Here is a 137,893-nt window from a genome sequence, read left to right on the forward strand (position 1 = left end):
CAGAGCTCACTAGCCGCTAGCTGTCACCAGCTGGGTCTGGGGCTTGGAACCCTCCCTGACTTCGGGGCTTTCAAATGTCCCAAGGTACCGGCGTCCTTCTCCCCTCCTCGCACACCCTGCCAGTCCCCTTACAGCGGGACGGGGCGGGGCTCCAGGGCCCCGCCCCCAGACCCCACCCCGCCCCGCCCCGCCCCGCCCCACCCCCTGCCGCCGGCTCCCTCGGGCTGGCAGTGCGTTCGCGCCTGCGCTGGTCCTGGTCTCGGAGCAGCCATGATGGTGGGTGTTCTCAGAGGCGCCGAGCCCCGGGCGCGCGGTGGGGGTGTCGGGCGCGGGGCGGGCGCGGGGACCGCGCCGGCCTGGCACTAATGTCTCCTTTTGTGTCTTCCCCACCTCATCTTCTTCCTCGGCGCGCTCGGCCCGCCGACCCAGCAGGAAGGCCTGGACGATGGCCCCGACTTCCTCTCGGAGGAAGACCGCGGAGTAAGTTCTGTCTCGTCTTCTTGCGGAATCCGCCCTGCCCTGCCTCAGCCCCCGGGTGTTATTATTGAGTAGGGGTCTCCACCCGCGCTGCGCACGTCTGGGTCGTAGTCCTCTGGATTTCCTCGCCGCATCGCGCCCCGCCCTCTTGCAGCCCTTCCTCCCTGAGGGCCGCTCGGTTCCTGATTTCCAGAGGACCCGGGGCGGCTTTCTTTTCTCCAGTCCCAGATCTTACCCTCCAGTGAACCTCCTCCCCCTCTCCCAGCAGGGTGCAGGTAGGGAAGTGGAGGTGGAGGCCAAGCTGCTATGCTCCCACTCTCTCGCCACTTAGGCCAAGAAAACCCGTCCTCAGACCTTCCTTGGCGGCACCCTCAATTTTCCCCCGTTGTGAACCTCTCGAACCCTCTCCTACCCACCCTTCTCTTTCTCGAGCAGATATAGTACAGGTTTATTCTACATTACCCTTTTGCAAGGATTTTCAGTCGTCGAACCTCAACTGTTCTTCAGCGTCCTACCAGATTTTTACAAAGTGCTGGTAGCCCACGGTATCTTTACTTTTCCTAACAGCAAAAACAAACAAAGCCCCATCTTTTGCAGGGTTCCCCTGGTGTCTCTCTCAGCTTTATTGAGGTATGGCTGACAAATAATAATTGTGTATATTTAGGATGTACAACGTGATATTTTGACATATGTATACATTGTGAAATGATTACCCTGTCAAGCTAATTAACATATACCTCACTTCGAGTAATTGCCAGTTTACTTTTTTGATGAGAACCCTTCAGATATACTCTCAGTAAATTACAAGTATTCTTTACTTATAGTCACCAGGCTGAAAATTAGAACTCCAGAATTATTGAAAGTTTGTACCCTTTGACCAATCTGACAAATCTCTCCTCTTTCCTCCAACCCTTCCCCCACCCCCTGCCTCTGGTAACTACTATTCTACCTTTGGTGTTAAAGGCCTTCTAGATTCCAATTTCTCCCAACTCTGCTTCCGATTGCCTTGAGCAAAGATTGGTAATGTGTATGGTGCCTTGTACAAATGAACATCGAAAAATATTGATACATGATAATTGCTGCTCAGCAAAGTGTCCCTGGTTCCTTCACATTATCCATCTTAGATAATGTGAGAGCTACATCTTTAGTGAGTTTTTGGTAGGGGGTAAAATTTTGTTAGGTGTTTTTGCTGTGTTTAATGAAATGAGGTGGTAAGTATTAAGCTTTCAAATAATAAGATGCAGAGGATGCTGCATATTTTTATGAATGATCAATTAATAATTTTCTCATTTTGCACAAAATTTAGGATTTTTGGTTAGTGCAAAAGTTTATAGAACTTCTAGTTTCCAAAATTTCTTTCCAGTGAACTATAAAATGAAATGAGTGTGTGCAAATGTATATGTATCTTCTGGGATAAGAGAATTATGTGAGCATTTACAAATTATATTTTGGATTTTAAAATAGGGGAAACCAACAGAGCTACTAATAAAATTAAATGAATTGATTATAGTGCAATTACACTGATTTTTTTTTCTAAAAATAAAACATGACCTTCATTATTTAGATAACTTTGTGTTTATGTGATTACATGAAAAGAGCAAATAGGATTTTTTAAAATTAAGATCTGTTTGATAAAACTACTAATTTTTGGAGCATTTACATTGATGATGTGAAAAGTAGAATATTTTCTGGTAAATATTTGTATTCATAACTTTATGCCTTTGTAAGATTTCCTTATAGGACTGGAAACACTTAAGTAATATGTCTGCTTTTTTCAATTATTACAAAATTCAAGGGGAAGAAGACAAAGAGCATGCCTGACTAGGAGGTTATTATAGAATCTTGGAGATGAAAACTTTAATATGAAATGGAAAACAACTGGGTGGAGGATTTAGCTCAGTGGTAGGTGCTTGCCTAGCATGCACTGGATTTGATGTTTAGTACTGCAATAAAGAAAAAAAAGAAAAAACATAGTTATGAGTTAGAAAGTTTTTAGATGTCATGGTGAATGTGTACATATGTCCAGTTTTTCCTTATTTTTGTCTTATAGAACTAGGTGAATTGAATCAGTAATAATTATAGCTGAGCACATTGTTAAGCACTATTTTGGCATTATTTCATTAATAACATCTTTGAAGTATGCCCCTTTTATAGTAAATCCAAACCTTCCAGAAATTAAGAAAGTAGTCTAAGGCCACACAGTGAATGGGAGCTGGATTTTAAACCTTGTTACTGACATTGGAACTATTACATGTGTTTCTCAGAATGGCCTTGAAATATTTCCATCAGAATCACGTGTAGTGTTTGAAAAGCAAAACAAAAATTTATGGATCCCATGCCCTTATTAAATCAGAATCTCTTGGGGTGGGAAGACAATTTATTTATTTTTTTTAAGTACTGGAGATTTAACCCAGGGGTGCTTAACCACTGAGCCACACCTTTAGCCGGTATTTTTATGTTTTATTTTTAGACAGAGTTTCACTAAGTTGCTAAGAACTTGCAATTCTCCTGCCTCAGTCTTCTGAGTTACTGGTATTACAGTTGTGTGCAACCATACTGGCCCAAATAACTGCTTTTTTTTTTTTTTTAAGTTATAGATGAACACAATACCTTTATTTGTTTGTTTGTTTGTTATGTGGTACTAAAGATCGAACCCAGTGCCTCACACATGCTAGACAAGTGCTCTACCACTGAGCCACAACCCAAACCCAAATATCTGCTTTTTACGTTAACATCCAAGAGTTTGTGTTGTGCACTGAAGTTTGATCACTGTTTCACAAAGTTACTGTGTGTTTCTTCATTTCAGGAACAGAAGTACCTGCCCTGTTTAAATTTCCTTAAATTGTCCTTGTCCTGATAGAAATAGACTGCCACAGTTAGAACTTTAAGGCATTGCAGTTTTAGTTTAGATCATCTTGTTCAGTCTTTAGGAAAGGGAGTCTTGATAGAGAAAAGCATGAAATGAGTATTTGATATGAGTTGCAGAGGAAATATCCTAGCTTCAAAAATAAAAAGTGTACAAAGCAGCAAGTAGGTTTTCATCATGATAATTGGATCAGAACAGAATCTTATAGCATCAAGAAAGTATTGTTTTGTGAGAAACAAATAAATCAGTTTATAAGAACACACAGTGTTGAAAATTATTGGCCACATTTTGATCTCTTCAGCTCCATCTCAGCATAATAGATTTTTCCTCCAAATGAAGAACTGTAACATGTTATTTAGTAAACAAATGAGCCCTTTGAACTGAGCACATTTTACTGTGATGTGTTTGTTAAATTAAGTGTAATACATGCCAGAGTGATGGCATAATTCTCAGCATTCGTTCCAATTCTAAATAATATGTTTATTGTTTTAAAAAATTACTTTAGGTGGGGTAACTATATCTTATCCTGGCTCAGTCTTGCACCTCCCTCTGTATTCCTTATCTTCATTAATGGCCTCATTTTATAGTTTTGCAAGAAACCTCTGAATCACACATATTTTTATGTTAGAATAGTCACTGAGGTTAGTTAATTTCACCTTAGAAATGTGTATCCCATCTTTCTTTTCTATGGCTCCAGTTAATCTTTGCTACTTCTTGCCTGAGTTGTAGCAGTAACCATCATTTGTCCATCCTTAGCCTTTCTACTTTCTAATGGAGCCTTCACATTAAGCATAGTTATATAACTGAAATCATTTAAGTCATTTCGTGAGTCAAAAGTACTTATGTTTACCTCATTCTTTTTGAAGTAAAGTCCAGATTCTTTAGGTTAGCATTTATAACTGTTTTCTGGCTGGCTTTAATATGCTGCCCCCACCCTGCACATACCTTCGTCTGTTGTCATTGCCCAGTTGCACCTCTGCACTTAAATGTCTGCTTTATGCATGCATTTCCGTGTTGTGGAGTGCTTTCCTTCTCACTACCTTTTCTTTCAACACTTGGCACAGCTGTTTGCTTTTTATTTTGTACATGCACAGCATTTAGCTTAAACACATTCCACATTTATTAATAGTTTTTTTTTTCAATAAAAATGTGACATGGAGCTGAGCATCATGTCCCAAACTTGAGGCAGGAGGACTACTCAAGTTCAAGGCCAGCTTGGGCAATTTAGTGAGACCTGGCTCAAAAATAAAAAGGACTAGGATGTAACTCAGTGGCAGAGTGAGTGCCTAAAATGTGCAAGGCCCTGGGTTGGATCCCCAGTACCACCACAGAAAAAGTAATATGGTATTCTCTGAGGCTAAAAAGATGAATAGGACAAAGTTCTTGCCCTGAGATCATAACAGTGCAAGGAGGAAGATAGTTATTATCCCTTTTGGTAAAGTGCCTTGAGCACAAAGAAGAGAGTGTTTAACTTTGGGGACAGGGATAGTAAAAGACAGAAGTTACAGGCTTGTATTGCATTGACTGTGTGGTAGGGACTATGTGCATTGACTCGGTTCTCAAATCTGTATGGGAAGTAGCTGCTGCTGTTCCTATTTTGGATAGGAACATAGGTTTAAAAAGATTAAATAACTTCTCAAGGTCATACAGCCAGTAGGACTTGCAGTCAGACACTGTTGGTTTAGCTCTAGGGTCTGGTTTCGTTTTTTTTCTGTCACATCCTCACCCCCTTTTATTTTTTATTTTGAGACAGGGTCTTACTAAGTGGCTTTAAGTTCTCACTAAATTGCTGGGGCTGGCCTCAAACTTGTGATCCTCCTGCCTCAGCCTTCAGAATTGATGGAATTACAGGCATGTACCACCATGCTGGGCTGGGTTCTTAACCTCTGTTCTTAACCCCTTATCATCAAAATGGGCTGTGCTGACCTTTAATTTTTTAATTTTTGGTGTTGTTTTTCTACTGGGGATTTAACCAAGGGATGCTCTACCACTGAGCTATAAACCCAGCTTTTTTTTTTTTTTTTTTTTTTTTTTAGTTTTGTGAAAGGGTCTCTAAATTGCTGAGGCTGGCCTCAAACTTGTCCTCTTGTCTGAGCCTCCTGGGTTACTAGAATGGATTACAGCATGAGCTACATGCTGGCTAGCCACTTAATGTTGATTGATCAGGATTTTGTAGACTCTCAGGGAAGGGTGAAGGAGGACATACCAACTAAAAGGATAACATATAGGTAATTTGGGAATTGAACCCAGGACTTTGCATATGTCAGGCAAGCATTGGACCACTGAGCTACACACCCAGCCTTTTGAGACAAGGTCTCACTATATTATCCAGACTGGCCTTCACCTGTGATCCTCTTGTTTCAGCCTCCTGAGAATTTTACAAGTGTGTGCCATTATATTCAGCTCATTTATGATTGTTCTCTAGCCTCATTCAGCAGCTCAAATGTAAAAGCAAAAGGAAGGCCAGGTTCGATGTCACACACCTGTAACTCCAGCAGCTGGGGAGGCTGAGTCAAGAGGATCACGAGTTGAAAGCCAGCCTCATCAATTTATCGATGCACTAAGCAGCTCAGTGAGACCTTGTCTCTAAATAAAATGCAAAATAGGGCTAGGGATGTGGCGGAGTGGCCCTGAGTTTAATCCCTGGTACCAAAAAAAAAAAAAAAAAGGCAAGAAAGTTGTTGATTAAATTGATCCTGAATATGGGACTTTGTAAGCTAAGTATGGTGAAAGAGCAGTAGTGTTAAGGGGACCAACAAGAAAGAGGCATTGGTGGATCGTAGAGTAGGTGCTGACAGACTGGAAATATGGAAAGATCATAGAACTGGAGGTGTCAATAATGCAAAATCATATGTATAGTAAAAGTGGCAGAAAACAAGAAGTTATTTCATTTTGTATTAAAGTTGATTGTTTCCTTGCTGCAAACAAATTCATGAAGGTGGGGCTTTTTTCTTAAGTCCTTCATAATATATGCTGAAAAATTTATTAAACAAATGCATATTGCTATATTGCCTAGAATCAAGGGTCTACATTTGTTCTACCAATAATGTTAACTTTTAACTTACAGGTAGACACCATTAGTACCACCCCACTGGTGATTTGTTGTTTCTAGTATGACATGTGAGAGGAAATCTGGTTCAAATGTCATTTTCTAGAATATGTATAATTAAACATTAACTGCTGAGTGTATAGGGCATACACTAGTAATGGAAATATCATAGAACTTCTTATAAAAAATCGTAACTAGGCTACTAGTTAAATAGTGTGAATTTGGCCTGAATTAATGAGCTTAATGGAATTTAATTCTATCTCATGTTTTTTTTTTTAATGATTATACTGTAATTACCTGATTTTGGGGGGAGGGGAGGGATCTAACCCAGGGGTGCTTTACCATCGAGCTACATCCCCAGCCCTTTTTTTTTTAATTTATTTTTTTTAGTTATAGGTGGACACAATAGCTTTATTTTTATGTGGTGCTGAGGATCGAACCAAGTGCCTCATGCATGGTAGTCAAGTACTCTACCTCTGAGCCACAATCCTCAGCCCTTTTTTAAAAAAATATTTTTTAGTTGTAATTGGACATAATACCTTTATTTATTTATTTTTATGTGGTGCTAAGGGTCAAATCAGGGCCTCACAAGTGCTAGGTGAGAGCGCTCTACCGCTGAGCCACAACCCCAGCCCCATGCCTTTTTGTTTTTTATTTTGAGACACAGTCTGAGTTGCTGAGCATCTCGCTAAGCTCCTGAGACTGGCCTCAAACTTGCAGTCCTCCTGTCTCAGCCTCCTGAGTCACTGGGATTAGAGGCATGCAACACCACACCTGGCTCTGATAACAGTTTTGTAGTCCAGTTATGGTTAGAATCTTTATTTTATTTCACTCTTTTATTCAACAAATATTTGTTGAAGACCACCATTTGGCAATACAGCAGCAAACCACATGGAAAAAAATTTATGTCCTTATGGAGCTGAATTCTAGTTGGGGAGGGGCATTAAAAATAATTATTTTATATATATTAATTTTTTTGTTTTAGTTGTAGTTGGACACAATAATTGGTTTTTTTTTTGTTTTTTTTTTTTTTTAAGAGAGAGTGAGAGAGAGGGGGACAGAGAGAGAGAGAGAGAGAATTTTAATATTTATTTATTTTTTCTTAGTTCTCAGCGGACACAACATCTTTGTTTGTATGTGGTGCTGAGGATGGAACCCGGGCCGCTCGCACGCCAGGCGAGCGCGCTACCGCTTGAGCCACATCCCCAGCCCTAATTGTTTATTTTTATGTGGTGCTGAGGATTGAACACGTGCTAGGCAAGTGTTCTATCACTGAATCACAACCCCTGCCCCTAATTATGGTATATTTGATGGTGAATAAGTGCTGTGAAAAAAATGAAGGAGGAATAGGGATTGTTATGGAAGGACAGTGTTTCAGCTATAGTTTTAGATGGGATGACAAGGAAAGGTCTTTTGGGGAAGGGCTTCAAGACTTAATGGAAATGAGCCATACAGGTAGATATCTAGGCAGAGTAAATGGTAATTGCACAGATTCCTTAGGTGGTGGTATGCTTGTGTGTTCAAGGAACAAAGAGACCATATGGCAGTACTGCAGTGAGCCAGAGGTATAGTAGATTAGTTGGAGATGGTGTCAGATGGAGATTTTATAGTGCCTGATGGACTTCTGTAAGGACTTTAGCTTTTCTCCAATTGGGAATCCTTTATGTAATAAGTTATAATATACTACTATACTATATAAGTCACCACTAATACCTAGTAATGAATGTCTTCTTTACTAAGTAATTATAAATACCAGCAATAGGGCAGGATCTTAGTTTTTAGTGATACTGTAATTTTATTGCTTAATTCATATTCTGTCCTGGTCTTGACTAGGCACTCAAATAATTCAGTCAGTCTCTGACAAAAGGAAAGTACAAAGTTTATTGGCCTAGATAAAGATTAAACCACGTCGGGCGCAGTGGTGCACACCTGTAATCCCAGCTGCTTGGAAGGCTGAGGCAGGAAGCTTGTGAGTTCAAAGCCAGCCCAGCAAAAGCAAGGTGCTAAACAACTCAGTGAGACCCTGTCTATAAATAAAAATACAGGGCTGGGGATGTGGCTCAAGTGGTAGCGTGCTCGTCTGGCATGCGTGCGGCCCGGGTTCGATCCTCAGCACCACATACAAACAAAGATGTTGTGTCCGCCGAAAACTAAAAAAAAAAAATTAAAAAATTCTCTCTCTCTCTCTCTCTCTCTCTCTCTCTCTCTCTCTCTCTCACTGTCTCTTTAAAAAAAAAAAATACAAAATATGGCTGGGGATGTAGCTTGGCAGTGGTTGAGTACCCCTAAATTCAATCCCCAGTACAAAAAAAAAGAAAGATTAAACTACTGAATGTAGTCTCATCAGAAATTTACTCAGATAAATTCAGTTCACTAATTTCAGAAAGTTAATTAAAAGTTTCAGAAATGTTAATTAATGTTAATAAATGTTAATTATGATGACAGTGTGGTGGCACAAGTGAGTAATCCCAGAGTCTTGGTTGCTGAAGCAGGAAGATCACAAGTTCCAAAGCCAGTGTCAGCAACTTAGTGAGGCCCTAAGCAATTTGGTGAGATCATGTCTCAAAAATATAATAAAAGGGGTGGAGATGTGGCTCAGTTGATGGGCACCTTTGGGTTCAATGCATGGTACAAACAAAACAAAACCCTGCATGACACATGCCTATAATCCTAGCAACTCTGAAGGCTGAGGCAGGAGGATTGCAAGTTTGAGACGAGCATTAGCAATTTAGCGAGACCCTGTCTCAAAAAATAAAAAGGGCTGGAGATGTAACTCAGTGGTGAAGCACCCCTGGGTTCAGTCCCCAGTACCAAATAAAATGAAATAAAACCCTCTAAAGTTATTGAGTTTCTTTAAACAGGGAAGAAAATCAGCTTGGAAAAGCTGTACGTTTTGAGTAATTAACATTAAATTTATAGTAATGTTTTTTCAAATTTAAGGTATAATTGAAAGATCTGTTTTTTCCATGTACCACAAAGGAAAACAAATACTAGTTAAATTGTAATTGTCATCAAATAAAAGACATTCCTATTTCAGATATTAAAATACAAAAGGCATCAATAGTTGATGAAATAAAGCACATTGACTTTCATTGAAGTTTTGTGCTAATATAGGGGTGATTTCATTTTAGAGACTTGCTTTTCCATTATAAATATTAGTTGTTAGAAATAGGAATTTAAAAAACTTAATGTATGCAAAGCAGATCTTACTGTCAAAATAATCCTTTATGTCTACTTTTCTATATACTCAGGAAATGGGAAATAATCATTTGAGAGTGTAAAGAATAAGTAGGAACTGACTGTAAGGAGGTGCAATATCAGAATGTACACGTTAGCTGAAATGTAAGTGAGAGACATCAGAATCTCACTATCACCATTTAGCATCATGCAGAATTGCCCCAAAATATCAGCACGTGTGGTACATATATACTTTCTTGAGATCAGTTCTAGAACTAAGTTGTAAAAGAATGAAAAAGACAAATAGTAGATTCAATGTCTGTTAAAGTGATATGCAAATAGATAACATGCTTTAATAAGGCATACAAGAGAAAAAAATAAAGTATACAAGTGACAGAAGATTTAAGAGTAATGAAAAAGAAGCATAAAACTGTTAAAAGGAGTATAAGGGTACTTTCTGGGAGTGATGTTTCAATTGTATGTAACCTATATGTTTATTAAAACTTCAAATTTATATAATTAAAGTCTGCATTTTATTGCATTTAAATTATACCTTAAAAGATAGAATCTGGGACCATAGTGTTAAGTGTCTAACACTGGGGATATTTTATGTAGATAAAAGTTATAATAAAAAAGTTATCAAAAGGAAAAGGTACTGTATTTGGTATGAAAGAGAAATATAACTTGAAGTAATCTTAAATTGGAAGAATAACTGGCAGCCACTCAGATGTAAAAATCCATGATGGGTGTATTTTCCTCTGACAGAACAGTAGTAAAAATCAAATGAAAATTGTACTCATAAACATGAAATCTGGCAAATCTATTTGATATAATCATTAAAAACAAAATGTTAGGGGCTGGGGATGTGGCTCAAGCGGTAGCGCGCCGCCTGGCACGCGTGCGGCCCGGGTTCGATCCTCAGCACCACATACAAACAAAGATGTTGTGTCCACCAAAAACTAAAAAATAAATATTAAAAAATTCTCTCTCTCTCTCTTTCTCTTAAAAAAAAAAAAAAAAAAAAAAAACACCAAAAAACCTTAATTGACCTAGTGGCTGGGGAGGCTGAGGCAGGAGGATCGAAAGTTCAAAGCCAGCCTCAGTAAAAGTGAGGCACTAAGCAACTCCGTGAGACCTTCTCTCTAAATAAAATACAAAATAGGGCTGGGGATGTGGTTCAGTGGTTGATTGCCCCTGAGTTCAATCCCTGGTATTAAAAAAAAAAAAAAAAAAAAAACTAAAACAAAAAAAACCCTTAAATCACATCTGCAAAGTCCTTTTTTGCCATACAGGGTAACATTACTCAGTCTAGCACAGTAAATACCTAAAAAGTGGCCTAGAAGTGAGGTTTAATAAAAAGGAAACAGATTTCTTAAACTAGAACTAAGATAAAGGGTTGAGGAAGTGGTTGAAAAGGACAATATGAATACCTGATAAAACTAAATAGAAAAAAAAAAACAAGGAACAAATCACTCTCAAATGTTTCTAATATTGAAGGGGTAACAAGATAGTTGGAAAGTGAAAAAGAAACGTTCAATTTATTTTTTTTTTATCAGATAATGGGCTACATGTTGCATTGAGAACAATAATGATGTTTTTAGAACATGTTGCTTTTATGTGTAAGTTTACAGTATCAGTTGTGGTGTGTGTGTGTGTGTGTGTGTGTGTGTGTGTGTGTGTAGGGAATTGAATCCAAGACCTGAGCTATATCAACTGAGCTATATTCCTAGCCCTACAGTATGAACTTTGAATGATATGTTTGCTTATTGAAGTTTAACTTATTAAAGTTATCTATAAAATTTTTATTAAAGGCCATCATATGGGACTGGGGATGTGGCTCAAGCGGTAGCGCACTCAACTGGCATGCGTGCGGCCCGGGTTCGATCCTCAGTACCACACACAATCAAAGATGTTGTGTCCGCCGAAAACTAAAAAATAAATATTAAAAAATTCTCTCTTTAAAAAAAAAAGCCATCATATATAGTATCACAGCAACTTATAATAATTTATTTCTTTTGTGAATTTTAATTTGTATTTTATGTAATAGCACTTATTTATGTTTTATTAATTTTTTTGGTGTTACTGGGAATTAAAACGTGGTGCTCTGCCATTGAGCTAGATTATTAGCCCCTTTTCTTATTTTTTATTTTACGATAGGGTCTTGCTGAATTGCTGAGGCTGGCCTCAAACTTGCCATCCTTCTGCCTCATCCTGTTGAGTTGTTGGGATTGTTACTTATTTTAAAAAAGCATGTCACATGGGCTGGGGTTATGGCTCAGTGATAGAGCGCTTGCCTAGCATGTGTGAGGCACTGAGTTTGAGTCTCAGCATCACATATAAATAAATGAATAAAATAAAGGTCCATCAACATCTAAAATACATTTTTTAAAAAGCATTTCATGTAAGAACCAGTTGCAAAATTAAATGAGTATAAGTTACTTTTTAAGTCACTAATAGCCATATTTAAATAAGGAATTTTATGAAATTAATATATATTTTTTTGAGATGGAGTCTCTCCATGTTATCCAGACTGGGTTCAAACTTGTGATCTCCGCATTCAGCCTCCTGAGTAGCTAGAATTACAGGTTTTGTGCCACTATGCCCAGCTAAAATTAATTGTTTTAGATTTCTGATACAAAGACTTTTTTTCCCTATTTATAATAGGAATACATGCAACATTGTGGAAAATTGGGAGAATAGAGGAATATATAGAGAAAATCTGCTGCTTTTTCACAATTTTGGTGTATTTTTTGTAAGTCTTTTTGAGATAGTGGGTGACTGATCTTTTTTTTTTTTTTTTAAAGAGAGAGTGAGAGAGGAGAGAGAGAGAATTTTTAATATTTATTTTTTAGTTCTCGGCCGACACAACATCTTTGTTGGTATGTGGTGCTGAGGATCGAACCCGGGCCGCACGCATGCCAGGCGAGCGCGCTACCGCTTGAGCCACATCCCCAGCCCCTGGGTGACTGATCTTGAACTCCTAGGTTCAGATGATCCTCTTGCTTCAGCTTCCCAACTGCTGGGACTACAGGCATGTACCACCTTGCCCAACTATTGTATGCATTTAAAATAAATAAATAAATAAGAGCAATGTGTATTAACAGTTTTTCTTCTAGCATTTTTTTTTTCACTTACATTGTAATTAAAATTTGAGAAGCTAGTAACTAGATGAGATTACCAAGTCCTGGGTTTTACAACTAGAATATTTGAAACAGGCTAGTTAATTAGACTTTATATATATATATATATTTTTTTTTTTTTTAAAGAGAGAGTGAAAGGAGAGAGAGAGAATTTTTAATATTTATTTTTTAGTTCTCGGCGGACACAACATCTTTGTTGGTATGTGGTGCTGAGGATCGAACCCAGGCCGCACGCATGCAAGGCGAGCGCGCTACCGCTTGAGCCACATCCCCAGACCCAACTTTATATATTTTATATCTTGTAGCTGGCTAAGATTTTATTTTGTTTGAGTGTATTTGACTCTTGTTAAGTCTCTACCCAAACATATTAAAGAGTAAACATGAATGAAATTTAAGAATTATTAGTAGAATTATGGAATTGTAGGGACTGGGGATATAGCTCAGTGGTAGAATACTTGCCTAGTATGCATAAGGTCCTGAGTTCAATCCCCAACACCTCAAAAAAACAAGTAAGATTAAAAGTTATCTTAGATAGGCAAATGAAAACTCTAAATAGGGAACTTACCCAATTCTTCAAATGCACTGTAGCTTATAGCTTTATTATTGAATATTTATTATGTTAGTATTTTTCATAGTACTTTACATATATTGTATATAATATATTTAATAGTTTTATTATGTATTTTTAAGCAGTAAGGAATATAGTAAGCAGTAAGAGTTAAAATTGTTCAACATTCTTTTTATTATTTTTCTTTTATTATATTCCTTAAGTTTAGATCACTTGAAATTTAATGGACCATCTTCTAGAAAATGGTTTTCTTTTATTAATTAATTTATTTTTAATTGGTTCTTTTTAGTTTTACAAGACATAATCCATTTGTATATAATTATAAATTATAATTATAAATAATTATTAGAATACATCTTCTTCTAATTCAGACTCCAGTATCTCTTCCTCCCCTTCTCTTTCCCCACCACTGTTCCTTTCCCTTTTTTGATCCTTTTGTCATTTACCCGGGGTTATTATTTTTTAAATTAATTTCTGTGGGTGTACATGATGGTGAGATTCACTGTGGTGTATTCATATGTACATAGGAAAATTATGTCAGATTCATCCCACCCTCTTTCCTTTTCCCATCCTTCCTCTCTTCCCTTCATTCCTCTTTGTCTACTCCAGTGAACTTCTATCCCTACCCCTTTAGCTTCCACATATCAGAGAAAATATTTGGTTTCTTAGGATTACTTAGCATGATAATTGCTAGATTCATCCCTTTACTGGCAAATGCCATAATTTCATTCTTTATGTCTGAGCAATACTCCATTATGTGTGTGTGTGTGTGTGTGTGTGTGTGTGTGTGTGTGTGTGTGTGTATCACATTTTATTTATCCAGTCATCTGTTGAAGGGCACCTATGTTGGCTATATCACTTATCTATTGTGAATTGTGCTGCTATAAACATTTATGTGGCTGCATCACTTTAGGATGCTGATTTTAAATCCTCTGGATATATACCGAGGAGTGGAATGACTGAATCAAATGGTTCCATTCCTGGTTTTTTGAAGAATCCCCATACTGCTTTCCAGGGTGATTGCACCAATTTATAGTCCCACCAAGAATGTATGAGTGTACCCTTTGGAAAATAGTTTTTTCTTTTGGGGTGAAACTATGATGGATCATGGTTAGTTTAGCGACTCAATGCAGTGCAGAGTTTAGTTGAATGGTGTAGAATGAAAATACCATTTACCTAACACACCTGCCTCTAACTATGTGTGTAGATAAAATGAGCTTGTATACTTTTTTATCCTTGCAATTCTTTGTGTGTATTTGTCCCCCCCCCCCATTATCCTGTTGTCTGGAAGAAGAATAAAATTATATAAAAGCACACAGAATTTCTTTAAGATATTACTTATTTTCTTTTTCTAGCTTAAAGCAATAAATGTAGATCTTCAAAGTGATGCTGCTCTGCAAGTGGACATTTCTGATGCTCTTAGTGAGAGGGATAAAGTAAAATTCACTGTTCACACAAAAGTAAGTGGGATTTTTATATTTTGACTTTTGTTGTGTTAATGTTACTTAAATAAGGGAGAGGACAAGGGGAGATTATAAACTAAAATTGAATTCCATGCATGTATGAATTTGTTGGTTTGAACCCAACTACCATGTATAACTTTAAAAGCTCTTAAAAAAAGAAAAAATATAATAATATGCCGACGTGAACTTGGGTTTTGAACACAATTGAAAAGGGACATAGTTTACAATTTCTGCTATTTTAACAAAAGAAGTTTTATGGAAATTACTTTTGGGGAGTGGGTACTGGGGATTGAACTCAGTACTTTACATATGCTAGGCATGTGCTTCACCATGCGCTATATTCCAAACCTTTTAAAAATTTGGAGATGGAATCTCACAAAATTGTCCAGACTGGTCTAGAACTTGGGATCCTCCTGCCTTAGCCTCCCTAGTAGTTAGGATTATAGGTGTGCACCACCACTCCTGTCAGGAAATATACTTTTTACTTTTGTTTTCTGGTACTCAGGACTTAACCCAGGAGCACTTTACCACTGAGCTGTATCTGAAGCCTTTTTTGAGTCCTTTTTGGTTTTTATTTTGAGACAAGGTCTTGCTAAATTGCTAAGGTTGACCTCGAACTTGGGATCCTCCTGTCTCAGCTTCCAGAGCCTCTGGCAATACAGACAGGCACCACCGCACTTGGTGAAATGTACTTTTATTTATTTATTATTATTCTTTAGTTGTTGATGGACCTTTATTTTATTCATTTGTATGTGGTGCTCTGAATTGAATCCAGTGCCTCACACATGCTAGGCAAGTGCGCTACCACTGAGCCCCACAACCCCAGCCTCAAAATGTACTTTTTTAAAGATGAACATTTTAAGACTTAATCATAGAGCCTACATATAATACAAATTTAATTATGTGTAGGTTTTTATCTATTTTTTAGTATAATTTTATTTTCAATTTTGTTGTTGTTCCTTCAGTTAGATTGCTATCCTACAAATTCTTTTTTTGTTGTTGTTTTTTTCCTTCTCTGGTAGTAGCAGTTAAATCCAGGATGTTTTACCACTGAGTCACATCCTGAGCCCTTTTTATTTTTTGATTTTGAGGCAAGGTCTCTTTTTTATTTTTTAAAAAATAAATAAAAATGTCTTGCTAAGTTATTCAGGCTGGTCTTGAACTTGTGATTCTGCTATCTTATCCTCCCAAGTAGCTGGGATTACACGTTTATACGATAGCACCTGACTTCAAATTATCATTCTATTGCAGTTGGGCACATTATCAGATTGTAGATCTATTTTTGTTTGTTTGAATAGTTGAGCTTTATAAATATCAATAAAATAATTTTTATTTTAGTTTTTATTCCCTTGTATCGTCCCTTTCTTTCTCTTCCTTTTATCCACCTTCCCTGTTCTGCTTGTTTTACCTCAGTAGTATAATTCTTAATTAATGGTAACAGTATAAGATAATAATAGCCTGTCAACATTTCCCAAAGATCTGAGGATAAATTTGACTAAGTGTCTTGGGGTTTTCATACTAGAGTTTAATGTCACTGGTAGTCTTTCACATAGACTAATTTTTATTTATTTTTGGTACTGAAATTGAACCCAGGGGTGCTTAACCATTAAGCCACATCCCTAGTCTTTTTTTTTTTTTTTAAATATGTTTATTTTATTTATTTATATGTGGTGCTGGGGATTGAACCCTGGGCCTCACATGTGCCAGGTGAGCACTCTACTGCTAACCACAACCCTAGCCCCCTAGCCTTTTTTTATATATTATTTTATTTTTGGTACTGGGGATTGAACTCAGGAGCACTCAACCACTAAGCCATATCCTCAGCCTTGTTTTGTATTTTATTTAGAGACAGGGTCTCACTGAGTTGCTTAGCACCTTGCTTTTGCTGAGGCTGGCTTTAACTGTGATCCTCCTGTCTCAGCCTCCCAAGCTGCTGAGATTACAGGTGTGTGCACTGGGCCCGATTGTATTATTTTATTCTTTTGAGACCGGATCTTGCTAAGTTGCTTAGGGCTTCACCAAGTTTCTGTGGCTGGCTTTGAACTTGTTATCCCAGCCTCCCAAGTTGCTAGGATTATAGGTGTGCTCCACTGTGCCCAGCTAAGACTGATTTTTAAAGAACTGAGATGTATTGTTTATCAAAAGTTGTTAGTGTAAATTTGACTTTTATTCAAAAAGAATCTGTCTTTGCAGAGTTCATTGCCAAATTTTAAACAGAACGAGTTTTCTGTTGTTCGACAACATGAAGAATTTATCTGGCTTCATGATTCCTTCGTTGAAAATGAAGACTATGCAGGATATATTGTAAGTATTGAGGTTTTATTTTAATCCCATTTTTAAGAGCATTTTGTATACTCTTCTCTATTGCAGTCTTTTATTTTTAGTAAATGATAAGATTTTTTTATTTTTTATTATTTTATTTTATTTATTTGGGGGACAGGGATACTGGTGATGAACCCTGGGGCACTGAGCTCTATTCCCAGCCCTTTTTATTTTTCCTTTATTTTGAGACAGGCTCTCACTAAGTTGTCCAAATTGACTCTGAACTTGGCATCCTCCTGCCTTAGCTTCCTGAGTTGCTGGCATTACATTCTTGTGCCCCTGTGCCTAGCACTGATGTGATTTTTAAAAATTTCCCAGTTTTGTTACAAAACTGGGTTACCATCTTTTATCTTGAGTTGTCCTGTTTGGATCTGTAGGAATATGTTATGCTTTCTCATTTGAACTTAAATTCTGTTAGAAATGAAATGAGTTTGTCCTAGAAATTAATTAAGGGATTTTATAAATCATACTGGCTTTGAACCCTTAAGTGGATAGGTATTTACTTTTGGAAGCCTTCTTAAGGTGTTATCATCAGTAATCAATGGTTATTATGCCTCAGCTTTTGACCATACTTAGATTTGTGAAATTTAATTTGATTAGATTTTTTCTAAAATCATTGTGACCCGATTCCATCTCTATTCTTGGAACCACCACTCATTTTCAGTCATTTGTTTCCTTTTAATACCTTAGATTTTGGTGAATGACCAGTATACATTTTTCTTTTCTCATTCTAGTTCTACCTTTTCCCCCTACCTTCTTGTGTGATGGTATGTTTTTCTTTTTTTCTTCCATAGGCTCTTCAAAGATTAAGACTTATTTATCTTTATATACCTGTTGCACAGCATTATGCCTAATATGTATATACTAGATGCTTGGAGAATGTGTGTTGAACTGTACTTGATACTTTCTGACCCTAGGTGTAATCTTTTTTTTTTGGTTACCAGGGATTGAACTCAGGGCCCTCAACCACTGAGCCACATCCATAGTCCTATTTTGTATTTTATTAGAGACAGGGTTTCACTAAGTTGCTTAGCGCCTCACTAAATTGCTGAGGTTGGCTTTGAACTTGTGGTCATCCTGCTTCCACCTCCCAAGCAGCTGCGATTACAGGCGTGTGCCACCACACCCAGCCAAGGTGTAATCTTTTTCATGTAGGTCTTTGTTTTGTTTTTTTAGCGGTGCTGGGGAGCAAACCCAGGGCCTCATGCATGCTGGTCAAATGCTCTACCACTGAGCTATATCCCCAGCCCTTATAGCAGTTCTCAATTTAACTTTTCTTCCTTTTGTTCCACTTCCTTTCTTTGGCTTTTCATCATTGTGCCCTTAATTGTTATTTGTGTTAATTGTTTTACCTTACATGTTTTACCTTATTCATCTGCTTCACCTATGGATAAAATAGAATAAGTTTAGTCATTAATTTATCTCATTAGTTTTTTCTTTTTTTTTGTTATTTTTAGTTTGTTAGCTTTTTAAAAAACTCTTTTTGCTCCTGGTAAATTCCTCTAATCCAGAATTCTTTTAAACATTTCCTGCTGGATAATATTTTTAGTATTTGTTAATTTAGAAAATACATGTAGTATAAAACTACTATGAACCCATTAATTAAAAAACTTAATTGAGGGCTGGGGTTTTGGCTCAGCAGTAGAATGCTCACCTAGCATGTGTGAGGCCCTGGGTTCGATCCTCAGCACCACATAAAAAATAAATAAATAGGGCTGGGATTGTGGCTCAGTGACAGAGTGCTTGTCCCGTATGTGTGAGGCACTGGGTTCAATTCTTAGCACCGCGTATCAATAAATAAAATAAAGGTCCATAGACAATTAATATACACACACACACACACACACACACACACACACATAAATAAATAAGTAAAATAAAGATATTGTCCAACTACAACTAAAAAATAAATATTAAAAAAAAAAGAGGCTGGGGATGTGCCTCAAGCGGTGGCGCGCTTGCCTGGCATGCGTGCGCCTGGGTTTGATCCTCAGCACCACATACAAACAAAGATGTTGTGTCCTCCGAAAACTAGAAAATAAATATAAAAAAAAATTCTCTCTCTAAAAAAAAAGAAAGAAAGAAACTTAATTGAGGGGCTGGGGTTGTGACTCAGTGGTAGAGTGCTCACTTAGCCGTGTGTGAGGCACTGGGTTCTATCCTCAGCACCACATAAAGATAAATAAATAAAGGTATTGTGTCCATCTACAAAACTTAATTGAAATGCTGGGAATTGATATTGGCCAAGTTATATTGTTATATTGTAAATTGTGTGCATGTATGAATATGTAACAACCAATCCCATCAATAAGTACAATTATAATGGACCAGTTTTTTTAAATTAATTTTTTTTTATTTATATGTGACAGCAGAATGCATTACAATTCATATTACACATATAGAGCACAATTTTTCATCTCTGGTTGTATACAAAGTATATTCACACCAATTTATGTCTTCATACATGTACTTTGGATAATAATGTCCATCACATTCCACCATCACTTCTAACCCCATGCCCACTCCCTTCCCTTCCCACTCCTTTGCCCTTAGAGTTTTTCTATTCCTCCCATGCTCTGCCTCCCTATCCCACTATGAATCAGCCTCCTTATATCATAGAAAACATTCGGCATTTGTTTTTTTGGGATTGGCTAATTTCACTTAGCACTATCTTCTCTAACTCCATCTATTTACCTACATATGCCATGATTTTATTTTCTTTTATTGTTGAGTAATATTCCATTGTGTATATATGTCACATTTTTTCTTTATCCATTCATCTGTTGAAGGGCATCTAGGTTGGTTCCACAGTTTAGCTATTGTGAATTGTGCTGCTATAAACGTTGATGTGGCTGTGTCCCTGTAGTATGCTGTTTTTAAGTCCTTTGGGTATAGACTGAGGACAGGGATAGCTGGGTCAAATAGTGGTTCCATTCCCAATTTTCCAAGAAATCTCCATACTTCTTTCCATATTGGCTGCACCAATTTGCAGTCCCACCAGCAGTGTATGACTGTAATTTTTTCCCCACATCCTTGCCAACACTTATTGTTGTTTGTATTCATTTTAATGGACCAATTTTTTAAAAGTGGGAAAAGACCAACAAAAAATAAAAATCATATTTGTATTTAATCATGCTTTTACAAAAATGGCATGTATATTTACTGTATACATTTATTCAGTCTGTAGTCAGAGCTTAGAGCACATAGGAATTTGAGGATTCTGGGGTGCTGTGTAGGAGTCTGCAGATGGAAGTTTGAGAACAATTGTAAAACCAGAAAGTAGTATTATGCTATATTTCGTTTTTGGTGTAAAGGACTTCAAGGATCTTAATTTCTAAAATTAGTGAAGCTCTGGAAGCACAGCATGGTGGTATAGACCTGTAATCCTAGCTACTCGGGAGCTGAGGCAGAGAGATTACAAATTAGAGGCCAGCAACAACCTGTCTCAATAAAAATAAGGAAGATTGGGGATGTAGCTTAGTGCTTTGCCTAGCAAGTGTGAGACTCTGGGCTCAATTCCAGTACTACAAAAACAAACAAAATCCCTGAAAACTAATGAAGTTCTCCAATCTGAATGTGATAGTTTACAGTGTTCAGTTCATTCAGGATACCTTTAAGTTTCCCAGACACCGTCTTATGGTGGCGGTGGTACAGTGTGGAAAAGAAATGATAGTCCCTTAAAATAATTGATTTATTTTTATTATAGATTCCACCAGCACCACCAAGACCTGATTTTGATGCTTCAAGGGAAAAACTACAGAAGCTTGGAGAAGGAGAAGGGTCAATGACAAAGGAAGAATTCACAAAGATGAAACAGGAACTGGAAGCGTATGTGGTGTTTTCTGTTGTTGTTTTGTTAGTTGTGTTTGTTCATGCCTTTTTTTGTGCTGATAGTCCATTCTTTTAATCATTTCACCATTGTGACTCTGAAAGATGCAAGTTTAAGTCACACAACTAGTGTTAATGATCATGATCAGAGCCTACAGGAAAATTATAGAATCATTGTCTCCCTTGTAAAATTACTGTTTTAAATAAACTCTGGAAATTATAAACAGAGGATCCAAAAGCTTGTAAACAATAGTAGAAAGGGAATGTGATGTTTTAAAGCAGAATGTATATCTTTTTTTCACAAGGCCATAGTCATTTCCAATCTGGTTCTCTTTGAAACTTCTGTTTCTCATAGAAAGTGTTGAGAGTGTTGAGCACTTTCTTCTTCTTCTTCTTCTTTTTTTTTTTTTTTTTTTTTTTTTGAAGTGTAATAGTTTTCTTCTCCTTTTCTCTGCCTTTGACTTCTGACCAAAAGGAAAAGAATAGGAGCAAAGGAACCAGAGAATAGTTTAGAATTGTTTTTCATTAACTATTGGTTCTATATACACTATTAATGTGTTAAGTCCTTGGGAAATTGTGATAGTTTAAATTTCATTTTTAGCTTATTTGCTAAAAATACAGGTTTTCCCCTTTTATTGATCATTTATGCTTTGGAGTTTCTAAATTATTTCTATTTTGAGAGTTGTACAAGGAAATAATTGTCCTTGCTTTATTGTCACTTCCATATCTTTTTTTAATGGTCATTTCTCCACTTCTTGCATTTCCTTTTCTTCTCTTCCACTGAGTTTCAGTTTTCAAGCATATATTTATAGAGCTACTAGACTCCTCTTCAGAATAGCTACATAAACTCTTTTGAAAAGAGAAATCAAAATAGGTCTCCTTTGTCAAAGTATAAAGTGACAGATATTTTAATTATTCTGTCAGTATGGGTGCAAGCAATAATCTGATAGCAAACATTTTTAAAGTTTATAAGACATTGAAAACTGAAAATTAGGAAAGCATAATAATATTGGAGAATCTGTGATTTTCCAGTGGCCCTGATCATGATTCTTTTGTGGTCTGGTTAGGGGTTGGATAACAGAACCTTGGGTTTATTCTACTGCTACCTCCATCCTCTGCATCCTTCTTTTTTGTCTTCACTGAATGACTACCCTCACAGAGATCAAACTTCTCCCAACATTGATCCTGCTGGTTTGCTGGTATGTAAAACTTATCCTTCTTGCACGTAGTTGAAGCAAGAATATTGGGCCTTTTGAGTGTTTTCCTTCCCTCAAACTGACGTGTATTACTATATGTTCACTAGGATTCATTGATGGTGATATTAAAATCTCTTAAATAGATTTCTTCAGTGTAATGGCAAAAACCAGTCTATGGTGTGTTTCTTGTGTGTTTGGGTTATTAGATGAAAATAATGATTAACATTGAAAATATGCTGAGGTTTGGATTTTGGTATGTTTTTGTACTAAGGTGTTTAAAATTAAAATCAGTAGTAAAAGTTGAAACCTAAGGTTATATCATAATTTCTCTGGAGGTAAAAATAAACACCCCCATAGACCTTTAACATCAACTTGCATAGTGAGAAAAGTTTGTAAAATTTAAAAATATTAACATTTAGATATAATAAATACTATTAACCAGCATGAAGTCTTTTTTAGGGCTGTGTTTTATATATTTAATTAACAATTCAATTAAAACCTTTGTTTACATGAATTGTATTTTATATTCTTGATTTTGCTTTTAGAATAATTCAAAGTACTTCCTGAAAAAATTTATTGCAGATGACTTTCTAGTTGATAGTTTTTTGCCTTTAATTTTGTGTGTTGTTCTAGTGAATATTTGGCAATATTCAAGAAGACAGTTGCAATGCATGAAGTGTTCCTATGTCGTGTGGCAGCACATCCTATTTTGAGAAAAGATCTAAATTTCCATGTCTTCTTGGAATATAATCAAGATGTGAGTATCAAGTTGATGAATGCAGTAATTCAGGTTTTTTAAAGAGTCATTAGAAAAGGTGGGAAGTAGTTACTATAAAGCCTTTTTAAGAATGTTTTTATTTTTTTAAGAAAGTTTAAAGGGGCACATTTTTAGTAATACTGAAATATTTCATTATTTGAATGGATTACTTAAAGAAATGGTGGTAAATCATGTTCTATTCTGAGCACCTATAATCCAAAACTTTCTGAGAACCAACTTGATGCTCAGTTTTGGAGCATTTTATATTTCTGGATTAAGTCTGCTCAGTTGGTAAAATCTGTGCAAATATTCCCAAATTCAAAAAACTCCAAAATCTGAAACACTGTGTTTCCAAGTATTTTGATAAAGGTCACCCTGTACTTTTATCAAGTTGATACTGATATTTCATCCTGAATAGTGAACTTAAGAAATAAAGTGGGCTGGAGATGTAGCTTAGTAGTAGAGCACTTGCTTAACATGCCTGAGGCCCTGAGTTCAATCCTCATTATCTCTCTCTCTCTCTCTCTCTCTCTCTCTCTCTCTCACACACACACACACACACAAGGAAAATAGAATAGAGTTATCAAATTGATTAATGTTTTTAAAATTTGAATTTGGGCCTTCTGAAGCTTTGTGGAGAATTCCAGGGAGGTTCTTGAGCTAAAAAATTCTAGATTATGGCTGGACATGGTGGTGCATACCTGTAATTCCAGTGACTTGAGAGGGTGATGCAGAGGGATCATAAGTTCGAGACCAGCCTCAGCAACTTAGTGAGTCCCTAAGCAATTTAGCAAAACCCTGTCTCAAAATAAAAAAATAGAAAAGGGCTGGTTATGTAACTCAGTGATAAAGTGGGTTCAATCCCCAGTACCAAAAAAAAAAAAAAAAAAAAAAAAAGATTGTTTTGGGTAAATCACTGACTCCTGATCTGTTTAACTGACATTCTTTAGTGCTGATGGCTTCTAATGTTGCTCACTCCCTTCTTGCTTCCCTGCCTAAAAATTGCTAATGGCAAAAAGAAAAGTTAGGTGACTGAGCATTAAAGGTTTTTTTTATAAGAGGAGGAAAATTTATTTGGCTCATGGTTTCAGTCTGTGGTTGGTTGGTACCATTGCGTTAGGAATGAATGGAGGCACAGCATCATTGTGGAAGGGCATGCAAGGGAAAGTTACTTACATTATGGCAGCTGGGAAGCAGAGCAAGCTAAAGATTTCTTTATTCATAGTGCTGGCAAAATTTTATTTTAGTAGATAGGTGATACATGTCATAGAACTTATATTTAGATGACAAGACTAATTCATAGCTTTTATGGAAAACATGTAGGATAGTGCTTAATTTGCTTACAAGTTAACATCAGGATCAAAGAATTTTGCGAATATAAGCTTACTTTTCTGGTTTGGTTTTAGTAAATATAAATTATACATTAAGTTCAAGGCTACACTCAGCAATTTAGTGAGACCCTGACTCAATAAATAAATAAATAAATAAATAAATAAAGTCCGAGATATAGCTTGATGGTGAAGCATCTCTAGGTGCTTTCAGAAAGCTTGGGGGTTCATACATTTTCTTACACCAAAGCAAATTTATTTATTATTTTTTCCTTATAAACAAGCATTTAAACAAACATGCCAGGCATGGTGGTGCATGCCAATAATCCCAACTACCCAAGAGGTTGAGGCTGAGGATTTTGAGTTTAAGGTCAGCCTGGCAATTTAGTGAGACCTTGCCTAAAAAATGTATTTGTGTGTGTGTGTGCACGTGTGCGCATGCACATGTGCCTGTATATACACATCCGTATGTGTATGTGTGTGTGTATATTGGCACATAACACACTTAGTAAGGAGGATGATATATTCTAATAACCCCTTTTTTAAAAATTTTTTTTAGTTGTAGTTGGACATGGTACCTTTATTTTATTCATACTTTTTTTTTTTTAATGTGCTGAGGATTGAACTTAGTGCCTCACACATGCTAGGTGAGTGCTCTACCGCTGAGCCAGAACCCCAGCCCCATAATAACTCTTTTAATATCAGCAAGTGGTGTTTTGGAGAAAGCCTAAGAAGATGGACTGGAGCTGAGTGTGATGGTGCATGCCTGTAATCCCAGCAACTCTGGAGGCTGAAACAGGAGGATTGCAAGTTTCAGGCCAGCCTCAGCAATTTAGTGAGGCTCAAAGCAACTTAGCAAGACCCTGTCTCAAAATAAAAAATAAAAATGGCTGGGAATGTAGCTTAGCAGCAAAGTGCCTATAGGTTTAATCCTACCACTCCACCTCACTCCAGAAAAAAAGGATTGGAAAATGTTAATTGTTTACAGAGTATTGTGGGACAGATGAACTGTTGAAGTATCAAAGGGCCATGGGACTTAGGGGGAGACCTAGAAAGCCTTTTTCTTGAATTTAATTGAGAAAGGGCCACTGTTATGAGAAATAATCGCCTTTAATTTGCTTTACTTATCTGGCTTGCACCTTTTCTATTTCCAGTGGGGAATAGTCTTGAGTCTGTTTAACAACAGATTTTTTTTTTAATTGTATCAGGGATTGACCGAAGGGACACTTAACCACTGAGCAATATCCCCATTCCTTTTTATTTTTTATTTTGAGACAGGGTCTCCCTAAGTTGCTTAGGGCCTAGCTAAATTGCTGAGGCTGGATTTGAATTTGTGATCCTCTGCCTCAGCCTCTTGAGCTACTGGGTTACATGTATGGGCCACCAAGCTGGGCTGGATATTTATTTATTTATTTATTTATTTTGGGGTAGTACTGGGAACCTAGGACTTTAGGCATGGCAGGTAAGTGCTCTGTTACTGAGCTAAGTCCCCAGCCAACAGAGCATAATATATTTAATCCCCTAACTTCCATTAAAAAAACTACCTCAATCAGTAGGCACACATAGGATCTTTTCATTGCTTTAGTATTACAGACTCTGAACAGACTTTTGTCTGTTCTCTTCTTCCAATTTCCATTACTCATTCATACATCAAGACCATTGACTTCATTTTGACTCTTGTTAGCAGTTCTACTGTGTACCTTTCTCTCATCTAGAGTACTTTCCCTATCATTTATAACAAACTTCCATCTTTTCATTTTCTGTAATAGCAAATTTCAACTCATATCAGTTTCTCTTGATCAGATGATAACCTTGGTTTCAGGAAAGTGGAAAACAATCAGAAATCAAATTCTTAAACTTCCTATGTTCCCCATAATGATCAACCACCTTAGCAGCCACACTCATTTATTAACTTTTATATTTTATTTTTGCTTCTTATTTTCTGGTTATCTTTTATATCTTTTTCCTGCCTAACTTGCCTGGCTAGAATTTCTAGGACATTGTTAAATGAAGTGGCGAAAGCAGACATCCTTTCCTTTTTCCTGATGTTAAGGGGAAAGCATTCACCCTTTCACCCTTAAAGATGATGTTAGTTATGGACTCTTTTTTTTTAGTTGTAGATGGACACAATATCTTTGTTTTATTTGTTTATTTTTTATATGGTGCTGAGGATCGAGCCTAGTGCCTCACACATGTGAAGCAAGTGCTCAACCACTGAGTTACAACCCCAGCCCAGTTGTGGACTTTTTATAGATGTTCTCTGTCTGCTTGAAGAACAACCCAGTCTTAGTGTATGATAACTGGCCCCAGTGTGTCATGGGAGTAAGAGGCAGACAAATCTAGGATTGCAGAATGTAGTTTTTAGAGATCTTGCTAAAAGTGTGGTTCAAGGTAGCAACATGACCAGTTGGATCCACACAATTTGGGTTAGAAGGATATGTGTATATATAGGTTAGGACAAAAGTGACTTCATCTTAGCTAGAATATACCTCTTTAATCTTAAGCTCTAATATTAAAGAGTCAGGCACATTCCTTAGAGTCAGAGTCTAGTTATAAGGTTCCATATAGCCCTCAACCAACTAGGGTTACTCCGGATCAGTTATGGTAGTTATTACTCAAGATGTCTAAGTCTTGTGGGCATTGAAGTCATGGCAATGTGTAAGGAAATTAGATGGTGTGTTGCTTTATAGGGCACCTTGATGCAGCAAGCACTAGGAGTCAAAAAGAGTTAGCTGCTTCTCACTTTTACCCTTGGATGACCATTCATCCATTCAAAGTCATCTTTTGTGTTCCTTATACTGTGAGTTGCTGACCCCCAACATAGGATAAAGAGTTGATATTTGGATGAGTTCAGAGTGAAAAATTTGCAGAATATATTTTCAGAGGTATTACAGAATCACATTATGATATATTTTACCTCAGTAAATTTCACGTTTAGAAGGACTCCTGAGTTAAATTTTTTAAACATTTTTATTCATTATTGATGAATTTTTAATTTTATTTATTTATTGGCATGTAGTGCTGAGAATCGAACCCAGTGCCTCACACATGCTAGGCAAGCGCTCACCACCGAGCCACAACCCCAGCCCCTGAGTTAAATTGTTATTGTTATTGTATTATATATAGTACTTGACAAAGTAAGATGAAAGGGCTACTTATAACAGAATTATCAAATATGCTTGTAAAATTGGACTTATCTAGACCTTATTGTAGTCCACCTGAATCTTTTAGAGTAAGGCTGGAGTTATTACCAAACTTTTTAGTACTAGGGATTGAACCCAGGAACACTGTACCACTGAGCTATATCTCAGCCCTTTTTTATTTTGAGACATGATCTTGTTGAGTCGCTCAGTCTGGCCTTGAGCTTTCTGTCTTCCTACCTCACTCCCATAAGTATTTATAGACACAGCAGAAGCCTATAGGGATTATAGGTGTGTACCATCATGCCTAGCTTAAAATCCTCTTTTATGCCCTAAAGTTTGAAAACTGTTAATACACATGATGAAATTTCCATTTTAAGTTTAAAAACCGGGATTCTTTTGAGATTATAAGTTAAATGACTAAGATAAAAGACATACTACTTTGCATTTGTAACCTTAAAAAAAATGCTAATTGTAATTACTTTTCTTCAGTTGAGTGTGCGAGGAAAAAATAAAAAAGAGAAACTTGAAGATTTCTTTAAAAACATGGTTAAATCAGCAGACGGAGTGATTGTTTCAGGAGTAAAGGTAAGACTTGATTAACAGTGTTACTGGTTGAAAATTTGCTTCTCTCATTATTTATTTATTTATTTTTGTGGTGCTGGGGATTGAACCCAGGGCCTTGTGCATGCAAGGCAAGCATTCTACCAGCTGCACTGTATCCCCAGACCGAATTTACTTCTTTTAAAAGGGAAATAGATTGAGATTTCATATGTTCAGAATTAGAGTAAGAATTTGGACAATAGAATCCTTAGGCCTGGGAAATTGTGTCCCTACCTTGGCTCTCTTTAGTGAGTTCTTTTCTCCAAGGAGTGAGAAGTCTGCAGTCCAGGAGATTTATCCATCTGGAGTTACTTCTTTACAAAAAGACCATGTTGCAGATACCTCAACTCCGGTGTTTCCTTGCCCAAATCCAAAGCCACCTTCCAGTTCTGCATAGATGTCTTTTCCCCAGCTGTGCTGCTGCTGTGCATTTCATGGATGGTGAAGGGGTGATTGTAGGGCAGCCAAGTAAAGGGGAGGGGCAAGGGAAAAGATCAGTGTGCAGGTTGAAATGTTCACCTATATATGCCCAAGGACCCTCTAGGTATAGGTTAGAGCTGTAGGGTGGAATAAGAAGAGGGGCTGCAAATGTTTTTACACTTGCCCTTAGCTTAGCCTTGCAAATATTAAGAGAGAGACTTAGAATCAGATTTGAAGTTAGAAGATCTCATTTGAAGTTTTAGTGTTGCCTTCTGCTGCTATATGTTCTTGGGGAAAGTTTCTTTCTCTGAATTTTATTTTTTCCATTTCCAAAATAGGGTTAATAATATGACCTAGCTCACAGAATTATTGAAAAGATTGAATATGATAATATGTGTAATAATACTTAGAAAGCTAATTATTTATTAAATTAATTATTTACTTACAGTTTATAAAAGTCTTGATATAAGACACTAGTTCTCAAAATGTGGTGTACTGAAACCTAGACCTCAAGATCCTTTTATTTTTATTTATTTATTTTTTTATAAGTGGACACAATGTCTTTATTTTACTTTATGTGGTACTGAGGATAGAACCCAGTGCCTCACGCATGCTAGGCGAGTGCTCTACCCCTGAGCCACAACCCCAAGACCCTTTTAAAGCAAGTCTTCAAGGTCAAAACCATTTTCATAAAATTATTATGATACTTTTTGCCTTTTTTTACCATGTTGATAGTTAAAACTAGCGTATATGAATTAAAGATTTTTAAACATTTTTGTCAATACTAACTCTTGCTGCTTGTGTTCTATTGATATAAGTCTCAGATTATATCATATTAACTGATATTTTTCCAATGAAACATTGCTAGTTTAGAAGGGGTAAAAGTACTGTGAATATATGATTTTTTACTTCTCATATATATATGGCTTTATTTATTTATTTATTTTTTTAGATTGACTACAGTGGTTAATCATATCATTGCTCCCAGATAGGTAATTTGGCCAGTTTCCCCAGAGCAGTCAGCCCTAATGAGTAAGGTCTGGAAGCCACAGAATAGCTCATAGATTGCCTATTAGACCAAGAAAATCAATGTTTACTTCTAGTGACAGAATTTTTCTTTTTCTGAAAAACAGTTGATCACTCCCACTGGCATTAAGGTGTCTGTTGAAGCAGAGCACAAGTAGGAACGTGTTTCAGAGTAAAACATGGGAATGTGAACCACCAAGAGGATCTCTGAGCCTTCAGCTACAAAACTATAGATGTCTTTTTTTTTTAATATTTATTTTTTAGTTATAGGTGGACACAATATCTTTATTTTATTTGTATGTGGTGCTGGGGATCAAACCCAGCGCCTCTCGCATGGTAGGGGAGTGCTCTACCTCTGAGCCATAGCCCCAACCCTAGATGTCTTACTTGATAGAAAGGTAAGCCAGATACTTAAGATAGGTGTGGTGGTACATGCTAGTAATCCCAGCTCCTTAGGAGACCAAAACAGGATGATGACAAATTTGAGGCCATTCTGGACAACATAGCAAGTCCCTCCCTCTCAAAGAAAAAAAAAAAAAATCCCAAAACAAAGAAAGAAATGCATGTCTATTAAAGTCTTAATATGTTGATAAAATCAATTTTAAACTCTTGATTTTTAGAGGATGTAGCTGTGCTATTTTCCTGATAATCTTTGTATGTTTATAATGTTGACAAAGTTATTTCTATATCATACTAAAGCAAAATAAGTGAAAAAAGCTCATATTTTTTCTTTTGATCCTATAGGATGTAGATGATTTCTTTGAGCATGAACGAACTTTCCTTTTAGAATATCATAACCGAGTTAAGGATGCGTCTGCTAAGTCTGATAGGATGACAAGATCCCACAAAAGTAAGATTTTTTTGTGTGTGTGGCTTTAGCTTGAAATTTTTAATGGAATAATAAAAATAAGGCTGACTTGTTACTTAGAGTTTGTAAAAGTCTTGATAGGAAACAGTGGTTCTCAAACTGTGGTCTATTGAAGCTTAGACCCCAAGTGAGTCTGCAAGGTCCAAAATTATTTTCATAAAAATACTGTAGATACTTTTTTGCCTTTTTCATCATTCTGACATTTACATTGATGATGCAAAGGAAAAGATGGATAAAACTCGTTGTGCCTTAGTATATACAAATCAAGGCAGTAGCACCAGACTTTACTAATAGTCACTGTAGTTTTTCCTGCCATGACTTACAATTTTCTAAAAATGTAATTTTGATGTAGCAGCAAATATATAACAAATATATAATAAATCTCATATAACAAATCTCCACCCCAGAGTTCACATTTTTTAAATATTGAGTGATAAAATGGGAAATCTATAAAGCACTTTGCATACTGAAATGTTATGATTCTCTCTGGAAGAGCATTTTAAATACTGTTGAGTTGTGACTGAACTAAGTGCTTTTTCCATGGAATACCATATTTACTTGTAAGAACAACTAACAGATTTCCTAAACAACCAGTGCATAATGCCACAAATTGTGTATATAAAAGATTCATTCAAAGTACAAGATAGATCAATGAGGTTTATGAACAGCTTATTTGAGTATATTTAGTATTTTTTTATAATTAGTATTTATAAGATTTGGTGTCAAAGTGTACAATTTAATCATAGTAAAAATTGTGAACATGTATCCATAACCCCTGAAAGTGGCCTTTAGTGTATACTTTTTATTGTTGAGGGTTTTTTTTTGTTTTTTGTTTTTTACTGAATAGTATTCTATTGTATGGATATGCCAACATAGTCATTTGTTCATTTGCCTATTGGTGAACATTTGGGTCATTCTAACTTGTGTCTATTACATTATCCACCTGCATGTCTCTTTGCATGGATGTAAATTTAACTTTTTAGGAAACTGGCACTTTTTTCATAATGAATATCCCATTTTGCATTTCCAAGAGCAGTGACGTGAGAGCTCAGTTGCTCCACGTCCTTGTCAGTCTTTTTTTATTATCATTATTTTTTAACTAATACATAAAAACATAAAATTATGTATACTAATGCAGTATTAAGTGATATTTTAATATAGGTATATTGTATGATATTTAAACCACATTAAACATCTGTCTTCTGAACATTTATCATCTTTATGGTGAAGACTTTAAAATCTTTTCTTTAGCTTTTTGAAATGTACCTTTTTTTTTTAATTTTTAATATTTATTTTTTTAGTTCTCGGCGGACACAACATCTTTGTTGGTATGTGGTGCTGAGGATCGAACCCAGGCCGCACGCATGCCAGGCGAGCACGCTACCACTTGAGCCACATCCCCAGCCCATTTTTTTTTTTTTTAATTTTAAATATTTATTTTTTTAGTTATTGGCGGACACAACATCTTTGTTTGTATGTGGTGCTGAGGATCGAACCCAGGCCGCACGCATGCCAGGCGAGCGCACTACCGCCTGAGCCACATCCCCAGCCCCTTGAAATGTACCTTATTCTTACCTTTTGCCACCCTACTGTGTAGTTGCACACCAGAACTTCTTTCTCCTAATAAAAAATATGGGGAGAAAAGGACCACCTTGCTCCTAACTGCAACTTAATACCCATTGATCAACCTTCTATCATTATTCCCTCCCCCTTACTCTCCTTAGCCTCTGGTAATCACTGTTCTACTCTCAACTTCTATGAGTAGTGTCTACATATAAGTGAGATCATGTACTTGTCTTTCTGTGCCTGGTTTATTTCAGTATATATGATGATCTCCAGTTCCATCCATATTATTGCAGATGTCAGGGTTTTATGTCTGAACAGTATTCTATTTTTATATTTACCATGTTTTCTTCATTCATTCATCAGTTGATTGATGGTTATCTTGTTTAGTTTTTTTAATATTTATTTTTTATGTGTAGTTGGACACAATACCTTTATTTAATTTATTTATTTTTATGTGGTGCTGAGGATTGAACCCAAGGCCTCGCACATACTAGGCGAGCATTCTACTGCTGAGCTACAACCCCTTGTTTACAATTTTTGGCTATTGTGAATAGTGCTGCAATGAACATGGGAATACAGATGTCTCTTCAGAATTCTGATTTCACTTCTTTGGGATTTATCCCCAGTAATAGAATTGTTGGATCATATGGTAGTTCTACTATAATTTTCAAGGATTCTTCGTATTGTTTTCTTTTCTTCATAGGTTGATAGCTTTTACCTTTGATTTACATTTTCCTGGTAATTAGTTACGTTGAAATTTTTTTTTTTCCTTGCAATACTGGGGTTGAATCCAGGTTCTCAGGCACAGTAGGCAAGTGTTCTACCACTGAGCCACATCTTCAGCCCCAGCCCTTTCTAATTTTGAGACAAGGTCTTACTAAGTTGCCCAGGCTGATCATGAACTTGTTATCTTCCTGCCTTAGCCTCCCAAGTAACTGGGATTACAAATGTGTGCCATAATGCTTGGCACTATTGAACATTTCTTAATATACCTCTTGGCCATTTATATGTTGTCTTTTAACAAATGTCTAGGTTTGTTGCACATTTTAAAAAATATTTATTTATTTTTAGTTGTAGTTGGACACGATATTTTTATTTTATTTATTTATTTTTGTGTGGTGCTGAGGATTGAACCCAGGCCCTTGCACATGCTAGGCGAGTGCTCTACCACTGAGCTACAACCCCAGCCCATGTTACACATTTTTAATTAGGTTATTCCTTCTTTTTTTTTTTGCTATTGAATTTTTGGAGTTCCTTATGTATTCTAGATATCAATATCAAATACACATATTATAAATATTTTCTGTCATTCTTCAGATTGTCTCTTTATTATTTCCTTTGCTGTGCACCTTTTTTTGGATACAGTCCCACAAGTTTGTTTTTCTCTATTTCCTGTATGTTGGGGGTTTTTCTCAAAAAAATTTTTGCCTGGTTTTTTGGGGGGTTTGTTTGTTTGTTTGTTTGTTTTGGTACCAGGGATTGAACCCAGGGGCACCCACTGAGCCACATCCCCACCCCTTTTTAGTTTTTTATTTTGAGACAGGGTCTCACTAAGCTGCTTAGGGCCTCTCTACATTGCTGAAGCTAGCCTTGAACTTGTGATCCTCCTGCCTCAGCCTCCCTAGCTTCTGGGGTTACAGGTGTGCACCACTGCGCCTTGCTAAATCTTTACCTATTCTGATGTCCTAAAGTATTTCCCTTGTATTTTCTTCTGGTGGTTTCATAGTTTCAGGTTTATATAAGTCTTTAAACTATTTTGGATTCATTTTTGTGACTGGTGAGAGGTAGGGGTCTAGTTTTATTCTACTGGATGTAAATATCCAATTTTTCCAGCACCATTTATTTAAAAGGTGGCTCTTTCTTCAATGTATTTCTTAGCACCTATGTCAAAAGTCAGATGACTGTAAATCCATGAGTTTGTGTCTAGGCTCTATTCTCTTGCATTGGTCTGTGTGTCTGTATTTATTGCTAATATTATCAGTTTAATTACTAAGCTAAGCTTGGTACTCTGTTTTGAAGTCAGCATATTGTGTCCTGCTTTGTTCTTTTTCCTCAAAATATCTTTGTCTATTCATTTTGTGTGTGTGTGTGTCTCGGGGAGGTTCCGTATGAATTTTAGGACTGTTTTTTGTAGTTCTGTGAAGAATGCCATAGGTATTTTGATTGGAATTGCATTGAAGCTGTGGATTGCCACTTTACTAAGTTTGTAGTGTGTAGTGTGTACCTGGCATACTAATGGGTTTTAATTTATAAGAAGTGTATTAAGTTGTCCATGGTGGCACATGCCTATAATCCCAGCTACTCAAGATGCTCAGGCAGGAGGACCACAGATTTGAGACTAGTTTCACCAGCTTAGGCAAGACTCTCCCTCAAAATGGGGGTTAAAAAAAGAAGAAGTGGGAGTAGCTCACTGGTAAAGTGCTTCTGATTTCAATTCCTTGTACTGCAAAAAAAAAAAAAAAAAAACAACAACAAGAATTTCATTGATAATGATTTTAGAGTCCACATTACAAGTAATTATTGAGTTTGGTGTAATAATAAAGAAGAATATCCATGATTATTTGAAAAGGTTAGTAGAATACCTCTTCCTTTTCTAGTTATATATCTGTGTAGGCTGGATTTTTTTCCCCCACATACTTAAAAGCAGTATTATCATAGAGATCGAATGAAAAGCAGATTGAATGAAAGCAGAAGCAGATAATGAGAATCTATTGTCTGTTGAACCAGGTACAACAGAGATATATAAAAATGTAATGTTGTCATGCTCCTCCCTAATTTTTTAAAAAATAGCTCTTTTTCATTTGAAAGTTTAGTTATATAAATATGGGTTTAAACAGGCTGGGTTTAAATGTAGCTCAGTGGTATGTTAATTTTATTCTTTCCTTTTATTTATGTTTTGTGGTGCTGGGAATTGAACTCAGTGCCTTACGTGTGCTAAGAAGCACTCTACTTCTGAGCCACATTTCCAGCCCTAATGCTATTAATTTTAAATAAATTACTAAATGTTCAAAATTTTTCTGTTTTACATTTTTAAAAAATATACAGTATATATTGATAGATAATAACACATGTAAAAAGAAGCTTTTCGGATTGCTCGGTAATTTTTAAGAATGTAAAGAAATCCTAAGATCAAAATTTGGATAACCTCTGAAATAGAGTCAAGTCAGTAGAGTGAGTGCTTAGAATTAACCTCCATTTTATAGTAACAGGAAAAAATAAGTCTCTGGCTTGGCTACTTCTGTTCTTGTGTCCTTGTGTCCTTCTTTTGTGAGGGTTTCTGTTACCAATAACCAAGCCAGGAAACCTTCCTGGATCCCAGCCGGCCAGTTTCAGCTACTGTTTCAGTTAGCTGTTCATCACTGTGACGAAAAGACCTAACAAGAACAATTTAGAGGGGAAAAGTTTATTTTGGCTCACAGTTTCAGAGGTTTGATATCAGGTTATTGGAACAGTTTGCTGGTTGGTCATCCTGCTTTTTTTTCTCCACAGAATTTTTTAATATCTAAAATCCTTCTCAGGTGGAGTTTACCACTACTATGACATAAATATATGTTCAATAAGATCCATTGTCACAAGATCAAATCTAAACTCTTATCATGGCCTATATGATCTTTTATTCCATTCACTCCCCTATGCATCCTTCAGTCCCACCCCAGGCTCTTTGAATATACTATTCTTCTTTATGATATGTATTTATCTTATTCCCTTTATGCAAAATGTTATCCTTTGTTTGGTAAAGATTTGCTTATCATACAAACTCCAGCCCATTCTATAGTTTTGTAAATCCTTTCTTGACTTACTGAAGTAGGAATCATCTGTTTCCTCTGTTCTTAAAGCAGTTTTCACATGTACCCAATATAATATCCATTGAATAGTTATGGTTGTTTGTGTTATTTACTTTACTTGATTTGGTGTATCTCATATGTTGCAGATAGCTGTTCAGTCAGTATTTTTAAATTAATGACCAAATATATTCTTGAAACTTTTTCCATAGGTGCTGCAGATGATTACAATAGAATTGGTTCTTCATTATATGCTTTAGGAACTCAGGATTCTACAGATATATGCAAGTAAGGATTCTAATTAAAAACATTATTAGATATAAGCAAAATAAAAATTTGTTGGCATACTTGTAATCTCTAGGCAGGCATTTTGGAATATTTTTGTAAAAGCATTGATAATAAGGAATGTTTTTATAAACTTGAGTTGATTCATTTTTTTCTTATCTAATATTTTTAAATATAAAATAAGCTTTAGTATGTAGTTTTAGTATTTACAATCTTCTGTTAGATGAAAGTGGGATATTTGTGTATTAGAATTTGTCAGTGTTGTTTATCATAAATAATAAATGTTATTTTGAAATTTTATATACAGGAGTCGGGGTGAGTGTGTGTGTGTGTGTGTGTGTGTGTGTGTGTGTGTGTGTGTGTGTGTTTGTGTATTTCATTGGAGCTTGGACTTTTTTTCCTTCCATACTGGGGGTTGCACCCAGGGACACTTAACTGAGCTACATCCACACCCTTTTTATTTTTTTATTTTGATACAGGGTCTTGCTAAGTTCTGTAGGGCCTCGCTAAGTTGCTGAGCCTGGCCTCAAACTTGGGATTCTTTATTGACTTTATGCTAGTTGTTTTAACTAGTTAATTTTAGTTGCTCCTATAATATTACTTGTTTATTGAAAAATAATTCAAATATATATTTGTTTGCTTATTTATTTATGATGTTGGGGATTGATCCTAGTGACTTGTGCATTCTAGGCAAGGGTTTTACCATCGAGCTCCATCCCCAGCTGTTTTTTTGGGAGTGGGGGCAGGGACCAAGGATTGAACTCAGGGGCACTCAAACTCTGAGCCACATCCCCAGCCCTATTTGGTATTTTATTTAGAGACAGGGTTTCACTGAGTTGCTTAGTGCCTCGCTGTTGCTGAGGTTGGCTTTGAACTCACAATCCTCCTGCCTCAGCCTCTTGAGCCACTGGGATTACAGGTGAATGCCACCGGCCCAGCCTTAGCTGTTTTTTTGTTTTGTATATTTATTTTTTGGTTGTAGTTGTCAATATCTTTATTTTTATTTATTTATTTAATGTGGTGCTGAGGTAACCCAGGGTCTCACAGGTGGTAGGCTCTACCGCTGAGCCACAACCCCAGTCCCTAAACCTTAGCTATTTTTATTTCTTGTATTTTGAGACAGAATCTTGCTTAGTTAACTGAGGCTGGCTTCAAACTTGTGATTCTTCTGCCTTAGTCTCTGGAATAGCCAGAGGCATGCACCACAACACTTAGATCAAATACATTTTAAAACAATGTTTAAGTGGGAAAACTATTTTCATAATTCATTTCTTTTTTCAAGACATATTCTTGAACTTTCCTCTTCTCTAAATGTGTTTAGTACACATTTAAGGGCCAATATTTGGAACAAAGCAAGAGACTTTGTCTCACTAAGTTGCTAAGGTTGACTTTGAATTTGATCCTCCTGCCTCAGCCTCCCAAGTTGCTGGAATTATAGACATGTGAAGAATTAATACTTAAGTCTTTGATAAGAAGAAAAAAATAAACCTTGCCATGCTATCAAACAATCTGTTAAGGCAAATTGTGTTCAGTAAAACAAAGTTTAGTAAATAGTGTTTTTTTTTTTTTTTGACAGGGAGGGGTGTCAGAGATTGAACTCAGGAGCACTCCACCACTAAGCCACATCCCCAGCACTATTTTGTATTTTATTTAGAGACAGGGTCTCACTGAGTTGCTTAGGCTCTCAAGGTTGCTGAGGCTTGCTTTGATCTTCCTGTCTCAGCCTCCCAAGCCATTGGGATTACAGGTGTGCACCACTGCACCTGGCTTAAATTGTGGTTTTGCTTTCTGTAGTTTGCCCTAATCCCATTATCATGCCACCTATGATTATGTATTTTACAGAATGCTTTTTAATAGTTTCACGTGGTCTTGAATATGCTAAACATACAGTCTACCATTAAGCTATAAACCTAGTCCCTGTGATACTGTTTTTTTTTTGTTTTTTTTTGTTTTTTTTTGGTACCAGGGGTTGAACCCAAGGGCAATTAACCACTGAGCCATATCCCCATCCCTTTTTTATATTTTATTAGTGACAGGGTCACTGAGTTGCTCAAGGCCTTGCTAAATTAGTGAGGCGTATTTGAATTTGATATCCTCCTGCCTCAGCCTCCCAACCACTTGGGATTATAGGTGAGCACCACCATGCCAGGTGAGATAGTTTTTAATTGATATCAGCATTTGACACACTGTTTAGTAAAGGGAAAATGAATTCTGAGCTAGGAATTGGTTGTTCATTTTCATTACTTTTCAAAACAAAGTAGCTATATTTGAAAATGTTTAAAATAAAACTATCACTGAGCATGTAGCACATGCCTGTAATCCCAGATACTCAGAGGAGACTGAAGCAGGAGGATCCCAAGTTTGAGACTCAGCCTCTTAGTGAGATCCTCAGCAACTTAGTGAGAGTCTGTTGCAAAATAAAAAGGACTGGGGAGGTAGCTCAGTGGTAAAGTACCCCTGGATTCAATTATAGTATCAAAAATGTATAATTCTCCAGTAACTTTAAGAAGTTCTCCAGCTTTAGTGCTGTCCAGTAGATCAGTCAACTTTTTGTCTCTTTCAGTGTAATTGCTTTGTATTTCTGTAATAATATTGAAAGAACAGCCTCTATTTAGTATTATGTGATATATTACTTAAAGGAATATCAAGATAAATTTTAAGTTTGGTATATGACTTAGATTGTGTATTGAAATGAAATGGGGAAATTTCCTATAACAGATTTCAAGTAATGTGTTATATTGGTGGAAGTATGGGAGGTTTTTCCTGAACTAAATGAAGTCTCCAGTTAATAAGACCATTGAATGTTTTATGTAAGGAAACAATAATGCTCATTAATGAAATGGTTTGGGAACATATTCTGTAAATATCTGATGTGGGAAATTATTTCAAATGTAGCTTCTGATGAAAATATTTTTCCCTTCCAGGTTTTTCCTCAAAGTTTCAGAACTGTTTGATAAAACTAGAGTAAGTACTAAATTCTGGAGATCTACTGCATAGTGATATATCTGTACTATAATGAACAATATTGTATTGTATACTTAAAAATCTGCTAAAAGGATACATCTTGTGTCATGTATTTTTACCATAATAATTTTTTTCAAAAAGGTAATTAAACCTTTGAGGATCTAAATCTCTGCATATAGTAATATTTAACTTGTTGTAGTTGTGTTTAATTTATTGAGGAAGATGAGTATATTTCAGGATTATGACAGATTTTAATTTTACTGAGAGTTTTTCAGGAAATTGTTTTTGTTAAAGAGTTTTGGTATTTGTATAAAAGAAAACATTCATTAGGAAGACTGAGTTTGGAGCTGTTGCTGGGGCTCAGCGGTAGCACACTTGCCTCGCATGTGTGAGGCATTGGGCTCAATTCTCAACACTGCATGTAGATAAATAAAATAAAAGTCTATAGACAACTTAAAAAAAAGAGAGAGAAGAAGAAGACTGAGTTTATTTTTTATGAAGAACAATCAATCCTTTTCTGGAGCTTTGTAAATTCAGAGGAAGTCTTAGATTCATCTTAACTATATCAAGACTGGATTATGGGCTTGGGCTGTGGCTCAGTGGTGGAGCACTTGCCTCACATGTGTGAGGTAATGGGTGTGATACTTAGCACCACATACAAATAAATAAATAAATATTTTTTAAAAATTTAAAAATTAAGGACTGTGTTGCTTTTGATATTCTGTAACATGCTGGTTTAAAAATTAATAGTGTTATCTCAGCACCACAGAATAAATAGTAAAAACAGTGTTGGGCCTACTGGTGTAGCTCAGTGATGGAGTTGTTACATGCTTAGCATTTATGAAGCTGCAGGTTTGATCAGTAGTCCCCCGCTCCCCACAAAAATGAATAGTATCATGGGTAAGGTGGTGCACATCTGTAATCCTAGCAGCTTGGGAAACTTAGGCAGGAGGATCACAAGTTCAAAGTCAGACTCAGCATGTGGCAAGGCCCTAAGCAACTTAGTAAGACCCTGTCTGAAAATTAAAAATAAAACGTGCTGGGGATGTGGCTCAGTGGTTAAGTGCCCATGGGGTCAATCTCTGGCACCACCAAAAAAAAAAAAAAAAATTGTCAATACAAGGCAAGTATACAACTGTGGTAAAGTTGTACTCCCTGTAGTAATAATTTACTATAATAATTTACTGTTGGGCTGGGGATGTGGCTCAAGCGGTATCGCACTCGCCTGGCATGCATGCGACCTGGGTTCGATCCTCAGCACCACATACCAACAAAGATGTTGTGTCCGCCGAGAACTAAAAAATAAATATTAAAAATTCTCTCTCTCTCTCTCTCTCTCTCTCTCTCTCTCTCTCTCCTCTCTCACTCTCTCTTTAAAAAAAATAAATAATTTACTGTTAGAGTCTAGATATTATTTAACAGTTGATAAAACAGTGGAAATGTTTTTTAGCTGTTTAATGGTATTTAGCTGAGAAGTGGTTGCTAGTCCAGTATAGAAATCTGCCAATTGAGTTATGTATAGTAGGGATAAAAAAAAAAAGAAACTTTCTCACAAAGGACAAATGTGTAGGTGGTGACACCCTCATATCCATAATGCCATTCTTATCCCTTTCATGTTTGTATTACTGAGCATCTTCTAGGAATATATGGTGGTTTTCTGTGCATTTACATAAAAAGCATAAAGACCTATCCCAAAATATAATTGTGTCAAGTATGCTGAGAAATAGACTTCAAGATAGGATTAGATGTACAAGAGATATATTGTGAAGAATAGAAAGGAAGGAGCACAGTAGGCAGAAAGAACCTTCAGACTACAGTACAGTGTGGGAGGCCATCCTCGCATGTGATTTGAGTTACCTCCCTGGCTGGGCGAGAGGCGCTTAGACACAGGTGTCAGAGCTATTCCCCACCCTTCTCCAGGTCCGAGGGCTTGTCTGTGCAGAGGTGTGTCTGGCCACTGCTCCAAAGACCCAGTCACTGCCCCTGATCTTGGGATGCTGCCCCCATTAACCTTCATTGAATGGGATTTTCCCTGGAATTTTTTGTTCCCCAATAAAAGCCCACTCCCTGGCGTGTTCTCTCTCTCTTGCTAGTCTCTTCTGTAAGCCTTGCTACTGCATTAGGTGGCTGGAGGCAGGAGCTAGGAGAAGCCGTCCCATATACATGTGGCCTTTTCCACAAGACTGTTTGTGTTTTACAACCTGGTGTTTAGTTTCTAGAAGTGAGCCATCCCATATAACAGGAATTGAAAGCTACTGGTTTGTTAAAGCTGAGACCTAGAAACGGGCACAGTGCTTACTATTGGTCAGTCTAAGAACCTTGATTTAAGGGGTGGGGGCACGCAGCCTACTTTTCAATGGTAGGAGGGGAGTCATATTTTAAAACACCCATACTATCTACTATTATCAATCTAAATAAATTTTTAGCATACTTTGTAAGAAATTCCTGGGCTGGGTGTGTAACTCAGTGATAGAGCACTTGCTTCACATGAACAGGGCCCTGAGTTTTAATCCCCAGCACTTCAAAAGAAAAAGGATTCCATAAGTTTTGTTTCTCTACAATGTAGTAATTTTTAGAAGCTTCAAGTTTTTTTAACTTTCTATTGCAGTATATTAGATAGTCATATATACATCAGAAGTGTACATATGACTCAGTGAAATTTTACAATTGTTGTCAACACCAAGATCAAGAAATAAAACATTACCAGCTACACAGAATGCCCTGCCCTTCTTCACCTACCTCATAATTCACCACTTTCCTAGTTTCTGACACTAGAGATTTATTTTGTTTCTGTTATATAAATGCTTATGTAGTATGTATTCTTTATGTCTAGTTTTATTTATTCAACATTGATCCCCATGTTGTTGCATACGTGTATTTCCTTTTTTCTGATTGCTGTATAGTATTCCATTAATTTATCTGTTTTACTTTTAGTTGGTAGTCATTTGTATAGTTTGTTTTGGGTTCTGTATGTCGGTGTTATTGATTGTGGTACTGGGCTTGAACCCAGTGGTTCTCTCCCACTGAGCTACATTCCCAACCCTTTTTATTTTGAGATAGGGTCTAAGTTGCTCAGACTGGCCTTGAACTTGTGATCTTCCTGTTTTAGCCTCCAGAGTCCCTGGGATTACAGGTGTGCACCAGTGTGCCCAACAGGGGTTCCTTTTTGGATATTGGAAATTGAAGCCAGAGATGCTTTATCACTGAGCTGCATCCCCAGTTCTTTTTATTAGGCAGTGGATCTCACTAATTGCTGAAGCTGGCCCTGAATTTACAATCCTGCTTCAGCCTCCCAAGTAGCTGGAATTATAAGCAAGCACCGCTGCCCCCAGCGGGTCTGGGATTCTTTACAGATAATACTATTCTTTTTTTTTTTTTTTTTTAAAGAGAGAGTGAGAGAGGAGAGAGAGAATTTTTTTAAATATTTATTTATTTATTTATTTTTAGTTCTCGGCGGACACAACATCTTTGTTGGTATGTGGTGCTGAGGATCGAACCCGGGCCGCACGCATGCCAGGCCAGCGCGCTACCGCTTGAGCCACATCCCCAGCCCCAACAGATAATACTATTAAGACAATTGTATGGGCTAGGGTTTAGCTCAGTGGTAGAACGCTTGCCTAGTATGTGTGAGGCACAGAGTTTGATCCTCAGCATCACATAAAAAATAAATAAAATAAATTTATTGTGTCCATCTACAACCAAAAATATTTTTAAAAAAGACAATTGTATATCTTTGGCAGAACTCCAGTATACATTTCTGTTGATATATATAACTAGGAAGCAAATTGGTGGATCATAGATTATTCATATGAAAAGCTTCAGTAGATACTGCCAATTTGTTTCCCAAAGTGATTGTACCAATTTACACTTCTAGCAGAATGAATGAGAACATTCAGTTTGCTCCACAGCTTGCTGGTGTGCATGTAGGGTTTTTTGTTTGTTTTTAACTTTTGATGATAATTTCATATTTATAGTAAAGTTAAAAAATAGTACAACATATTCTTATACCTTTGTCACCAAGATTCCAAGAAAATTAGCATATTCTATATTGCTTACAGTTCTTTTATCATAAAAAATTCATATTTATTCTGTTTTATGTCCTTTTGTGTACATCTCTCCTTTTTACAGATAAGAATTATTGGATTTAATATGGCCCTTACTGTTATCCATGATTCCTCTTAATGTCACCAAATGCCCAGTGTATAGATTTTTCCCTGTTATCTCATAATTAGCTTTTTTACAGTGTAGTCTGAGTCAGGATCCAAACGAAGACTATTATTGCATTTGATTGACATTTCTCTTATCCTAGGTCTCTCCAGATTCAAAGAGTTCTCATCTTTTTAAGTCTGGCATGGCTACTTCCCATTTCCATCCCAGCTCAATTTACTACATGTTGATGCTTCTTTGGTGTCCTCAAGTACTTTTTATTAATGCTTTGACCAGATTTTCTACTTAAGAAGGTTTGGTTTGAATTATCTAATCTGCCATTGCCAGCCTTTGTTACCTTAAAATCATATGTGCATAGCACTTTCCATTGAAATAAATAGATAAATGAAGCTATTGACATTAACAAGCTATTGATGTTGACACCTGTTGTAGCCAAGAACTGGAATCAGATATAAAATCTTTCTATAAGTTCACTAATGTCATTGATCTGATTTTTCTGTTCATGTTTTGTCAGAGTTGCAAAGAAAAGCAAAAAACTAGAAGGAAGGAAAAAGGAAAGAAAGCTAGATAAAACAGATACTGCAGTTATTTATAACTTTAATTTTTTTCGTAATTATTGAGAATGTTGAGTGATGATTTATTGATTTCATACCCAGTTCCCCCCTTTTTTCAGAAAATAGAAGCAAGAGTATCTGCTGATGAAGACCTCAAACTTTCTGACCTTTTGAAATATTACTTAAGAGAATCTCAAGCGGCTAAGGTAACTTTATTGTTCGTTTCTTTACAGGTTGCTGGACTTAAACTGTTTAAAGGATAGCTTATTTTGGGATATTATATTTTCAAATGTAAATTTTTTTTTCTCCTCTTGGAATTGTAGATCAGGGAATCCCACATAAAAGTTTATAAACTTTTTGGAGCTGGGATTGTGGCTCAGAGGAAGAATGCTTGCCTCACATGCATGAGGTTCGATCCTCAGCACCACATAAAAATAAAATAAAGATATTGTGTCTGTAACTAAAAAATAAATATTTTTTAAAAAGTTTATAAACCTTTGATATAATATGATCTAGAAATTAAAAACCAAAAATTTGGTATAATTCTTTAGGTAAACTCCTGCAAAAACATAATGAAGTTTGTATAGAGTCCTCCATCGAGGATGAAAGCACCATGAAACAAAAACATGCTTAATTTTAGGGCAATTCACATTTCTTGTTAGAAAGCTATGTGCAAAAAACCTCTTAGTAATCAAAAACTTTTTTAAAATATTTTTTTAGTTATAAATGGATCTTTTATTTTATTTATTTATTTATATGCAGTGCTGAGGATCGAACCCAGGGCCTCACAGATGCCAGGCAAGTACTCTACCATTGAGCCACAACTCCAGTCCTCAAAAACATTTTTTTAACATAGATGTCTACAAAGCACTAAAAACTTAAGATATTCTACAGAAATTCCTATCTGATCAGAGGTATTTATTTATTTATTTATTTATGTAGGTACTGGGAATTAAACCCAGGGCCACTTTAACCATTGAGCCAAATCCCCATTCGGGTTTTTTTTTTTTTTTTTTTTTTAATATATTTTATTTAGAGACTGGGTCTCACTAAGTTGCTTAGGGCCTTGCTACGTTGCTGAGGCTGGCTTTGAACTCATAGTCCTCCTGCCTCAGCTTCCAGAGCCACTGGAATTATAGACATGTACCACCATGCCTGGCTGACCTTTTTTTTTTTTTTTTGTACCAGGGATTAAATCCAGGGGCGCTTTAATTACCAAGCCACTTCCTGATCCTTTTTTTTAAAAAAAAATATATATATATATTTTTAGTTGTAGGTGGACACAATACCTTTATTTTATTTTTTTGTGGTGCTGAGGATCGAACCCAGTGCCTCACACTTGCTAGGTGAGTACTCTGCCACTGAGTTGCTATAGCGCCTTGATAAGTTGCTAAGGCTGGCTTTGAACTAGTGATCCTCCTGCCTCACCCTCCTGAGCCTCTGGGATTATAGATGTGTATCACCTCGCCCAGCCTGGCTGACAATTTTTATCAAATAATCAAAAACCTTTTAATTTTTAATTTTGAGTATTTAGACACTTATATATAGGTGTATTGTCCACAGCTGGGTATTGTGGTATATGCATGTAGTTCAAGCATCTTTGGAGGCTGAGGCAGGAGTATCACAAGTTCAAGGTTAGTCTTAGCAATTTAGTAAGACCCTATGTCAAAATAAAAAGGACCAAGGATATGGTCAGTGGTAAAGGGCCTCAGGATTCAATCCCCAGTACCAAAAAATAAAAAGGTATATTGTTTTATTTTACACAAAACAACAAATATGTACTTATTTAATATACATTGTAAACACTTAACCAGAGACTTAATTTAAAACAAAAACAAGTTATTTCACTTCTGGGTGTTTACCCACAAGAAGTGAAGTCATATTTCTATGCATACCTTCACAGCAATTTTATTTGTAATAGTTTTAAATTGGTAACAACACAGATGTCTATACAGACTGTGCTTTTGGCATACTGTGGAATACCACTCAACAATAAAACAGAATGAGCTACAGATAAGATGAAACAATGTGATGAACTTAAAAGTAATTTGGGGCTGGAATGAAGCTCGGTTGTAGAGCACTTGCCTAGCATGCATGAGCCCCAACATGTGGCAAATGAATAAATGACCCCACTTTATTTTTATTTTTATTTTTTTAAATATTTATTTTTTATTTCTCGGGGGACACAACATCTTTGTTTGTATGAACATCTTTGTTTGTATGTGGTGCTGAAGATCGAACCCGGGCCGCACACATGCCAGGCGAGCACGCTACCACTTGAGCCACGTCCCCAGCCCCCCCCCCCCCACTTTATTTTTATTTGTTTTATTTACGGAATGAAAGAGACCAGGCAGGGCTGAGGATGTGGCTCAAACGGTAACGCGCTCGCCTGGCATGCATGGGGCGCTGGGTTCGATCCTCAGCACCACATAAAATAAAGATGTTGTGTCTGCCGAAAACTGAAAAATAAATATTAAAAAAAAGAAAGAGACCAGGCAACAAAGTCTCCCACCCATGTCCCACCCTGGTCGGGGGAATGGGGTTCCCTTCAGTGGAATGGGCTAGCTGAGAAATAAAAGCTAGGAAAAATAGAACGGCAGATGAACCATAGAACAGTGGCTCAAGCGGTAGCGCGCTCGCCTGGCATGCGTGCGGCCCGGGTTCGAACCTCAGCACCACATACAAACAAAGATGTTGTGTCCGCGGAGAACTAAAAAAATAATAAATATTAAAAAAAAAAAAAAAAAGTAGTTTCAAAAGCAGAGGCAGGACTGGCAAGCTGACCAGACAGATCGGGCTCCTGACAAAATGGGGCCTGTGCCTGCTTTATTTATATCCTAGAGACATTGAAGAGATTCTATAAAATGTTCTTTTCCAAAAAAGGTTAAAGGTGGCTGGGGTTGTGGCTCAGTGGTAGAACACTTGCCTCACATGTGTGAGACACTTGGTTCGATTCTCAGCACCACATATAAATAAATGAATAAAATAAAGGTTCATCAACAGCTAGCTTAAAAAAAAAAAAGGTTAAAGGTAGGCTGTTCAGTTCTTAATGGGTTATGCCATCTCTGGTGCTACTATGAGGAACCTTTCTAGCAGAGCAGAGGGGAAGGTCACATGCTTTTGGCTGTCTGTCACTGCAGGAGAGCCACTAGAAGTTCCCAATGCCAGGCCTATCCCTCCTTGGCTTCCATGCCAAGAGAAGGTCCTCATGTATTTCATGGTCCTCATGTATTTCACTGGGTTCGATCCTCAGCACCACAAAAAAATAAAATAAAGGTATTGTGTCTACCTACAACGCCAAAATCTATAGTTTACACTCTTGATTTTGTGTGTTCTTTGGGTTTGGAAAAGGTATAGACATGTACCATTATTATAGTATTATATAGGATAGTTTCAGTGACCTAAAAATGTGCTATGTTCTGTCTGTTCATCTTCTCTATCCCCAGCTTGATATAGTTTTTATTTATTTTATTTTACTGATTTATTTTTATTATTATTGATTGTTTTTTAAGACAGGGTTTGTGTTGCCCAAGCTGGTCTTGAACCCTGGGCTCAATGAGCTTGCTGCCTCAGCCTTCTGAGTAGTTAGAACCATGAGCATGTGCTACCATACCTGGCTAACCACTTATCTTTTATTGTCTTTCATAGTTTTGCTTTTCCTGAGTGTCATGTAATTGGAATCATACAGCATGTGGCCTCTTCAGATTGACTTCTTTCACTTAGTAATAAGCATTTAAATTTCTTCTGTTGTCTTTTCTTGGCTTGATAACTAATTTCTTTTAAAGATATGTAATATTTCCTTATTTGGATATACCATAGCTTATCCATTCATCTACTAAAGACCATGTACGTTGCTTTCAAGTTTTAGCAATTATAAATAAAGCTGCTATAATTACCCATGTGCAGGCTTGTAAAGACATTCATTGGTGTAAGTGAAGAGTGCAATTGCTGGGCTGGGGCTGTGTAGCTCAGTGGCAGAGCGTTTCCTTAGCATGTGTGAGTTTGAGCCTTAGCACCATATAAAAAAATAAATAAAGGCATGCTTGCTGTCCATCTATAAAAATTTTTTTAAGTGAAATTGCTTTGTCATAGAGTAAGACTGTGTTTAATTTTGTAAGAAACCACCAAACTGGGGCTGGGGATGTGGCTCAAGTGGTAGCGCGCTCGCCTGGCGTGCGTGCGGCCCGGGTTCGATCCTCAGCACCACATACCAACAAGGATGTTGTGTCCGCCGAGAACTAAAAAAAATAAATATTAAAAATTCTCTCTCTCTCTCTCTCTCCCCCTCTCTCCTCTCTCACTCTCTTTAAAAAAAAAAAGAAAGAAAGAAACCACCAAACTATCTTCCAAAGTTGGTGTACCATTTGCATTTCTACTAGCAATGTCTGTATCCTTGCCTGCATTGGTGTATATTGTCTGTGTTCTGGATGTTGGCCATTCTAATAGATATATAGTGGTATTTCATTGTCTCCCTCCCTCCTTCCTTTCTTTCTTTCTCTTTCTCTTTTTCACTGAGCATTGAACCCAGGAACACTTTGCCACAGAGCTACATCCCCAGTCCTTTTTATTTTTTATTTTTATTTTGAGACAGGATCTAAGTTGTTGGAGTCTTACTAAGTTGCTGAGGCTGCTCTCGAACTTGCAAACCTCCCTTGGCCAGTCCAGTCACTGGGATTATAAGCATGTACCATTATGCTGACTCTCCTTATATTTTAATTCACATTTCTGTAAAATGATGTGAAACATGTTTTCATATGTTGATCTGTCTTGTGTTTTGTTTTTGGTAAGGTGTCTCTTGCCCATTTTTTTTTAATATTTATTTTTTAGTTATAGGTGGACACAGTGTCTTTATTTTACTTTATGTGGTGCTGAGAATTGAACCCAGTGCCTCACACATGCCAGGCGCATGCTCTACCTTTTTTTAATGTGGTGCTGGGTTTGAACTTAAGGCCTTATACATGTGGGGCAAGCACTCTACCAGTTGAGCTGTATCCCCTTGTCTTCTCATTTTCTAAGCAGCATCTTTTGCAAACAAATTTTTATTTAAAACAAACAAACAAACTTATTTGGGTGCTGGGAATCAAACTCAGGACCTCATTAGTGCTAGGAAAGTGTTCTACCAAACCCCCCAGCCCTTCTAGGAATTTTATAGCCTTGCCTTTTATATTTAGGTTTATGATTCATTTTAGTTAACTTTTGTGAAGGGTGTAAAATCTAAGTATAATTTAAACATTTTTTATTGCATGTGGATTTTTATTTGTTTCAGAACCTCTTATTACTGTGTGGTGGCATACACCTGTATTCCTAGCAATTTGGAGGCTGAGGCAGGAGAGAAGCACAAGTTTAAGGCCAACCTCAGCAACTTAGTGAAACCCTTTCTCACCCCCAAAAAGAGGGCGGTGGACTGGGAATGCATCTCAGTGGTAAAGTGTTTTTGGGTTCAATCCCCAGTACTAAAAAAAAAAAAAAAACCAAACCAGAACTCTTTGAAAAATCTCTTTGTTCTTTGTCTTATCTTTGCTCCTTTGTGAAAAGATCAGTTGACTGTATTTGTGTGGTTCTATTTCTAGGCTGTTTTTGACCATGTTGCTAAAACAGTGTTCCATTGATCTATTTGTCTGTTCTTTCATCATACAAAACCGTCTGTAGTATAGTAAGACTTGAAATTGGGTAATGTTAGTCTTGCAACTTTGTTCTCCTTCCATATTGTGTTGGCTATTGTAGGTTCTTTGCTTCTCTATTTAAACTTTAAAATCAGTTTGTTGATATTTACAAAGTAACTTGCTGGGATTTTGATTGAATTGCATTGAATATGTAAATCAAGTTTGGAAGAATTGCTATCTTGCAAATATTGAGTCTTTCTGTCCATGAATATGGAATATCTATTTATTTAGCTTTTTTCTTTCTCTCTTTCTTTTCTTTTCTTTTTTTTTTTTTCTTTTCTTTCTTTCCAGTTGGGGGTGGGTTACCAGGGATTGAACTCAGGGCCACTCAAATACTGAGCTACATCCCCAGCCCTTTTTTGTGTTTTATTTAGAGATAGGGTCTCACTGAGTTGCTTAGTGCCTCACTTTTGCTGAGGTTGGCTTTGAACTCGAACTCCTCCTGCCTCAGCCTAAGGTACTGGGATTACAGGCATGCACACTGCACCCAGCTTCTTTTATTTCTTTCATCAGAGATTTGTAGTTTTCTTCATGCAAATCTGGTATATCTTTATGAAATAAATGTCTAAGTATTTCATTTTGTTTCATTTTGGGGAGTGTCACTGTAATTTTTTTTTTAAACAAATTCCAATTGTTCATTACCAATATGTAAGAATGTGGAGGCACAAGCCTGTAATCCCAGTGGCTCAGGAGGCTGAGTGAGGAGGATCTGGAGTTCAAAGCCAGCCTCAGCAAAGACGAGGTGCTTAGCAACTCAGTAAGACCCTGTCTCTAAATAAAATACAAAATAGTGTGGGGATGCACATGCTCAGTGGTTGAGTGCCTCCGAGTTCCATCCCCAGTACCCTCCCAAAAAAGGTGATTTACTTTTGTATATATTAACCTTGTGTCCTCCAGTCTTGTTGTAATCATTTATTAGCTCCTATTCCCTCCAGGAGATTTTTTTTTCCCTTTATTTCAGATTTTCTGCACAGACAGGTCTATGTACAAAGACAGTGTTATTTCTCCTTCCTGATTTGTATGCCTTTTATTTCCCTTTCTTATTGCATTAATTAGGACTTTTACAGTGTTGAAAAGGAGTGATTAGAAGAGACATCCTCCTTGTTTTGTTTCTGATCTTAGCAGAATACTTTTAGTTTCTCCCATTGAGTATGATGTTTTTTGGAGATTTTTTTCTTATCGAGTTGAGAAAAATTTCCTTCTAGTTCGAGTTTACTGAGTCAGTCAACTGATTTTGACAGCATGCTAAGATAATGCAGTAGGGACAAGAATGATTTTGTTGGGCGAGGGGGCCCATGCCTGTAATTCCAGTGGCTCTGGAGGCTGAGGCTGAAGGATTGCAAGTTTAAAGCTAGCCTCAGTAAAAGGAAGGCGCTAAGCAACTCAGTGAGACCCTGTCTCTAAATAAAATACAAAATAGGGCTGGAGATGTGGTTCAGTGGTTGAGTACCCATGAGTTCAATCCCTGGTATTCTCTGCAACGCCCCCCCCCCAAAAAAAAAAAATGATTTCAACAGCTGATACTGGGACAGCTGTAGCCACATGCAAAAGGATGAAATTTGGCCCCTTCCTAACAGAACATATAAAATAGCTAAAACTGAAAAACTTTTAGAATACTACCCAGACATAAATTTTCTTGATCTTGGATTAGTTAGGTAATAGTTTAAGCTTATCAACCAGTGAGAAAAATAAAACAAACTCTATTAAAATTAAATTGTCACTGAGTACTGTGGCACATGCCTGTAATCCCAGTAGCAGGAGGATCATGAGTTTGAGGTTGGCTTATGTGATTTAGTGAAATCCTGTCTCAAAATAAAAAGGGCTGGGAATTTGTCTCAGATTCCTGGATTCAATCCCAGTATTAGAAAAATAAATACATTAATTAATAAACTTAAATATTGTATATATCTATATAATGAAATACTATTTTGCAATAGAAAGGAACGAAGTAACTAATTCATGTTACAGTATGGATGAACTTGAAACTTAATAAATGGTAGAAGTCACAGACACAAAAGATGCATGTTATATGATTCAGTTTTATGAAATATTCAGAATAGACCAATCTGTACTAGATTAATAGCCACGTATTGCACGCCTGTAATCCCAGCTGCTCAGGAGGTGAGGCAGGAGGATTGCAAGTTTGAGGCCAGCATGGGCAACTTATTGAGATACTGTCTCTAACAAACCAACCAGTTGGGGGGGCGGGGGGCAAAGTATGTAGTTCAGTGATACAGTACTTGCTGGCCTATGCTAGGCTTCAGAGTGCTAAAAAAGAAGAAAGAAAGAAAGAAAAAGTGAAGGGAACAAAAGCAGAGTAATGGTTGCCTAGGGCTAAAATTGGTTATGGTGATGGTTTTATAGTTGTCAACATACTAAAAACCATTAAATTTTGTAGTTTGCTTGTTTGTTTGTTTGTTTATTTTATTAGCTACACATGACATTACAATGATCTTGGCAATTCATACATTTGAATCAATTGGAGTATAATTTCTCATTTTAAATTTTGTAGTTTAAATGGTATGTGTGGTGTGAATTATGTCTCAGTAAAGATGTTAATTTAAAAAAGACATTTATGGCCTGGGGGTGTAACTCAGTCAATGGCAGAGTGCTGCATGTGCAAGGTCCTGGGTCAGAACAGAATAAATAAACAAAAAAGTAACTGTATTATTCACTATATAATTTTATATCTGGGGGCTGGGGATGTGGCTCAAGCGGTGGCACACTTGCGGCCCAGGTTCGATCCTCAGCACCACATACAAACAAAGATGTTGTGTCCGCCAGAAACTAAAAAATAAATATTGAAATTCTTTGGGAAAAAAAAAATTTATATCTGGAGGTGGTGGTAGTGGAGATAGAGTGAAACTACTAGAAACATAACATCATACATTATGATATATTGTTTTATAGGATCTCCTCTACCGAAGATCTCGATCACTAGTGGATTATGAAAATGCTAACAAAGCACTGGATAAAGCAAGAGCGAAAAATAAAGATGTTCTACAGGCTGAAACTTCCCAACAATTATGTTGTCAGAAGTTTGAAAAAATATCTGAATCTGCAAAACAAGGTACTGCTAACTTACCTTTTAATCGAAAGGTATGCTTCATGATTATTATGTGAATTAACTCTAAATTTTTTGTTGTTGTTCACAGAACTTATAGATTTTAAGACAAGAAGAGTTGCTGCATTTAGAAAAAATTTAGTGGAACTTGCAGAATTAGAACTGAAGCATGCAAAGGTAGTATTGTGTTAAAAGATTTAATAAATTTAAATGACATGACATTTAAAATTGAGTCAGTTATAAAATTGATAATCCTTTAATGATAGTTACCTTCTATAAGGACATCCTAAGAACTGTTCTTGAATGAGAATTATGTTTTCCAAGATGATTACACTGCTTCAAAATAGTTGGTTTAACTTTTTACTAGGGATTGAACCCAGGTGCTTTACCACTGAGCTACATCTCCAGTTCTTTATTTTGTTAAGACAGAATCTTGCTAAATTGCTCTGAGTCGTAGGGATTATAGGCATGCCCCACTCTGTTAAATATTTGGTTTTAGTAAATAAATCGCTTCCTTCTGGTCTGGTATTTGTTTACTTTGAAGTAAACCTCTTTTTATTATTATTATTATTTTTTTAGTTGTAGATGGACACAGTAACTTTATAATTTTTATGTGGTGCAGAGGATTGAACCCAGTGCCTCACATGTGCTAGGTGAGCACTGTACTTCTGAGCCACAACCTCTTCTTGCATGTAATATAAAGGTAAAGCTTGGCTCAAACTATGGTAATTTTTTTTTTTTTTTTTTGTGGTGCTGGGGATTGAACCTAGGGCCTTGGGTGGGCATGCAATGTAAGCCCTCTACCAACTGAGCTATAATGCCAGCCCTCAAACTATGGTAATTTTAAAAATAGATAATCTCAGAATTGAGAAATATTTTAAAGATTATTTAATTCAAGCAAGAATATTGCTCTGAAAGAATCTAGGACCTAACAGGAAAATATTTTTTAACTAGTTTTTTTTTTTTTTCCAAGTATTTTTAGTTTAAAAAAAAAAAAAGAAAGAAAATTATTGATGGTGAACACATGGTTTTGGGAACTTTTTTTTGTGTATGTGTGTTCTGGGGTTTGAACACATGCTAGGTATGCACTTTACCGCCAAGCTATACCCCCAGCACTATAAGTTTTTTATATTAAAGAAATTTTAAAAAGAATAAACCAAAAATGTTTAAACATTTCTATCTTTAGAGAGACTATAAATACAAAATGTATTTAAATTTCTCCAAGAAATTAATATAAACTTTTAGATGTTTTTTTGTTGTTGTCGTTTTTGTTTTTTTTTTTTTTTGGGGGGGGGGTCAGTTAAACCAATAATGTTTATTATTAAGGATAAGTACCCTTAAAGGTACTTCACTACTGAGCTATATCCCCACCCACCCATCCTTTTTTTTTTTTTGTACTGGGGATTGAACTCAGGGGCACTCCACCACTGAGCCACATCCCCAGGCCTATTTTTTTTTTTTTTTTTTTTAAAGAGAGAGTGAGAGAGGGGAGAGAGAGAGAGAGAGAGAGAGAGAGAATTTTTAATATTTATTTTTTAGTTCTCGGTGGACACAACATCTTTATTGGTATGTGGTGCTGAGGATCGAACCCGGGTCGCACGCACGCCAGGCGAGTGCGCTACCGCTTGAGCCACATCCCCAGCCCCCCAGGCCTATTTTGTATTTTTTTTTTAGAGACAGAGTCTCACTGAGTTGCTTAGTGCTTCACTTTTGCTGAGACTGGCTTTGAACTGGTAATTCTCCTGCCTCAGCCTCCCAAGCTGCTGATATTACAGGTGTGCGCTACTGCACCTGGCTATGTTTTATTTTGAGACAGGTTCTCGATAAATTGTTGAGGCCTGCCTCCAAATTGCTGTCCTCCTGTTTCAGCCTCTTGAGTCACTAGTATTACAGAAATGTACCACCACACCCAGTTTAAGTGTAATTTTTTTGATAGATTAGAGCATTTACATTCTTAAATTAATTCTTAAAGCTAAAAACTGCACCAAGGTATTTGGAACCCCCTATAAGGAATACAGATCTGCATCAACTAATGAATGGGTCTAAAGTAATGAAGATTTATTTATTTAATTAATTAATTAATTATTTATTTTTAAAAGGACTTGAGAAATCATTTAAACCAGAAGATTTTTTTTTTTGAAAGAGAGAGAGAATTTTAATATTTATTTATTTTTTTTAGTATTTGGCGGACACAACATTTTTGTTTGTTTGTGGTGCTGAGGATCGAACCCGGGCCACACGCATGCCAGGCGAGCGCGCTTCCACTTGAGCCACATCCCCAGGCCCCTGAAGATAAATTTAATTCCCCTTTTATAATTTAGACCTTACTTAAGGTACCTTTTTTTATAAGATAGCTTTTATGTCTGTTTCTGTGTTGATAGGTATTGAACCCAAGACCTTGAGAAAACCAAGATGTGTTCTACCAATGAACTACATCTGAGCCAAGATAGCTTTTTTCACTACCATATTGCACTGGCTGGATTTGGCTTATAATGATACCTTTTTCAGTATGCTAGTTCTTTTTTTTTTTTTTAAGAGAGTGAGAGAGGAGAGGGAGAGAGAGAATTTTTTTTTTTAATATTTATTTTTTAGTTCTCGACGGATACAACAACTTTGTTGGTATGTGGTGCTGAGGATCGAACCCGGGCCGCATGCATGCCAGGCGAGCGCGCTACCGCTTGAGCCACATCCCCAGCCCCAGTATGCTAGTTCTTCACTGGGTGTGGTGGTGCATGCCTGTAATCATAGTAACTTGGGAAGCTGGAGGATCCGAGTTCCAGGCTAGCCTCAGCAATTTATCGAGGCCCTCAGCAACTTAGCAAGACCCTATCTCAAAATAAAAAGGATTGGGGGGCTAGGGTTGTAGCTCAGTGGTAGAGCACTTGCCTTGCATGCATGAGGCACTGGGTTCTATCCTCAGCACCACATAAAATAAATAAATAAAATAGATTGTGTCCATCTACATTGTTTATATTTAAAAAAAAAGGATTAGGGATGTGGCTCAGTGGTTAAGCACTCCTGGGTTCATTCCCCAGTAACCCCCCTCCCAAAAATGTTTTGATAAGCTTGGCATGATTTAATTTTATTGAACCTGTGTTGGTTTCTAATGTCCACTGTTTTTATTCTTTTTAAAGAGATTTGAACTAGCAAGAATTCTGCTGTAAGGGCTGGGATGTAGCTCAATGGTACAGTACTTGCCTAGCACGGGCAAGGCTGTGGTTCAATCCACAGCACCACCATCACCACAACCAAAAAAATTATTAAATTTTGTAGATTGGGGGTTGGCAAACTAGTCTGTTTTGGTACAGTCTGTGAGCCAAGAATGATGTTCACATTTTTAAATGTTTGTTTAAAAGCAAATGAAGAATAGTGATAATTACATGAAATTCAAATTTAAGTATCTGTAAATAAGATTTTCTTGGAACACAGCCATTCATTCGAGTTTGTCTCTGGCTGCTTATGCCATGGAGTAGTTGAAACAGAAACCAAATGTCTCTCCAGTGCAAAAATATTTACTGTTTAGTCTTTTGCAGAAAAAGTTTGCTGATTTCTGCCTCTGATTTCTAGACTCTGTACCTTTATAAACCTTTTGAAATGAGTTTTTCTCTGTATTCAGATTTCTTTCCCTTCCCCCATTCTTTTTTTGTGGGGATGAGGGGCAGGTACCCGGGATTGAACTCGGAGGCATTCCACCAGTGAGCTACATCCCCACTCCTATTTTGTATTTTATTTAGAGACAGGGTCTCATTGAGTTGCTTAGTACCTCACCATTGCTGAGGCTGGCTTTCTCTATATTATTTGTTTATTTATTTATTATTTAATTATTATTTAAAATTTTATATATGACAGTGGAATACATTACAATTCTTATTACACATATAGAGCACAATTTTTCATATCTCTGGGTGTATACATAGTATATTCACACCAATTTGTGTCTTCATATGTGTACTTTGGATAATAATGATCATCACATTCCACCAACATTAATAATCCCATGCATGCCCCTCCCTTCCCCTCTAACCACTCTGCCCTATCTAAAGTTCTCTATTCCTCCCATACTCCCCCTCCCTACCCCACTATTTTTTTTTCTTTTTTCTTTTTTTTTTTTAACCATACATTTATTTTTATTAGTCATACATGACAGCAGAATGTATTTTGACATCTAATACATACCTGGAATGTACATACATCAATCATAATGTCTATTCTGCTGCCCTTCCTATCCCCCCTACTCCTCCCCTCCTCTCCCATCCTTTCTCTCTATCCAATCTAATGTGACACACTTTTTTTTTCTTTTTCTCATCACATCATCATATATGTATTCTGTGTAACAGTGAGGTTCTCCTTCCATCTTTCGTGCAACTCTCCTTCTCCCTCTTTTTCCCTCCCACCTCTCTTCCCTATTTAGTGGTAGTCTTCTTCTCATGCTCTTCCTCTCTATCCCATTTTGAGTCACCTCCCTTATATCAGAGAAGACATTCGGCATTTGTTTTTTAGGGATTGGCTAACTTCACTTAACATAATCTGCTCTAATGCCATCCATTTGCCTGCAAATGCCATGATCTTGTTATTTTTTTATATATATATTTATTTTTAGTTTTAGGTGGACACAATATCTTTATTTTATTTTTATGTGGTGCTGAGAATCAAACCCAGTGTCAATCTTGTTATTTTTTAGTGCTGAGTAATATTCCATTGAGTGCTGAGTAATATTCCATTGCCTACCCCACTGTTTTTATTTTTATTTATTTATTTTTTTTTAAGAGAGAGAGAATTTTTTAATATTTATTCTTTAGATTTCGGTGGACACAACATCTTTGTTTGTATGTGGTGCTGAGGATGGAACCCGGGCATGCCAGGCTACCGCTTGAGCCACATCCCCAGCCCTACCCCACTATTTTTAAACAAAAGTTTATTCTTAAATTTGCAACAGACTTCAAGATAACACTTCATTCTAGCTTTAGGTGGCAAAAGATATTATAGCAGGGAATTCAGATATTTAAATATGAATGAAATTAAGGTCACACATCTCAGGCTCAAACAACTACTTACTTTTTGACAGATTTCTTAATTTCCCCTGTGGCCTAGGGGTCTTTTCCCACAGGCCTTCACATTTAGCTTCTCTAGTTTTTTTCTCTTTTTGTTTCTGCTCATCTTCCTCATCCATGTCTTGAGCTGTTTCAGGAGCTACTTGCCACTTTTGTAGCTGGACATTGTTCCTGCCTCCTATTTCCTAGACCCTGCTCATTGTATTCAGATTCTCTTAAATGCTTTTGAAAATCGGAACAATCCCATTTTTTAAATTGAGTTACAAGATTTGTACATCTTTATGAGGTACATTATGGTAATTCAGTACATGTACACAATGTAAAATAATGAAATCAGTAGTAAGTATTTCCATTTCTCCAACATTAATCATTTTTATGTATTGAAAATTTTCATACTCTACTGGTTTTGAAATATAGTTTATTTATTTTATGGTTCAGGGATTTGAACCTGGAGGTACTTTACCATTGAGCTATATCCCTAGCCCTCTTTTTATTTTTTATTTTGAGAAAAGGGTCTCACTAAATTGCCTAGTGTGGCCTTAATCTTAGGATCATTCTGCATCAGCCTCCTGGGCAGCTGGTATTGTAAGCATGGACCTCCTCATCTTGCTGTTGTAGATTAAACAAACACTAGTTACCCTACTGTGCTAAAGAAAAACCAGAAGTAATTCTGCCACTCTGTTTTGATGCCCTTTATGGAACTTGTTCTGTCCATCTTTTATCCCTGCCCTTCCCAGTTGAACAATTCCATTGTAGAATCCACATAAATTGTTTTGAAAATACTAGATATTAGTAAAATGTACAGTAAAGGTGGTTGGAAACTACTTTGGATTTCATTTATTATAGTTATGCCTTGCCACATGATTGAAATCCAGTTATAACTGCAAGCTAGATTAACTAATAAGAACAATTTTAGAGGAGGAAAGTTTATTTAGGGCTCACCCCTAAACTAACTTTTAAAAAAAATTGGGGAACTAGGGTTGTGGCTCAGAGGTAGAGCGCTTGCCTACCATGTGTGAGACACTGGGCTTGATCCTCAGCACCACATAAAAATAAAATAAAGATATTGTGTCCACCTGTAACTAAAAAATAAATACAAAAAAAAAAACCCTTTTATACCAGGGATTGAACCCAGGAGTGCTTAACCATTGAGCCACATCCCCAGTACCAACCCACCCCCCCACCCCCCCAAAGAAAGATACTTTATACTTTGTAGTTATGAGGGAGGTATTCTGTGGAGAGAAGTACTTTGGGACTATATAAATATCCCATAACCAGTACTTTCCAGTATAACTGTATAGTAATAGCAGTGTTCTAGAATCAGCACTGTCCAGTATGATGACCACTGATCACTTTTAGCTGTCAGACACTTAAGATTTGGGTAGTGCTGCTGCAGAACTGAGTTTTTAATTTCATTTAATTTTAATTGATGAGAAATAGTTACTTATGGCTAGTAACTGTAGTATTGACAGTGTATTTCCACATTGCTTTTAGGATCCATTGATTAAAGCGAGGTGCTACACTGTAATCCCAGCAACTTGGGAGGCTGATGTAGGAAGTTCAAGGCCAGTCTGGACAACTTAGTGAGACCCTGTATCAAAAATATGAGAAGGGTAGGGGATGTAGCTCCGTGATAAAGTGCCTCTGGGTTCAATCCCTAGTACTCATTCACCCCCACAAAAGTGTCTGGGGATGTAGCTCAGTGGTAGAATACCCTGAGTTCAATTCCCAGTATTATGTCCCACCTACCCCACCCCACCCCCCACCAAAAAAATAATGATTCTTGCCTGAATCACTTTTTTTATGATAGTTGCCAAATGTCGATTTCCTTCCTCCTTTTGGGTGTGTGTGTGTGGGTACTAGGAATTAAACCTCTCTAGAGGCCCTTTACCACTGAGCCATATCCCTACCCCCTTTTTAAAATTTTGAGATAGGGTCTCATTAAGTTGTCAAGGCTGTTCTTGAATTTATGAGACTCAGCTTCCAGAATCACTGGGATTATAGGCATATGCCAACATGCCCTACTTCTTTTATTTTTCTTAGTACTGGGAATTGAACTCAGGGGTGTTGTAGCACTTAGCTACATCCCTAGTCCTTCTTTTTGTTTTATATTTTGAGAAAGGGTCTCATTAAGTTCCTGAGAGTCTCACTGAGTTGCTGAGGCTGGCCTTGAATTTGGGATCCTCTTGCCTCAGCCTCCCAAGTCTCAAGGATTGCAGTGTCCAGCTTTTTTTTTTTTTTTTTTTTTTTTTGATGGGGCTGGGGAGCAAATCCAGGGCCTCACACATACTAAGCAAATGCAGGTACCCAAATGGTTGGGGTTTTTTTTTTTTTTTTAATTCCATCATCATTCTTCCATTGTAGTTGACTTTCTTCTGTAAGGAAGAGCTGTCCCTTCACCCCCTTTTTCATATTAATGTAACTTAACCGTCTGTCCTTATTATCTATAAATTTGGATGCAAGGGGCTGGGGATGTGGCTCAAGCGGTAGCGCGCTCACCTGGCATGCTTGCGGCCCGGGTTCGATCCTCAGCACCACATACAAACAAAGATGTTGTGTCCGCCGAGAACTAAAAAATATTAAAAATTCTCTCTCTCTTTTAAAAAAAAAAATTTGGATGCAAGGTCATTGGTTCTACCCAGGGGTATGCAGGTACAAGGGATAATTTTATAGAATACTTTTTTAAGTGGTCTGTGTTTACAAAAAAATTGTACATTTATGCTAATGTATATATAGCTAAAGGAAGCAATAAAACCTGTTGTAAAATTAGGAGTCAAGTTCAATAATTAAACTTAGACACAAAAGGCATATTTTATCCTTGTTAGAACATGTCAGATAATCCAAACCATTAATATTGGTGTAGATAGAAATTTACTGAAGTATCTGGTATTTTTTTTGTCTTTAAACCTTTATTTGACTGTAATGAATGGCTATTTGCAGAATTCTGGTATCTTAACAAATTTTAAATGGTTTGGTTTCTAATCGTGTATATTTTCAGTAAGATGTTTTCAAACTGTTTTGAATTAAAGACATTCATAACTTATTTTTTCTTTCTTTTTAGGGTAACCTCCAGTTACTGCAGAACTGCCTGGCAGTGTTAAATGGAGACACATAAGCCACATTCTACTTCCTATTAAAAAGGGCTGCCTTCCTTTAAATCTTATTTTTGTTTTCTTAATGATGTTAAAGCATTTATGCTCACTGAAAACAAAACAGCTGAGAAAGTGCATCTACTCTTCTTTTTCTGAGAAATAGTGGAGCAGCGCTGTGCACCCGCAATGCCATCTGTGTGATGTGAGGCTGCACTCTGCTCCTCTAGACAGTGATCTGTCATCGTGCACTCGTCCTACTCAGAAGCCCAAAGTTCGGTCTTTATTTTTAAGTAGCCTCTATAACTGTGTTTACTTTATAAATAGTATTCCTTATGGCTGCCAATCTTATTTACCTTTAAATAATTTCTGAAGTTTAACCTTTTTAAAATACATTGTTCAAACAAGATAAAGATTGCCTTTCTGAATTTTTTTTTTAAATTTCATTTTTAAAAAGCATTGTATACTTTATTTCATTCATTCTTGTAAAGCATCTTAATCAAACTTACGTTTAATTAATCAACATAAAAGGTTTGGGCCAGACTTTATGTAATCTTTAGAAGTATGATTTCTGAAGAAAAGCAAATGCATTTGTATGTTTGCCTTAAACTTGTAGACTAAACCAATTATTGTAAAATAACCAGCGATAACAGTTATAGTTTTTAACTTTGTGGTCATGGTATCACTCTAAAATTTTGGAGTAGTTCTAATAAATCTACTCCGATATTATGCTTTACAGTGCAGGTCTTGATTTCTCCTTTTTCCCCCATTTCTTTTAAAATGGCATATTGAACCAGGTTCACTAATCCCTTTAGAAAAGAATGAACTGCTCACCCATGTGCACTTCACAGGTGGAACTGGGCAAAGGCAGGAGAGGAGCAGCATACAGTCTATTTTTATGGATTCCGTCCCTAACTCAGCCAGTTAACCATGAGATGTATGCTATTGAGCCACTTGGTAGTTATGCCAGTATATAGATTGATGTGTAGAAGGGGAAAAGTCTGCTATAAGGACAGTTCTTGCGTGTGAAGAAAAGGGACTATTTGGGATGAAAGTTGGTGTGCATATAGGATACTAATTGTGAGTAGTTACATTACAAATATTATTGGCCTTTCTAATGTGAATGAACATTATTGTCATGTCTACTTTAAAGTTAGATTGAGTGGTTGGACTTTTCCACTGTCTTTTTCTAACTTCAGGCATTTGAGCTGGTCACCCCTTGAATGGGTTCCTGATTTGTTTACATTTTCCCAAATGATTCTGAAGATTGCCTGGTCTCTGTCTTATTGCAGTCACGAGTCTAGCCTTTCTCAGCAGCATGTTCTCTTGCCTCACTCATGTACTGGTTAATGTTTTGTCTTTTTAATTGACATGTTCCCCAATGCCATTTGAACTGTTGGTTTTTCTGTTGTTGGCTGAGAGAGCTATGTACTTTGTCCTTCATGTAACCTTCACTGGTAAGAATATGCCCATGCAGTTTCCACCAGTGGTGGGATGTTGGGACCTAGCTTCTGGATTCAGCTGTGGTCCTTCCCCAGAAGCCCTGTGGTCTCAAGCAAGTTTGAGCAGGTTGCTAGACGTCTGCCTCTGTTCTCTACTATAAAGGACATATTGACCTACCTCACAGGGGTGTTGTGAGGATTAATAAATGTTGGTACCTTACTTTGGAAATGTGAAGATGCTGTATAAATGCTAAGAAATAGAAAGTACGGGGCCAAGAGCTAGACAGTGTTTTACAAACCTATCAGATATTCTTTCTTTGAGGAGGATGTAGAATGGAGTATGTCCCTTGACCCCTGATGATTTTTGTTGTGTTTCGTTATGGTACTAGAGGTTGAACCCAGGGCCTGGAGCATGCTAAGCAAGCATTATACCACTGAACTACATCTCCAACCGCCCTCCTTGTTTTTAAATTTTCAGTCAGGGTCTTGCTGCCCATGCTGGCCTTAAACTTGGGATCCTCCAACTTTAGCCTCCTGAGTAGCTAGGATCAGAGGTGTGTGTTACTACACCAAGCAAATAAATTATCTTGTATTGTGTGCGCCACCCACATCCCTGCAGGCAATGGGACTGAACCCAGAGCCTGTACATGCTAGTCAACTGCTTTACCAGTTTACCACACTCCTCCTGGTTTACATTTTTAGAGTGCTTGTAGGGATCAAGATAAACAGTAAGGAGTTAGCATTAGATTGTGTGCTGGGAGCGGGGAGAGTGCTTAATCTATACATACTATGCAAGGCCTTCTCACAAACCTTCAAATAAGGTAGAGAATGTATATTACTCCATCGTGGGTATACTAAGGAGAGATTTTTTTGTGCTCTCAGAACAAACTGTTTTCAAAGCTCAGCCAACCTGGGTTCTTTGAGGAGGATGTAAAATGGAGTATGTCCCAGTTGAGTTGAAGCATTCATTTTAACATTTAGTGACAGTCTTGTACTTAGGAGATACAAAGGTGAAGTGGGAAGACAAGGCTACGCAGAGAGAAGGTGCTGTGTGGACAATTACTGTACACAGTTACTATTCTAAGATGGTTCCTTGGGAGCCAAGAAGCACTTTGTGCGCGTTATAGGGCCTCTCAGGTGATGATTATGTATTCTTAAAGGGCAGGAGGAAGAGAAGTCTAAGCAATGGGAGAAGCTTGATGAATCAACTATGGGGTGGAACCTGGGAGTTTAGGAAGAAAAGTTTATGCAGTGCAGGTGTAGACGGCTGGAGCTGAAATTACAGAAGATACTAGATTGGTTCCTTTGACCAGTGAGGGTAAAAGCCTGAGTGAGATGTCTGTACTTAGAGAATTTTGTACGATATTCCTAATGTTTTATAGTAAATAGCTATAGATGTTGAGCTCAAACTGATCTTTCTAAAATGTGGAATGAATTAGGAGAATAAGTAGTTGGTTTAAAAAGAAAAACTGCTGTAAACTGGCACACTCTTGTAACCCAAGCTACTTGGGAGGCTAAGGCAGGAGGATCACAAGTTTGAGGCTAGCCTCAGCAATTTAGAGAAAATTAACCTAAAAAGGCTGGCAATGCAGCTCAGTGGCAGACCCTTCTGGGTTTAATCCCCAGTACCACAAAACAACAAAATTACTAGGGAACAGGGAAGGATTGGGGATTTTAAATAAGGGAGTGAAATCCCACTTGAATCTTTCTTACCTTATGTTGTTTCTGGATAGAAAGGGGAACATGTTTCCCCCCACCCACCCACACCCATCCTTTCCCCTTAAAATGACCTGTAAAAATTGGAGGCTGGCAAGAATATAACCTCGACTACAGGTATTTAAAACAAGAAGTTTAGGCAGAAATTCTCTTGCCCAGAAAGTCAATGATAGCAGTTTGGGACTGTTGCAGCTGTTCAGATTATTCACCACTCCCCAAGGCTGCTCTGCCATGTCAGGTGTAAACACTCTGGAATGATTAACTTGAGGGTACCAAGTACACCTTTAAGCCAAACTCCGACTTGCAGATAAAATCTGGGTGGGAGGAAAGACTTTGCTGGAAAGAGGCTTGGTCTTTTTAATTCCCTGCAGAAGCCTCACGGTGGTGCCCAGCTGTAATCCTCTGACCCTGAAGGGTGAGACAAGGATCCTAAATTCAAGGCCAGTTTGGCCAACTTGGTGAAACCTTGGAAAGAAAGAAAGGAGGTAAGGAAGAGAGACAAAGAAACGGGGGGATGGGGGGGATAGCCAATCCACTGGATACTCTGCAGAAACTGCAAGATTCATCAGGACCTGAGTCCAGTCAACTTGCCACCGACAATAAAAAAGACATAAATGGGGCCAGGGTTATGGCTCAGTGGCAGAGCGCTTGCCTAGCATGCATGAGGCACTGGGTTCAATCCCCCGCATCACATAAAAACAAAGGTATTGTGTCCAACTAAAAATGTTTTTTTTTAAAAAAATACATAACTCAGAGATAAATAGAAGTAGACGGAAGCCACCTACACAATAGATGCAGAAGAAAGTGCCATTTAGACAAGGATGAACAGGAATATGACTAAGAAATGGTTACCCATAGATTAAAGGAATTGGGAAGGTAAAAACAAAAGAAAGTCCCATGTTAATGTTGCCCCCACCCATCCTGCTCAAAGGCAGAAAGATTCTCTCGTTCCGGCTTTTCGTGGAAGGCGTTCCCCAGTCCACTGAAGAAAAGACAAGTCCTGTATTCTTTCGCTGATCGCCAGGGGAGTGGGATGACGCCGTGCCAGGCCTCGCCGAACACCCACCCCGCTGCCAACCAGCCCAGCACCCGCCTGCTTCTGGGAAAGCAAGGACTTCACCCCAACGGGGGCAGCAGCTCCTCTGAACTCGACCTCCCGGGAGGACTAAGCTACAGAGTCGGCTACCCTACACCCTAGCAGCGTCTGTTCACTGCTTGGATGACCACGGCTGCTTTCATTTACTCGTCCTTGGGTACCGAAGATTGAACCTCAGGGGTACTCAGCCGCTGAGCCCCAGCCCTACTTCGCGTTTTACTTGGAGACAGGGTCTCACTGAGTTGCTTAGCGCCTCGTCATATCGCTGAAGCAACCCTTGAACTCGCGATCCTCCTGTCTCAGCCTCCCAAGGCACTGGGACTACAGGCGGGTGTCCCCACGGCCTGTCTTGGGACTAAGTTTAACGCCCCCGACAAGCCGCTGCCACCAGAAGGCGCACGCGGGGTGAGGAAAACAAGCCCGCATCCCTACCCTGAAGAACAACTCGGGGGGAGAAAAAAAATAATGAAACCCGAACTTACGGGCCGCAGTGTGACGCTACTTGAAAAGAGCACTGCGGGCAGAAAAACGGTAAAAGTAAAACACTGCTAGCATCACAAGCAAAAACCAGAGAGCCTGCTTTTCAGACCGAGAATAACCAGGGGAGAGCGCGAACGCAGTCCCCCACTACCACAAATTATGCAGTCGAGTTTCCCACATTTGGGGAAATCGCAGGGGTCAGCACATCCGGAGTGCAATGGATAAGCCTCGCCCTGGGAAAACCACCTTCGTGATCATGGTATCTCCCCTGCCAGGTAAGTATGAGTTGCTAGCCAACCCTCGACCCACACCCTGGCGCCAGCCTCACTCTGCACTCACGGTCATCTCCCCCACGCGGCCTCTCCACCTTCCCGCCCTCATATGGCCCCCTCTATGTTCTCGCCGCTCGGAAAAAAGTCATCACGGACAATGCGGATAATGCCCACCCGGGACATGGGGGTCCAGGAGGAGCGGGACCAGCAGCCTCAGCGTGCGTGCTCATCTACATGCGCCACGCCCTTACGCTGACGTCCACGGAACTCCGGTCTAATCCCCTTTCCGACGTCCCGCCTACCAAAGCGGGAAGAGAAGAGTGCTGACGTGTGTGGTGTGTGGAAAAGAGCTGTGTGCGGTGCGGACTTAATTTTTTCCTCTCCCGTACAGGATTTTGTTTGTTGTTTTGTTTTGTTTTGTTTGGGTGGCACCAGGGATTTAACCGAGGTGCTTTTTGCCGCCGAGCTACATTCGCAGACCTTTATTTTGTCTTTGTTTTATTTTATTTTGTGGGACGGTTACTGGGGATTGAATTCGGACACTCAGCCACTGAGCCACATACACCCCCAATCCTTTTGTGGTTTTTTTGTTTTGTTTTGTTTTGTGTATTTCATTTAGAGCCAGGGTCTCACTGAGTTGCTCTGGCGCCTTGCTCTTACCGAGACTGGCTTTGAACTCACGATCACTTGTCCAGTGAGTGGACGCTTTCCTTGACATGTTATTCAAGTTTTCTTTCACTGCTACAGTTTAGGTAGCTATATAGTCCCCAAGAAAAACGTAATTAATGGGGATTAAAACAATGTCATGTTGGTGACAAAACTCTGATACTAGTGTTTAACTTTTTTCCTCCCTAAGTTTTTTTTTTTTTTTTAAACCAGGGATCTCAGGGGCACTGACCACTGTGACCTAACTAATCCAAGATCAAGAAAATTTATGTCTGGGTAGTATTCTAAAAGTTTTTCAGTTTTAGCTATTTTATATGTTCTGTTAGGAAGGGGTCAAATTTCATCCTTTTGCATGTGGCTATAGCTGTCCCAGTATCAGCTGCTGAAATCATTTTTTTTTGGGGGGGGGGCGTCGCAGAGAATACCAGGGATTGAACTCATGGGTACTCAACCACTGAGCCACATCCCCAGCCCTATTTTGTATTTTGTTTAGAGACAGGGTCTCACTGAGTTGCTTAGCACCTTGCTGTTGCTGAGGCTGGCTTTGAACTGGCGATCTTCCTGTCTCAGCCTCCAAAACCAATGGGATCACAGGCGTTGGCTACCATGCCCAGCTCCCCCCAGGTTTTTAAAATAACTTTTATTTTTTAAAAGTTAATATGTGCATTACAGGAAAAATAAAAACACAAGCAAAGAATAAAGTTATCCAGTCACAAGGAGCTTAGTTGGGCGTGTCTCTCCAGGTTGTGCGTATACAAACACAATATCCCATTTTGTGTGCATCCTGTCTTCCCACACATCATGAATATTCACCAATACAAAAATCCCAAAGCTCCATGAGTATTTTTGATAACAAGAATACTACACCGACTCAATCTGTTATCCTTTCTTGAGGACAAAAATTTCACTGAAGACAGAAATGGCAACAGGCCTCTAGATAGATAAATTGGCAGAGTTACAACTAAAATAATGCATTCTCTTAATGCTCAATTTAAAATGAGTCAAAGCAACAGAATATACCAAGCTTATTTCATTACCACAGTTCCACTACTAATATATTAGCAAGAATACATGTTCCCAGTGAATTAAGTATTCCTAAAATTCAGCCAGAAGGTGCATACACATTCACATCAAAATGCAAATCATGAGGCTGGGATGTGGCTCAAGTGGTAGCGCACTCTCCTGATGTGCATGAGGCACTGGGTTCGATTCTCAGCACCATATAAAAATGAAATAAAGATACTGTGTCCACCTAAAACTGAAAAACAAATATTAAAAAAAATGCAAATCATTCAGAACTTGTCTTATCTTTCCCTGTGTGCTTCACTGTGCAGCTCTGCTACCAGCCTAATGAACAAGAAACTACATTGGTAGAAAGCCCTTTTAATTTTCTTTTCCTTCTTCCTTCTTGAACCACCACAGAAATAATAGGTACTGCTCAGAGAAATGTTTTGATCATTCCATTTCTAAAAGACAGTTATTTCATTATGAATTTTTTTTTAAAGAGAGAGTGAGAGAGGGGAGAGAGAGAGAGAGAAAGAGGGAGAGAGAGAGAGAATTTTTTAATATTTATTTTTTAGTTCTCGGCGGACACAACATCTTTGTTGGTATGTGGTGCTGAGGATCGAACCCGGGCCGCACGCATGCCAGTTGAGCGCGCTACCGCTTGAGCCACATCCCCAGCCTCTTCATTATGAATTTTAACAAAAATATAACTACAAACTGTTTTATTTACTCTCTCTACTTTTTTTTAAGAGAGAGAGAGAGAGAGAGAGAGAGAGAGAGAGAGAGAGAGAGAGAGAATTTTTTTTTAATATTTATTTTTTAGTTATTGGCGGACACAACATCGTTGTTTGTATGTGGTGCTGAGGATCGAACCCGGGCCACACGCGCGCCAGACGAGCACGCTACCGCTTGAGCCACATCCCCATCCCCTACTCTCTCTACTTTTAACATACTTTGTGCACTTGAAATCATCTAGAAGGACTAGATGTTTCAAATCAAAACTTAAGTTTGTAGTATTCAACTTTTTACCTTTGCCTCTGACTTTTCCTGAAGGAGAGACTAAACTGGTCCGCTTACTGCAACCATAGTATGCCCAACGGGTAGGCGGGAGAGGCGGGAGGTCCTGAATTCACAGACTGCTTGCACCTGGCCCTACCCCATCTGCCCCATCCCAAGAGTCCTGTGCATCTGGGGAGGAGAGGTGTCGAAAGGTATCTTACAAATCTTCCTTGGTAGGGAATTAGAGTACTCTTTCAGGCCACCCCCAATCTCTAGATTTCTCTCCTGCCCTGTTTTGTTCTACAGCACCAACCAGCCACAGACTCACAGTACTTAAATCATTTTGTTCATATCTGGGGAGGAGGTGCTTTAACCTCCACTTATTTCTAGAACTAAGTTCCTTTGTGGCGACTGGGAGCGGTGACGCCCATAATCCCAGCAACTCTGGAGGCTGAGAGGCGGATGCAAGTTCCAGGCTACAGCAACTTAGAGGGGCCCTCAGCAATTTGGTGAGATTCTGTCTCAAAAACGAAGTAAAACAAAATAAAGGGCTGAGAGGCAGCTCAGCGGCAAAGGGGGGGGGGGGAGTTAAACACTAGTTTGAGTTCTAGCATGACATTGTTTTAATCCCCATTAATTACGTTTTTCTTGGGGACTATATAGCTACCTAAACTGTAGCAGTGAAAGAAAACTTGAATAACATGTCAAGGAAAGCGTCCACTCACTGGACAAGTGATCGTGAGTTCAAAGCCAGTCTCGGTAAGAGCAAGGCGCCAGAGCAACTCAGTGAGACCCTGGCTCTAAATGAAATACACAAAACAAAACAAAACAAAAAAACCACAAAAGGATTGGGGGTGTATGTGGCTCAGTGGCTGAGTGTCCGAATTCAATCCCCAGTAACCGTCCCACAAAATAAAATAAAACAAAGACAAAATAAAGGTCTGCGAATGTAGCTCGGCGGCAAAAAGCACCTCGGTTAAATCCCTGGTGCCACCCAAACAAAACAAAACAAAACAACAAACAAAATCCTGTACGGGAGAGGAAAAAATTAAGTCCGCACCGCACACAGCTCTTTTCCACACACCACACACGTCAGCACTCTTCTCTTCCCGCTTTGGTAGGCGGGACGTCGGAAAGGGGATTAGACCGGAGTTCCGTGGACGTCAGCGTAAGGGCGTGGCGCATGTAGATGAGCACGCACGCTGAGGCTGCTGGTCCCGCTCCTCCTGGACCCCCATGTCCCGGGTGGGCATTATCCGCATTGTCCGTGATGACTTTTTTCCGAGCGGCGAGAACATAGAGGGGGCCATATGAGGGCGGGAAGGTGGAGAGGCCGCGTGGGGGAGATGACCGTGAGTGCAGAGTGAGGCTGGCGCCAGGGTGTGGGTCGAGGGTTGGCTAGCAACTCATACTTACCTGGCAGGGGAGATACCATGATCACGAAGGTGGTTTTCCCAGGGCGAGGCTTATCCATTGCACTCCGGATGTGCTGACCCCTGCGATTTCCCCAAATGTGGGAAACTCGACTGCATAATTTGTGGTAGTGGGGGACTGCGTTCGCGCTCTCCCCTGGTTATTCTCGGTCTGAAAAGCAGGCTCTCTGGTTCTTGCTTGTGATGCTAGCAGTGTTTTACTTTTACCGTTTTTCTGCCCGCAGTGCTCTTTTCAAGTAGCGTCACACTGCGGCCCGTAAGTTCGGGTTTCATTATTTTTTTTCTCCCCCCGAGTTGTTCTTCAGGGTAGGGATGCGGGCTTGTTTTCCTCACCCCGCGTGCGCCTTCTGGTGGCAGCGGCTTGTCGGGGGCGTTAAACTTAGTCCCAAGACAGGCCGTGGGGACACCCGCCTGTAGTCCCAGTGCCTTGGGAGGCTGAGACAGGAGGATCGCGAGTTCAAGGGTTGCTTCAGCGATATGACGAGGCGCTAAGCAACTCAGTGAGACCCTGTCTCCAAGTAAAACGCGAAGTAGGGCTGGGGCTCAGCGGCTGAGTACCCCTGAGGTTCAATCTTCGGTACCCAAGGACGAGTAAATGAAAGCAGCCGTGGTCATCCAAGCAGTGAACAGACGCTGCTAGGGTGTAGGGTAGCCGACTCTGTAGCTTAGTCCTCCCGGGAGGTCGAGTTCAGAGGAGCTGCTGCCCCCGTTGGGGTGAAGTCCTTGCTTTCCCAGAAGCAGGCGGGTGCTGGGCTGGTTGGCAGCGGGGTGGGTGTTCGGCGAGGCCTGGCACGGCGTCATCCCACTCCCCTGGCGATCAGCGAAAGAATACAGGACTTGTCTTTTCTTCAGTGGACTGGGGAACGCCTTCCACGAAAAGCCGGAACGAGAGAATCTTTCTGCCTTTCAACATGTTTCCAGAAAGAAATGAGAGAATTATGAATGGTGGGAACACCCTTCTAGATCCTTTCAGAAAAAAGAAAAAAAAAAAAAAAAAGAATTTCCCTTCTCTTTAGAAAAACTGTTCAATAAGGGGTGGCGCACAAATCTGGGGAAAGAGGCTAACTTGCTACCATAGATATATTCAGTATCAAATTAGTAGCCAGCTTTCAAGAAATTTAGAAGAAACAGCTTCAAACGTGCCATGCTCAGAATGTGATGGTGAGCAAAGCTTTTAATGGATAAATGGCTGCAAAGTGAGACCAAAGGCAGGAAATACAGATGTAGATTTAATTAGCTTGTGCTACATTGGCTTGGGGAATATTGGACAATCCCTGTTCTGAATTTTCTTGGCGCCTGTCAGAGGGGGTTGAATTGCTTCTGTTTTCCTCTCAGCATGAAGAAATTACTCTTAAATTTTTAGGGGGGCCTTTAAATTTCAGTCTGATCATTTATCTTTTTGGGTGCTGGGTATTTGAACCCAGGGTCTATACATACTAAGCACTAGCTCTACCACTGAGGTACTTCATCTGCCCCAATAATTTGTTACTTTCTTTCCTCTGAGGTGTTAAATTTTAACAGCTAAATAAAAGCTGGGCATGGACTTAGTGTACAACAATTGCCTGGCAGGATTCCTACTGAGCAGCAAGCAAAACAAAGAAGCAAACCAAAAAACCCAGCTAAATAAGCCTCTTGACAGTTTTACAACATTGAAACTTTTTTTGAGGGCATTAAAGCTCTCCCTGCCTTTTGCAGTGGTGCACACATGTAATCCCAGCAACTCTAGAGGCTGAAGCAGGAGGATTACAGGCTCCAGACCAATCTCATCAACTTGATGAGACCCCATTTCAAAATAAAAAGGGATGGGATACAGCTTAATGGTATATAGAGTTCCTGAGTTCAATCCCCAGTACCAAATATACATACATATCCATACATAAAATAAAACCTCCCTCTTTGAGATGTGAATATCAAAGAAGGCAACGTTTCCCTATATCCCTAGGCATTAAACTAAACTGCTGGCTCATCAGTTGCAACTACCTACTTGTCATGAAGATGTGAGTTTTAAAATTTTTTCTTTTTTGATAAAGGCATTATTTTCCCCTTTTGAAACAGGGTCTTACTATATTGTTGCGCAGGTTGGTCTTGAACTCCTGGGTTTAAATGGTCCTCCTGTGTCAGCCTCCCAAGTAGCTGGGACTAAGGCACAGGCCACTGCACCTGGGTTCTGACTGGTGTCTTCATGAGAAAAGAGGCAAAGGTAGTGGTACACACAGTTCAAGCTTCTACCACGCGGCTTGCGCAGTGGTTTCATTAATGAGGTTCTGGCATTCAGTTAGTTAGAAGAGATCAAAATAAAACACACAGACAGTACCTTATTTTAATGCTAGGTCCAAGACGGCTCGCCTCTCTGTTTCCCTCCTCAGCCGCTCAGCAGGGCAGTGAGGATTACTCTGGGCTAGCAGGAGAGAGAGAGAGCGAACACGCCGGGGAGTAGCCTTTTATTTGGGGGGACAAGAGATTCAGGGGAGAATTCCATCCAATGAAGGTTGAGGGGGGTGCTGCACTCCAAGGTCAGGGTCAGTGATTGGGTCTCCAGGGTCAGTGGTTACGCACACCCCCACACGGATGGGCTCTCTCATCAGGAAAGGGTCGGGATAACTCCGACACAGCCAGAGTGCCTCAGGCCCTTAACAGGAGTCACCCAATCACGTGTCAGAATGGCTCCCCACAAAGCTACTTGGGGAGGCTGGGGCAGAATTGAGAGTTAGAGGGCAGGGTACATAATCAACAATATTTTTGCCTCCAAAAAAGAAATGGAAAAGGAGAAGGAAGGAAGAAAGTAAGTTCAGATACCAGGGATGTTGTGCTCACATGGAAAAAAGGCCTTTGAGGAAATGAGAGTCTGTCAAGAGCCATAGTGAGCTGTGTATGGATTACATCAGCTTTGCAGCCTAGTGAATAGGAACATCTGGTATTTAGGAACTTCCTGTCTTATAGGGTAAGATGGCCCAAATACATGTGAATTTCTATTCAGCTCTGCCTGGTCCTACAACAGCACCAAAGATGGGGTGACCTGCTGTATAGTCGCACATCCTCTTAGAGATGGGTGTGACCTGCCAAAATGCCAATCAACCTGCTGACTACAAGATGAAACAAAACTTCACCCCTGAAACCTTTATTCCTGCCTTTGATGTTCCCTCTTAAATAAAACCACAAGAGCCATTTTTTTTTAATTGTTCAGCCCCAGCTCCTATGTGGGCTGGATCTATCAGAGTTTCTGCTTTAAAACTAGTTTTCTGACTCTGTGTCTTTTGTTCTTTACTAATTATTTCTTTTTTTTTTTTTAAAGAGAGAGTGAGAGAGGGAGAGAGAGAGAGAGAGAATTTTAATATTTATTTATTTATTTTTAATTTTATCGGCGGACACAACATCTTTGTTTGTATGTGGTGCTGAGGATCGAACCCGGGCCGCACGCACGCCAGGTGAGCGCACTACCGCTTGAGCCACATCCCCAGCCCCATTTACTAATTATTTCTGACTTATTTTCTTCTGTGGCTTACACCCTTCCGGGCAGGAAGAAGGACCACCTGCAAGGCGCTGGCAGCCTCCCCATAAGTGTCTATCTGAAAGCCAAGAAGAGAGGCACCAGGAGAAATCAAACTTATCAATACCTTAATCTTGGATTTCCAGGTTCCAGAACTGGGAGAAAACAAATTTGTTGTTTAAGCCTCCCAGTCTGTTGGATAGTTATGGCAGCCAGGGCTTGCCTGTGATATCCTTCACAGTCTGGTTTAGTGCTTTTTAAGTACATAGGAAAATTTATCTCCCCCAATATTCTGGTGACCAGAATGGAATGGTTCTAGCAGTTCCTGATTTGAGTGGGTCAGCTAATAATCTTGTGGACACACAAAACAAATAAGAGACCCTGAAGAATTGAAAAGTAGCACTTACATTTCTCCCCTCATTTGGAATACTAACAGAGGAACCACTTTCTCCAAAATTGAGATGTTATTGAGTAAGCACAAATAATATTTGCTCTAAAATCCCCAACAGGATCACTATCAGCTTTGAAAGGAGAAAATATAGGAGGCTAGAAAAGTTAGAAAGTCTCTCTTAAATGGGTAATATATCTCTCATGTTTGGGCAAACATGAGAATCCAGTCCTGCAGTGGTCTGAGTTCCTTTGATGTGAATAATGTATTTGTAGGGATTTTTAGATGGGCTGAACAAGTGGATTCCTGATATAGGATGAGTATCACTCTTAAAGATTAAAGTTAAAAATGATCTGGAATAAACAGAGGAACAATTGAGAAAAGTTGAAGAGGAAATGTGAGAACTACACAATGTCTCTTTCACAGGATCACTTTCCTCTTCTCTGCTGTCCCTAATCTCTCTGATCCTCCAGCATCTCTTTATCTCTCTACCTCAAATCAGCTCCTGAAAGAGGATGAGGGACAATTTTTAGCAAATAATACATTACCTACCTGCACTGTTTGGGGACACGTGTTTATATGCCTCCTAGAGAAAGAGGCACCCAGAACGTTATGCTTTCTTAAAGAAAAAAGGTAAATGGTATTTGACTTTAGAGAACAATAATATTATTTAGAGAAATATAATCAACAAGTTACCAAAAGAATAAGCCATAGTCAGGTGTAAAACTCTAATCCTTTGTTGAAAATTCAATCTGAAAGACTAAGACTGATTATAAAATAATTAGAAAGATAGATAATTTTAAATAGATAATTTAAAAGCATTAAATCATCTTTTTGCCACTGTGACTGAATACCTAGGGAAAATAACTTAGAGGAAGACTGATTTATTTTGGTTCAATTTCAGAGGTCTCATTCCATGTTTGGCTAGCCTCATTGTTCTGGGCCTGAAAGTGAGATGACCATGGTGGAAGGGAATGGTGGAGGAGAGATGCTGAGGTCATAACGACTAAGAAGGAAGGAGAGAAGGGGGTGGGGCAGGGGAGAGAAAGAAAAGCCAGGGAAGCCAGGGACAAGTTATAGTCCTCTAGGGCATGTCACCAAGGGCCCACTCCTTGAACTAGGCCTCACCTCCTATAGTTTCCGTCACTTCTCAATAATGCCATCAAATGATTAATCCACTGATGAAGTCAGCATCTTTATGATCCAGTCACTTCCCAAAAGCCCTACCTTTGAACATTGTTGCGTTGGTGACAAAGCCTTAACACAATAGCCTTGTGGGGGGAGGGCATTCCAAATCTACTTATAAAGATGTTGACCACTTTATTGATTTACATAGGATCTTAGAGAACTAAATATGTTATTAAATTACTATAGTTCCTAAGACTGAAATTATTCTTAACTCTGAATTTAATTGTTGTCTGCAAGATTTTTGTCTATAGTAGACCCGTTTTGTTTTTCTTTTCCTTTAGTAGCTGAATCTAAATTCTTGTCTACCTTCACTTATGGCAAAATTTTGTATTTATGGCAAAAGATTTCAGGATTCTTACTTTTCCCCTGTTATTCATAGGAGAATCATTGTTTTTTTCCCACCACAGAGATCTATATTCAACGTGTATAGGATCTGATAGTATCTAAGAGCAATGTAAATCTGATACTTTGGCTTTGTCAAAATTTCTTGTTTGGAGGCAAATAGACCTTTGTGTACATTGCAATATTGCTAATTTGAAGTAAAATGTTTAGAGATGTGTTGTCACTTCAAGGCCATAAAGTGTTAAATCTAATTTTTCAGATAAAAGTGACTACTATAAAACAAACAGGCTAGAGGTTTAGCTCAGTGGTGAACCTCATGCTCCAACACCCTCCTGGTAATGGGGGAGGGGACTCAAATCAACTTAGAAAATTTTGGAACTAATAAGGTATTATAGATAGTGGGTCTTGGCTTTTGGAGAGCATGAAAAAACTGACAAGATTTTAGCAAATATCCAGATCCTCAGGTTTGGAACCTAGAATCTGAGAAGGCTTTTGAAAATTTAAAATCAACTTCTTCAATTTTGGTGATGCCAAATTTTGAATTTTTCATAGTAACAAAACCTGCTGCCCATGGAATCTTAACTCAAAAACTGGGATTAGGGCTGGGCTGTATATTGTTTAGCGTGATTTGAGACCCTGGAATTCAATTCCCAGCACTGCTAATTTTAAAAGTTTTAGGATAAGGCGAGACCAATGGCATATTTCTCAGTTCTGGATGCCATGCTCCTGAGAGAGCCTAAAATACCTCTAAACGATAGAACCAACCATTGAAAATATTTTATTTTAGGTCATTTACTAGCTATTAAAGTGAAATAGCTGTTGGGTATATGCTTCTTCATTTGAAACAGCAGAGAAGAAAAACTACCACCCCTCGTACACCCACACACGCAGGTGGCCAGCTGCATATTCAAGTGGCTTTTCTTTTCGTGTTTCTGCCGACAACGCGTAAACACATTTCCAATCCCTGACTTATCTGCAAGTAAGGCCATATCTTCTCGGTTTTGGTAACAATTTGTTACTGAAAACCCAGCCCATAACTTTCCGTAAAAACATGTTTTAGAACTGGGAAGTACCGGGGTATATAACCTAGAAAACGGAGAACATAAGAAAAAAAAATAAATAAAATGCCACTAAGGGCTGGGGATGTGGCTCAAGCGGTAGCGCGGTCGCCTGGCATGCGTGCGGCCCGGGTTCGTTCCTCAGCACCACATACAAACAAAGATGTTGTGTCCGCCGAGAACTAAGAAAAAATAAATAAATATTAAAAATTATCTCTCTCAAAAAAAAGAAAAAAGAAGCCACTAAAAATCACAAAACATACGGAAAAAAAAAGAAAAACACCCGACTTCAATACCGAACACTTTCTCTACAGAAAAAGCCTAGAGCAAATGTATGAATACAGTGGAAATTTTGACACCATAAGTAACACCAAGTGGTGGAGCTAAGTCTTCAAAGAACTAAGAAGCCGTGGTATTTAACAAGCCTTTTATTTAACCAGCAAAAACAGGAGAGAGCGCGAACGCAGTCCCCCACTACCACAAATTATGCAGTCGAGTTTCCCGCATTTGGGGAAATCGCAGGGGTCAGCACATCCGGAGTGCAATGGATAAGCCTCGCCCTGGGAAAACCACCTTCGTGATCATGGTATCTCCCCTGCCAGGTAAGTATGAGTTGCTCTTCACTTCTCGACCTACAGCCTTGAATCCGCCCCACTTCAGAGTCACGGTCAACTCTCCCATGAAGTCTTCGCACCCTTATACTCTTAGATTTCCTTGCAGTATACCTGCTTCTCGGAAAACAACCCAAATATAATTTAGACAAGGCCCCTATAGGATGTAGAGTTCCTGGATGAGCGGGACCAGCGGCCTCTGCGAGCACGTCATCTACATACACCACGCCTTTGTGGTGACGTATCCGGAACTCCTGTCTTCCGCTCCATGACACCCCGCCTACTAAGGCAGCACGGGTAGAGCAGCGTCTTTCGCTTAGCTGCACACAGCGCAGTCCCTGAGGGATCCACTACTGTGGCGGGTACTTGCTTGGGTCTAGGTCTCACCTTCCTTTTCAGCAAAAAGGAAATTGCAGTCCGTTCAGTTTTCGCCTGCCGGACAGCCCTCACTTAAACATTGAGTACTAAGATTTCCCCATCCAACTTAACAAGAAGTCGTTTTGCGGTGGCATCTTTCTTAGCACGTCTATCATAAATAACTTGAACAGACATAGCAACTAAACCCAGTAAAACCTCAAAGAAAAAGATAAAACCAAGAGTTTAACCTTGAAAAAATAAACCAGGATAAAATACAAACTTCTTCCACTATGCAAATCGTGCAGTAGCTGAACACATAATACTAAACAGCGTTTTAAAACATTTGAGAAGCCCAGCGCAGTAGCACTTGCCTGTAATCCCAACCACTCAGAAGGCCGCCTAAGCCAGGAGTATAGCAAGATCAAGGCCAGGCTCAATAATTTAGTGAGATTCTGTCTCAAAATAAAAAATAAAAATGACCGGGGATGTAGTTCAGTGGTAGAGCACTCCCTGGTTCAATTCCCAGGACCAAAAAAAAAAAGAATAAAATTAACAAAATCACTTGAGGGAGTCTAGCCTAGGTCCGAGGCGGACAAGCACGGAGGTTGTGTCCTGGCAGTGGGGCTGCTGGTCCTGGCTCCCAGGTCTGGCAGCATAGAAGGGTCCTGTTTAGGATCCGGTGGCCTCAGAAGACACGCCTGAGACCCGGACTTCTAAAGTGAAGAAAATGCTCGAACAGCAGGCCCCCTGAAGAGTGGAAGGGCAATGGATTGGAAAACTTCGACATGGGGAGAAGGAAGGTGATTTAAAAGAAAGAACCTTCAAGACATTATGTTTCGGGTTGGGGATGTGGCTCAAGCGGTCGCGCGCGCCTGGCATGCGTGCGGCCCAGGTTCCATCCTCAGCACCACATACAAACAAAGATGTTGTGTCCGCCGAAAACTGAAAAATAAATATTGAAATTCTCTCTCTCTCTCACTCTCTCTCTCTCAAAAAAAAATGTCTTCATTCTTCTTAAAAAAAAAAGACATTATGTTTCTTTTTTGTAGCATTCTGGAAATATGAGAACAAGTTGGCGACATCTTTCAGCTGGAACCATTGCTCATCAAGTTTGCTGAGAAGCTAATGATTTTATTACAGAAAGCTACATCGACATGTACAGTGTCCAGGTGCAGTGGTGCATGCCTTTAGTCCCAGTCACCTTGGAGGCTGAGGAGGGAGGATCGCATGAGCCCATGAATTGGAGACCACCTGTGCAACAGAAATTGGAGGATGAAATTGAAAAGCCCAAAACTTGTTCATGGAAAAAATGGATTTAAGTAAGTCTGCAGCACCATTTTCTGGGAACTGGCCTTTGGTGATGGTCTTCTGAACTTCTCTTGGCTTTCTTGCATCAGGGCCCTATTTGCTATTGTGTCTTATCCTTTGCATTTTGGGTTGTCATCTCATTTGGGTAGAGCACATCCTTCTGTAGCTTCCTTAGCAATGAGTGTGTGGGAGATACATTTTTGTGTTGTTTTGTATATATAATGTCTAAGTTGATATAGAAGTCTAAAGTTTTCTACATATGCTTTGATTTTGTTTTGTTAAACATTATAGTTTCTGCTGTTGGGATTCTTTCACACATGGAGTTCAGAGGGAGGCAGTCCTAGGGCTGTTTCGGTCTCCCAGTAGTGTCATGAGGACACAGACTTCCCTCTTCTCCGAGCTCCTATATCTTCATCCTGTTAACCTGAAGACCAGGGTTTTAGGCTTTAGCTTTTAAAGTGTCTATTCAAAAGTCAGGCAAGGAAGAAACAGTTACCTCTACAGTTTGAAGGAAAAGTCTGCAGAATATGCCACACAAATTTTGGGAATGCTACCTAGAATTCGATTTTCATTTCCATTTTGTCTAAGAGGTGTCATTGACTTCTGATTTCTCCACCGCTGTACTGAAACTTCTATTTTGGGATTTAAATGTTTAATTTTATTCTTGACATATGAATATTCTTGACATGAATATTCTTCTTTCGTACAACTTATTTAAAGATTGAACTATTCTATATATATTTTTTTCAACCAAGAGATTTCTTTAGGGGGCTGCCGGAAGAGGAAGAAAAGGAGAGGCAAAGAGCAGAGAGAAGAGAGGAAGAGGTCAGAGAGCAGAGGGGAAGAGGGCAGAGACCTTGAGCTTGCAAGTTCTGCTTAAGAAGGGTTGCGTAGGCTATGTGGAGGGTGTCCCACGGGGATTGGTTGAAAGAACTTTTGAATTTGGTGCTCTTAGGCTTGGCATTCTTGGAGAGGAGGGAGAGGGGTAAGGGATTCCAAGATGTTCTTGCAAGATGGAAACTTAACTTCAGCGGGGAGTGTCACCCACACACCAAACATTCCTCCCTTTTTGTTTTATGTTGAGAGCAGGGCGACAAGATCCACAAGATCATCTATATCCTGCTGGAGAGGGACGAGTGTGAAGGAAGGGAGGCTGGTCAGGGTGCGGGGACAAAAGAAGCATAGCTGTGAAGGCCAGGGCGCTGAAGATGTGAATTTCCTTGTGGCTGAAATCGATGAAAGTTCTCCGAAGCCACAGGTCATGGATAGTCTCTCTCCAACCCTTGTCCATGCAAATGGGGGGAATCAGCCAGCTGTCCTGTCGGAGGGCCTCCACGAACTCCACAAACCAGGTGCGCTGCATGAGCCTGAAAACACCAAAGATACTAGGCTGATGGTGGATTCCAAGGAGGCGAAGGAGAAAATGGGCGCTGGTTAGTCTCCGCTCACGTGGTGATCTCTGGCGGGATGGGAGTCCTGCTTAAAAACAGGGGAGTCCCATCCTAGTCCGGGCACCAATGAAAGGCAAGTGACTCACCAGAGACCGAGATTCAACCAAGAGATTTTACTGGGAGTCTGCCCAAAAGGGAAGAAAAGGAGAGGTAGAGCAGAGAGAGGAGAGGAAGAAGAGGAAGAGAGCAGAGAGGAAGAGGGCAGAGAGCTGAACATGTTCTATATTTTTGAAGTAATAAATTTGAGGATGGGGGAAGTAGCTCAGTGGTAGATTGCTTTCCTAGCATGTATGAGGTCCTGGGTTCAAACCCCAGTGCCATACACACAAAGCACAAACAACAGCAGAAAAACACACTCTTGAAAGATTTTAAATGTATTGTTATGTTTTATTTGTGGTTTTTTTTTTTTTTTTTTTTTTTTTTTTTGGTGGTGCTGGGGGGAATTGAACTCAGGGCCTTGTGCATCCAAGGCAAGCAATCTACCAACTGAGCTATATCCCCAGCCCTATTGTTATGCTTTATAGTCAATCCATGCTACCTGAAAAATTCTTTTTAATCTGTTCAACCTTCATTTTGTATTTAGATGGTGAGTCATCCACAAGTCATCTTTAGCCAGTAAAGGGAACATTTTTATATCTTTACTACTCCTCCCATTGAGAGGTGGAGTCTTCTTGAATCTGGGCTGGCCTTGACCAACAGAATGTGACAGAAGTGATACCCAGGAACTTCTGAGGCTAGGTCAGAGGGTGCGAACAGCTTCCACCTGGGATCCATCTTGCAGACTTGAACTGCCAAATAAGAAGGCTGACTGCTCTGAGGCTGCATGTTGTAAGAAAACCCAAGGCTTTGTGGAGAAAAATGCAGGTCCAGAGTTTCAGTCCTCAGCTGGCAGTCTGTACATTGGGGAGCAGAGTAATCACTGCCAAAATTGCAAGTTGGTGATTATCATAAATTATTTGTCTCAAAGCCTTCATGTTTTTTTTTTTTTTTTTGGTAGCAATAGAGAAATGGAACAGAGGAAAACAGTAAGTCAACAAACAATATGAAATAGAAGTGGATAGAAATAGACTAAGGAATAGAGAAGATGAGTTAGAAAGATTCCAGTTAAAGGCTTAAATTGTTTATTTATGTATTTATTTATTGGTACTGGGGATTGAAACCAGGGTGCTTTTAATTTAATTTAATGTTTTTGTTTTTATTTTATTTTATTTTTGGTACTGGGATTGAACCTAGAGGCCCTCTACCACTGAGCAATGCCTCTGGCCCACTTAATTTTGAGATAGAGTCTTGCTAAGTTGCCCAGGCTGGCTGGCTTTGAACTTGTGATTATCCAGCCTCAGCCTCCTGAATTTTTGGAATTGCACCACACTCAGCATGAGGGCTAAAATTTTAGACAAGAGGGTGAGGAAGTTTCATTGTTTTGTTACTGGGTAGAGGGTCATGGGAGGTCCTCCAAAAGGAAGTTGGATCTCAACTCAGGCTGTGATTTTCCTTGACATTGGCACAACAAGGAATTTAGGTCTGGGTCAAATTGAGGCACAGGCTAGCGTAGGCATGGCACGGGTCTGGATTTGAAGCTAGGCCTGGCTGTGCTGGCCCTGCTGCTGCTGCTGCTGCTGCTGCTGCTGCTGCTGCTGCTGCTGCTGCTTCCCTGGGTGTATGGGCACTGGAACCATCAGCCTGGGTCCAGCCCTAGCCGGCATGCTCACTGGTGCCTCTACTGCCTTTTCACCTAGTGCTAAGGCCAAAAGTGGAGCCTCAGCCTGGAGGCACTGCAGAAGGATCTGGATAACAAGCTTTTTGGATAGCATCTTGTGCAGAAAGTCATCTTAAACACTGTGTCTGATTCCTAAGCAATCTGAGGCCCAAGAAACCTCTCATGCCCTCTCTGCATGGGTGGACAGGCATGGGCAAGAATTTTGTCAGCAAGATCATCTTGGAGAATATTTACGAGGGCAGTCTGAACAGTGACTATGTTCGCCTGTTTGTGGCCACATTGCATTTCCTTCATGCCTCAAATATCACCCTGTATAAGGATCAGTTACAGTGTGGATTCAAGGCAATGAGAACTCCTGTGTGAGGTTCATCTTCATCTTCGATGAGATGGACAAGATGCGCTCTAGTCTCATAAATGCCATCAAGCCTATTCTGGACTATTACCACGTGGTGGATGAGGTCTCCTACCAGAAATCCATCCTCCTATTCCTCAGGTGAGCAATGCTGGAGCAGAGAGGATCACAAGGAAGAACTCAAGCTCAAGGACATGGAGCATGCCTTGTCCATGGTAGTCTTCAGTAAATGGAACAGTGGCTTCTGGCACAGCAGTTTAATTGACCAAAACCTAATTGATTATTTTGTCCTCTTCTTCCTCCTGGAATACAAACATCTGAAAATGTGCATCAGGGTTGAGATGCAGACCCAGGGTTATGAGATTGATGAGGACATTATAAACAGAGAGTGGCTGAAGAGATGACATTTTTTCCCCAAGGAAGAGAGTTCGCTGACAAGGGCTACTGATGAACCCAGCCTAATACCATTTTAAGATTGTTTTATTATAAATTACTGCAATTTCAAAATTGCTTGGAATGCCTGCTCATGCCTTGAACTCACCCATGCCTAGCTTTTTTTTGACCAGATAACAACCCTCTACACACACACACACACACACACATACCCCAAAACAAAACAAAACAAAACAAAAAACATGAAGGCTTTGAGACAAATAATTTATGACAATCACCAACTTGCAATTTTGGCAGAGATTACTGTGCTCCCTACTGTACATAAGGGTATAGGCGCCTCATAAATTCTGGTGTTGGGATCTAAATTTACTCTCTAACTTGAAATGTTGAACCATCTAGACCATTAACCTACTATCTGCCTTTGTATTATGCTTGTTAAAATCCTGTTATCTGTAAATTCTCAAGACACTCCCCCTTCTGCAATTTTTTGTGTTGCAAAGTTTTGCAACTTTTTGAGGCACAGGCTAGTAGGCTCAGCAGGGGTCTGGATTTGAAGCTAGGCCTGGCTGTGCTGGCCTGCTGCTGCTGCTGCTGCTTCCATGCTTCTCTTCCTAAAGAGCTGGGGTACTGATCTCTAGCCATGGGTTTTCAGGAGAGACAATCCTGGCCAGAATTACAAACTTGCTTTAATTTGATTTAAAATTGGAGTTGGTGGTCTTTTCTTTGTGTCATGGTTTAACACTAAAAGACAGTGTTCACCAAGTTGGATTATTATCTTGATGATTGATGCCCAAGTCATTGCTTTGAGAGAAACTCAATACTCAGTTTGACCAGCTCCTTTCTTGGGAAGAGAAATCAAATGGATGTTTCCAACTAATGTTTCCTGTTGGATGTATCAGGAATTCTCCTGGGTCTTTTTCCCATTCCTGGGAGGCCACACCACCACACCTTACAGGCCCTGGACATGGAGAGGAAGATTTCAAGCCTTCAGAGGAGGAAGTAACAGCTCCCAGTTCACCCATTCCAGAGCTCATGATTTAAAAAAAAAAGTTTTAATTTTATGTGTTTCTGTTTCAAGGAAAGACAAGTTTTACTGAAAATGTGATAACTTTATTTAAGATTGTAAGGGTCCGGCGAATCATTGGAGAAAGAGACCACAAGAGACTAGCTTCATGCAATGAGCAGGAGGGAGTTTATTGAAGAGGATCCTAATTCAGCATGCTGAGGCTCAAGGCTCACTCAGGAAGGGAGAGTGGCCCAGAGCCCAGAGCAGAGGTCAAGCAGAGCTTAAGTACACTTTTTGGGGAGGGTGGGGGGCTTTGCATACATCAGAACAAATCATCATGAGGCGGGAAAATTGAACAACAACTCTGAGACGTGATTAGCACATTCATTGGCGGGAACAGGTCGGGCGGGGGTGATTGGTCACTTCTAAGCAAGGTACACATTCAAACTGATTGGTTCGGGGCCCTGTGACAAACTGCACAGGGCCCTAGGCTAAATGGCCAGTAGGGCGTTGTTTTAACTATCTCAGGAATTTCAGGTTCTGGGTGTAGCAGAGGAACTTAACAATACCTAGTCTTTTACATTTTAATTCAAGCTTTGCAATTTAGAAGCTTTACAATGCCCAGTCTTTTACATTTTAATTCAGGCTTTTGCAGCTTAGAATCAGCTTAGAAATTTTACCTTTACAAGATGTTTTTTAACATTATGAGAAACTTTTCAGATTCAAAAAGAAAGAAATTGAGGCACAGATTGATTTTACTAAGAAGAGAATCTACACCTACCAAGTGCCATTTGTAATCAAGTATGACTAAGAGACAAGGTAGAATATGGGTGTTAAGAGAGGACCACATGGGCTGGGGATGTGGCTCAAGCGGTAGCGTGCCCGTCTGGCATGCAGCGCGGCCCAGGTTCGATCCTCAGCACCACATACAAACAAAGATGTTGGGTCTGCCAATAACTAAAAAATAAATATTAAAATTCTCTCTCTCTCTCCCCCCTCACTCTCTCTTTAAAAAAAAAAAAAAAGAGAGGACCACGCTAGCTACATCTTAGGTAGGCATATTTATGTGTAAAATCTATAGAAGAAACATGATCTAAGGGTATTTTTAGTCCTCCTCTGTGTTGGTAGCTGAACATATTAACTGTTACCTACTGAGGCAGGAAAATAACTGAGACAGGCAGATAGGAAACTTGGGCCCCTCCAGAGTCAGGTTTTTCTGTGTAATGGGGCTGAGAGACCACAGACACAAGCCAGGACTCATCAAGGTCAGGCCAATTCCTGTGTAAGTAGAAAAACTACAAAAACACCCCCCCCCAAAAAAAAAAAAAAAAAAAAAAGCTCAGTAAGTGAGTCAGGAGTTCATGGACACTGAATGCCTTATCCAGGATTGGGTAAGGGGCTAATTTCCTTAACCCTGTAGACTCATATAAACCCCTAGACAACAGATATCTTCCCCTGTAGGAGTTCTGATTTCTTTCTTTGTATTACTCTAATAAATCCTGTTACTTTTCTCTCACCCTTGTGTCTGTGGATTTCATTCTTCAAATTCACTAGACAAAGAACCCACACAATCCCATGCTCCAACACTAGGGATAATTTTCTTTTTCTTTCTTTTTTTTTTTTTAATCCCTAATCACTTCCCCACTAGGGGTTTTATTGTACTGTTTTGTAAATAGTACTTCAGTGATGTAGTGTTGAGGGTTTGACTTGGAGTATGACATAGATAATCAGATCCTAAGTTGGGCAAAGGCATTCTCTGACCTGCTTTTCTTTTAGGTCCATGTCAGGAAAGAAGTTATTTATGGACCTGCAGATAAAGTCTAATAATTGATTTAATAGTGCCATTTGTAATCAAGTATGTGAAAGTAACCTTTAAATCTGGACTTTAATCCATGTGAGTGTAGAATTTTAGATCAGGACTTTAAATTATGGCCACTTTTGTTTTGTCCTAATACCTCCTTTCTACCTAACCTCATATCTTCTGTTTCTCTGCTCTATGTGCTAGTTTCTCTTTGCCCATCAACAACACATAGAACCTCAAAAAGCCAGTCCAAAATGGCAGTCTTACCTTCAAAGTGTACAGGTTCTAGGACCACTGCCACCTCCTTAGAATCTCCTAGTTACAAATTTATGGGAATCTGAAAGTAATTGGCCCAACTTTTGTGGAGAATAACGAAAATGCACATAAGGGTATATCCCTGAGGAGGGCTATGATTCCTAGAAAAGGAGAAAAAAACAAGTTCCCCTACAGAACCCTCCTTCATACCACTGTGACTCACAAGAGAGTATTTTAGAGGCGGGAAAGGGGGTGATCCCCCTTCTGTTCACTATAAGGGATCATGGCCCACACCACTATACCAAAATAAGTTTACAAGAGAAAAAAAAAAAAAAACATAACGAATCTACTTTATGTAAACAGTTTTATGTGACATGGAAGTGGAATCGATTGAGGGCTACACAAGAGTTGGAACTGAGACCAAGAAGAGAGGGCTTTTGTTAAGACAGTTGGGGCAGAAATCAAAATGGGGATGCGATGATGTGGAGAAGCAGAAAGCTAGGCGGTGCAAGGAAGGAGGTGGGAGGGACGCGGGTGCTCCAGGAGTTGGAATACCGTCTAGGTTTCTGCTTCGTAAGTCAAGTAAGACACTGACTGTAGAGGATCCATCTCAGAGACTGCCATTTATGAAGGTACTGTTTATTATTTTCACCTAAGAATAAGCTGCGAAGGGACCTGATATGACCCCACACCGCATCTCCCGGAACCCCTGCCCCACACCCCACTGGGACCAACTGCGCTAGAGCGCAGGGAGGACCGGAAGTGCGGGCGGAAGTGGAGTCGGGGACGCTTTAGGGAAAGTACCCGCGGAGTAAACAGAGACGCTGCTGACAGGCAGTGGACGGTGTAGGCAGCTTTAGGCCGCCATGAACCGGCTGCAGGATGACTACGACCCCTACGCGGTTGAAGAGCCTAGCGACGAGGAGCCAGCTTTGAGCAGGTGGGCCCCCGACCCACCGTAGTCCCCTAAGGTTTCGGGCTGAGGCTCAGCCTTTGAGCGTCTCCATTTGCTGCGCCTCCCTGGCTTGTGCCGACTGTCGGCCAGAGGCTCGGGGCCCCTAGCATCCCACTACGGTTGTGGGAGGCCAACGGGGGCTCCTGGTGGGGTCGCGCAGCCCTTGGGGAGGTGGGCCAGACGTCAGCGCCAGGGCTCTTCCGGAGTCACTGGGGGCCAAACGTAATCTATAAAGACCGTGAGATTGAATTCTGCCTCTACATTTTGCAAGCAGCGTGACCCAAGGCAAGTCACTTTTCCTCGGTTTTACATCTATAAAAAAGGAAATATAATAAGTATGGAGATATATCGTAAGTGTATTGTGATGGTCACAGGACTTCATGTGAAGTGCCTTTTTTGATCACCCAGAGCCGCGATCACACTTGCCTGGTTAAGTCCTCTACTGCTGAGCTACAGCCCCAATCTCTGAAGTGTCTATCTAAAAGACTGACCTGTGAAACAGAAATAAGGGAATATTGAACAGGCAATTTTACTACTGTATGTTTGTTGTGGGCTACAGAGATAAATCACTAAAAGCCTTGGTTTTCAAAGGCTTACATTATATAGGGTTAATAAGATAAAGCATATATTTTGGAAGAGCATTTTAGAAAATGATGGACTGAAATAGACCCAGATGAAGTTCCATGGGAATTTCCAGAAGAGAGGATTTATCCTACATGAGGGAAATTTGTAGTTATATTATCAAGAGATTTCCTGTCAAATTTAGCTGTTTCTGTATCTGTCAGTGGGTCGTATTCATAAACTTTAAAAAGTTAATTCTGTCTCATGAAGCTTTCTGTGAAGTACTTCATTCGTTCACAATGTTTCCTCACTGTTCTGGGGAACAGTTGTAGACATGGAAGATCAGATTGCTGAAAGGATTTCTGTGGTGAAGAGTGAGAATGGATACTAAGATTCCCTGTGAAAAAGTTTCAGTTAATAGGTATTATCTGTGAAAGGAGCTACATTACTTAGTAATTCAGTTTGATTGGAATATAGCAGTGTTTCCTGGATTTGAATTATTCTGTTATCTCCATGTACACCTGTGTTGTTATTGACTTAATATTTTTCTTAAGGTCAATTACTTTTTTTAATGTTTATTTTTTAGTTATAGGTGGACACAATGTCTTTATTTTAATTTATGTGGTGCTAAGGATGGAACCCAGTGCCTCACACATGCTAGGCTAGCGCTGTACCTCTGAGCCACAATCCCAGCCCAGTCAATTACATTTTTATAGTTAAATTTCTTTGTACCCTGCCCCATTGTGGATTGAACCTAGGGGTTCTATACCACTGAGCCACACCCTCCCCCACATACCCCCAGACCTTTTTGAATTTTATTTTTAGAGGGGTTCTCCCTAAATTGCTGAGGCTGACCTGGACTTTTTAAGTCCTTCTTATAAAATATCACCACATGGATCCCTCTTGCTGCTTTTTAACTGTCATGCCTCAGTCTCCCAAGCAGCTGGGATTACAGGTGTGCACCACTGTGCCCAGTTGAAATTAAATTTCTTTAAGGAAGCTTTATAACCTTATGACAGTTGCCACTGGTAAGGTAATTATAAATATTGTGAAAAGAAAATAATGTTATTAGACAGCATTGCTTGCTGAAGGCTCTGACCTCAATGTTATTTTAAAAAGAGATTGGTATTGGTGTGATGTCTGCTCTGGAGGTTGAGGCAGGAGGATTGAAAGTTCAAGGCTATACTCAGCAATTTAGCGAGATCCTGTCTCGAAAAAGAATGGGGAATGTAGCTCAGTGGTACAATGCCTCTGGTTCAATCCCTAGTTACCACCTCCTCCCCCCAAAAAAGGAAAGAAAAAGGAGATATTGGTGTTAGATGGTTAAGAAGTCTCTGTTAGGATTTATTTTTACACTAATTAAACAGAAAACAAAGCCTGTTGCTGTTTGATGGAAACTGGCAGAAGATATGAGACTTCTGGGTCAGAGAAAAGACTACAAGTAGCATAACAAGCATCATGTCATGTTGGTTGCTCTTACTTCTGCATCCTACAGGGGTTCCAAGAAGGGATAGTGCTAGATGAATCTGCATATTCTGTGGGTTTGTGTGGTGATTAAAGAATACTTAAGAGAATCACCTCTTTCAGAGCTGACAATAAATAAACCTACTCTCTGTGCTGGAAGGAAACGTTATCTCATTCCTCAGGGTGGCTTGCTGCAAACACAATGCTGAGAAATGGCCTGAGTGAAGAGTGGTCAGAACCTTGCATTCTTGGCAAACTCAACAAGAATATGCTGAGCTTGTTTTGCCTCTTCCAGCAGTGCTAAAGACTATGACTTGTCTTGAAATAACTACAAGGAATGGAGAAAATTTGCAAAAAGAGGAATGCTCTTGTCTTCTGACTCAATTTTTAAAAAACTTTTTATTTTGAAGTTATTATAGATTCACAAGGAGTTGTAAGAAATAATAGAGAGATCCTGTATACATTTCACAGTTTTCTCCAGTGTTAACATATTAGAAAACTATAGTGCTAGGATATGGACCATGACAGTCAAAATACAGAGCATTTTATCACCACATGGATCCCTTTTGCTGCTCTTTAATTGTCATGCCCACTTCCTTCTCACCTCTGTGCCCTACCTAACTCCTGGCAACCACTTCTCCATTTCTATAATTTTGTCATTTTAGGAATGCTGTGTGAATGGAACCATACACTGTGTAACCTTTTGGGTTTGGCTCTTTTTCACTCAGCATAATTCTCTAGAGACTCATCCAGGTTGTTGCATATATCACTAGTTCATTCCTTTTTTTTTTAATGGCTAAGTAGTATTCCACAGTTTACTCATTGAATGGCATTTGAGTTGTTTCTAGTTTTGGCTGTTGAGAATAAAGCTATTATAAATATTCATGTATAGGTTTTTGGGTGAACTTAAGTTTTCATTTTTTTGGGGGGTAAATGCCTAGGACTACAAAGGTTGGGTTGTGTAATAGTTGCATAATTTATTTTATATGAAACTGCCAAGCTGTACTATTTCACATTCCCATCAGCAGTGTTAACTTATTAGGCTGATCATCCTGCTACCTCTTAAAATAATTTACATTTCACACTTTTGAAATAGTGGATTATAGGATCAGAGTTTCTCAAACTTGACAGCACTGGATGGCATATTGGGTTCTCTTTGGTTGGGAGATATCTTTTTTTGTTGTTGTTTTGTTTTGGTTTTGGTACCAAAGGATTGAACTCAGGGGCATGTGACCACTGAGCCACATCCCCAGCCCTATTTTGTATTTTATTTAGAGATAAGATCTCTAAATAATATTATTTAGTGCCTTGATTTTGCTGAGGCTGGCTTTGAACTCATGATCCTCCTGCCTCAACCTCCTGAGCCACTGGGATTACAGGCATGCGCCACTGTGCTCCACTTGCAGGGGATATCTTGTGCATTATAGGATTTTTTTTTTTTTAAAGAGAGAGCGAGAGAGGGGAGAGAGCGAGAGAGAGAGAGAGAGAGAGAGAGAGAGAGAGAGAGAGAGAATATGAGAATTTTTAATATTTATTTTTTAGTTCTCGGCGGACACAACATCTTTGTTGGTATGTGGTGCTGAGGATCGAACCCGGGCCGCACGCATGCCAGTTGAGCGCGCTACCGCTTGAGCCACATCCCCAGCCCCATTATAGGATGTTTAACAGCATCCCTGGCCTGTAGCCATTGTGTGCAAGTAGCCTATTCTCCCTGTGCCCAGTGGTGACAATCAAAAATTTCTCTAGTCATGTTAAATATGCCCTGGGAGGCAAAATTGCCCCTTGTTAGCTAGATAGAGGGCAGGAAATAATATAGAGATCCTGTATACGGGTAAAGTTGATAAGATTTGTTGGAGCCAGTTTTTTTTTTTTTTTTTTGGTATTGGGGCTTGAACTCAGGGGCACTTGATCACATCCCCAGCCCTTTTTTTGTATTTATTTAGAGCCAAGGTCTCACTGAGTGGCTTAGCACCTTGCTTTTGCTGAGACTGGTTTTGAACTCACAATCCTTCTGCTTCAGCCTCCTGAGCCTCTGGGATTGAAGGGTATTTTTAATGGTGTGCTCAGAGGATTGACCATGGAAGGCTCCTGAGTTGGGTTGTGATGAGATGAGAGTAATTTAGGAAAAATAGTCTGGCAATAGGATTAAGGGTGGAGTGAAAATGATGAGTTTGGAGGCCTAGAGATCCTTAACGTATAGTAGTACAAGCAGGGCTAAAAGGACCTGAGTGAAAATAGTGGTAATGGCTAAAGCCTCAGTCTTTATTGAAATTGGTGTGAATTGTATTTTTCTGATTTACTTTTGGTTTTTCCTTCCAGTACTGGGGATTGAATCCAGGGGTGCTCTATTACTGAGCTATACCCTGAGCCCCTTTTATTTTGTTAGAATCTTGCAAATTACTGAGGCTAGCGTTGAACTTTCTCCATCCTCCTGCCTCAGCCTCTTGAGCAGCTGTGATTGTAGTTGTGTGCCACCATGCCCAGCAAAAGCACTATTCTAAAACAGAACAGAGAAGTCAAATCAGGAATATTCTGTATCTGTTCACTAGTCCGTGAGTAATTGAATATTATTTATGTACTTCAGATTACATTGAAAATTTCACAGGCATTTAATTTACTTTGTTAACATTTTATAGCTTTAAAAATTTTTTTATTTGTAGATGGACCCAATACCATTTATTTATTTATTTATATGTGGTGCTGAGGATTGAACCCAGTACCTTACATGTGCTAGGCAAGCGCTATACTACTGACTACAACCTGGCACCTGTATATGTCTTATTTAAGTATTCAAAACTTAAAAAGCTGCCAGTTCTGTGAAGTAAACTTTTTATTTTTGATGGAATTATGAATTGGTACAATGATTTTTGAAAGTAATATGATAATACAATAAGTCAGAATGATGTTAGTTCTAGACATTTATCCTAAAGAAGTTACATACACAGAAATGTTCATTGTAACATTTAATAACAAAAAGTTTAGAAATAAATGTATGGCATCTATAAGAGGAAATGTTATATAGACTTTAAAAAATTTGGAGTCCAGCACTCTATTGGCACACACCGTAGTCCCAGCTACTTGAGAGGCTGAGGCAGAAGGATCACTTGAGCCCATAAGTTTGAGGTCATGCTGGGCACATAGACTCCATTTGTAAATAACTAAATAGATAGGTAGGTAGGTAGATAGATAAATAAATGGAAATAAGCAAGACAATTGATTTACCAAGTGAGAATTGCTATATATAATATCAAATGTAACCTTGTAAAGTCAAAATTATTAAACAGTGAGATGATGAGAATGAATTTTGAGTGATTTTAATTTTTTAATATTTATATCCTCTGATTTATATGTATTTAGCTCTGAAGATGAAGTGGATGTGCTTTTACATGGAACTCCAGACCAAAAACGAAAACTCATCAGAGAATGTCTTACTGGAGAAAGTGAGTCATCTAGTGAAGATGAATTTGAAAAAGAAATGGAAGCTGAATTGAATTCTACTATAAAAACAATGGAGGACAAATTATCTTCTCTAGGAACAGGTACCCTTTATTTATTTATTTATGTATTTACATTCGGTGCTGAGAATCAAACCCAGGGCCTCGAATGTGCTAGGCAAGCACTCTGCTGCTGAGCCGCAACCCCAGCCCTGGAACAGATACGCTTTTGATTCGGTTTTTATACCTATTTTTATAAGCTCCATAGGACAGGAAGCTTACTCATGCTCTGTGTCTCCAGAACTTTCTATAGGTGCACAGTAAATACTAACTGGGTGAAGGAATTATGTTTGGCAACTGAACCAGAATTTTCTTTGATGACTATGGGAAAATGTCATGCGTTGTTGAAAAGATACTATTTAGCATTATTTATTTGGATAATTTCCTTTTGTAGTTTTTACTCAAGGATAAAAAGAAAGACACATGAGTCTTGTAGTTATTTTGGACATTAGATGTCACTGATAGCAGATTTATTGATGTATCATCATAAATTCCTATTTTAGTAAGTAATAAAACATTTTATATTTTAAATTTGGTCTTTTTGTAAAATGTACCTGACCCAAAATCTAATTTGTGAAAGTAGGACTCTTGTGCACTGGTTTTCATGTTGATATATTGGTATATTATGTATTAACTGGTAAGAACTGAAAGCATATAATAACAACAACAACAACAACAACTAAAGCAACTGTTAATTAGAGGAAGAATGAGGGAGACAGGCATGGAATGACATAAGTATAGGTAATAGTATGGAACTGAGTACAGTTGAAGAGAGGAAGAGTTTGTCTTCCTCATTTCCTTGCCTTTCCTTAGAGCTTTTCTTTCTATTAAGCTCCCTTAAAAAAAGATACTCATTCCCCGTTCTTCACAGTGCACTCCCTGTCTGAAAGATAGAAATTTGTATATGGGCAACCTGAAAAGGTGGCCTTTAAAAAATTTTTTTTTTTAGTTATTGATAGACCTTTATTTTATTTATTTATTTATATGTGGTGCTGAGAATCGAACCCAGTGCCTCACACATGCCAGGCAAGTGTGCTACCACTAAACTCCAACCCCAGCCCCTTCAAAATTTAATTAGATTTTTGGGAAGGAAAAAAGATTTAGAACACTAAATTAAGGTGGGGGGGCAGTTTTCTGTAATTGCATAGGGCATAAAATAAAATATGTCACTATGTGAAAATATTTAACCATCCAAATGAGATTGTGAATAAGTTGATATTACTTTGTGGTAATGGAAGAAGACATGGAAGTTTTTTCTTATGAATTATGTATGATTAGTCTATAAACTCCATTTCTGGTTTTCATAGGGTCTTCTTCAGGAAATAATAAAGTTGGAATAGCTCCGGCAAAGTATTATGATGATATATATTTTGATTCAGATTCTGAGGATGAAGACAAAGCAGGTAAATAACATATCTATCAGCCTTAGCAGTAATATTTTATGAAAAAGGTTTACCTCACTAGTTGATATTAGGATTTTTTTTTTTTTGAGTTTTATTTTTTAAGAAATTTCAGGTGGTAGATGTGAAAATAAAAACAGATTGATTAGTAATAAAAGCTGGGAACAAAGACTTATGAGTACATGGCATTATCAGCAGCACTGCATGGGTGTGCTAGGGAAGGGGAGAATGTGTCCTGACTTAGTACTTCCCCTGCTCAGGGCTCAGGGATCTTTCCCCAGACTCCTTCTAGGTCCTTCAGACTAGTAACATTTGTTTTCTTTTTATATCTTTTTTTTTTTTTTTTTTTGGTATTGAGGATTGAACCCAGGGGTACTTAACCACTGAGCCACATCCTCAGTCCTTTCTTTGTGTGTGTTTTATTTAGAGACAAGGTCTCACTGAGTTGCTTAGTGCCTTGCTTTTGCTGAGGCTGGCTTTGAACTTGAGATCCTCCTGCCTTAGCCTCCAGAGCTTCTGGGATTACAGGCATGTGCCAATGTGCTCGGCTCAACATTTGTTTTCATACTTGCATTTTTTCTGTATTTTTACTTTCCTGAAGAATTTTTCCTAGCTTGTTGGAAAAGCTAATTACATAAGGAATTACACTGGAATATACAAAATAACAAATTTATATTTAAAAGGACGTTTTATACTTTTATATCATTACTTAAAATATTGGTGCGCTAGAATAAATTTAAAAAGTAATGTATGGGGCTGGGGATGTGGCTCAGGCGGTAGCGCGCTCGCCTGGCATGCGTGCGGCCCGGGTTCGATCCTCAGCACCACATACCAACAAAGATGTTGTGTCCGCCGAGAACTAAAAAATAAATATTAAAAAATTCTCTCTCTCTCTCTCTCTCTCTCTCTCTCTCTCTCTCTCTCCTCTCTCACTCTCTCTTTAAAAAAAAAAAAAGTAATGTATGTGCTAGATATGGTGTCACATGCCTATAATTTCTTTTTTTTTTTTTTAAATTAGGTTTTTTTTTTTTTTTAAAGAGAGTGAGAGAGGAGAGAGAGTAAGAGAGAATTTTTAATATTTATTTTTTAGTTCTTGGCGGACACAACGTCTTTGTTGGTATGTGGTGCTGAGGATCGAACCTGGGCCGCACGCATGCCAGGCGAGCGCGCTACCGCTTGAGCCACATCCCCAGCCCACACGCCTATAATTTCATCACTTGGGAGACTAAGGCAGAAGGATCACAAGGTCCAGGCTAGCTTGGACAACCTAGAGACCCCATCTCAAAATAAAATAAATTAAAAAAGGGCTGGGAGTGTAGCTCAGTTTTAGAACAAACCTGGGTTCAACCCCTAGTACTACAAAACAGAACAAACAGAAGTCTAATATATGTAGGCAGCTCTGGGTTTTTTTTTTTTCTTTCTTTCTTTCTTTTGTAAATATTTATTTTTTAGTTGTAATTGGACACAATACCTTTATTTTTTTATTTTTATGTGGTGCTGAGGATTGAACCCAGGTCCTTGCACGTGCTGAGCGAGCATTCTACCACTGAGCCACAACTCCAGCCCTTTTTTCTTTCTTTTTTAATTGTTTTACAGTTCTGGGGATTGAACCTAGGACTGCTTTACCACTGAGCCACATCCCTAGTCATTTTTATTTTTTAGTTTGAGACAGGGTCTAAGTTAAGTTCCCAAACTGGCCTTGGATTTGTGATCCTCCTGCCTCAGCTCCAGAGCAGCTGGGATTACAGGCATGTGCTACTATGCCTAGCTTCTTTCTTTCCTCTTTTCCTTTCCTTTTTCCTTCCTTGTTCTGGGGATCAAATCCAGGGCCCTGAGCATACTAGGCAAGCATTCTACTATTGAGCTATGCTCCCAGCCCTGTATTCCAATTATTTTTTTCTGATACTAGGGATTTAATACAGGTTGCTCTACTGATGCACTATATCCCTAGGCCTTTTTATTTTTTATTTTGAGACAGGGTCTCACTAAGTTGCCCGGGCTGGCCTTGATAACTTGGTGAGATCCTGTCTCAAAAAAAAAAACAAAAAACAAACAAAAAGGGCTGGGCATGTAGCTCAGTGGTAGAGCCCACCTGGGTCAATCCTCATTACCCTCACCACCAAAAAAAGAGAAAAAAAATTTTTTCTTTTTAAGGATAATTAAAATAAATATGTAGCTTGGTAAACAGGAGATTCTTCATTTTATGTTAAAGAAGTGTGAACTTTACCAACGATACTTAGCTATATCCTTAACTTTTAAAAACATTAGCACAGGTGACCAAGAAAAAAAAGAAGAAACGACACAGGATTCCAACAAATGATGAATTACTATATGATCCTGAAAAAGATAACAGAGACCAGGCCTGGGTTGATGCACAGAGAAGGGGGTAAGAATTTAAATTTAATATTTAGACTCTTTAGGAAAAAATGGTTGAAAATGATTTTTACTACATTTGTATTTTATATATGTCTATGTTTATATACATACACACACAACAAAGAGGTTTGAAGAAAAAAACCTGCAAATTTATTTTGAAAATAATCAGCAAATTTTATTAAACAACTCATTTTTAAAAACTACTGTTGAGTTCAAACTGTTGTAGTCAATCTCTCCCTTCAAGAAACAAAACTGACTTTTTTCAGATAGACACAATTTTTTCTTTTTGGTACCAGGTATTGAATTCAGGAGGGTACTTGACCACTGAGCCACATTCCCAGCCCTATTTTTTATTTTATTTAGAGACAGGGTTTCACTGACTTGTTTAGTGCCTCACAGTTACTGAGGCTGGCTTTGAACTCGCAATCCTCCTGTCTCAGCCTCCCAAGCTGCTGGGGTTACAGGTGTGTGCCACCACACCCCGCAGAATAGATACAGTTTTGAATTACATTGAGATTAAGAGTTTATGTGGGGCTGGGGTTGTGGCTCAGTGGTAGACCACTCACCTAGCATGTGCGAGACCTGGGTTCAATCCTCAGCACCACATAAAAATAAATAAATAAAAAATTAAAGGTATTGACAACTACAACTAAAAAAAAGAGTTTATGTGGATGAAGAGAAGATATTGTTTAGTACCTGATTTGTTCCATTCACAAATTAGATTTTTTTAAAATTCACATAACCTGAAATTGACCATTTTGTTTATTTTTTATATATTTTTGTTGCTGCATTATGATTATACATAATACTGGGATTCCTTATGCCATATTTGTACATGTATTAACATAATTTGATCAGTCTCATTCCCTAGTACTTTCCCTTTCCTTTCTCTCTTCCCTTTCTTTGATTTGCTTGCTCTACTCTACTGATCTCCCTTCTATGATTACTATTATTATTTTAATTATTGCATTATAATTGTATGTGGGATTTATTGTGGTATATTCATATATGGACATAGCATTTTTTTTTTTTCATTACTTGGGATTGAACCCAGGGGTGTTCTGAGTTACATCCCCACCCTTTTTATTTTTTTGAGATAGGCTGTCATTCACTTGCTGAGGCTGACCTCAAAACTTGGAAGCCTCCTGCCTCAGCTTCCCAAATAATAGGGATATAGGCATGCACTACTGTACCTGGCAAAAGTGTCCATTTTAAAGTGAACAATCTAGTGGTGTGTATCACTACCTCTGTCTAGTTTCAAACCATTTTTATAATTTTTATCATCTCAAAAGGAAAATCCTGTATTAAGTAGTTTTTCTCTCTCTTCCCATATCCCCTGGAAATATGGGAACACATATTGTGTTCCAGATCTGTGTTCTATCTCAGTGGATTTACCATTTTTGATATTTCAGCTAATGGAATATTCTACAATATGTGACTTTTTGTATTTGATTTCTTCCACTGGTCATGTTTTTGAGGTTCATCTACATTGTAGCATATATTACTACTTCTTTCCTTTTTATGGCTAAATAATATTTCCTTGTATGTATATACATAGATCAGTTTGTTTATCCATTCATTCATTGAGGAACATTTGTGTTGTTTTTCCTTCTGACTATTGGGAATAGTGTTGCTGTGAATATTGATGTACAGTTATCTATTACGTCTATACTTTCATTTCTTTTGGTTACATGCCCAGGAATGGAACTGTTACATCATATGGTAATTCTATATTTAACTTTCGTGTGGTAGTAGGGATCAAACCCAGGACCTCACATGTGCTAGGCAAGTACCCTACCACTGAGCCGTACCCCAAGCCCTGTATTTAACCTTTTTGTGGGGGGGGTGGGGGGTAGTACTGGGGATTGAACTCAGGGGCATTTGACCACTGAGCCACATCCCCAGCCCTGTTTTATATGTTTTTAGAGACAGGGTCTCACTGAGTTGCTTAGCACCTTGCTTTTTGCCAAGGATGGCTTTGAATTTGTGATCTTCCTGTCTTAGCCTCCCAAGCTGCTGGAATTAACAGGCATGTACCACCGTGCCTGGCTGTATTTAACTTTTTGAGGGATCACCACTATTTTCTACAATGACTGAAGCATTTTGCATTTCCCCCAGCAGTATACAAGGTTTACAAATTTTATTTTGATGTAAAGGCTAATTTGTCACAAAACTAAAAGGTAGGCAACTTACCACCATTATCTAGTGCTTTGCCAACCTGTTATGTTTCAGAATCACCAGGGCAGATTGAAATGCAGACCTTTGAATCTTATTTGAGGTGGTGATTTTTTATGTAATGCTGGGGATGTGCCTCTCACATGCTAGGCATGTGCTCTACTCCTGAGCTACATGATTAACACCTAGGAGGACTTGTTTCACCTCTGGTGGGGTCCAGATATCTATATTTTTCAAGTCTGGAGAGATTACTATTGGTGGGGGATCTTTGTATACCATCTTTAACTTTTGCTTTCCAGCCTTATCCAGTTTTTCTCTTCTTGTTCTATTTATACATCACTTTTTCCTTTGCCCCCGTGTTTATTTAATGAATATTTTTTGATTACTCATAGCCATGGGATGAACATTTTAAATGCTATAAATAATATATTTTTAAGTAACTTTTTAAACTTTTTTGTAGTTGTAGATGGACAGAATGCCTTTATTTTGTTTATTTTTATGTAGTGCTAAGGATTGGACCCAGTGCCTCACATGTGCTAGGCAAATACTCTGCCATTGTACTTTAGCCCCAGCCCTTAAGTGCTGTAAGTAATAAATATTGAGATGGTCAAGGAACTTACAGTGTAGCTCTTTAGTCTGGTAACAAAATTTATCAATGATGTAAGATGGGATTTTGGTTTTTTTGTTAGTATAGAGATTGAACCCAGGGGTGCTACCACTGTGCTACATCCCCAGCCCTTTTTAAATTTTATTTTGAGACAGGGACTCATTGAGTTGCCCAGGTTGGCCTTAAACTTTTGATTCTCCTGCCTTAGCCTCTCCATCAGCTTGGATTATAGGTGTGGGCTGCCACACCTGGCTTAATGGTTCCTTTAATTGGAGACTTGCATTAGAAGCAAGATTTTAATGTGTTTTTTTCTTAATTTCTTTTTGCATTCCAGTTATCATGGTTTTGGGTTACAGAGGCCACGTCATCAACAGCCTGTTCCAAATAGTGATGCTGTTTTGAATTGCCCAGCTTGCATGACGACACTGTGCCTTGATTGTCAAAGGTAATGGATGAATGGTTAAACACACACAGGGAAAAAAAAAATTGGTAGTCCTTTGTTCAAATCACAAATAGACTTTTGTTACTCAGGAATTCTGATATAGTTCTGTACCCATATCCTTTGTGTTACATGACTAATCTCTTTATAATTTTGACTATGCATGGTTCTGTAAAAAAGTAGCTTTTTAAAATTAATTAATTAATTTTTTTTTTTTTTTTTTTTTTTTTTTGGTGACACTGGGAAATAAACCCAGGGTCTATACATGTTAGGCAAGTACTCCACCCTTGTGCAACATGTATAGCCCAGAGTAGCTTTTTATTATTTCTTTTTTTTTTTTGGTACTGGGGATTGAACTCGACCACTTAGTCACATCCCCAGCCCTATTTCATATTTTATTTGGAGCTAGGGTCTCACTGAGTTGCTAAGCTCCTTGTTTCTGTTTTTGTTTTTGTTTTGGTACTGAGGATTATTTGACCACTGAGCCACATCCCCAGCCCTATTTTGTATTTTATTTATTTATTTGTTTGTTTGTTTATTTATTTATTTATTTAAAGAGAGAGTGAGAGAGGAGAGAGAGTGAGAGAGAGAGAGAATTTTTTTTTTTAGATATTTATTTTTTAGTTCTCGGCGGACACAACGTCTTTGTTGGTATGTGGTGCTGAGGTTCGAACCCGGGCCGCACGCATGCCAGGCGAGCGCGCTACCTCTTGAGCCACATCCCCAGCCCCTTGTATTTTATTTAGAGACAGGTTCTCGCTGAGTTGCTTAGCACATTGCTTTTGTTGAGGCTGGCTTTGAACTTGCAATCCTTCTGTCTCAGCCTCCTGAGCTGCTGGGATGCACCACCACACCCAGCTAGAAGTAGCCTTTTAAATAAAGCATTTCTCAGTAATAATAAGGATTCAGTGAAATTGCATTTATGGGGCTGGGGATGTGGCTCAAGTGGTAGCGCGCTCGCCTGGCATGCGTGCGGCCCGGGTTCGATCCTCAGCACCACATACAGACAAAGATGCTGTGTCCACCAAATACTGAAAAATAAATATTAAAGTTCTCTCTCTCTCTCTCCCTCTTTCTCACTCTCTCTCACTCTTCCTTAAAAAAAAAAAAAGAAATTGCATTTATGTTGTAGAATTACATAATCTTTTAAAGGAAAAAAATCACTTCTCTACTCATAGTACTTCTGATGCCAAATCTGGGATTTTTCCCTCCTCACAAAAAGCATTTCTCCAATTTTCTGTACACTGTGTGTTCTACAATTTAATTCTGACTCGCTACCTGGAGTTAGCATCAACGCCACAGGTTAAGTTCATTCTCAAAGACTACCTCCTTCTTTTGATGCTAGTAATCAAGTAGTAGGTCCTCAAGTTACCTCCATTTCTATTCAAGTTGAATACAAATTAGGGGTTCCTTTATTACAAAGAATACAAACAAAACAGCTAGATGTAGAGGCATTTGACTGCAGGAGCTCTGTGGGGATGTAATACCCTCATAGGACATGGATGTGTTCACCAGGCTGGAAGATTTTGGAACCCTTTACTTTTATGGGTTTAATTGCATAGGTTTGTTCCATTATATAGACACCATTGGCAAAATCATTGGCCATTAGTGATTAATTCAATCTCTAGCTCTTTTCCCTTCCCTGGAGGTAGGATTGGGTGGGTATGGATCTAAAAGTTTCAACCCTTCTCCAATCAATCATGCTTGGTTTTTCTGTTTGTTTGTTTTTTTTAGATATAAGACAAGCCTCCATATCTCATTAGCATATAAAATATAATGTTATTATTCCACAGATTCTAAGAATCTTGGAAGCTCTTATGTCAGGGACAGACCCGAGATCAAAAGTTATAGTAATAACAAAAGGTGCTGTTATCACTCAGGAAATTGCAAGTGTTTTAGGAGCTCTGTGTTAGGAACTGAAAGCAGAGCACAAATATATATTTATTATTATGTCACATCTCTAAAATACACTTTTTTATTGTGGTAAACTCTATATAAAAATTTATAATTTTAACTATTTTTAAGAGTACAATTCAGTGGCATTAATGCTATCATAGTCTGATGCAGCCAACACCGCCATCCATTTCCAGAACTTTTGATCATCCCAGGAATTCTGCACCCATTATATAATAACTCCCTATTCTCCAATCTCATCAGCCCCTGGCAACCTCTGTTCTACTTTGTTTCTCAGACTATTCACTTTTAATGTATAGAAAATTATTATTTTTTTAAACACTTTTTTTTTTTTTAGTTGTAGATGGACACAATATCTTTATTTATTTTTATGTGGTGCTGAGGATCGAACCCAGTGCCTCACACGTGCAAGGCAGGCACTCTATCTCTGAGCTACAGCCCCAGCCCCTAGAAAATTATTTATATGTGTGACGAATTTCTGAAGCTTTGCTTAATTTTTATTAGCTCTAACAGGTTTTTTTGTGTGTGAGAGTATATGTGTGTGTATGTGAGATGTGTAAGCTTTAGGGTTTTCTTTATTTTTTAGTTGTAGTTGGACACAATACCTTGATTTTATTTATTTGTTTTTATGTGGTGCTGAGGATTGAACCCAGGGCCTTGCTAGTGCTCCATGAGCGCTCTACCACTGAGCCACAACCCCAGCCCCAGCTTTAGGGTTTTCTACATAAAAGTTCACGCTGTCCTTGAGCAGAGATAATTGAGGTAATTTACTTTTACCTCTTCCTTTCCAATTTAGATGACTTCTTTTTCCTTTTGGTACTGGGACTTGAACCAGGGGTGCTTTGCCAGTAAACTGTATCCCAATCCCTTTGTATATTTTACTTGAAGACAGGGTCTTACTAAGTTGCTTAGGTTCTTGCTTAGTTATTGAGGCTGGCCTCCAACTTGTGATCCCACTGCCTCAGCCTCCAGAGTAGCTGAGATTACATGTATGAACCACCACACCCTGCTTTTCTAGTTTGTTTATTTATTTATTTATATTTTTATTTATTATTTTTGGTATTAAACTCGGGGACAGTCAACCACTGAGCCACATCCCTATCTCTATTTTGTATTTTATTTAGAAATAGGGTCTCACTGAGTTTGTTAGGGCCTCCTTAAATTGCTGAGACTGGCTTTGAACTCGAGATCCTCCTGTCTCAGCCTTCCAGCCACTGGGATTACAGGCATGAGCCACTTCGCCTGGCTGGTCTAGTTTATTTTTATTAGCTAGTTTAAGGTTTCAGATTCTCTGCAATAGTCAATTTTTTTAAGTATTGTAATTTGATTTTTAAAAACTTATTCTAATTAGTTATACATGACAGTAGAATGCACTTTGATACATCTACAAAGATGGAGTATAATTTCTCATTCTTCTGGTTGTACATGATATAGAATCCCACTGGTTGTATAGTTATATTTTTATGTAAGGTAATAATGTCTGATTCATTCTACTATCCTTCTTACCCTCTCAACCCTCCCCTTCACTCCCCTCTACTTAATCTAAATTAACTCTATTTTTCCCTAGCACTGCCTCCCCATCCCGCAACCTATTGTGAATTAGCATCCACCTATCAGATAAAACATTCAGCCTTGGGGCTGGGGATGTGGCTCAAGCGGTAGCGCGCTTGCCTGGCATGCGTGCGGCCCGGGTTCGATCCTCAGCACCACATACCAACAAAGATGTTGTGTCTGCCGAGAACTAGAAATAAAATATTGAAAATTTTCTCTCTCTCTCTCTCTCTCTCTCTCTCTCTCACTCTCTCTTTAAAAAAAAAAAAATTCAGCCTTTGGTTTTTGGGGATCGGCTTATTTCACTTAGCATGATATTCTCTAGCTCCATTCATTTATCAGCAGATGCCATAATTCCATTCTTCTTTAAGGCTGAGTAATATTCTATTGTGTATATATACCACATTTTCTTTATCCATTCATCTGTTGAAGGACACCTAGGTTGGTTCCAAAGTTTAGCTATTGTGAATTGAGCTGCTATAAACATTATATGGCAGTGTCACTGTAGAATGCTGATTTTAAGTTTTTTGGGTATAAACTGAGGAGTGAATAGCTGGGTCTAAGTTTTCTGAGGTGTCTCCAAACTGTTTTCCATAGTGGTTGCACCAGTTTTCAGTCCCATCGGCAATGTATGAGTGTACCTTTCCCCCCACATCCTCACCAACACTTATTATTGCTTGTATTCTCTTTTTTGGTGGGGGGGTGTTCTGCTGCGCGACCAGCACACTAGCTTCATACTAGAGGTTCCAAACATAGAAGTTAACTAGTGAGATCAAAATAAAGACACATAAAACTAAATTTACCTTTTTCTTGCCCAGCTAAGAGGCGGCCCTTCCCGGCTCCTGCCTCAAGCCACCTGATGTGGTAGCGAGGTTTACACAAGAGACCAGCAGGAGAGAGGGGGAAGCACGCCAGAGAGTGGGCTTTTATTGGGGAACAAAAAATTCAGGGGAAAATTCCATCCAATGAAGGCCGAGGGGGACAGCATTCCAAGGTCAGGGTCAGTGATTGGTTTCAGGGTTAATGGTCAGTCACACCCCCACACAGACAGGCTCTCCCACTTGAAAAGGGTGGGGATAAAGCTCTGACACAGCTGGCCTGAGCGCCTCACACCAAGTCAGGGAAGTACCCAATCATGTGTGAGAACGGCTTCCCACAGGGGGTGGTATTGGGGATTGAATTTAGGTGCTTGACCACTGAGCCACATCGCCAGCCCTATTTTGTATTTTATTTTATTTTATTTATTTATTTATTTTCTTTTTTTATTGTTGGTCGTTCAAAACATTACATAGTTCTTAATATATCATATTTCACAGTTTGATTCAAGTGGGTTATGAACTCCCATTTTTACCCCGTATACAGATTGCTGAATCACATCATTTACACTTCCATTGATTTACACATTGCCATTCTAGTGTCTGTTGTATTCTGCTGCCTTTCCTATCCTCTACTATCCCCCCTCCCCTCCCCTCCCCTCTACTCTCTCTACCCCCTCTACTGTAAATCTTTTCTTCCACTTGTATTATTTTCCCCTTACCCCTCACTTCCTCTTGTATGTAATTTTGTATAACCCTGAGGATCACCTTCCATTTCCATGGAATTTCCCTTCTCTCTCCCTTTCCCTCGCACCTCTCATCCCTGTTTAATGTTAATCTTCTTCTCATGCTCTTCGTCCCTACTCTGTCCTTAGTTACTCCCCTTATATCAAAGAAGACATTTGGCATTTGTTTTTTAGGGATTGGCTAGCTTCACTTAGCATAATCTGCTCTAATGCCATCCATTTCCCTCCAAATTCTATGATTTTGTCATTTTTTAATGCAGAGTAATACTCCATTGTGTATAAATGCCACATTTTTTTTATCCATTCATCTATTGAAGGGCATCTAGGTTGGTTCCACAATCTTGCTATCGTGAATTGTGCTGCTATGAACATCGATGTAGCAGTGTCCCTGTAGCATGCTCTTATTAGGTCTTTAGGGAATAGACCGAGAAGGGGAATAGCTGGGTCAAATGGTGGTTCCATTCCCAGCTTTCCAGGAAATCTCCATACTGCTTTCCAAATTGGCTGCACCAATTTGCAGTCCCACCAACAATGAACAAGTGTACCCTTTTCCCCACATCCTATTTTGTATTTTAGAGACAGGGTCTCACTGAGTTGCTTGGGGCTTCGCTAAGTTACTGAGGCTGGTTTTAAACTCAAAATCCTTCTGCCTCAGCCTCCCAAGGCACTAGGATTTCAGGCATGTGCTGCTGCACCTGGCTTATTGCTTGTATTTTTGATAATTGCCATTCTAACTAGAGTGGGATAAAATCTTGGAGAAGTTTTGATTTGCATTTTTCCAATTGCTAAAGATGTTGAACATTTTTGCACATATTTGTTGATGGATTGTGTTTCTTCTGTGTCTGTTGAGTTCCTTAGCCCATTTATTGATTGGGTTATTTGGGTTTTTTGGTGGTGTTTTTTGAGTTCTTTATATATTCTGAAGATTAATGCTCTATCTGAGGTACATGTGGTAAAGATTTTCTCCCATTCTGTAGGCACTCTCTTTATGTTATTGATTGTTTCCTTTTCTGAGAAGAAGCTTTTTAGTTTGAATCCATCCCATTTATCGACTGTTGATTTTACTTCTTGTCTTGTTAAGGAAGTCAGATTCTAGGCTGACATGATGACGATTTGGGCCTACTTTTTGTTCTGTTAGGCACTGGGTCTTTGTTCTAGTGCCTAGGTCTGTGATCTACTTTGAGTTGAAGTTTGTGCAGAGTGAGAGGGGTTTAATTTCATTTTGTTACATGTGGCTTTCCAGTTTTCCCAGGACCATTTGTTGAATAGGCTATCTTTTCACCAGTGAATGTTTTTGGCACCTTTGTCTAGTATGATAACTGTATTTATGTGGGTTTGTTTCTGTGTCTTCTGTGTCTTCTACTTGGTTTATGTGTCTTGTTTTGGTGCCAATAACATGCTGTTTTTGTTACTGTTGCTCTGTAGTATAGTTTAAGGTCTGGTATTGTGATGCCACCTGCTTCACTCTTCTTGCTAAGGATTGCTTTGGCTATTCTGGGTCTCATTTTTCCAAATGAATTTCATGTTTGCTTTTCTAGTTCTATAAAGAACTAAGTTACTTTATGATCTCACAGTAGAAATTGGTCTTAGTAAAGTTGTTATTACATATTAATGTGGAGTTCTGATACAGTGGAGTAGATGGGGGAGGCTGAGGCAGGATTGCAAGTTTGAAGCCAGTCTGTGCAACTCAGTGAGAACCTATTTCAAAATAAAATTTAAAAAGGGCTGGTGATATAGTAAGTGGTGGAGTGCCCCTGGGTTCAAACCCTAGTACTACAAAAACAAAGAAAGCAAAACAAGGGGCTGGAGCTGTGGCTCAGCGGTAGCACACTTGCCTAGCATGTGAGAGGCACTGGGTTAGATTCTCAGTACCACATATAAATGAAAAAATAAAGGTCTATCAATAACTAACTAACTAACTAACTAAATAAGCAAAACAGACCAAACAAAACAACAACAACAACAAAAAACAACAAGAGCTGGGCATGGTGGTGCACAACTGTAATCCCAATGATTTGTGAGGCTGAGGCAGCCTCGGCAATTAGTGAAGCCATAAACAATTTAGCAAAACCCTGTCTCAAAATAAAAAATAAAGTCATTAAGATATAACTCAATATAAGTGCCCCGGCTTCAATCCCTGGTAATAAAAAACAAAACCAACCAACCAACAAACAAACAAAACAAAACAAAAAAAACCCTCAACAACCAATCTAGTAGAGTAAAAGGGATTTTGTTGTTGTTGTTGTTGTTTTTGCCCCTAAAGTGATAGTTTTTTCCTCTTTCTTTGTTTCTCTCTCTCTCTTGAAACCAGTGCCTAACACATTAGTCAAGTGCTCTACCATGAAGCTTTTTTATTGGATGGATACTTCTCAGAGTCTCATGTAACTTAAACTTCAAATAATACAAGACAAAGGGCTGAGAGTTTCAGGTTTTAGCCAAAGTGTGGCTACTTTGAGCCTGAGTGTGAGGGTGTGTATTATATAATTTGTAGATAGAGTCAAGATCACCTGGGTGTAGTAGTATGTGTCTGTAGTCTCAATTTATTGCTTGAGCCCATGAGTTCAAGGCCAGCTTGGGCCATATAGTGAGATCCTGTGTTTTTTTTTTTTTTTTTTAAACAACAAAAAAACCACATACACACAAAAACAACAAAACAAGAACTCAGTTCAGAGAAATTATTTGTTCTGATATGCAAGAAATTTAGAGAAAGGGAAAAACACTGTGAGCATGTGATACGAAATTCTTATAGATATGAGACAGAATAGTCATCCAAGTACCTCCTCACATATGTACCATTAACTAGAACTCTTTATCATTGAACATAGTTTTGAAAGATTGTTTTACCAGGTTTGTTAATCAGTTTTTGTCACCATGACCAAAATATGAACAAGAACAACTAGAGGTGTATAAGTTTAGTTTGGCTCATGGTGTCAGAGGTTCAGTCCGTGGTATGCCAAGTCCATTGTTCTGAGCCCCAAGAAAGACAGAACATCATGGCTGAAGGGCGTGTCAGAGGAAGCTGCTCAGAACAGGGCAGCAGGGAAGGGGTCACAGAGAAGATGGACCCTTCCAGACCACAGCCCCAGTGACCCACCTTCTCCAAACACACCTTACCTGCCTACAGTTACCACTTAGTTAGTACATTCAAACTAGGATGAGCTGATTAGGTTATAGCTCTTATAATTTAATTTCACCTCTGAACATTTCCTATGTTAACACAGGAGCTTTTGGGGAATACCTCATATGCAAGCCATGATACCAGAGAAGCACCAATTTGTATGTTCTTTTTTTGTTTTTTGTACCAGGGATTGAATCCAGGAGCACTTAACCGTGGAGGCACATCCCCAGCCCTTTTTTGTATTTTATTTAGAGATGGGGTCTCCCTGAGTTGCTTAGGGCAACTCACTAAGTAGCTGAGGCTGGGTTTGAACTTGGTATCTTCCTGGTTCAGCCTCCTGAGCTGCTGGGATTATAGGTGTGTGCCACTTCATCAGCCAATTTGTATGTTCTTAATTCCTGGCGGTTGTGGTAGTGGAGAAGGTGAAGAGTAACATTTAGAATTAATGAGACCCCTGTTTTTAGCCTGATAGATATTTCTGTTTTATGACGTTCATGGGGAAAAAAGATAGCAACTTGAGAAGGAAAAATATTGTGTATGAAGATGAAAAGTTTAAAGAGCAATTCAAAAAACTTTTTTTTTTTCCTGGGATAAAAGTTACTTTTAAAGAAGCTGGGCAAGGGCTGGGGATGTGGCTCAAGCCGTGTGCTTGCCTGGCATGCGTGTGGCCCGGGTTCGATCCTCAGCACCACATACCAACAAAGATGTTGTGTCCGCCGAGAACTAAAAAATAAATATTAAAAATTCTCTCTCTCTCTCTCTCTCTCTCTCTCTCTCTCTCTCTCCCCCCCCACCTCTCTCACTCTCTCTTTAAAAAAAAAAAAAAAAAAAAGAAGCTGGGCATGTTGGTGCAAGTCTGTAATCCCAGTGATTTGGGAGCCTGAGGCCAAGAGGATTGTGAGTTTAGGGCCATCCTGGGCAACTTGGCGAGACCCTGTCTCCAAATAAAAAACAAAAGGGTCTGGGGATACAGAGAGCTTGCCTAGCATGCATGAGGCCCTGAGTTCAAAACCCAGTACCTAAATAAAGAAGATGGAGGGCTGAGAGTTTCTGATTTTAGCCGAAGTATAGCCACCTTGAATCTGGGTATGAAGGTGTTTACTATCCAATTTATATTTCAGTTTCTTCCACATTTTATTTTAGGCTTGATACAATTAAATATTGCAGTATCTATGGAAATTTTTGTGGCAAAGCACCCCTGGGTTCAATCCCCAGTACCTAAATAAATAAATAAGATATAGATTTCTTTTCTTTCTTTTTTTTTTTTTTTAAATAGACTTCTAGGGGCTGGGTTGTGGCTCAATGGTAGAGTGCTTGCCTAGCATGTGCAAGGCCCTGGGTTCAAGCCTCAGCACACATAAAAATAAATAAGTAAATTAAGGATATTGTATCCAACTAAAAAAAAAATAGACTTCTAATTGCTACAAGGTAATTGTACATATTTATGAGGTACAGTATGACATTTCAATACATATTTATAATGTGTAATGATCAGATAAGTGTAATTGGCATATCTATTACAAATATAACATCATTGTTTTTTTTTTTTTTTTTTGTACCAGGGATTGAATAACATCATTGTTTTATACTAGTGTTCATTAAAAAGTTTCCTCCTAGGGTTGGGGTTGTGGCTCAGTGGCGGAGCACTTGCCTAGCACATGTGAGGCACTGAGTTCAATCTTTAGTACCACATAAAAATGAACAGATAAAATAAAGGCATTCTGCCCATCTACAACTACAAAATTAAAAAAAAAAGTTTCTATTTTAAAACAACTTTTAGATTTCCTTAAATTTGCTGTTTTGTTTCCATGTTTATTTTAGTCAGTTTTTGGTTTTCTCAATTTTATCTAAAAGAATAACTGTTAATTTAGAAAATAAATTAATATTCTCCATTTCATTTTCCTCTTAGGCATGAATCCTACAAAACTCAATATAGAGCAATGTTCGTGATGAATTGTTCTGTCAACAAAGAGGAGGTTCTAAGATATAAAAACTCAGAGAACAGGAAGAAAAGGCGGGGCTATAAGAAGATGAAGTCTAACCATGAAGACTCTGCAGAGCAGGCAGAGACAGAAGTGGAAGAAATCTATCACCCAGTCATGTGTACAGAATGTTCCACAGAAGTGGCAGTCTACGACAAGGATGAAGTCTTTCATTTTTTCAATGTTTTAGCAAGCCATTCCTAAACAGCTCAGCTGGCGTGCATTACCTAATACTGTATTTAAGGCAAATATGTACAGTTATTTTCCTTCTGTCTATCCATATCATTAATTGATGTTGAGTTATTTGAGGAAGCAGTATTTTATCTTATGAATAATGGTTATTAAACTTTATCTCCTCACCTCTTTTTTTTTTTCCTTTAGTTTTCTTACGAATACTGATGGAACTGATTATTCATTCCCTTTTTGATGGACATTTGGAAACTGGGGTTTTTGTTTATTAAGGCTCTTTAAAATTAAAATGTTCTGGAGTTATAACTAATCTTTGTTTCTGAGTATCTTAATCCATTTTATCTTTCTATAACAAAATACCTGAGGTCAAGTGCTTTATGAACAAAAGAAGTTTATTAAGCTTAGAGTTTTGGAGGCTAAAGGCAGATGGCTGTTCCCATCTTTTTGGCCTCTGTGAGGGCCCCTCCGCCCCGGCACTGGGTCATATCATGGGCAATGGCAGGATAGTATAGTATCATGGCCAAATCATATTTGAGAGGGAAAGATCAGATGGTGATACAGGAAACCAGAGAGGGATTCAGAGGTTAGGCTTACTCAGACTAACTGAGGTCCTTGGAGAACTATATTAATCCCTTCCCAGGGCAGTAACCCTAGTGATCTAACCACCTTCCACTAGGCCCCACCTCTTAAAGGTTCTACCACCTATGCGCATTGCCAAACTGAAAAACTGAAAAACAACATCTGCACAACAATCTATATTCATAACCTTGATATGATTACATTGGAAACTATTTCCCAGACTTCTGTCTGCATCGTTTTTGCTAAGGAATATAATTATTCTTGCCCCCTCCCCACTGTGGAGTGACAGTGTTTAGCAAATGTTACAATTCCATGGAGTTGTAATGTTCTAACTGTAACAATTGTACACTTTAAAATAAAAATTCATGCTTGAGGAAGAGCAGTTTCCCTCTCTGACTGACTTAAAATCCTGTTGTTACCTCTTGTGCCTATCATTTTTTTCTTCTGTTGGCAGTAACCAAGGTATGTTCTTTTAGTATTAATAATATAAAAATCATTAGTGGCAGTTTGAGGGGAAGTTGCATTGTAGGCATATGTGCACTTTACCCTTTTTAAAGAGGGAGTGATTTGGACTGTCCAAAAGCATTAGATAGTTTCTAATAGAGCAAATGTGATACAAAGGAAAACAGACAGGAAATGTATTTAAATGGGGTCTGTAACATTAATCTTGGGCAAGTCTATTTTTGTGAGAAACAGTTTCCTCATGTGATTTTTGGGGAGTTGTGGTGAATGCTGGAGATTGAATTCAGGTCCTCAAGCATACTAGGCAAGTGCAGTTTTCTCATCTGTAAAATGACAAAACTGGGGACTGGGTATACAGTTTAGTGATAGAATGCTTGCCCACTATGCATGAAGCCATGTCAATCCCCAGCACTGAAAAAAAAGAAAAAAATTGAAAGCTGAGCTAGACCACTGATTCCCCACATGGATCAGGGCTCAACAAGGTTTAAAAGGGATCCCTGCATATTCCACAAGGGAAAATGTCCTCAACTACTTGCCTTCTGGGCTTTCTATAAGCTATACGGAAAGAGTTGGAACCAGTGATTAAATGATGTTTATATGAAGGAGGTGGAGGCAGGAAGATAATAAAGAATGAGTTTTGTGGGTGGGGATGTAGTTCAGTGGTACAACATGCTTAGAATGTATAAAGCCCTGGGTTTAATAACCAGTACCACTCTCCTCACTTCATATACAGTTGGTTTGGTTATGAGATGTCCCCAGAAAAGTTCATGTATTAGGCAATACAGGAATGTTCAGAGGTGGAATGTTTAGATTAGGAGAGCTATAATCTCATTAGTGAATTAACCCATTTGATGGATTAATAATTGGGGCTACTGGGTATTAACTGTAGGCAGACAGGGTGTATATGGAGGAAGTAGGTCACTGGGAATGTGCCTTGGGACTATATCTTTTCCCCACCTTCACTCTCTTTGTCTCTCTTGTTCTTATCAGGTATTTTGGTCACAGTGGACTTACACAAACTAGTTTTTAGGACATTTCCAGTGCCTTAATTACATTTGATGACTTCTAATATGCTGATATCTGATTAGGAACTGTGTGTGTGAATTTAAGATGTTTCAACTTACTGCCAAGTGATATGTTACAGGATAACACAACAGGGCTGGCTCTAGCTCAGCGGTTTCTTCGACAGAAAACTTACAGGATAACACAACAGTATGTCTGTTGTAATCTTGTGCTGCCATATTGTAGCTATGCAAGACCTACTGTGTCACTGTCAAACCTTGCATTCTTCCCAGATCTCACCACCACCTTCCCACGCACCTCCATCAGGGATTCTTGTGAAAGGTTCTCAGTGGTCTGAAACATAAAAAAGCCACCTGGAGTAGACATTAGAAAGACAGGTAAGTTATTGTGCCCCTCATCTGAGAATGTGACTACAATAAGAAGCAGGAAAGCACAAGATATGCAGATGTAATTTGTTTTAATAACAGGAGAGAGCTATAGAGGAGTAGTGTTTTGTATATTATTTAAGCTTAATTGATATTATTGGTTCAAGCTAGTTTGTTATAAATTTAAGAAGATAATTATAAATTTCCCAAGGCAATCATGGAGATGTTATAAGGAGAAAGTTGAAAATGATGCAATAATTGACAATAGTATATTTATTATAAAACTCTTCACAATTATTCCTATGTCCCTTTAAATTTTTAAAAAAATTCTTTAACTATCACCTAAGGAAATTGGTGTCCAATAGTGTTTTGGCTTGATGTATAAAGAGCTGCAAAAGTTTTTCTACCTCAGTTTTACAGCATAACTCTGAACATATTTTCTTGACCTTTTGTGTTCTTAGGATGCTATCTATAAGCAATTGTATCTCAGATTATTCAACAGTTTTAATGTTTTTCAGCATAAACCACAGAGAACTACAAACCTTTGACCTTACTCTGCCTCAACCCCTTTTAAAAATGTAGCATAAATTATGTAATACTTATATGAGGTTTAAATAAACACATGGATCTGGAGTTATAGTTTGCTGATTCCACTGAAGCTAATTGTTCTTTTTCATGATCAGCTTGTCTTGCTGTTCAATTTCATGCTGTGTAACACATGACCACAGATGTAGAAGCATTGAGCAATGCACATTCTCTTATACTCTTTGAGTCAAGAGTCAGGGCACACTTTAGCATTTTAACAGTGTCTTCTACTCAAGGTCTCACAGGCTTTAATCCAGTTGTTACATTCTTTATTTATTTATTTTTAAAAAGACACATTTATTCAGCATCATGATCAGACTATTACATTTAGCAATCAACAGCATGGGTGCAAAAAAAAAAAAAAAAGTCTACATTAAAACCCTTTGTTGGAATGCTTTACACTTTCCACAGAACAGAAACTAAAATAACCTGATATACAATTAGTCACAAATACAGTCCTCGAGTTTTTTTGCCCATACACATGAGTATTGTCTAAACCATGTCTTCTTTGTGGCAGCTAGGCCCTGCCACCACTGTGCTTGGCTGAGTTCACAAATCTGTTGTAACCTGTAGCTTCCCTGTCACTTCTCTGGCCCTCCTCTCCAGCTAAGCTCGGTTTCCTGACAGTATTAGAACCTTCTGCCACTGCCAGAGCCACTGCTGCTGCTGGAACCGCCATAGCCACCTTGGTTTCGTGGTTTGGCAAAATATTGGCCTCCACCACCGTAAGGTCCAGAGCTTCTGCCTCCAAAGTTTCCACCCTTCATGGGTCCAAAATTTGATGACTGATTGTTGTAACTGCCAAAATCATTGTAGCTTCCACCACCTCCAAAATTGCTTCCATCATTACCAAATCCATTGTAGCCATCCCCGCTGCCACCATATCCACCACCACCACGACTGCCACCAAAGCCACCACGACCACTGAAGTTCCCTCCACGACCGAAATTGTCATTTCCACCAAAACCACCTCCACGACCACCACCGAAGTTTCCAGAACCACTTCGACCTCTTTGGCTAGATGAGGCACAGGCCATCTCTTGCTTTGACAGGGCTTTCCTCACTTCACAGTTGTGGCCATTCACAGTATGGTATTTCTGAATGACAATCTTATCCACAGAGTCATGGTCATCAAAAGTTACAAAAGCAAAGCCCCTTTTCTTTCCACTGCCTCGGTCAGTCATGATTTCAATAACTTCAATTTTCCCATACTGTTCAAAATAATCTCGTAGGTGATGTTCTTCAGTGTCTTCTTTAATGCCACCAACAAAGATCTTTTTCACAGTTAAGTGGGCCCCTGGTCTTTGAGAATCTTCTCGTGAGACAGCTCTCTTTGGTTCCACAACTCTACCATCCACTTTGTGTGGTCTTACATTCATGGCTGCATCCACTTCCTCCACAGTGGCATAAGTGACAAACCCAAAGCCTCTGGAGCGCTTGGTGTTTGGATCTCTCATTACCACACAATCCGTGAGTGGTCCCCATTGCTCAAAATGGCTTCTCAGACTCTCATCAGTTGTTTCAAAGCTCAGCCCTCCAATGAATAGCTTCCGCAGCTGTTCGGGCTCTTTAGGGGACTCTGATTTAGACATGACGGCAGCAGGAAGACAGACTTTAACGATGCTTTCTCGGCGGCGTCCACGGGCAGAAAGGAGTAAGCTAACGAACGTATCCTGTTACATTCTTTAAATATATAGATATATAGATATAGATATATGTGTGTGAGAATATATTTTTTAAAGTTGTTGATAGACTTTTATTTTATTTATTTATATGCAGTGCTGAGAATTGAACCCAGTGCCTCACACATGCCAGGCAAGTGTGCTACTGCTGAGCCCCAGCTCCAGCCCCACAGTTGTTACATTCTCTTTTTTTTTATATATATATATATATATATATATATATATATATATATACATTTATTTTATTTACTTATTTTTATGTAGTGCTGAGGATTGAACCCAGGGCTTAGGTGAGCTAGGCAAGCACTTCTACCGCTGAGCCACAACTCCAACCCATTGTTGTTACATTCTTATCTGGAGATTCAATTGGAGAAGAATCTGCTTCCACCATCTTCAAGTTGTTGGCAGAATGCCCATCCTTATGATTACAGGACTGAAGTTTTCTTGTTGGTTGTCACCCAGGATCTGCTCTTAACTCTTAGGTGTTTCCCCTCTAACTATGGAATATGCATAGTTACTGTTTGGATTTGAGGTGTCCCTCAAAAGCTCCTGTGTTAATTCAGGAATATTCAGAGGTGAAATGATTATTAAAACTGTAACCTGATGAATTCATCCTAGTTTGAATGCAATGGGTGGTGCCTGTAGGCAAAGTGGGGTGCAACTAGAGAAGGTAGGTCACTGGGAGTATGCCCTGAAAAGGTTTGTCTTCCTTGTGCCCCTTCCCCACCCTTTTTGCTTCCTATTTGTCATGAGGGGAGAAGCTTTCTTATACAATGCCCTTCTATTATTATGTTCTGCCTCACGTTAGGCCCAGAACAATGTATTTGGCACACCATGGAATGAATCTCTGAGGTTGTGAGATAGGATGAACTGTTTTCTTTTTTTAAGTTGTTGTCAGGTATTTTGTTTGCAGCAAAGAAAAACTAACAGACATTATTAATGTCACTTACTAAATCTGTCACTTAAGCTTCAATGAGTCCAAAATGAATTTGTGCTTATATGGTATGTGTTTCCATATATATGGAAACTGTATATTCTTTTCTCTATTCCTCTTCCTCTGAACCCCTTGAAACTTTGCCCCCATTACTCTGTGATTCTTCCTTGCTAGAGCTATTGCCCCACACTGTCTCAATCACCCTCAGTGATTTGGAATAGAAGGAGACAGGTAGTTATAGAATGGAAATCGGAAAAGAGAGACCTTACTATGTGTCATGAAATATAAGGATATTCTTGATAGCTTTCCATAGCTGTGACAAAATATCTGAGCAAAACAAAGGCAGAAAGATTTATTTTGGTTCACAGTTTCAGTCCATAATCAGTTGTCTACATTGTCTCTGGACATGTGGTGAGGCAGACCATCATGGTGGACGGGTGTGACAGAACAAAGCTGCTCACCTCAGGGCAGCTAGGAAGCAGAAAGAGAGGCCAAAAGTCCCTGAACATTGCTGTATTATAGACCAAGCCTCCAACACATGAGCCTTTGGGGGATACTCCAGATGTAAACTGTACACACCCATATCCAATTTTGAATATTATCAATATTGACATTTGACTATGATTGACTTATTTGATTTTTATGATTTCTTAGCAAATTGAAAAATACAAAAGAAAAAAAAAACTAATTGTTTTCAAATATAATGAAATTTGTTTATGTTTTAAATTTAAATATTAAGGAAGTTACCCCATATATGCACATGTATATTATATAATTTGTATCAATTAAAATATTAAAAATTTCAGGGCTGGGGTTGTGGCTCATGTATACAATGCTTGCCTAGCACGTTCGAGATGCTGAGTTCAATCATCAGCACCACATAAAAATAAATAAAATAAAGCTATTGTGTCTAACTACAACTAAAAAAAAATTAAAAAATTAAAAATTTATGAAGCATAAAAACATATAAAAATTAAAACACTTTAATTTTATAGTTTTATTTTCTTATTTAGAACCAGTTCCTCACCTGCCCAGATTTCAGACATTTTCCTGTGCTCTGAAAAAGCTGGGGGACCCTGGCACTGTTGTATTCACATGTAGTAGCATGTGAATTCATATGTTGGAAACAATCCCCTAAGTCATTTTCTGTATAGAAATATGAGTTACAAATAACCTCCTCTCATTTTGTGATTTGTTATTTTACCTTCCTCGTGGTTTCTTTCAACAAATAGAAGTTTTTTTCTGTTAAGATAGTCAACTTTGTTGTTAAGATAGTCAACTTTGTTATTTTGTATTATGGTTAACACATTTTGTATCTTGTTCATTATTCTTAGGTCAAAAAGATATTCTATATTTTCTTTGGAAAGTTTTAAAAAATTCCATTCCTATTTGTTTAATTCATCTCTGATATATTTTTTCATAGGGACTAAGCATGCTTTATCTTTGTTGAAAAGTCCATTTCTTCCCAGCGATTCTATGATGTTATCTTTGCCTTATGAAATTTCCAATATGCCTGGATCTATTTCTGGCTCTGGGCTCTCTATTCTGTTCCATTAATTGTTTATTATTCTTTTTATATTTTTATTTTTTGGTACCGGGGATTTGAATCCAGGGCCTTGTGCAATGAGCTACATGTCAGGTCCTTTTTATTTTTTATTTTGAGAAAGGTTCTTTCTAAGTTGTCCTGGCTGGTCTTAAACTGCAACTCCTACCTCAGCCTTCCTAATAATAGATTATAGATATGTACCACTGCACCTGTCTTCTATTTGTTTTTGTACAAATATTGTACGGTATTACTTTAGTTTTATGGTAAGCCATGTTGTTACATTTTATAATAATTTATCAAGTTCTATAAAACTATGTTAAAGTTTTGATTGAAATTTAATTTAGTCATTTTGGAGGGATCAATATCTTTACAGGGTTGTGTCTTCCTATCAATGAAAACAATAGTTCTCTGTTTCTCAATGAAACTTTATAATTTTTAGATGCCACCCTTGCATCTCTTTCTTTTATTTGGGGTGGGGGAGGTACTCTGTATTGAACACCAAGGGGTGCTTTATCACTGGGCTACATTCCCAGCCCTTTTTATTTTTTGAGACAGGGTCTCACTAAATTGCTGAGGCTGTTTTTGCGCTTGTGATCTTCCCACTTTAACCTCCCAAATCTCTGGATGTAAGGTGTGCACAACTGAACTCTCCTGGGTTTTTTTGTTTGCTTTTATTATCTTGCCCTTTTAATGGCTCTCTTATCTTTGCATATTTTTCTGCATAACACATTACCCCCAAACTTAGGAAACTAAAATAACATCATATATTGTTTTGTGGTTCATGGAATCAGGACTTCGGGGAGTGGCTTGGTTGGAAGTTCTAACTTGAGGTCTCTTAAAAGGTTGACGTTAAGATTCAGGCTGAGGCTGGAGGATCTGCTCCCAAGGTGGCTTCCTAATTTGATGTTGGTTATTTGCAGGAAGCTTTGGTTCCTTGCCCTGTGGACCACTGACAAGATGGCTCCAGTGTCTTTACTGCTGATTCACCTGGAGTAAGGGACCACAGACCAAACTGTAAAGTGCATTATCTTTTATCTTTTATGACAACTTTGGAAGCAAGACATTGTCATTTTTGCCTTATTTGATTTATCCTAAGAGTCTAATAACAATTCAGAGAGGGAAGATGTTACATAAGCGCTTAAATACCAGGAAGCAAGGATCACTGGGGCCATCTTGGAACCTGGTTACCACACTAACCTTCCAGTTTTATCTGAATGGAAAGGTGTAATGACTCTTGTAAACCTTATCTAAAACAGTGAATTATCCCCTACCATGTGAATGTGATATGCCAATGTTTATTCACTGTAAGAGGAGTCTTCTATTTGTGCTATGTTGAAAGTTCATTTGAAACCATGTAATTAGACCATTGAAAAATATGTTGAAATGTAATGAAGACATTCTTCATTTCAGTGATACACAAATGGTCCTTAGCAACCTTTTATTTTAGCCTAATATGTAAGGGGTCAAGAAATAGATCAAGGGGGCTGGAGTTATGGCTCAGTGGGTCAAGCACTTGCCTAGCATGTGTGAGGCACTGGGTTTGATTCTCAGCACTACATATAAATAAATTAATAAAATAAAGGTCCATCAACAACTAAAAAAATAATAAAAAAGAAATAGATCAAATGACTCCAGGTATTTAATTAATTTTTAAAAAATATTACTTATTTTTAGGTACTAGGAATTTAACCCAGGGGCACTTCACCACTGAGATATATCCCAGTCCTTTTTATTTTCTATTTCGAGACAGGGTCTGGCTAATTTGCTAAGTCTAGCCTTGAACATGTGATCCTCCTACCTCAGCCTCCGAGTGGCTGGGATTATAAGCATGCCCTGCCAAAGCATCAGGAGTTTGAAACATTCACTTGAAAAATCTCTGCCCTTGGAGATTTTAGTAAATTTCTCCTGGATTCTATTTTAGGCATTTAGATATCTTTCCCTTGTTCAGTGGATTCCTCACATTAGTGCCCTACACTTTTTGGTTGGTCTTGTTGGTTTGGTGTTATGCATACACATACACAGATGAGCCTTTACTTAAAATAACATATTCTGAACCTAGTAACTTCACTAAGGTTTAGGGTGGAGTATTCGCAAGGAAAGAATTCTGTTGTGTAGCTCCTGTCAGGCCTCTGACCCCTCTGTTTAGACCCTGTATCCTCCTGCTTCTCTCCCAGTACTTCTTTGTAAAAAAGAAACAGTCAAGAGCTTCCTTTGTCTTCTTCTCAGGTCCACAAGCAATCTCACAATATTTCAGAGCAGGGGTTTCTAAAATGTGGTCTTTGGGGCCAGGTGTGGTGGAATACACCTGTTATCCCAGTAATTTGGGAGGCAGAGGCAGGAGGATCAAGAATTCAAGTCTAAGGTAAACAACTTAGTGAGACCCTATCTATAAATAAATAAATAAATAGGACTAGAGATGTAGCTCAGTAGTAGAACACCTCAGGAATGGTACAGTACCCAATAGCACACATGAATGTATGCATGCATGTGCGTGTGCGCGCGCACACACACACACACGTCACACATTTTCACAGTTTATCCCTAGATATTTGGTTTGCTGTTGCAAATGGCATCTTTCATCCATTATATTTTCTTTCTTTCTTTCTTTCTTTTTTTAAAGAGAGAATGAGAGAGAGAGAGAGAGAGAGAGAGAGAGAGAGAGAGAGAATTTTAATATTTATTTTTTAGTTTTCGGCGGACACAACATCTTTGTTTGTATGTGGTGCTGAGGATCGAACCCAGCGCTGCGCACATGCCAGGCAAGAGCACATGCCAGGCAAGCGCACTGCTGCTTGAGCCACATCCCTAACCCTGGCAATGGGTTTTCTTGCTCCCAGTCTCTGCTTCTCTTGTTGGCTCATCTTGTAAACATTGAGCCCCTTCCATGGGCCAGGTGCCAGGCATTTATAGATCAATGTCAGGCTGTGCTCCCAAAAAGCTAAGACAAATGGAGACACAGGTAAGCCTATAATCATAATATTATGGTAGCATCTGCCACCAGAGTTTAGAAGAGGAAGGCAGGATTATGGCCAGCTCTGAAGGAGAGGTAACTTATGAACTGAGTCTTATAGGATTAGTATGAATTGGCCAGGAATTCATCCTTGTGAAATTGTAAACTCTTTCTTTCTTTTGTTTGTTTGTTTTTTGGTACTGGGGATTGAACTCAGGGCACTCAACCACTGAGCCACATCCCCAGCCTTTTTTTGTATTTTATTTAGAGACAGGGTCTCACTGAGTGGCTTAGGGCTAAATTGCTGAGGCTGGTTTTGAACTCACGATCCTCCTGCCTCAGCCTCCCAGGGCACTGGGTGTGCGCTGCTGCACCAGGCTGTAAACTCTCTTTGACCATACTCTTCTTTTAGAATTTTTTTCTCTGAATATAAACTTTCTACATATTTTACATTTAAAATATATTTTTGTTTTAAACTGACACATGACAATTATACGTATTTACAGTGGTACAATGTGATATTTCAGTACATGTATATAATGTATATAATCAGATCAGGGTCAGTGACACATCTATCACCTCAGACATTTATTAAATGTTCTAGCCCATCTAGATGTCCCAGACCCGTAATCTGGCAAAGCTAGGTTTATCAACCCATTGTAAGAGAATGTACACAAGAGTACCAAAGGACAGAGTCAATGTAGAATTTGCTGGACGGATACAAATACAATTAAAATGAAGCAATGTTTTGACAACCTGAAAGCAAAACTAGGCTCCTGTAAAAAGGGCAAGGTCAAGTATGAATTGCAAAGTGGCCTTAGGATGTTTAGATATGGAGTGCTCTGTCCACAGACCTCTTTCCAAAGCTTTGCACTGGGTTGTAAATTAAGGCTACTTCTGAATCAAAGTGACTTCAGGCAAGAGTGAAATGCTTCAGTCCTACTGATAAAATTTCAAACAGCAAAGATTCTGATAATCTATGATTTTAGAGAACAAAGGTTTTCAGTCAATACAAAAGTAGTGTTCTAAGAAGGGGATTGTGTTGATACTTCATAGCTGTAATGTGTTACTGGGGGAGTTACCTTTTTGTTTATTTTGTAGCTACCTTTATTTGTGTCAGTTTTCCAAGCCTGGACAATGAGGAGGCAGATTTTTACTTTTTTAAACCATGCCCATATTACACAGCTTCTTGCCTCTGCAGTGGTAATGGCATTGTATGTAGTAATAATGGAAACCACCTGCTTATGTATCTGGGCTGTGAGCTTCCCTGAAAACTGGGCCTTTGAAAGACTCTCTTTGTCCTGACAGTTCCTGGCACACAATATTGAATGAACTCATAGATGAGTCCTTGGGATTACTCACTCTCTAATTTTTACCAATCTGAAACTTTTTCTCCAGATCAAAGTTGACGTCAGTGAGCACCTCCTGTCGTCTGGCCTGCACATGCTCAAAATCCCAAGGTTTGTAAGCGCTTTAGACTCCCGTTTTTTGCTGGATCAGGAAGAACAACAGGGCAAGTCATGTATATACGTGTCAACATCCGCCAACTTGAATGTTCACGCAGAACCTTAGGCCTTGCTTTGAACTTCTCACAGAATCTCCGGCCCCGCCCTTAGAAGCAACTCTCTGTAGTAGCTGCAGTGGGAAAGTGTGATGTTCTCCTGGGGCATCTGTAAATAGAATGCAAAATAGTAAACATTAATCATGGATTTCTCAATTTTGGCACTCACAGAATCTAAAAGAAGCAGTTTCATATTTAAATGAATTCTTAGCCGCTGAGATTCTCTATTGGTGTGTAATTGTGTTGATGTAGGAATGGCCAACAAGAGTCATTTTAGAGACTCACTTTCAATCTGTGTAATTGAAAGTCTCTTAGTTGTTTCTGGGTTTTAAAATTGCTAGATGGGTGTGCCTTCCCCAGGATTTCCATACCTGTGCAGAACTGCTGGCTTTTGCAGGGCTTTAGGCCCTAGGGCTAGAGAGTCTCCTTTCTCTCTTACTTTAGTAAGCTGCTTTATAAAGTATCTTTAGCTTTACAGTATTTAGCTTATAGTTCACAATTACTTTATTAGCTCAAATGTAGAGGTTACTGCTTAACTCATTGCATCCCTAATGGAACCATAACACACATAAGGCAGCTTTCCTCTATACAACCATGGAGGTGGTAAACACTTTCTAGGGAGGATTGAAATACATCTTGTGGCTTGAAACTGGAGTTTCCCAGAGAACCTTCCACAGAGGAACCAGACTTGCATAAAATGCACCCTTCACCAAAGTGTTGTGAATGAAAGAATGATGTTCATGTTTAGGTAATGCAGAAAACCACCCAACCAACCAATCAACCAACAAAACAACTTTGCGAGGCCCTAAGCAACTTAGTGAGACCAGGTCTCTAAATTAAAAAAAAATGAAGGGCTCAGTGATAAAGTGCTTGCCTAGCATGTGTGAGGCACGGGGCTCGATTCTCAGCACTGCATATAAATAAATAAAATAAAGATCCATCAACAACTAAAAATAATAATAATAATAAATAAAAAAATTAAACACTTATGTGGCTCAGTGGTTTAATTCCTACTACTAGAAAACCAAACCAAAAACAAAACACATGCATACAAAACAACAAAAACCAAAAGAACTTTGCCCTTTACTACAACTTTATCTTAAATTTTTAAATCATATAATTTTTATCAAGTTAATATATAAACACTTTGAAAAATAAAACAGTACTAAAAAGTAACAAAACCAGCATTCCCTTCTGTGCTCAAAGGCATCTATTTACAATGTAGATTGGTATTCACTTTCTCTAACTAAATAATATGTTTATATTATGGGTTCTTGATTAATCAGTTTTTGAAAATAATGTTTACTTTCTATTATGGTCAACAAGAATGGCTCTTATAGTTCACCTTATCTCAATATGAATTCAGCACAGGAATTCTTTTTTGAATCCATATTAAGTGATTAGGATGGCTAACTAAGCATGTTAAAATGGTTACAATTCCTTTCCTGTACATTTTGTTTTTCTTTGAGTTAAAAATTACATTTGTTCTCATTAGCTTAATTTTCTTGAGCATTTGACTATGTTTATTCACATATTCCAATTGCCTCTCAATGAATCTTTCTATCAAATCATGATCCCTTCTATGTTTTCCTTCCCGGAAAAGGCCCCTCCAGAAATGCTCAACTTACTTCTAGTCTCTAACTCTGCTGTATGCTTGTCATTTAGGACTTCCCTCTTAATATAATATGGGGAATTCTCTTGCCCTCACTCCTATGTTGAGTCTTATGTTCTGAATTCCTTGTCTTACTTATTTTTGGCTTAAGCCCTCTTTTTCTTTTGCTGTAGTATATCCTCTAATACCTTACATGAAAAACTGACTTTATTCTTTCATCAAATTTAATTGATAGTTTGGTAGGTTAAAATTGATGGGTGAAAGGATTGGTGATATAGCTCAGTTGATAGAGTGCTTGCCTCGAATGCAAAAAGCCCTGGGTTCAATCCCCAGCACCACATAAAAAATAAACAAATAAAATAAATAAATGCTGTCCATCTACAACCCAAAAGTAAAAATAAACAAATAAATAAAATGTTACCAGACAATTTTAAAAAATTAATGGGTGAGAGAGAATTGGGATTTGGGAATGGAACCACCATTTGACCCAGCTATCCCTCTCCTCAGACTATATCCAAATGAGTTAAAAACAGCATACTACAGGGACACAGCCACATCAATGTTTATAGCAGCACAATTCACAATACCTAAACTGTGGAGCCAACCCAGTGGATGAATGGATAAAAAAAAATGTGGCATATGTACACAATGGAATATCACTCAGCAGTAAAAGAGAATAAAATCATAGCATTTGTAGGTAAATGGATGGTGTTGGAGAAGGTAATGCTAAGTGAAGTTAGCCAATCCCCAAAAAACAAATGCCAAATGTTTTCTCTGATATAAGGAGGCTGACTCATAGTGAGGTAGGGAGGGGGAACATGGGAGGAATAGATGAATTCTAGATAGGGCAGAGGGGTGGGAGGGGAAGAGAGGGGGCAGGGGATTAGCAAGGATGGTGGAATGTGATAGACGTCATTATCCAAAGTACATGTATGAAGACATGAATTGGGTGTCAACATACTTTATATACAAACAGAGATATGAAAAAATGTGGTATATAGGTGTAGTAAGAATTGTAATGCATTCTGCTGTTATTTATTATTTTAAAATCAATTAAAAATAAATTTAAAAAATTTTTAATTATTTTATTTTATTTTTTGGGGGGATACTGTCAGGTGGACCCCGGGGCACTCTACCACTGAGCAACACCCCAAGTCCTCTTTATTTTTATTTTGAGACAGAGTCTTACAAGGTTGTTCAGATTGGCCTAAAATTTTCGATCCTCCTGCATCTGCCTCCCGAGTTGCTGGGATTACAGGTATGTATTATTGCACTGAGCCATTTGTTATTTTTAATTATGCATATTTATGAGGTACAGTGTGGTAATTCAGTACATGTATATAATGTATGACGATCAAATCAGTATAATTAGCACTTCCATCTTCTTAAATATTTATCACTGTTTTGTGTGGGAACCCGTCACATGTGACCAGCGTTTTTCTCTCCCGATGGGTTGAGGCACTGTCGGTCACTCCCCGTGATCTGGCCGCTTTTAAGTAGCTGAAGACGGTAGCCCCCATCTTGAAAATAGTAAAAATGCAACCAAATGCGTCTTCATGCATAGGCACGCCTCCCTGCAGCCCCATGGGTCAAGCTACGTTCACCTGTTCCTTTGTGATTTTACCCCTTATCCTGTTTGGGATAGAATGTTCCATGGAACATCTCCTTGTGGTTCTGGAGATCAAACCCAGAGCCCTACACATGCAAGCACTCTGCCATGGAGCTATATCCTCAGATTTTATATTTTATTTTTAAATTTTGAGATAAGAGTCTCACTAGGTTGTATATACTGGCCTCAAATTCATGATTATCCTGCCTTAGCCTCCCCTCCTGAGATTATAGACATGAGCTGCCATTTCCAGCTTTACTTTCTACTTTTTGGAAATCAAAAATTTCAGCTTCCACATGTGAGAACATGTGTTATTTGTCTTTCTATTCTAGCTTGTTTCACTTAACATCCTTCAGTTTCATTCATTTTGCTGCTAATAAAAGTATTTAATTTCTTTTTATGGCTGAATAATATTCCACTGTGTGTGTGTGTGTGTGTGTGTGTATACATTTATCTGTTGATGTTCTTATTGGTTGAATCCATATCTTGGCTTTTGTGAGTAGCGCTGCAATAAACCTAGGAGTGCAGATATCTTTTTAATATACTGACTTCATTTCCTTAGGATACATACACAGAAGTGGTATAGTTGAATCATATGGTAGCTCTATTTTAGTTTTTTTGTGGAGCCTCCATACTGTTTTCTGTAATGACTGTTATAATTTACATTTCCACCAACAGTGTAAGAGTTCCTGTTTCTCCACAACCTTGCCAACATTTATCTTTTGCTTTGGCTTACTGATTGTAGCTATTCTAACTAGAGTGAGATGATATCTCAATGTGGGTTTGATTTGTATTTTCCTGATAATTAGTGATATTGAACATTTTTATATATTTGTTAGATATTTGTATATCTTCTTTTAGGAAATGTGTATTCAAATCATTTGCCCATTTTATTTATTTATTTTTTATTTTTTATTTTTTAAAAATATTTATTTATTTTTTAGTTCTCGGCAGACGCAACATCTTTGTTTGTATGTGGTGCTGAGGATCGAACCCGGGCCGCACGCATGCCAGGCGAGCGCGCTACCGCTTGAGCCACATCCCCAGCCCCTCATTTGCCCATTTTAATTGGATGATGGTGATGATGATGATTTTGCTCTAGAGTCTTTTGAGTTCCTTATATATTTTGGATATCAATCTCCTTTTGAACAAATAGTTTACCGCTATTTTTCTCCCATTCTGTTGATTGTTTCCTTTGCTGGGAAGAAGCTTCTTAGTTTGATATTATCCCATTTATCTATCTTTGCTTTTGTTGACCGTATCATTAAGCATTTTATTTTTTTTTTAATTTTTTTTTTAGTTCTCGGCGGACAAAACATCGTTGTTTGTATGTGGTGCTGAGGATCGAACCCCGGCCGCACGCATGCCAGGCGAGCGCACTACCGCTTGAGCCACATCCCCAGCCCCAGAGTTTACTTTTTAAAGTCTGATAAATATGAAGGTTATAAATTAAAACAACCACAAAAATCTGATTGATGACTTAAGTCAATGTGGCTAACTTTGAAGTAGAAAAATTTACCAGGAAGAAAAATTTTATGCTATTTAAAAAATGTATATAGGTGACTGTATGACCAATGTGATTCTGCAACCTGTACAGTCAGAAAAATGAGAAATTATACCTCATTTGATTCAACTGTAGGAATTGTCAAGATCATTATACTGTCATGTGTAGCTAATAAAAAAATAAAAATTAAAAAAAAATAAATATTTTTTAAAAAGCTAAAAAAAAAGCTAATTAAGGTAGGGCTTAGAACCATGAGAAAAATTTACCAGTGCATTCCTTTGTTATTTTGGATATAGAACTTGGTTTTATTTTTTTGATGCAATACTAGGAAAATTTTGGATTTTGCCATTTTTACTTGAAAATGAGAATCTGGTATTTCTGTATTTTATCATTTTCAATAAAACTTTTTAAGTGTTTTGAGAAAAAGGCAAAAGCAGAGACTTGGGTGTATAGCTCAGTGGTAGGATGTTTGCCTAGCATGCATAAGGCCCTGGGTTAGATCCCCAGCAATGGTGTGGGGGTGGGGGTCAAAATGCAAAAGTACAAGCTCATTTACAATATGGAATGCCTGTATCTATCCAGGCTGCTCACTCCCCAACTCTGAAATGTGGGCAGTGAGAGAAGAGGCCTCAGTTACTCTGGCAAGCTAGCTGGCCTTGCTTCTTGAAAAGCTTCCTTCTTGATATCCTCTTTCCTGCTGTCTGCCTTAAAGTCTCTGGCCTCTCATCACCTGTCTCTTGTTGGCTCCTCTTCTTCCTAACTTACATGTCGAAGCTGGAGTTTCTTGGTCTTGGTTCCAGGATCCCGGTCTGGGATCCAGATGTGTACTTGGATCACAGGCACCTCAAGCACATTATGGCCATATGGCTCCTGCTGTCTTCCTCCTGCCTCTGCATACTTTACTTCTATCAGATTTTACCTTTATTTATTCAATAAATATTGACTGAATGCTTAATATGTGCTTAATGTCCCAGTTTCAGGAAAGCCTTGTCTGATGTCCTAGATTAGATCTGAGGCACCCTTGTTATTAGGTAAACTATATCCTTCCTGTTGGAGCATACACAACAGAAATTATGTGATTTTTTTTTTTTAAGTTTGTTGGGAAAAGTATAAACGGCAGCCGTACCCCAGAGAAAAAACCCCAATATGGCGCCTAAGGACTTCTTCTTCCTACCTTCTTCTCTGCAGTGGCTCGAAAAGTTCCCGCCCTTGTGAACTCTCCCGCCGGCGCCAATTTCAAATCTCGCTGGCGGGGAACCTTAGCCCCAATGAGAACTAATTCCTGGGCGCGGGAGCTGATATCTGGAAGAACTTGCCAATAAATGGGCGGCCTGCCATTTATCTAAGCCCTACCATCTCCCCTTTAGTTCTATATAAGCACACAGCTTTTTGCAATAAAATTGGAATTCTCCTGGCGAAGTGTCTTTGCGTGGGGAATTCTTTCAAAGTTGGTTACAGAGACAGAGGATTGGGTCTAGTCACAGGGAGAGCTATGTCCATGGAAGTCCCCAGGCATCCTCAGCAGAGGAGCAGAAGGAAATGGAAGATAAAGCGACTAGTCTAGAGAAAACTGAAGAAGCAAAATTAAAAGCAAGGTTTTCTCACCTGAGCCAAAAGCCTGGCGGCTGATCTTTTTTTAAAGGAAATGATTGCAGAAAGGGTAAAAATATTTTAATTCTGGGGATTACAACATGGCAAAAGCACAGGTGAAGAACAAGCAACTTCCTCCGCAGCCCCAGATAAGACAGAGGTGACTGGTGACCACATTCTCACTCTACAGGACCTTCCTTAATGGAAACCATCCCTTGTTAGCAAGCTGGCTGGCTGATTTAAAGAGCTGACCTGCATAAATTTACTAATTCCCACAATTTCTCCTTAATATGTTACTTATTTTCTTTTTGTTTCCTTTCCTTCACTAAGTCATTTGAGACTGATGGCTTTGCAGGTACAATAGTGTGTGCAGCTATTTTAGGGGAATATACATGTGTAGAGGTGATGATTAGTTCTAAAAGTGCACTATGAAAAGGTCATGTTAGAGCAACATAAGAAGTAATCTACTTGAAAATATTTGTATATATTTCCTAACTCCTAGTGTTACAATTTGTAATGTTTTGACTTTTCTTGCTTCATCTTGATTGTAGCTTTGTGTGTTACTCTTATTTAATGTAACCTTTGCATTGATTTCTTCTGTCAAATTTTCTATTTGGATTTTCCAAAACAGAAGTTTAAGACTTCAAGTTGGAAGAAAGGTCACATAATGCAAACACACATAGAAAGACTCCAAAAGATTTGTATAACTATGCTTGAACTTGAATGGCCTTGAACTGTTTCAGTTTTAACATTAGAATTTTACTTGGCAATATTTGCCCATTGTGGTATAACTTACAGGACTTCAGTGCTTAACAGCTGCCATTGAAGCTAGTATTCCTATTTAGTTCTGTAGTGTTGGATACCTTTTGTTGTTGAAGATGCAAATGAAGTGCATTGACTGCCTGTGCATTGACTGTTGAATTCACTTTGGGCCATTTTTGCACAAACAATAAAAAAAAAAAATCCATCCTTCAAAAGAGCCACAAGAACAGGGTTAATGTCTATTTTTCATGGTATCCCCAAATGCTTGTTTCACAGTAGATACTCAATAAATATTTGTGGAATACATTTAAGAGGATTATAATGGAAATATTATAAAAATTATTTAATGGAATTATTTGTAACCTAGTTGAGGAAAGACAACATTTTCACTTGTAACAGTTATTATGAAGCAGTGCTGATAGAGAGGCGGTTAGACTTTTTTTTTTTTTTTTGATACCAGGGATTGAGCCTAGGGTTACTTAAATGCTGAGCCACATCTCCAGCCCTTTTTATTTTTTATTTTTGAGACAGGGCCATGTTGCCTAGGGCCTCACTAAGTTACTGAGGTTGGCTTTGAACTTTCCATCCTCCTGCTTCAGCCTCCCAAGCTACTGGAATTATAGGCATGCATCCCCATGCCCAGCAGTAATTAGACTTTTAAAATCCTATCTGATCCTCAGACTCTATGACCTTAACATGAAAATTAATTTAGAGTACTCTACACTTGGGTAATGAAAGCAAAGGCATGCTCAAGTTGGGTATGGTTAATTTGGGAATGTTTTCTAATCCAAATAGATAAATATGAGGTCAGTGTAAAGTAGTGTTTCTCAATCTGGTTACTACAGACATTTTTGGGCCAGATAATTTTTTGTGTGGGGCTGTCCTGTGCATGATACGGTATTTAACAGCATTCCTGGTTTCTACTCATGAGTTGCTTCTAGCAACCATCTGTTCTGACAATCAAAAATGTCTTTGGGGCCGGGATACAGCTCAGTGTTAGAACACTTGCCTGGCAAGTACAAAGCCCTGGGTTCAATCCCCAGTACAGGGGCAGGGAGGGAATGCCTCTAGATATTGCCAAATATTCCCTGGGTGCAGAATCACTCCTGATGAGAACTGCTGATTTAAAATTGAGTGAGTAATCCCAGTGGCTCTGGAGGCTGAGTCAGTAGGATTGAGAATTCAAAGCCAGCCTCAGCAACTCAGTGACCCTGTCTCTAAATAAAATACAAAATAAGGCTGGGGATGTGGCTCAGTGGTTGAGTGTCCCTGAGTTCAATCCCCAGTTTCAAAAAAAAAAAAAAAAAAAAAGAGTGAGTTGAGTTGCCTGAGGGAGAAGATTTCTGGGAGTGGGAGTGAAAGGTGTAGAAGTACTGAATTGGGAATGAAGAAACCATGTTTAAGAGATGGGAAGATGGGGCTGGGGTTGTGGCTCAAGCGGTATTGCTCTCGCCATGCGTGCGGCCCGGGTTCGATCCTCAGCACCACATACCAACGAAGATGTTGTGTCCGCCGAAAACTAAAAAATAAATATTAAAAATTCTCTCTCTCTCTCTCTAAAAAAAAAAAAAAAAAAAAAAAAAGAGATGGGAAGATTCTCTGGTTGAATGCAGAGTACCAGGATATAAACTTGATTAAGCTGGGTAAGAGAGCTGAATTCTGTTTTTTTTGGTTTTGTTTTGTTTTGGTTCCAGGGATTGAACCCAGGGCCTTGTGCATGCAAGGCAAGCACTTTACCAACTGAGCTATATCCTCTACCAACTGAGCTATATCCCCAGCCCCTAAATTCTGTTTTTAAAAGGGTTGTTTTGGAGCATTGATTTATGAAAATTGCATGTTCTGTGGAAGTAATAACCATTAAAGACAAGGACAGCCTGCTGATGAAATAAAGTGACAAAATGATCTCCCTGGAGAATGGGTGGAGCTCTTTTCTGGGCTGGGTGCCTCCTACCTGTGCCCTGATGGCCCCCCAAATGACCCTTCTCTCCCAGACCTCATCAGGGGTAGAACAAGTCTTACCTAGTACAGTGTGCCCAGCACATTGATAAATTTAATTAAATGAACTCTGAGCTGAGCTGATCTGAACAGGATAAAGGAAAAATCCTACCTAGAAGGCAGATATGAATATTTTAGTTTGTTGGTTTAATGAATATCCCACCAACTACTTGAATAATGGCAAATCAGACACTTGCTTTCTTAAAAGAAAACCACTCCCTTGCTATGTGAGGTGATAAAAACCTGTAATTCCAGCAACTCGTGAGGCCGAAGTAGATGGATTACAAATTTGAGGTCAACCTGTGCAATTTAGCAAGGGCCTGTCTAAAAATTTTTTAAAAGAGCTGGGGATATAGTTCAGTGGTAGGGTGCTTGCTTAACATGTGCAAAGCTCTAGATTTAATCCCTCCTAACACAAAACAAAATGAAACAAAACAACAACAACAACCTTCTTTTACCACCACCAATTCCTTGCTAGTCTTCTTAATTTTCCTACTTTCTGATTTTTATCTTTATCCCAAGTTAGAACTCGAAGATGAAGGTCACAATTTCTGGCTTAATTACTTATGACTCTTATTTAAGTTAACTCATTTTACATCTTTTTAAAATCAGGGGATGGGGCTGGGGATGTGGCTCAAGCGGTAGCGCGCTTGCCTGGCATGCGAGCGGCCTGGGTTCGATCCTCAGCACCACATACAAACAAAGATGCTGTGTCCGCTGATAACGAAAAATAAATATTTAAAAAAAAAATCAGGGGATGATGTCTCTGAAATAATTTTATTTATTTATTTATTTATTAAATATTTATTTATCTTTTAGTTGTAGTTGGACACAATACCTTTACTTATTTATTTTTATGTGGTGCCGAGGATCGAACCCAGGGCCTCTCACGTGCTAGGCAAGTGCTCTACTGCTGAGCCACAGTCCCAGCCCGAAATAATTTTATTTTTAAAACATGAGTTTTCTTCATCATACCCAAAGTAAGTATAATACTATTTAAAAAAATATGCATAACAAAATAGTTTATGTTTTCAGCCTTTTTCTTTTTTGATATAGAAGACTTAACCCAGTGGTGCTTAATCACTTAGCCACATCCCCATCCCTTTTTATTTTTTACTTTGAAACAGGGTCTTGCTAAGTTGTTTAGAACCTGGCTAAGTTGCTGAGGCTGGTCTTGAACTTGTGTTCCTCTTGTCTCAACCTCCTGAGTTGCTGGGAATACAGGCATACACTACCACACTTGGCTGTTTTCAGCTTCTTGATTTTCTTGAGTGTTTACTGTGAGCAGAACATGGTAGGTGTTATCAGAAAAATTGGTTTTATTCTTGATAACAGTGACTTTTGGGAAACTGCTTATTTTTTCTGATGCAATTCTTGCTAAAACATTCTTGAAACTCTTCATTATTTATTCATCTAACAACTATTTATTAAGGACATATTTTATTTCAGGCAATGCTGGGAACATAGAAAGGAAAGGTGTAAGCTTGTCTTCCAGGAACTTGCTGAATGGTAGGCTCAACCTCCAACCAGACAGTGACAAACACAGGAAGTAGGTGCTGTAGGGAGGGGTATGCTAGGACTTGTGTCCTTTTGGGGGGAATTGAAGGAAGCATGAAGAAGAAACAGTGGGGCGATTCTTGAAAGATGAGCTGGGATTCATCAGGAGGAGCAGCAGAAGGAATAATAGTTCTTCTATTTAGGCACAGAGGAATGGTAAAGTACATTTCACAAAGAGTAGTAATAGTTCAGTGTATGTGGGTTAGAGAGGCCAGAGTACAATCATGAAGAACCTGTCCTGTCCTGATGAGATGTGTCCTGATAAATTATGGTGATTGTCATCAAAGTGAACTCATTCTTTGCTTCCTGGCCAACATGAGGTGAACAACCTCCTCTGCCAGAAATTCCTGTTGCCAAACATGAATTGGACTTTTAAGCAAAAATAAACCTTTCATCTTTTTAAGTTGTTAATGTCAGGTATTTTGTTTCAACAATGGAAAGCTGACAAACACTATATATATATAGTCTTGCAAACTAACATAACTACATGGCATAATGTAGTTATGTTAGTTTTCTGTTACACTGATCAAATACCTGAGATAATCAACTTAAAAGGAAGAAAAGTTTATGGTTTATAATTTTGGAGTTTTCAGTTTATGGTTGATTGACCCCATTACTTTGAACCTGTGGCAAGGTAGTACCTCATGGTGGGAATGTGTGTTGGAGAAAACTGTCTACCTCATGGAGGCCAGGAAGCAAAGAGACAGGAAGAGGTCAGGATCCAAATATCTCATCCAAAGGCACACCCTCAATGACTTAACTTCCTCTCACTAGACCCTGCCTACTAAATGCTCCACCAGCTCTCCACAGTGCCACAGGCTAGGGACCAAGTCTTTAACACGTGGGCCTTTTTTTTTTTTTTTTTTTTTGAGTGTGTGTGGGGAGGTATTCCAGATCCAAACCCTAGCAGGAGCCCATAGTCCCACATGGTCTGTGAAAGGAAAGTGACCACAACACTCAGAGTGACCAAAAGATCTTTATTGCAGCAGTGCAGCAAAGAGAAAAGAAGGAAGGAAAGAGAGAGAGAGAGAGAGAGAGAGAGAGAGAGAGAGAGAGAGAGAGAGAGAGAGAGAAAAGAGATGAACAGGCAAGAGCAAGAGAGAGACGGAGAGCGTGTGCAAGAAAGATAAAGAGCAAGAGAGAGAGAGCAAGAGAGAGAGGGGCCTGGCAGGAGGGAGTCTTTATAGCCCAAATCTAATGGGGCCTCTGGGTCTGCATGCTGCCTTGTTGGCCCAAGTGGGGTTGAGTGCTCAGCCTTGAGCCAGACTTGACACAAACCGGTGATAAAGGACCAGATAGAGGGGGGTTTGAGTGTGTGGGCTATCTTGCAGCCAGCATCTGTTCAGCCTGCCCTGCAGACAACACAGTTCAGCCTGCTCTGCACCCAACAGTCTGCAAAAGCATGATCATTGAATATTTTCCATCAAGATAAAAAATCACAATCTAGTTTCTCCCACTCTCAACCCAATCAAAGTATGTGTTTAGTCACCTGCACCTGTGGTTTGTCCAAGCAAGAACCCATGATCAACCTCTGTTATGGACTGGGAAAGAAAAGAGGAAGGTGGTAAGGACAATGGTGTCACTCAATGGTTAGGGAAACGATTATACATCTTGGTCAGTAACGTAAAGTGAGGGTAGGGGTTTAGGGGAGAATCTAAGATAATTCCTACATTTCTGGCTTGATGATTAACTTTCTCTCTTTTTTTACTTTCTATACTAGGGATTGAACCCAGAGGTGCTTAACCTCTGGGTCACATCCCAGTCCTTTTTAGTTTTTATTTTGAGATAGGGTCTCACTAAGTCGCTTATGGCCTTGCTAAGTTTACTTGTGATCAATCTTTCGCCTTCTGAGCCACTGGGATTACAGGCATTTGTAACAATGCCCAGGGATGATTAACTTTTTTGGGGGCTGGGAGGATTGAACTCAGGGGCACTTGGCCACGGAGCCACATCCCCAGCCCTATTTTTTATTTTATTTAGAGACAGGGTCTCACTGAGTTGCTTAGTGCTTCGCCATTGCTGAGGCTGGCTTTGAACTTGCAATCCTCCTGTCTCTGCCTCCCAGGCACTGGGATTTCAGGTGTGTGCCACCCTGCCAGGCTAATTAACTTTTAAAATGGTCTTTAGAGTTGTTTTATGGGGTAAAGTGGTTGGCTTCATTGCTTAATCTTTTTTACTGATTCCATACAGCATGATACAGTTTGGTAAGCTACATGCATCATGAGATTACTCTTTAATTGACTTTGGGATATTTACAAAAAAGGACCTACTTTCAAAGGATAAATTTCGTTCCCAGTATGAATTTGCAAGACAACATGCCTAAGTTCTGTCTTATTCAAAATGTTTTCTTCTTTCATTTGGAACTAGGAAAATATTTCATAATTGGAAAAAAATCTAGTGAAAACTCAATCTCCAACTGAGCCACTGTGCTTACCAATCTAAAGAGGTTGGGCCTCTGTGTCTTTGATGCCTCTGGCTCATGCAGTTTTCTCTGGAATGTCTCCACATGATCCCTTGCTTTCTATTTCCAACTTTAAGTTGAGAAGACATATACCTTTCAAGATTCGGGTCAAATGTCACTTTTTCTACCAGGCTGTCCTGATAACTTCATCTCTCAGGCAGCAAAACTCACCGCCTCTTCTGAACTGTTTTTTCCATTGGACCTTTTTTTTTTTTTTTTTTTTTTTTTTTTTTTTGGCACCGGGGATTGAACTCAGGGGCACTGAGCCACATCTCTAGCCCTGTTTTGTATTTTATTCAGAGACAAGGTCTCACTGAGTTGCTTAGTACCTCACCACTACATTGCTGAGGCTGGCTTTGAACTCACCATCCTCCTGTCTCAGCCTCCTGAGTGCTGGGATTATAGGCATGCAGCACTGTGCCCTGCTGGACTGTGCATTCTTATGAGGAGGCCCCACATGCCTATCTTTGAATTGTCATCATATACATACCTGCAGTCACAGCATAAGTTTATTTTTTGAGTTGTAGAAAGAGTAGTAAATGGTGTTCCATCTTCCTGAGAAGGTTAAAACATAGAACCTACCATCAGGAGGCTAGATGACAGTGCCCAGACCAGGGGCAGAACCTCCTTTCTGGCACCTGGCACCAGAAATAGGTGTGGGTCAGGGAGGTCTGAAATGCAAACAGGATGGGCTGAGGCTCAGGGCTAGGATTACTACCCCTAGAAGGCGTGGAGGAACAGAGAAAATAGGTACCAAGAACAGGCTAAGCATAGATAAAAGAATGCTTGGATAGTTAGGAAAGGGGCTTAGGGAGCAGAGATAAGGCATTACCCAAAATGTGAGGGGAAAAAAATCAAGTGTTGATCCATATTGTTGGCACAGAGCTGCTGCTATTATTGCAAAGAAGCAGATCACTTTTGTTGTTAAAAGTTTAGAGAAAGCTTTATTTATTTATTTTTTGGCTTGCTTGGCTTATCTAAAGACTTTGAGACAACTTAGACATCTTCAAAATATATTGACACTGGTTGAATTTAAATATTGGTAGTCAGCACAAAGAGTTATTTTGGGATGATATCAAAGATACTGATTCCAAGAACTTGTTAGGACAATAACAGATAATCTGGCCTTTGTTGTATACATAATTTATAAAATTAGGATGAATTAGAGTCATGTCAGATAATCCAGTTTTTTTAAAGAGAGAGTGAGAGAGGAGAGAGAGAGAGAGAGAATTTTTAATATTTATTTTTTAGTTCTCGGCGGATACAACATCTTTGTTGGTATGTGGTGTTGAGGATCGAACCCGGGCCGCACACATGCCAGGCGATCGCGCTACCGCTTGAGCCACATCCCCAGCCCGATAATCCAGTTTTTTTAAAATATATTTTTTTAGTTGTAGATGAACATAATATCTTTGTTTTATTTATTTTTATGTGGTACTGAGGATTGAACCCAGTGCCTCACACATGCTAGGCAAGCTCTGAACCACTAAACTGCAACCCCAGCCCTAATCCATCTTTTATTGTACATATAACTTATAAAATTATAATGAGATTAATATATAATATGATATAATGATATTGGGCAGCTGCTCTTGAGTCTGAGGCCTGTGTGACAAACAATCTAGATGGGATTGAAATTTAGTAGTAGGAAGTTCAGCCTTTTAGCATCAGTAACAGAAAATACTAATTTGCTTTAATGAGCATATGTGCAATTTAAACAAATAGTTGGAAACAACCTCTACCTTAAATTTGGGATAAGTGCTTTCAGAATCTTAATTGGATTAAATTATGTCCAGATCAAAAATTGCAATCCAAAACCTATTTGATAAAACTTTTAGAATCATTTTATTTTATTTTACCCGAGTGCTCACCTAGCACATCCAAGGCGCTGGGTTCGATCCTCAGCACCACATAAAAATAAATAAATAAAATAAAGGTATTGTGTCCAACTAGATCTAAAAAAATATTTTAAAAAAAGACCCAAATTGCTGGCAACAAAGTATACTATAGCACACTGGTTGTTTACCCTCTTGATCATATGACTGAATGGGACATGCAGCTTGCTGTCACTGTCCAGCCTTGTGAGAAAGTAGCACAGGATGGCCTATTGTTAGCCAGGGAAAAGATCAAAATTCAAAATTTGAAGTATGGTTATCTACTGAATATCATTGTAAAGTAAAATAATCCTAAATTTAAGCATCATAAATTGGGACTGTCTGTATAAGAAATCAGATCTCAGGGTCTACCACATGGCAGAGATTTGATAATGATTTACTAAATGTAGTATGAATGAATGTAGTAGTTAATAAACTTTCTTGTAGCACCTTTACCTTGAATTAAACGACCTATCATATTAGCTGTATTCAATGGATTTACCTTTACACATAACACTGTAAGGGAAACTTCAGTTTTTTTTTTTTTTTAAAGAGAGAGTGAGAGAGGAGAGTGAGAGAGAGAGAGAGAGAATTTTTTAATATTCATTTTTTAGTTCTCGGCGGACACAACATCTTTGTTGGTATGTGGTGCTGAGGATCGAACCCGGGCCGCACGCATGCCAGGCGAGCGAGCTACCGCTTGAGCCACATCCCCAGCCCCGAAACTTCAGTTTTGATTCTGTCCCATTTTGAGGCCCGTGCATTTACTGAACTCTGTTCTTATTCCACAGTCTATTTGATTAAAATATGTATAAAAATGTTGATAGCAGTTCTATTATGAGTGCTTATTCTCATTTTTTTGTGCCTGTCAGTATTTTCTCTAATAAAAAGTTCAACAAGTTTCATCAAGTATTTACTGTGTTTTGAGACACTGCATAATGTATTTTGAGGGTTTTTTTTTAGTTTATAGTTATATTTACTAGCCTTGCTTGATCCTTTTCTTCCTATACCAAGCTATAGGATTAGCATTCTTTTTACTCAACTCTCACCCCTCTAGTCTTGTCTCTAGCCCAGAGTTCCTCTGTGTGTCACCTTCTTTACCTTATACAGTCCCTTCATTACCCCTAGAACAGCTCTGTTGTCAGTACCCTGCCCATCCCCTAAAGGGATTCAGGCCTAGAACCCAGAGGATATTCTGACTGCCAGTCTAGGAATTTCATGAAAACCGAGTAGGTGAGAGGAATCTCATATTTTTTCCACCCTAACATCAAGGGCTGATTGTGTGTGACCTACGCTACCACTCCTACAGCACCTGGCAAAGGTTGGCACTTGATGTAATTTTAAACTTAATTATGCCTTTCTGTGAGACATGTAGGCACATTTCTTTTCAGATCACACAGACTCTGAGGACAGAGGTCATGTCACATTGTTCTTTCTGTGACTTGGCACTGGCACAGCTGCCATATTTGGAGCACAGGGTAATGGGTAGTAAGTGAATGGGTTGGTGTAATAATTGGGTCATTTGAGTTGAAAAGAATTTAAGTGAGGGCTGGGGTTGTGGCTCAGTGGTAGAGCGTTTACCTCTTATATTGGAGACCCTGGGTTTGATCCTCAGCACCACATAAAAATAAATAAATAAAATAAAGGTATTGTGTCCAACTACAACTAAAAAATAATAAAAAAAATTAAGTGAAAGCTTTCAGGAGACAAAACATGTTATTCTTTTCTTATAAACTAGAAGTGCAGTATGAGAGTTTTTTTTTTTGTAACTAAAAGTACAAAGAGATCTATGGTTAACAAACAGGAATAGCCAGTGGTAGCAGGTAAGCCAAGTTTGGGTAACAATAGCCAGCTTGTTAACTAGGTAAGAATGAGGTTGTGTGTGTAGTATAAAATGGCAGATCCTAACAAGGCAAACCTGAGACTCTTGAAAGAATGACTTGGTCAGTTAGAAACAAAAATAAGAGGGAAGGTGGCAGGGGGAGAGAAGGAATTAAAACTGGTATAAGATTTCTGTCTGGAAACTGAGATATTTTGTACCACTAAGAGAAACGCAAAAAGTGGAAATAAAATTGATTTTGGGTGCAAGATTAATTTGGTCTTAATCAATCCTTCTTTTCTTTCTTCTTTCCTGCGTATCAGGGATTGAACCCAGGAGCGCTTAACCACTGAGCCATATCCCCACCCCCTTTTTATTTTTAATTTTAAGACAGGGTCCCA

The 137,893-nt window shown here is 38.7% G+C and overlaps 3 protein-coding genes and 2 pseudogenes across 7 annotated transcripts; 4 read left to right on the top strand and 1 right to left on the bottom strand.

The window, feature by feature from the left end:
- Nucleotides 1–365: 365 nt before the first annotated feature.
- On the top strand, nt 366–62,077 carry SNX6 (sorting nexin 6; the record flags this gene model as incomplete). The annotated part of the gene is given in 14 exon segments (XM_081290817.1): nt 366–403; nt 405–480; nt 14,633–14,737; nt 16,934–17,044; nt 20,769–20,890; nt 22,720–22,843; nt 27,804–27,899; nt 30,105–30,210; nt 35,789–35,864; nt 38,786–38,825; nt 43,666–43,752; nt 52,120–52,279; nt 52,365–52,450; nt 60,386–62,077. Coding segments are annotated over 14 exon segments (1,281 nt in total). The 3' UTR covers nt 60,440–62,077.
- Nucleotides 62,078–79,654: 17,577 nt separating this feature from the next.
- Nucleotides 79,655–82,229, top strand: LOC308648275 (torsin-1A-like; annotated as a pseudogene). Its single transcript has 2 exons — nt 79,655–79,694; nt 81,290–82,229. The product of its transcript is annotated as a torsin-1A-like (transcript).
- A 3,785-nt stretch (nt 82,230–86,014) lies between these two features.
- Nucleotides 86,015–109,973, top strand: EAPP (E2F associated phosphoprotein). 3 transcript variants are annotated; one of them, XM_081293627.1, is made up of 6 exons: nt 86,015–86,176; nt 91,574–91,755; nt 93,018–93,113; nt 95,379–95,496; nt 98,603–98,713; nt 108,761–109,973. In XM_081293627.1, exons 1-6 carry the CDS (start codon nt 86,103–86,105, stop codon nt 109,035–109,037), a joined length of 858 nt encoding a protein of 285 aa, XP_081149753.1. In that variant the 5' UTR covers nt 86,015–86,102; the 3' UTR covers nt 109,038–109,973. The 3 variants fall into 3 exon arrangements, with proteins under 3 accessions (XP_081149753.1, XP_081149754.1, XP_081149755.1); XM_081293628.1 differs by lacking the exon at nt 98,603–98,713 and having other exon boundaries at nt 86,016–86,176; XM_081293629.1 differs by lacking the exon at nt 95,379–95,496 and having other exon boundaries at nt 86,021–86,176; nt 108,761–108,887.
- A 2,677-nt stretch (nt 109,974–112,650) lies between these two features.
- LOC308648055 (heterogeneous nuclear ribonucleoprotein A1-like) lies at nt 112,651–113,678 on the bottom strand. The gene has a single exon (XM_081292753.1). It carries the CDS (start codon nt 113,626–113,628, stop codon nt 112,666–112,668), a length of 963 nt encoding a protein of 320 aa, XP_081148879.1. The 5' UTR covers nt 113,629–113,678; the 3' UTR covers nt 112,651–112,665.
- Nucleotides 113,679–126,929: 13,251 nt separating this feature from the next.
- Nucleotides 126,930–127,262, top strand: LOC308647460 (cAMP-regulated phosphoprotein 19-like; annotated as a pseudogene). Its single transcript has one exon. The product of its transcript is annotated as a cAMP-regulated phosphoprotein 19-like (transcript).
- Nucleotides 127,263–137,893: the final 10,631 nt, after the last annotated feature.

Source organism: Spermophilus citellus (assembly GCF_964194105.1).
Source record: "Spermophilus citellus genome assembly, chromosome: 4".
NCBI lineage: Eukaryota > Metazoa > Chordata > Mammalia > Rodentia > Sciuridae > Spermophilus > Spermophilus citellus.

Excerpts from the sequence above, each read along its gene's own strand:
- LOC308648055 (XM_081292753.1), bottom strand. The coding sequence starts at position 113,628 with ATGTCTAAATCAGAGTCCCCTAAAGAGCCCGAACAGCTGCGGAAGCTA.
- EAPP (XM_081293627.1), top strand. The coding sequence starts at position 86,103 with ATGAACCGGCTGCAGGATGACTACGACCCCTACGCGGTTGAAGAGCCT. Across the intron at positions 86,177-91,573 it reads GAGGAGCCAGCTTTGAGCAG|CTCTGAAGATGAAGTGGATG; the intron begins GTGGGCCCCCGA and ends ATATGTATTTAG. Across the intron at positions 93,114-95,378 it reads TGAGGATGAAGACAAAGCAG|CACAGGTGACCAAGAAAAAA; the intron begins GTAAATAACATA and ends TAAAAACATTAG.